Source organism: Heloderma suspectum, chromosome 12 (genome assembly GCF_057233095.1).
Source record: "Heloderma suspectum isolate Gila_16-S chromosome 12, 16-S_ref, whole genome shotgun sequence".
Classification (NCBI taxonomy): Eukaryota; Metazoa; Chordata; class Lepidosauria; order Squamata; family Helodermatidae; genus Heloderma; species Heloderma suspectum.
Window position 1 is genome coordinate 10,937,389 of NC_139469.1, and position 122,108 is coordinate 11,059,496.

General features: G+C 47.8%; 2 protein-coding genes across 4 annotated transcripts; one reads left to right on the forward strand and one right to left on the reverse strand.

Annotated features, from left to right (window-relative positions):
* Nucleotides 1-9,127: 9,127 nt before the first annotated feature.
* KPNA7 (karyopherin subunit alpha 7) lies at nt 9,128-35,857 on the reverse strand. Of its 3 annotated transcripts, none has more exons than XM_084818321.1 (11): nt 35,609-35,857; nt 33,171-33,291; nt 26,673-26,807; nt 25,542-25,627; nt 24,129-24,397; nt 23,119-23,201; nt 18,328-18,591; nt 15,132-15,365; nt 14,401-14,583; nt 10,803-10,952; nt 9,128-9,362 (listed from the first exon to the last, which is right to left on the reverse strand). In XM_084818321.1, the coding sequence occupies exons 2-11, from the start codon at nt 33,243-33,245 to the stop codon at nt 9,297-9,299; spliced, it is 1,545 nt and encodes a 514-aa protein (XP_084674447.1). In that variant the 5' UTR covers nt 33,246-33,291; nt 35,609-35,857; the 3' UTR covers nt 9,128-9,296. The 3 variants fall into 3 exon arrangements, with proteins under 3 accessions (XP_084674447.1, XP_084674445.1, XP_084674446.1); XM_084818319.1 differs by having other exon boundaries at nt 35,582-35,623; XM_084818320.1 differs by lacking the exon at nt 35,609-35,857 and adding an exon at nt 35,495-35,606.
* A 9,300-nt stretch (nt 35,858-45,157) lies between these two features.
* MYH16 (myosin heavy chain 16) lies at nt 45,158-118,106 on the forward strand. Its single transcript, XM_084818322.1, has 43 exons — nt 45,158-45,443; nt 46,991-47,134; nt 48,903-49,059; nt 50,730-50,757; nt 52,719-52,815; nt 52,975-53,067; nt 53,809-53,872; nt 54,680-54,778; nt 56,488-56,591; nt 57,478-57,616; nt 60,861-61,129; nt 63,620-63,790; nt 64,190-64,369; nt 66,211-66,337; nt 69,976-70,037; nt 71,066-71,153; nt 72,808-72,925; nt 74,040-74,160; nt 75,239-75,375; nt 80,645-80,726; nt 83,687-83,860; nt 86,104-86,331; nt 87,275-87,379; nt 89,027-89,113; nt 90,341-90,486; nt 92,146-92,236; nt 92,719-92,775; nt 93,841-93,927; nt 94,991-95,236; nt 96,338-96,455; nt 98,434-98,561; nt 99,860-100,056; nt 101,393-101,525; nt 102,263-102,479; nt 104,998-105,134; nt 106,188-106,291; nt 106,868-107,060; nt 109,596-109,799; nt 111,184-111,309; nt 112,400-112,570; nt 114,182-114,382; nt 115,595-115,824; nt 117,698-118,106. The coding sequence occupies exons 1-42, from the start codon at nt 45,234-45,236 to the stop codon at nt 115,796-115,798; spliced, it is 5,844 nt and encodes a 1,947-aa protein (XP_084674448.1). The 5' UTR covers nt 45,158-45,233; the 3' UTR covers nt 115,799-115,824; nt 117,698-118,106.
* Nucleotides 118,107-122,108: the final 4,002 nt, after the last annotated feature.

A 122,108-nucleotide genomic window follows, 5' to 3' on the forward strand; every position in this document is an offset into this window, starting at 1 on the left:
TTAAAAAAACGAAGATCATGGCATCTGGCCCCATCACTTCCTGGCATATAGAAGGGGAAGAAATGGAAGCAGTGACAGATTTTACTTTCTTGGGCTCCAAGATCACCGCAGACGGTGACTGTAGCCATGAAATTAAAAGACGCTTGCTCCTGGGGAGGAAAGCTATGGCCAACCTAGACAGCATAGTAAGAAGCAGAGACATCACCTTGCCGACAAAGGTCCGTCTAATCAAAGCTATGGTTTTCCCAGTAGTAATGTATGGCTGTGAGAGCTGGACTATAAGGAAGGCTGAGCGCCGAAGAATTGATGCTTTCGAACTGTGGTGCTGGAGAAGACTCTTACGAGTCCCCTGGACTGCAAGCAGGTCAAATCAGTCCATCCTAAAGGAAATCAACCCTGAGTGCTCATTGGAAGGACAGATACTGAAGCTGAAGCTCCAATATTTTGGCCACCTAATGCGAAGAGAAAACTCCCTGGAAAAGACCCTGATGCTGGGAAAGACTGAAGGCCAAAGGAGAAGGGGACGGCAGAGGATGAGATGGCTAGATAGCATCACGGATGCAATGAATATAAACTTGAGCACGCTCCGGGAGAGAGCGCAGGACAGGAAGGCCTGGCGTGCTATGGTCCATGGGGTCACGAAGAGTCGGACACGACTGAACGACTGAACAACAACAACAACAACTCAGAAACAAGTTTAATTGAATGCAGTTGGGCTTATTCCAAAGTAACCATGCATAAGATTGCTGCCAAGTCTTCAATACTTTCAGCATGGGAAGGTTACAAGTGGAAGATGACGACATCTGTAAAATTCTGTGAATGAGGCAGAGTGATTGTACAACCCCCCCCCCCCCCCAGACTGGAAGCACCTGCAGTCTGCTTTGGTCTTTCATTCACAGCGAAAACAAGTGGTATTGTTTGTAAAGGTGAAGGGGTTGAAATACAGCCTGGCAAACTTCAGATTTTATTTATTTATTTATCTTTGGCGTTTATATACTGCTGAATATAATAAAATCTCTCAGTGGTTCACAATATTAAAATGCAATATTAAAAACATAACATTAAAAAATGCAGTGATTACTCAAAGCCAACATGGATTTGTGAAGAACAAATCCCGCCAGACTAATCTAATCTCATTTTTTTTTATCAGGTAACCTCCCTTGTGGACTGTGGGAATGTTGTGGACATAAATACCTTGACTTCAGCAAAGCTTTTGACAAAGTGCCCCATGAAGTCCTGATTAAACTAGATTAAACCTAGTAAACTAGCTCAAAGTGGGCTAGATGAAACAACAATCAGGTGGTTCCACAGTTGGCTACAGAATCTGACTCAAAGAGTGCTTCTTAATGGGACCTTCTCAAACTGGGGAGAGGTAACGAGTGGGGTACCGCAGGGCTCAGTCCGGGGCCCAGTGCTCTTCAACATTTTTATTAATGACTTGGATGAGGAGGGGCAGGGAATGCTTATCAAATTTGCAGATGACACAAAATTGGGCGGGATAGCTAATACCTTGGAAGACAGAAACAAAATTCAAAGTGATCTTGATAGACTGGAGCGCTGGACAGAAAATAGCAGAATGAAACTTAATAGGGATAAATGCCAAGTTCTGCACCTAGGAAAAAGAAACCAAATGCACAGTTACAAGATGGGGGATACTTGGCTCAACAATACTACAAGCAAGAAGGATCTTGGAATTGTAGATCACGAGCTGAATATGAGCCAAAAATGTGATGTGGCTGCAAAAAGAGCAAATGCTATTTTGGGCTACATTAATAGAAGCACAGCTTCCAATTCCCATGAAGTACTAGTTCCCCTCTACTCAGCACTGGGTAGGCCTCATCTGGAGTACTGTGTCCAGTTCTGGGCACCACACTTTAAGAAGGATGCAGACAAACTGGAGGAGGGAAACAAAGATGATCAGGGGACTAGAAACAAAGCCCTATGAGGAGAGACTGAAAGAACTGGGCATGTTTAGCCTTGAGAAGAGAAGACTGAGGGGAGATAGGATAGCGCTCTTCAAGTACTTGAAAGGCTGTCACAGAGAGGAAGGCCAGGATCTCTTCTTGATCATCCCAGAGTGCAGGACATGGAATCATGGGCTCAAGTTACAGGAAGCCAGATTCCGGCTGAACATCAGGAAAAGCTTCCTGACTGTTAGAGCAATATGACAGTGGAACCAATTACCTAGGGAGGTAGTGGGCTGTCCTGTCCCACACTGGAGGCATTCAAGATGAAGCTGGACAGCCACTTGTCAGGGATGCTTTGACTTAGATTCCTGCATTGAGCAGGGGGTTGGACTCGATGGCCTTATAGGCCCCTTCCAATGCTACTATTCTATGAGTCTATGAAAACACAGCATTAAAAACACTTCTAACTACAGTGAAAAAACCAAGGAGCATTAAAATGGAGCAGTATGTTTCAGCACCTCCAAATCATATACCAATAAAACATGTCCGTCCATGCCTACTCAAAAACACCTTGAAAAGTCACAATTTCTTAAAGTCTGACAACTACTGTTGATCTTACCTACACATAATTACATTGGCTAATGACTAAAACTATTTTTTTAATGATTTGAATAGACAAGGGTTGCACCGAGTCTATCCTGGGCTAGGACAAATGGAGAAGAGTGCCTCCAAGGACCCAGAGAATTGTGAGATGGCCAGCATCCTAAAGGATTTGGTCTAGAATAGCCAAATAGCAGCCTGTCGAACTGATCTTGCATTGCCTTGTTTCCCAACACCATATTTTCTGTCCTGGTTTGTTTTCATCTTCCATATCATCAGTTTGAGCTGCAAGAGTTTCAGACATCTGTTTGCCAAGAGATGGCTTTACTAAACATAGCATAAGATTAGCTGAGATTCAATTGAAGATGATTCTATCAGGAGGAGATGGGGAAACTGCTTTAATAAGCATCAGGGAGACTGCACATCGCAAGAGGGAGGCAGAATTAATGCACACTTGGTTAGCAGACTGTAAATAAAGTCTGCAGGTGCAGTTAGAGAAGAGGGAAGGTCTGATCCATAAAGCTGGAAAACATCCATTTCAGTAGTGATGGTATCAGACACTTTAATTTCCATTTTCAAAGTGAAAATGTGAGATTCACAACTGAAGTTGGGCGAACCGGGGTTGGACAGCTTCAGAGACCTTTGTTCAAACCCCTCTCTTCTCATGTACCCACTCTGCAACCTGAGGCCAGTGCCTCGCCCTTGGCTTCAAGTCCCCATCAGTAAAGTAAAATGGGAATAACAGTGACCTACATAACTGAGTTGCTGCAAAAACAAATAAGACAAAATCATGAAAACAAGTTACCTGAGAAAGAATGTTATCAGAAATCACCATTTTGTTGGACCATCAGTTGATAAGACAATGCAAGCTTTTCGGCCTCGTGGAGAGCTTCAGACAGAATGAGAAAGCAAAACGTAATTCTGAGCTTACGCACAAAATTAGGTAGCACAGTCTGAATCTAAGAGAGGCAGCTTCTCAAAGCTTAACATCTCCTCTCTAGAGGTTATCTTTGCTTGCTCCTTGAAACGGGGAAGGTGGAAGTCATTGTTCTCAAAATTTAAACAAAAATGTTGGCCGTGAAATCCCTTTTCAAACAGTTTAACTCTACGCCTATTCAAACGTTCTTTTGATTTCTAAAAGAACTTGGCTGGTTAGGAGAAAAGGCTACTTTTATCCCCAAATTGTATTGGTAGCCCCAATCCCTTACAACAAGAAGCACCTCTCAAGTAAGACAGTTCCTGTTTCTCTGCTGGCATCATCGATTGAGGGGATAGGTAGAAAAAGTACTTTAAACAATTGCTGAAGCTTCCCATCGCTGTCCATCCACATGTGAAAGGTACCTCTTCGATTCTTCACCTACATCCATTTCCCCCCCACCCCTGTAGCAGATTATCATTCAGATCGGTTTGCAAGATGTCAAACACCTTATAAAAGAAATCCCAATTGTCAGCAGGGAGGTGGATCAGCATGAGAATCATATACCCATAAAAAGACATTACAGATGGCACGTCAATTGCTTCACCCCCTTAATAATTAATCTTACAAAGGAGACACTGTCCAGACAGAGTCACCACACCTATTAGCATCAAGGAACCCAAAAGATGGTGGTTCCCTATTGCCTCCCTGACTTGCCACAGGAAATAACAACAACTAAAGCAAGGGAACATGAATTATAGTTGTTTATCACATTATGTATGGTGTGCATACAGTGGATAGAGAGAAGACCTCCTCCCCCACAATGTAATGAATTCCACTGGCAGTAGAAGAAGGACAGACATGTCATTAACATAGATGGTTCCTTCTTCCACCCTCTGGGAGATGAGACAAAGAGCAGGGCCATTCCACCAGCCCTGATGAAACTCTACTTGATTTTTTTCCTCTTCCCTCCTCTTCTTTTTCCTTGTGTGTCGCATTAGATTGTAAGCCTGCAGGCTGGGATGATCTTGTTTACTTATTGATGGTAAGCTACTCCAGGAGCCTTTCTGGCTGAGGAGCAGAATAAAAATACTTTCACTAAATATATAAATAATTTATGGCACAAGGGGTGTTGCTGGGTGATGGCTCAGATAGCTGTCAAAGGGGTTAGACAAATTAATGAGAATAAGGTCTGTGAAAGACATCCAGTGCTGATGTCTTTTGCCATGTGCCACTGGCATGCACCATTGACATCACCTCTGTTCGCCCTTGATGACTAAATAGGGAGAGGAGCTACCTCCCAACAGGTGCATCTGGCTTTCCTTCACCTGCCTCCCTTCTGGAAGCAGGTTTCTTGTGCTGCTTTGCATGGCCAGCAAGACAGGAGAGCCGTCCAAAGGCTTTCCCCTTCCTGGCTGCTCCTCCTACATGCCTGGCTCAGTTCAGAGCAAATGTGCTATTGAGTATTGCCATCTGTTTTCTTATAGATGGCTTTAAAGGGGATTTGGACAAATTCATGGAGAAGGCTTGCAATGACTACTGCAGTCATGATGGCTCTATGCTGCCCCCAGGGACAGAGGCAGAAGTATGCCTCTGAGTACCAGTTGCTGGGGAACAACAACAGGAGAGAGATATCGCCTTCATGTTCTGCTTGTGGGCTTCCCAGAGGCATCTGTTCCTCCCCCTCTTCCTTTTTGCTTGTGTGTCATGTCTTTTTAGATTGTAAGTCTGCAGGCACGGGCTGTCTTCTTTAATTGATTATATGTAAGCCAGTCTGGGAGCCTGTTTGGCTGAGAAGCGGCATGACAAAGTACTCCAGATAAAACAAATAAATCTTGCTGGCCACTGTCAGAAACAGCATGCCCCTTCAGTCTAAGCCAGCAGGATTCTTCTTATGAAAAATGGATGGGAAGATTCAGTTCTGACCAGCTAGAACCAACATTTTCAAAATGAGCTCTAGAGAACCCTGGGGTTCCTCCAGGGCATTTCAGTCAGAAGATAAGTTATGGTGGACAAGCATCCCTAAAAATATACATACATACATACATGCATATATATATATATATATGTCTAGAGATTATTGCAGTTTTCTCTGACATCCCTAGATTCAAATGAGTTTGGATTTCTATTATTCTGACCTGCGGATTCTGCAGTGGGCCAGCTTTTTCTGAGTCATGCGGACTTGCAGACCAGTTTTTCACTTTAGGGGGGATTTGCACCAATTCACATCAGCGCATTTGTGCACATGCGGATTGGCGCATGTAGAACAGAATTCTGGTTTAGCAACTCTGATTCTGTCAATGAGCAGACAACAGAACGAAAGACACCTGACAATCTGCAAAACAGAGGGAACAAACTTAACAGGATCCATACATCCCAACTGCCAACGTTGGTCTCTCCCTGAGCCCACAATTACCTTCTGCATGGATGGTGCCGTTTTGGCTACTTTGGGATCCATGCTTGGAGAATGGGCTTGCAGTTAGCACACAGGATGGGAGGAAGCGTTTGTAAGATGCCACAAGATTCTTGATGTTGCTTTTGCTCCTTTAAAAAGGCACAGCTAAAAATGGAGAAAGAGGCTCAAAAATGGAGCTCTCTTCGCCCTGCCCTCCCCCCAGTTGCCCTGCTACTGCAAAATCTTCTCAATGGGATGCTCTGACTAGCAGTAAGAATTCTTTGGATGCCTGGCCTTAGGACAGATTTCCAGTAGCCCTGAATTTGGTATCAGGAGGCTTTTCTTCAGTTTATCTACAGGCACGTCCCCTTAAAAACCAAAAACAAAAGCCTCCTTTCCGCTCTTTTTTGCTTAGGCCTTTATGCAACAACCTCCTGACCTAAAGTGACGGAGGGGTTGGAAGCAGGAGTTAAATGAGATTCTGACCCTATGGCAACATTCCTGTCAGCTGCCATTCTCCACCCTTCTCGGGACAAGGTAAAACAGGTAGAGTAGGATTATGCTGAGGAGACAGCATGGGAGAAGCCTTCAGTGAGGCAAAGAGCTGAAAGGGGGAAATGTGTATTTATCTTCAACCCCCCTAGCCTCTGCCACAGGCCATCTCCTCAGGTTAAAGATAAGGCAGCAATTTTAACAATGTTAAAAGGGAGCTGTATTACTCTATTGCAGCAAAAACAATCAGGAGTCTATTGGCACCTTAAAGACTACCCAGTTTATCTGGCATAAGCTTTCATGCCAAAATAGACTGGTTTGTTTTTAATGTGCCACAAGACTCTTGGTTGTTTTAACATGAATGAAGCAGCTGAGGGGAGTCCAACAACCTACAAAGATATTGTGTCACTTCATCACGTAGTATCTGTTAACGTTTTTGGCCCGTTCTTTCTTAAAGATGCACATCCGATGTGTGGCACACCCCTATTTTATCTTCACAATCACCTTGAGAGCAACCACCCAAGACATTTTTCTGCCTGAGGTGAAGGGCAAGATGGCACTCCACTCCCAATTCTATGTACAGAAGCCAACCAGACTGGCAGTTGGATCTGACTTCAATACTTGAGATGGGACAGTGGCCTCCACCACCACTCAGAGCAGCAGGATAGCCCAGATGGCACAGGGTGGGCCACAAGATACTGTCACTGGAGGAAGGGCTGGAGCCCCCAGAAACTGAGGGCAGCCCAGGACAGTCACCAGACCAGAAGGGCCCTGGGCCCTCAGGGGAGACGGCTGCAGGTCTGTCACTGTCAAGGGGTGGGGAGTCTGCCTCAGAGGCTGAGCAACTCCCTGCCCCCCAGGAGGGTCATTGCCTCAAGCGACAGGCCAGGAGGACCCCCGTGAGAAGGAGGGCTCACTTGCAAAGGACGCCTCAGGAGAAAGGGACCCCTCATGAGTACAGCTCTGACCAGGGAGCTCTAATGTACTGCAGATGAGTGGAGCTCAGCAGGCTTTAGTGTTCAAAGCCCTCATGGTCTACCCAGACTATGCTGGAAAGGATGTCTTCACTAGCTCCCACTGCCTTGTTAACCACAAGGCAGGGTCAGGATACATCAGAAGAGTCCTGCTGGATCAGACCAAGGGTCCATCTAATCCAGCAGTCTGGTCACACAGTGGCCAACCAGCTGTCGACCAGGAAACCACAAGCAGGACACAAGTGCAACAGCACCCTCCCACCCATGTTCCCCAGCAACTGGTGTACATAGGCCTACTGCCTCTGGTACTGGACGTAGCACATAGCCATCAGGACTGGTAGCCATTGATAGCTGTCTCCTCAAGGAATTTGTCCACCCCACTTTGAAAGCCATCCAAATTGGTGGCCATCACTACATCCTTCCCCTTCTCATCTCCCTCTATACAAAAATGAAGGAGTCTTTAAGCAAGGCTGGTGGAATGGCCCTACTTCCCCTCTCATCTCTCTATACAGCCTGCTGGAATGGCTGCTGGCAGTGACAGTTAAGAACATAAGAACCACCATGCTGGGTCACGCCAAGGTGCATCTTGTCCAACATTCGGTTCATGCATTGGCCAGCCAGCTACCCATGGGAAACGCACAAGCAGGACATGAGTGCAACAGCACCCTCCCGTCCATGTTCCCCAGCAACTGGTGTACATAGGCATACTGCCTCTGGTGCTGGAGGTAGCACAGAGCCATCAGGACTAGTAGCCATTGATAGCCTCCCCTTCCAGGAATTTGTCCAACCCGCTTTGAAAGCCATCCAAATTGGTGGCCCTCACTACATCCTATGGTAGCGAACTCCATAGCTTAACTGTGAGCTGTGCGAAGAAGTCCTTCCTTTTATCTGTCCTGAATCTCCCAGCAATCAGCTTCATAGGAAGACCCATGGTTGAACCTCCATGATACAGACCTCGGACTCCTGCTGCGCTCTGCTTCTCGAACTGCATTGGACCTTGGCTCCTCTTCAGACCTCTCTGGGGGATTGCTCCCTCTGTGCTGTTGACCATTGCCTGGTGATTGACATGCTTTTCAATTGCCTCCAAGTTCCACCTGACCCTGATCCAGCCATGGCAGGACAGACACACACAGCTGTGTCCTCCAGCACCTCATCACCACTCCTTGCCCTGCTCCTTTTGCCTTCAAGCCCACCCACGACCGCAATGCAGCCCCCTGAGAGCTCATCTGAAACTGAATGCGGCTTCTGGGGCTGAAAGAGGGTTGACACCCCTGCTCTACAAAGTCCATGTGTATTTAAAGTAGGGATGTATGAGAATTTTGTCTCCATGTCATGCAAACATGTCCCATTCACAATCCTGAATGCAAACAGGAGCACAATTCTCTGGAAAAATTTGCACTTTCCCAAGCTTGCGTTCGCATTTGAAAATGCACACTTGAACAGGTGCACGCTTCAGAAAATGCACATCCCTGGCCCCCAAACTGCGTTTTCATGCTTCAGCCTATGGGGAAAAGTACGCATCTGGGGTGCGCGCCTGGAAAAGTGCACACGTTTCCTGTTCAAAAAGGGGGAAAAAGACGTTCGCATTCGGGAAGCGAGACTAGCATCAAGGTGGAAAAGGCCACCCTAACCTAGCTTGCTGCCCTTGGGTATGGTGGAGGAAGCCATCCTATCTGCAGTGCTGAAGTAAGATTCAACTGCCAGGTCTGCTTCTGTATGGGGAATGGTGTTGGACATCATTTGGTTCGTAGTCTCGGGAAGCAAGATGTTTTGGGCTGACCCTGGTTTTGCCCCTTTTCCACAGAAGTCAGTGGGGCGGAAGAAGCAGACTCCCAACACAGATCGTAGAAATTCTGGATAATGATTTATTGTCACAAACTGAACTGCAGAAGGGACCCTTAGCCTCCCCTATAGTGCTTAAAAAACCAACTCGAGTGCGCTGTCCATCACCGAATTTGCAAGGCGGGCTGGGCCTCTCCTTTTACAAGTAGTAAGAATCCTGCTGCTCGGCCTCAGAAAGATCCACCTTTCTCAGTCATCTTTGGATTCAAGGATTTGGGATTCACGTTTTCAGCTTCCTATCATTGGAGGTGGAGGGAGAGAGAAATAGGACCAATTCAACTACACTACAGACTTACAATAGGTTCTGTGCTGCTTTAACAGCCAAGTCTATCCCTCAAAGAATTGTGCGAACTGTGATTTGTCAGGGTGCTGCCAATGGCTGTATTACCTCCAGCATCAGAGGCAGTCTGCTGGGGAACGTGAGCGGATGGGTGATATTACGCACATGTCCTGCTTGTGGGCTTCCCAAAGGCATCTAGTTGGCCACTGTGCTGGACTAGAGAGGCCTTTGGTCTGATCCAGCATGGCTCTTATGTATTCTCCACTGCAGATCCCTAACACCCCTCATAGGAAAATTATGACGTAAGTAGGGAACAGGAGAAGCTGCCGTATGCTGAGTGGGGCCATTGGTCCATCTAGCTCAGTAGTGTCCACACTGATGGGCAGGGGCACTGCAGGGTTTTCAGACAGGGACCTTTTCCAGCCATACTCAGAACCTGGGACCATTTGCATGAAAACATGCTCTCCCACTGAGCTGCAGCCTCACCCTTGATCTTAGCAATGGCACCCGATTCATGCAAAAGTGGGCTACGATTTCTTTAGTGTTAGCCGATCAAGTGTGCCTGCAAGTCAGATCATAGTTTTGAAGAAAGAGGTGTACTTTGTTTTGAAATTATTCATAAGAAGAGCCATGCTGAGTCAGACCAAGGGTCCATCTAGTCCAGCACTCTGTTCACACAGTGGCCAACCAGCTGTTGACCAGGAACCCACAGGCAGGGCATGAGTGCAACAGCTCCCTCCCACCCATGTTCCCCAGCAACTGGTGTATATAGGCTCACTGCCTCTGGTACTGGAGGGAGCATATAACCATCAAGACTAGTAGGCATAGCTGGGGAATGCTGGGAGTTGTAGGATGTTTTCCTGTCTAAACCTGCATAGGATTGTACTCTAAACTATTAGGAAAGTTGGTAAGACCAGCCTTTCCTTTGGAAGGGTACTCAGGACGGAGTCAGGACACAATACAAATGGAATAAGCCAATTTAAATGGAACACGACCACCAGCACAAACAGCACAGCAGGATTACAGCCAGTGTTAAAAGCAAGCCTGAAGGCTAGGTACGTCAGGTTGCTTCCAGATAAGGCTTTTCACGTGCCATCGTCCTGCCTCATTCATGGAATTTTACCGGGGTGTGTGTGTGTGTGTCCCCTCCCGTGTTTTGCTGCTGCTCTTTCCTTCCTTCTTCTTACTGGGGAAAATCCGTTAAGAAGAGACAGAATAGCTGCACGATGCCTCCTGACTGGGAGCGTTAGGAGCCCCCCCGTCTGGAAGCACCCTTTGCTCCAACTTTATTTGCCTGCAGAGCAAATTAACTAGCTGAGATGCTGCTAGTTCTTTCTCCCCCAGTCTGTGTGTCTGAGGCGTAGAGAAGAGAGAATGTGGAGTTCTAGGTTCTTACCTCGTCAGAAAAATATTTCTCTATGAGGCCCAGCGCGGCTCGGTAGATCAAGTTGTTCTCGTGATTCTGTAGAGCTTCGATCTTCTCCAGGCCATCCAGCTCCTCTATCAGAAGGCACAGCTTTTCTGTCTCACCGAGCTCCTCAGCCGACTGGTATTGGGAGAGAACACAAGCAGCTGTTGGACTCCTATGATGCTTTTGCCTTTCCAGCAACAGTGAACTTACGGAATCCATTTTGTCCTTGGGCCATTCATTCATTTCCTGCAGAGGTGGTTCTCACAGAACCCATTCAGTAAAAAAAAAAAATTAAAAAAGTTGGCTACTCGGTTTAATTTGCTGGCTCAGTCCAAAGTGATGGAACCAACCTCTGGTACCCACATGCTGCGAAGAGGACAAAAATGGTGCATGGGAACTGGAGGTATTCAAGAGGATGCCTGCTTATTAGCCTGCCCAGTCACCAAGTTCATCGTATGAGGTGCTCCTGGTGGTTTTGCGTGGACCTGAGGTCCACTTAGGGCCCACTTGGGAGTGGAGTTTTTAGTGTACTGGCTCCCTCTCTGCGAAACTCCCAGTTGACCTCAGGCAAGCTCCAGCGTTGCTTTGGTTCTGGCAACTGCTAACAACATCTTTAGGGGCCGCGGTGGCTTAGTGGTTAAGACGCTGAACTGCAGACCGGAAGGTCGGCAGGACAGCAGTTCGAGACCCGAGTGCCGCGTGACGGAGTGAGTTCCCGTCTTCAGTCCCAGCTCCTGTCAACCCAGCAGTTCGAAAGCAAGAAATTGCAAGTAGATAAATAGGTGCCGCCTTGGCGGGAAAGGTGACAGCGCTCCGTGCACCTGGGTGTTCAGTCCTGCCGGCCACATGACCACGGAAGTGTCTTCGGACAGCTCTGGCTCTTCGGCTTAGAAACGGGGATGAGCACCACACCGCAGTCGGACATGACTGGTTGGGGACACCTTTACCTTTTTAACAACATCTTTATTTAAAGCAAGGCTTTCTTGCTTTAAACACCACGGGTTTGTTTGTATAACTTGATTTTCAAATATATTTGTTTATTTATTTATTTAATAAAATTTATTAATTGCCCATCTGGCTGGTCACCCAGCCACTCTGGGCAATGTACAATAATAGAAACCGTTTAAAACAATAAAATTCTATATTAGAAACATCGTATTTCTAAAAATACCCTAACCCACCCCAAACGCCTGCTTGAACAACCACGTTTTTAATGCGTGGCGGAAGCTCATTAAGGAGGGGGCATGGGGGAGTTCCCTAGGGAGGGAGTTCTGCAGAGTGGGGCCACCACAGAGAAGGCTCTCTCCCTCGTCCTCACCAGTCTAGCTGTCCTATAATCTTTTGTATTTTTATTTTTTCCCCTTTCCTTTACTGTTCACCGCTCGAGAATCTTTAGAAATAGAACAGTTTATACCCTTTGTAATTAAAATATATAGTGCTATAATGACCCCAGGCCTGTAACCAAGTCACCAGTAGTTTTAGAGGGGCCTAGACATCCATAATGCTCTTTGCTTTGGTTCATTATTAGTGCAATTCTCTTGCAAGGTGGGCCTTTTGGCTGGGAAGTTGAGTCAGAGGTTGATATTGCTGCCTCAGCACATTCCATGCTAACGAGCTCTGGTATCTTATCAGAGTCTTGGATGTGCCTAGGGACTGAAGCTCTGTTTGTCTTAAAGCTACAGGGGGCTGTGCTGGGAAAGTTCTGATTGTTTTCCTTCTGAACAAGCACTGTTAGTCTAGGCTGGGAAAGTTGCAGATGAATGCTAATTAACACTTGCTGCTGTCATGCTACCTCACTGCTGACATGTATGGTATAAAACCCATCTTACCCCATGGCTGTAGGTTCAGAGGAGCTGTCTGATCCAACCACTGGGTAAGCCAGTGTGCTGTAAGTACTCAATAAAGTCTCCTTGTAGGCAAACTGGATCTGGCTTATTATCTCAGCACCTCTAAATTCTGGAAGCCCGCTGCAGGGGCATACAAGTACCTGAAGGCAAGTCAGTGTGAATAACCAGGTCTGGTTCTCAGGGAAGCCTGAGCAGTATCAGGCTTACCCTTCCATAGCTCAGTGTGATAGAGCCCCTGCTTTGCACGCAGAAGGTCCCAGGTTCGATCCCCAGCATCTCCACGGAGGGCTAGGAAAGAATACCGTCAAACCACAGAGAGCCATTGCTGCCAGTCAGTGTCGACAACAGTGGGCCAGATGGCCCAATGATCTGACCCAGTCAAAGGCAGTTTCCTCTATTCCTATGTAACCCCGGAACTGTGCAGGGTGGAGAGGGGGAGCGCTCTCTCTCACTCTCCGCTTGCTACAGTCCTAACAGAAGAGTAGGAATGTGGGAGAAATTCATTCAGTTCATACTTTAATGTGAATGTCCCTAATGTTGCACTTTCAAACCATTCTGTGGACCAAAACACAGTTATTCTTCAAAATTCGTCCTTTTCTGATTTCGCAATGATGTTCTGCAATCGAACAATGCACACCGAATGTATGTACTCAAAGAAATAGTGTTCAAATATACACTGTGTGAGGCAAAGAGCTTGCAAAAAAATGTGTATCGGGCAAAAAGGTATATGAAATTGCCTGTATTAGGAGATACGTGCACAAATATGCATAAGAACTTCCAGGCAAAATCCAACATAAGTCTCAGTTTTCGGGACGAGCCAAATTTAAAATAGGAAAATGAGGAAGTGAGAGAAACCAAAACAGACGGATTCATCCATTCCTAGCACACACAGAGAGCAAGAGTGAGTTATGCTTCCCCTCTCTATCTGCCTGCCCCCCCCCCCCCGACCTGAGGCATCTCAGGCTTCTTCAGGCTGCCATTTACATAATTTAAAAAATGAACATTTAATTACAGTCACGCAATTATGTCTACTTCATTCCCGAACTGTAGCTCCAAAAACGTCATCTGCATAGCATGCTCTTAATGCTCTAACATCTAGGAGAGGGCCCTGCCCAGTCAGCTAGGGGAATTTGGCAGAGCAGCAGTAAAACGCACGCATGCACTCCCCTCCAGTGAGGGAAGGTTACAATAGCTGGGATTGTTTAGCTTGGAAAAAAAGCAAGTAAGGGGAGACATGATAGAGGGGTACACAATTACGCACAGCATAGAGAAAGTGGATGGGGAGACCTTTTTCTCCTCGTCCCATAATACTAGAACCCAATGGGGTCATCGCATGAAGCTGATGGGTGGGAGGTTCAGGACAAATCAAAGGAAGCACTTCTTCACATACTGCGTAGATAAACTATGGAAGTTGCTACCACAAGATGTAGTGATGGTCACCAACTTGGATGGCTTTAAAAGGGGATTGGACAAATTCCTGGGGGATAAGTCTATCAATGGCTACCAGTCCTAAAGGCTACATGCTACCTCCAGTATCAGAGACAGCATGCTTATGTATGCCAGTTGCTGGGGAACATGGGTGGGAGGGTGCTGTTGCACTCATGTCCTGCTTGTGGGTTTCTTATGGGCAGCTGGTTGGCCACTGTGTGAGAAGAATACTGGACTAGGTAGACCCTTGGTCTGATCCAGCAGGGCTCTTCTTATGTTTTTACACACCCACAAACACACAGCCTTACCATGAAGATACTGGAGATGCTATCCAAGATCACAAGAATGATTTTGCCATCTTTGATCGCCAGCAAGTTCAGCAGAGGCTTCAAGATTCCTGCCTGGACCAGTTCCACCACTTGCTCTACAGTGCCTCCAGTTGTGAAGTTGGCAACGGCCCAGATGGCCTCCTTTTGGGCCTTGAAGTCTCCCTGTAGAACGTGGCGAAGGACGAGCAAGTAACACAGCATCAGATGTGATATGCCACGAGAATGACTATACAATAGCACTCTGTAGCTATTGGCAGTAACTCCACAATCAAATCGAAATCCTGCACCAAGGCATAGAACCCCAGATTCTGCTGATAAGTTACACAAACATGCAAATACTGCGTATTCACAATAAGCATGAGTTAGTCCTGGTTCCAAAACTCATAAGCACGCATCATAAGCTATGGAGGGCACCATCCCTTCTGGCTCCTGAGATTCCACCATCCCTCTGGCTTCTGAGATTCCACCATCCCTCTGGCTTCTGAGATTCTAGCAGGCATTTGCTGCCAAGCACATCTTGGCAGCCAGAAGGACTAGAAACTTTTTTTTGTTTCAGTTGAGGGGAAAAAAAAAAAAATTCTCAGAGTGTATCCCTTTTCTGCATCACACAATCAGCAACAATCCCCAAGCCTGATCAACGACCAAAGAACTTATATTACAGGGCGCTGAATATAAAATGGGCTATAACCCTGGATGCTGCAAGATATTACCCTGTCCAGCAGTTCCACCAGGGGAGGCAGCAGCCCACAGGTGATGAGCTGCTGGATCTGATTACACGGCCCTGCCGCAACGTTGCTCAGAGCCCATGCTGCCTCCTTCTGCACGGTGGACTTGCGGTGACGCAGGAGCTGTGGCAGGACCAACAACACGCCAGCATCAATGGCCATCTGTGTTTGCTCATCCGTCCCAGTGACAATATTGCCCATAGCACGCAGAGCTGGAGTCTAAAATACAAACCAGGGGTGGGAGATAAAGTAAGCTTAGTGGTATTTTTAAATATACCTCTATATATTTTCAGCGCATATACATTAAATAAAAATAAAGGAATAAATAAGTGGGTAAAATCCAACGTAACTCCTACATAGAACAGACTCATTCAAATGAATGGGACTGAACTTAGCCATGGTTAACTTAAGTCCCATTCATTTCAATGGATCTACTCTACCTAGGACTTCTGTTGGATTTTACCCATTGTAACCCCCATCCTCCCCAGCCAGTGAGGCCATGTTGGCTGGGGATGGTGGAAGTTGTATCCAACACATCTGTTGGGTGTCATGTTGAGGAAGGCCAGTTTGGTCGTTAGAGTGTGGCGCTAGGATCATGGAGATTTGGGTTCAAGCCCCCACTCATCCATGAAGTTCACTGGGTGGCCTGTGGCCTTCAGCAACTGCTGCAACCAGCATCTCATCCTCACAAGGTTGTTGCAAGGATAAAGTGGGTGGGTGGGGGAACCATGAGATCAGGGTGGAATTCTTTTTAGGAAGGGTGGGATAAGAAAGGGAGAAAAGGTGGGAAGGGAGAATGGAACACGCTCAACTGTGCACCCAAGTCATCTTCATGTCAAAAAGAATGTTGACCTTTCCAACTCACGAAGTAGGCAAGTGTCTTTCAGGATCTGTTATATCTAATATATGCTTTAAGAAATATCAGCAACCTCTGAGAGATGATTTAAGAAATGTTAACAATAATTGAGAACATCTGAGGACCTGTAAGATCTGTTTGAGAGAAACATGTCTGTGCCGAGGAGAAGAAAGGAGCTGGCATCTACTCCCCCCGCATCCTCTGTGTCAAAAGTGTTGAAAACAAAAGGGATAGGGGAATTGTTTACGCTGATAAAGACTTTATCTTCGCAATTTACGGAACAAGTCAAAAAGTTAGATTTAATCCAAAATTCCATCACCGCCCCGTAAGGAGCTATAGATTTAATTAATGCGTCACGGCAAAAAATGGAGACAAAAATTAATGAGCTTGAAGACCGAGTGGCAGGAAATGAAATGACACACATTTGTTTTAAAAATATCTCTGATGGAATCTCTCAACTGGAGGCCTTCACGAAAAGATCCAATGTACGTATTATTGGGATTAAAAATCTGCCTAATGATGTAAAATTGCCTATTTTTGTGGATAAACTTTTGCATGAGATACTCCCTATTCCATCTGATTTACTTGATATTGAGCAGGCATTTCATGTGCCAAATGCTAAAGGGACTGATTACACGATCATAGCTCAATTTGCAAAAGTCTCCACAAAGAATTATATCCTGCATTTGGCAAGGGAGGCTGGAAGCCTTTCCTGGAAACAAGATAAAGTTATGTTATTTCCAGACTACAGAGGTGGCGAATAAAAGGCAATGTATCAAAGCAAAGAATATGGCAAAACAAATGAACTTACAATATTACTTAAAATATCCTGCTACACTTTGTATTGTGTCTGAAGGTCAGATGAAGAAGTTTCTAAATCATGAAATGGCAGAGGCATGGCTTAACGTAAAAATGCTTGAGAATTCTGTTACAACCCCATGAACTGGAATCTTTAAACAAGCTTTGTTAACTGTTTGTGTTTAGTCTACATGATCCAGGCTAATTCAGAAGATAAATGATTACATTTATATTGGTTTACTCTTTCATTTTTTTTTCTTGCTTTTCTTTATATTTTTTATTTTAAAATAGATAATATATCTAGAATAAAATATATTACTGATGGTTGAAGGTTTGTATTAAGTTTTATTATTATATAATACTATATATATATTTTATTATTATTATCATTAATATTACTACTAATAATTTAGGCTTTTGGGAATGAATTGTAGACCTGTTTCTTTGATATAAGATTGATGATATGATATAGAAATACAAGGTTGTTTATTAAACTGTAAGATTGTTAAGGTTATATAGTTTTTAAAATAGAATGGCATCGGAGGCTGGGGGGTGTTGGAGTTTAAACTCTTTAAGGGGGAGGGGGAGGGATTGGGGGAGGGAAGGGGAGGGAATTTTTATTTTTTCTTCATTTGCTTTCCTCTTCCCTTTTTTTCTCCCCCCCCCCCTCTTTTTTCTTCTCTCTTTGTTATTGTGGTATCCTCATCAGAATATTGTACTGTTGGGAAATTGAAGTATTGATTAGGTTGTTGGTAATTTTGGTATTGTTTATTTCATTTATAAAAATAAAATAAATAAAAATATATTCCCCCCCAAAAGGATCTGTTATATCCCATTTAAACCTACAAGAACAGCCGTGCTGGATCAGACCAAACACCCATTTAGTCCAGCGTCCTGTTTCACACCATGGCCAACCCAAAGCCTCCAAGACGCCCACAAGCACAGGACAACGGCAATTGTCCATCTCATGGTAAACAGAGAGCCAAATATTTGGAAGTTTCACCATAACATCACAATCTGATTTCATGATGGTTCACATTTTTGGCATGCGTGGGCATGTGGTCCCCCACCCCCCAAATCCATCCCTAGATGGCTTTTAGCTGCCTTCTTAGCTACCACCAGTAGCCCCCTTCCATAGATCTTGCCAGCCAAAGAAAAAAATCATCTCAGAGGTCCGGGATGCCTCTTGACACATTTCCCATGAGTGTAGAATGCCCAGGTACATTTGAAGGCTCCAGAACCTTCTGCGATCAGCACACCAAGCTCCTATCTGTATTTATTTGTTCTCCAGCTATGAATCCCTCCAATAGCCAGCTCAGATGGTGAGTGCCAACAAGACCGGCACCAAAAAATGGGGCCACTGAGACACAGTGCGGGAGTTCAACAGAAGCCTAAAAGCTCACAACCCCTGAAGGGGCACAAATACACATCAGACCAATGAGGACCAAGCATGTTCAGTAATCATCTTCAGTGGTGGCCAAGATAAATTCACGCAGCACTGCTTCTCCTAGAGACCTCTTTGCTTACCAGAATAGACAACATTGAACTGGCCATGAGCTTGACCAGCTGCGGCAGTACCCCTGTCTCAACCACAACTTGGATGCGGTCATTGGACCCATCTGTCAGGTAGGAGATGGCCCAGCAGGCATCTGAAAGGATGTCCTTGTCCTTGTGTTCCAGTAGCCAGGTTAGCGTGGGGAGCATCTGCCTCACAGCTCCCAGAGGAGGGTATGGGTTTTTGTTTCTGCAGAGGTTGGACAGCGTCCATGTGATGTTCCTCAGGAACCCAACCTGAAACCAGAATATACATTTGAGCAAAGCTTCTGATTGTGCCACAGATCCCTTGGGCCTCTCTTCGCTTAAGCACTCACACAAACACAGAATGAGAGGCTTCAGTCTCACACCTTTAATTCATTATTCACAGCTTCATTACAGATGCAAATCCTCGAAGACTCTCTGGCTGGAAAGGAATGCCTCCAGGGGATTCAAATGGGATCCCCGAAAGTTGCCTGCAGTTTGAAAGGGAGGCTATCTGGCTAGGCTAACTCAGGGAGGGAGGTCCCGCCCCTCGCATGCCGCTTCCCTGCGTAGCCTCTCATGCATCGCTAACCAGTTCGTCTGAGCTCCGCCCCTGAGGTTTCCTCTTAGCTCTGTGTCGCCGCCTCACGCCTCTTAGGTCACGGTCCTCAAGCCTCTCCTCCTCCTGCTCACTGCTTCTCACAGAGGGGGGCAAGGAGGAAGCTTCATGCCCAGCCATCTGGGAGCTGGTAACCCGAGAAACACGCCTACCTATATCTGAACTGGCTTGTGAAAATGCCTCCCCCAGTTCTGGCTGCTCCTCTTCTGAACCTGAGCTGCTAACCATCTCCCTGTGCTCAGAATCAATCCTGACAGACTGGCTGAAAAATGAAAGACTGGGCTTTCAAGAAATCAAGAAGAAGGTGTAACGGGGTACAGAACCTCATGCCAGGAGGCCAAATCCAGCCCCCACCCCCAGACAGCTACGTCCCCGTCCCCTCCCCCATCCACCAATCGTTTTGTGGCTTCCCGGCTTTTGCATGTTTTTCCCCCCATTCTAAAAAGTTGAAATGCCTCTCCAAAGACTTACTGGCAGTAAGTGCTTTAAGCTTAAAGATGCTGTTTGGGAGCCCAACAGGATCTGGAAAGCTACAGGTGTTCCCTCCAGTCCTAGATAATCCAATTGAAGATTTAAGTTCCGAGCGGATCCTCAAGTTGGTATCGTCACAGGCCGAAACCATAGAATCATAGAATCATAGAATAGTAGGGTTGGAAGGGGCCTACAAGGCCATCGAGTCCAACCCCCTGCTCAATGCAGGAATCCAAGTCAGAGCATCCCTGACAAATGGCTGTCCAGCCTCGTCTTAAAGGCCTCCAGTGTGGGAGAGCCCACCACCTCCCCAGGTAATTGGTTCCATTGCCGTATTGCTCTGACACTCAGGAAGTTTTTCCTGATGTTCAGCCGGAATCTGGCTTCCTGTAACTTGAGCCCATTATTCCGTGTCCTGCACTCTGGGATGATCAAGAAGAGATCCTGGCCTTCTTCTCTGTGACAACCTTTCAAGTACTTGAAGAGTGCTATCATATCTCCCCTCAGTCTTCTCTTCTCAAGGCTCAACATGCCCAGTTCTTTCAGTCTCTCTTCATAGGGCTTTGTTTCCAGTTCCCTGATCATCTTTGTTGCCCTCCTTTGAACCCTCTCCAGCTTGTCTGCATCCTTCTTAAAGTGTGGTGCCCAGAACTGGACACAGTACTCCAGATGAGGCCTAACCAGTGCTGAGTAGAGGGGAACTAGTACTTCCCGGGATTTGGAAGCGATGCTTCTATTAATGCAGCCCAAAATAGCATTTGCCTTTTTTGCAGCCACATCACATTGTTGGCTCATATTCAGCTTGTGATCGACGACAATTCCAAGATCCTTCTCGCTCGTAGTGTGGTTGAGCCACGTATCCCCCATCTTGTAACTGTGCATTTGGTTTCTTTTTCCTAGGTGCAGAACTTGGCATTTGTCCCTATTAAATGCCATTCTGTTGTTTTCTGCCCAGCACTCCAGTCTATCCAGATCACTTTGAATTTTGTTTCTGTCTTCCAAAGTATTAGCTATCCCGCCCAATTTTGTGTCATCTGCAAATTTGATCAGCATTCCCTGCACCTCCTCCTCCAAGTCATTAATAAAAATGTTGAAGAGCACTGGGCCCAGGACTGAGCCCTGCGGTACCCCACTTGTTACCTCTCCCCAGCTTGAGAAGGTCCCATTGATAAGCACTCTTTGAGTCCGATTCTGTAGCCAACTGTGGATCCACATGATCGTTGTTTCATCTAGCCCACTTCGAGCAAGTTTGCTCATCAGGATATCATGGGGCACTTTGTCGAAAGCTTTGCTGAAGTCGAGGTATATGATGTCTACAGCATTCCCACGGTCTACAAGGGAGGTGACTTGATCAAAAAATGAGATCAGATTTGTCTGGCAGGACTTGTTTTTGACAAATCCATGTTGGCTTCGAGTAATCACGGCATTGTTGTCAAGGTGCTTCCAGATGGATTGCTTTATGATCTGCTCCAGAATTTTCCCAGGGATTGATGTCTGTACAGACTGACTGGTCTGTAGTTCCCAGGTTCCTCCTTTTTACCCTTTTTGAAGATAGGGACAACGTTAGCCCTCCTCCAGTCATCTGGCACTTCCCTGGTCCTCCATGATTTCTCAAAGAGAATAGACAGCGGTTCTGAGAGTTCTTCTGCCAGTTCCTTTATTACTCTAGGATGCAGTTCATCTGGCCCTGGAGATTTGAACTCATTCAAAGTAATTAGGTGTTCCTTGACCATATGCCTGTCGATCTCAAGCTGCAATCCTGCCCCTTCAGCCTGTACTTCGCCTTTGCCAGGGGGGTCATAGACCCTCTTTTGGGAGAAGACTGAGCCAAAGGAGGAATTGAGCACCTCTGCCTTTTCTTTGTCATCTGTTATCATTTTGCCATCCTTATTTAATAGCTGAACAACCATTTCTTTCCTCTGTCTTTTACTATGCACGTAGCTGAAGAAAGCCTTTTTGTTGTTTTTAGCATCCCTCGCTAACCTCACCTCGTTCTCCGCTTTAGCCTTCCTGACGCCATCCCTGCAATTCTGTGCTACCTGCCTGTACTCTTCCTTTGTTACTTGGCCTTCTTTCCACTTCCTATATGTGTCCTTTTTTGTTTTCAGGTCATCCCTAAGCTTTTTGTGAAGCCACATTGGCTTCTTCTGTTGTCTTCCACCTTTTCTTCTTGTTGGAATTTGCTCTATGCTAATGCCAAGTTCACAGGATCAAGGTGTATCGTTTTCTTCCTTCCATTGGGTTAACAATGGATTTAGAGTCTAGGACAAGGCAAGTCAGAGGAGAACATGCCTTCCTCTCCTTTCCACCTTTGCTTTGCAATTCAAGTTCGTTCCCACTGCGTGTAATGAATTAGCATCTCCTACAGGCAAGGAAGCTTTCCAGAAGCTGGATCTTTTAGACCAGTGGGGCAGCATGGCAAAGAGTTGGATTTCCCATTGTTTTCCACAAATGTGCACATTCAGGACCTCTTTTAACAGTTACAAGATGATTAATCTGATAACTGACCCTCTCCCTCACAATCATTAGAGTTGTCCTGCTGGAATGGACCAAGGTCCACTTAGTCCTAGGGAGGTAGTGGGCTCTACCACATTGGAGGCAGTCAAGATGAGGCTGGACAGCCATCTGTCAGGGATGCTTTGACGTGGATACCTGCACTGAGCAGGGGGTTGGACCCGATGGTCTTGTAGGCCCCTTCCAACCCTATGATTCTAGTCCAGAACTCACTGCAACAATCTCAGCAAGAGCCAGGCCCTAGGTGGTCTACCAGAAGCAGGCCAGTGGTCCACTGATGGACTGTGGCATAACTTCTGCCTACCCCTTTAGACCACAGAACACCACAGATGCACACAAGTAGGCAGGCAGGCATACAAGAGTATGTATTTATGCAAGGCTGGCATAGAAGATACAGCTGCTATAGGCTGGTGACATACATTCCATTGCCATCATGGGTCCAGGTTTGAAAAGTAGAAGAGGACTGGGGCAGGTGGAAGCTGTAGCAAGACTTAACAGGAAAGACTTATGGTAGCTTCCTGCACCATCAGTAGACCCCCATATAATCCAGTGTATTTGCTCTGGGATACTCTATAGCCAGCACTGGCTAGGCCCAGCCAGTGTTAAAATTAGATGGGCGCCAGGCCTCCTTACCTTTATGACAGCTACCATTTTAAGAAGGCTACAAGAGCCACGATTGGGCAAGTCAAGGTTGAGCCTTGTGGTTCTATGATTTCATTAGCCACCCCTTACCCCCAAGCTAAAGCTGCAGGCCCATCCCCTCTATCAAGCAGTATAAAAGGTAAGCAGCTTCTAGGTCAGCCTTTCCCAACCTGGTGCCCCCCACATGCATTGGATGAGAACTTAGACTAAAAGTCTAAACACAGTAAATGTTTAAGGAATGCTATGTCCTGTTAAGCTATTAAGATATTTTACAATGCTCTGTTTAACCATAAGAAACTGTTTCTCTTCTTTTATGCAAGTTATATTTTGAAATAACGTTACACGTGTATTTCTAATAAAAATAAAAGCGAATCAAAAGATTTTTTCCTGACTAAATCTTGTTAGTACAAAAGTAAAATTGAATCCACCTAAAACAATTTTTGGTGTATGCTCTGTTTGAAGTGTATTGATCAGTTGTGGGTAGTTAACTGCTCCCTAAACACTGAAACGACAGCTTGAAAACACTTGGCAAAGGCCAAATCCATAACACATACAGGAGTAGTAGGTGCCACCAGACACAGAAGGGCAGGGATCACGCTGAAGTTGATCAAAGTGTCTCGGTACATGGGGCCGTCGCCTGCAGAAAATAAGCATTTTATTTATCTATTTGCACTTTTATATCACCCAATAGCTGAAGCTCTCCGGGCAGTTCACAACCATTAAAAACATAAAATACAAGACGAAATACAGTATAAAAGTTCAAAACTACAGTGTAAAATGTTTTGCATTGTAGTCTGAATCACCCTTTAGTTGTGTATGTATAATATAGGAGTGTATTTATTTGATTTGTACCCTACCTTTCCACCAAAAAAATGGCTCTTCAGGTGGTTTACAGGCATAATTAAAACAATGAAATATCATAAAAACGTAAAAATTACAGAATATAAAAACAGCATCCAACCCAACAGAAACACTTCCAGGCCAAAAGCTTTCTTGAATAAAATGGTCTTTGCCTGTTGGCGGGAGGACAGGAGACAGGGAGTGGGCCTAGCCTTCCTTAGGAGGGAGTTCCACAGCCTGGGAGCGGCCACTGAAAAGGCCCTCTCTCAGGTTGCCACCAAACAAGCCTCTGGAGGCGATGGTCGCAAACGAACAGCCTCTTTAGTTAGCTATCCTTGCACCTATAGACCAGCCTAGAGCAGCCATCCCCAACCTGATGCCCTGTAGCTGTGCAGAACTGTGATTCCCATCATTATCTAGGTCCATAGGGAGCTGCCCTATACCGAGTCAGACCATTGGCCCATCCAGCCCAGTATTGGCGATTCTGACTGGCAGCAGCTCTCCAGGATTTCAGGCAGAGTTCTTTCCCAGCCCTACCTGGAGAAGCCGGGGATCAAAGCTGGGACCTTCTGCACGCAAAGCAGGCGCTCTGTCACACTGAGCTACATCCCCTCACCCTCATTCCCATCCAGCACGGCCATTGGTGGTTTGGCGCTCCTGGGCCAAGGTCTAGCTTTCCGTCGACCCCCATTCTTGGACATCAGAGAGCACCGCCACTGCTTACCTGCAATGTTGCCCAACGCCCACACAGCCTGCTCACAGATGTGCAGATATGGAGAAGACAAGAGGACAACCAAGCCCTGGATGGCATTGGCCTCCACGACTGCTCTGGTTTGGCTGGTCGTCCCTGAAGCTATGTTGGTGAGGGCCCAGGCAACCTCAAACTGCAAGTTGGGGGCGTCATGATGATACAGAAAGTCCACCAGCGTAGGAATAATCCCACTTTCAATGACTTGATTTATAAGCGGGTTCTCCGGTTTGGACAGCAGTTTCCTGTTGGAGACACAGGGCTTCATCACACAGAGCTCTTATCCTGTGATTGAGATGGCCCCTTCACGGATGTTTGCAGGCTCTTCACGTGACGCCATGATCATCCAAGTCGTCTCCTGCACTGAATACCCTTTGTTCAGTTTTTAAATAGATTCCAGATAATGAGCTATCAAATTACCCCATGTTCCACTGGAGTTCCCTCCATGAAAAGAGGAAAAGCACCAAGAAGAGAGAGATTAATGAAAGTTAATGGAAGACTCAGATACGGGTGGAAAGGAAGTGGGTGAAAAAGGGAGTCGGTGGCGAACCTGCATTTAAAACAGAAGCAGAAAACCCTGTTTTAAATGCAGGATGTTAGGCTGGTGTAGAGATGCCCACAGATGGCTGCCTGGATGGCCCATCTCAGGGGTACTGAACCATTTTCAGCCTGGGGGCCAAATCCCATTTTAGAAAAGCTCTTATGGGGGGCCACATTCCAGTGGTGGGTGGAGCCAAAGGTGAAAAGGGTAGAGCCAAAATACAACAGATGCAAGCCTACTGAAGCTGAAAGCTCTTCCTGCCAGGAACTCAGCCTTAGCGGGGGGCCTTTCTGCCTTTCCGAACGGAGAAAAGAAGCTGTGCAAGAGCAGGAAAACCACCAAACAGGCAGGTGAAAGGGCATGGCCAACTGCAGAGCCCCAGAGGTCTGTAGTGGGGCCTCAAGTAGGATGGGTTTGGCCTGCAAGCCTGAGGTTCAGCACCCCTGTTTTACTAGCTAGGGTTTGTCATTTTTTATTTTACAGGGGGAGCGTATAAAAATGGCATTCCCCCTTCACCCGAAGCCTGAGGAGGAGCAGCGAGTGGGAACAGCGGAGTGACTGGCTTTTCTAAGGAGGTCTATTGAAGCTGATGGCACAGCGGCGCAGCTAGGCCATGTTGTGAACCGCCCAGAGAGCTTGGGCGATGGGGCGGCATAGAAATATAACAAATGAAATGAAGTGGTGACGGTTTTTCTGGAGACACTCAGCCACTGATTCGAACCATTCCCCACCCCTCTGCTTCTCTTCCCATGCCCAAGCAGCAATGGAGTTCAATAACCGACGTGAGTGCCTCCAGCGGGAACTGGAGCAGAGGCTATCATATGAAGCAGGTTTGGCTTCTAGCATACCTGACCGCCTGAGCTGCTTTCAGCTGAAGACGGGGCTCCTCCGATTTGATCACGTTGACTATTTCCTCCAGAGAGAGCTGGGCAGCCTGTCAGGGGGAGAGAGGGGATTACGAGTCTGCCATGACTGCGCATGCTGCAGCCTGTGCAGGTGTTTGCGGCCAAGCCAGAAGCCCCACCACCCATGTATTGGCCACAGCCACTCTGCTGAATTACTCCAGGAGTAGATTTTACACACCCAGGAAAAATCTGATCTATCCCCAGCAAGGGGCAGAGAGAATTCCACTCCATCTCCCTGCTATTGCACCTGTTCCAATACTTGCCAACTCAAGGAGTCAAGCACGCAGCTTTATGAGGCTACAGGCAAATTCATGCATGAGTTGCATACTTTGGTGGCCACCGTGATCTGGACACCACTGCTGTAAATCACTGGACTTCAACAAACGGGTTGGGACCCCAAACTGGGTTGCGGCCTCACGTGGGATGGATTACACCAGCAGAACCGCTACCGTGCAAATATATGGTAGAGCAGGGATAGGTAACCTCTTGGGGCCGTGGGCCCATGTGGCCATTTGACAAACTGTCCTGGGCACCACCACAAAAACGGCTGCCATGGGAGGCATGGCAAAGGACAAGTAACCTGCCCAAAAGGTGGAGTTGAAGGCAGAGGAGGGTGCCGAGCCCCAACACGCTAAACGACCAGTTTGAACCCACCGTCTTCGGCATCAGCAGAAACCTATTTCACAGCAATCCCAGCTGCTAGTAAGAAAACATGTTAAAAGTAGTGGGAAGGTTAGTACATTTCGTGGGCACCCAGAAAGGTGTTTGAGGGTGCACTGGTGCCCAGGGGCATCATGCTGCCTATCCCCGTTGTACAGAATTCAGACTGCATCCCCTAATACTCTTTCGGGCTACAGGTCAGTGATCTGAAGAGCGTGAACACTACTGCTGTGGAGTCCCACCTTCCCCAACCTGTTGCCCTCCAGATGTTTTGGCCTACAACTCCCATCAGCATGGCCAATGGCCAAGAATGGCGGTAGTTGTAGCCTAAAACACCTGCAGAGCACCAGATTGCAGAAGGCTGCTACAGAATGTACTTCTTGCTCCATTGGGCATCGACCACCATGTCCATACCCTGTTGTTCTGTTCTTTCTCTGGAGACAGGTTGTCTTCCGGGGTGAAACAGATATTCCTTCGCTTCAAGATCTGTTCATCTTTCCTAGCCTTGCGAAGTTCGACTCCAGCTTCTATTCTTTGCCTCCTCATTTCCTGCCAAGGGGAGACAGAAAAGCACTGTGGTGTTTTTGACAGCAGAACTTGGAGTAATACAATGAGGGGTCGCAAGAAAGACCCCACTATCTGAGAAATCAAGAAGACATTCTGCAACCTAGAAAACACAGGACCCAACATCTCCAGGAGTGCAGGATATTGTTTTCAGGGTTTTTTTGAAAATCAGAAATTATAATGGGCCTGCCACACCGCAGAAGGCATCATAGGTTTTGGGTGAATTTGTCTGCATCACATCCCACAATCTACCAGCCTCACACGCGGGTGGAGCAAGGCAAGATTCCACAATACCTTCATTTATTTATTTCTGTACCGCCCAATAGCTGAAGCTTTTGTCCCTCCCCTCCTCCAGCAATTTCCTTTCTTAGTATCAGGGTTGGATTGGAGCCCACAGAGCCCCAAAGCAGTTTTGATTCTGAGGAAGAGATAGAAACCGTGGGAGAGAAACCCGCGCGCTGTTCAGAGGCGCCGCTGGAGGGAGAGTCCCTCCCTGCTCACGTTCATGGGAGTGGTAGCGACCCTGGCAGGCAGGGGGAGGGACAACTGGAGCTTCGGGACGCTGGGCGCCGGTGAAGGGACAAGCGGGAGAAGGAGGGTACCGAGAGGAGGCGCTCAGCCCGCTTGGCGCGACATCAACAGCTGCGCCCCGATGCCCCACGGGAAAGGGGTGGACTGTCGCCTCCTAGCCCTTAAGTTCTGAGGCTTCCCGCCTTTTCCCTCGAAACGGAGACCAACTGATTCACTAAGACTAGAAACCCAGGGTAGGCAGCTCTCTTAAGTTTCCCTCATTAGGCTCAGGCAATTAGCATCTGTAAGCATCATTAGGTAGAATGGCAATAAAGCCTTGGAAAAGAGCCCTATCGTCTGCGTGTTGATTCTGGCTACTTGAGGATTTCAGAAGGCAGCAAGGGCGCTCCTGACACTTAGTGGGGATGTGCATAGGAGAGTCTATTCACCTTCTTGCACCTTTTTGGGGGGGCTAGATTATACTGGAAGCACGTAGGTACAATAGCTCTTTAGCTCTTTTACTGAGGGCACTGGTTTTATTATGCAGGGATGCCTTAAACCACACAAATATAACAGAACATCCACCCACAAAGACTTTCCTTCATGTCGCATTGTCCCCAAGGGGAAAGCGAAAGCATTTCATTTGCAATGTCTCGAAGTTTGAAACCATGAAATGCTTTTCGTTCACCACACAGGTAACAACAGTGCTGCGCAAATATGCCTTTTAACAAAATAAGATTAGAAAAGGCATTCCTACGTGAAATAGTTCTAGATATGGCCAACGCAGGAGATATCCAAGTTTTTGTCCTCCATTCTGCATGCCCTAATCCTCAGTTCTTACGGCATGGATACCAGAATCAAAGATGGCACAGCTGCAGAAAAACACTTCCATGACGTGTTCTTGGAACATGTCCCTCAGTGAAACAGTACATGCCACCCCAGTAAAATATCAGGAAGTTATGACATTCACACCTGCTGATGCTTGCGCTATTCTTGCGCACCTTAAAAGATTAGCAGATTTCCCCAGTAATGAGAAGAGACAGGAAAAGCAGGAGGAAGGCGCAGGAGGAATACAGGATGATGAGGATGTGAGGAGCCCTCGTAAAATCCCATGAACAAGGCAAGCCAGTTGCACTTTAAGGGAGCAATCCTACCTAGATAGACAGCCACCTCTGAACTCAGAGGCAACTGCCTATCCAAAGCAGGGCAGAGGAAGGGCAGAGGAAGCACAGAGGGGATCATTCCCTCTGTGCTTCTCCTGCCCTGTTTTTTCGGCTAGACAGCTGATTGCAGGAGGATGGAGTAGGGAAGGAGGCTGCTGTAAAACACACAGAATGTGTCATACAGGCAGTTATGCTCACCCCTTTCCAGCCACACCCCTTTCCAGCCACACACCACTCCTCTTGCAAGCGAGGAGGCCGGGGCTGTTCCACGCTGCCTCGGAGGCAGCACCAAAGAGGGGGGAGGCTGGTTCCCAGAAAACAACATATCCTATGGCCATCTAGCCGCTGTCTAGCGGCCATAGGATTGCTCCCTAAAAGTCTCATCTGGAAGCGCCACAGGAGTAGAACCAGTAGATTTTGTCCATTAGGATCCAGTTTCATGCACACCTGCAGCCTAGCAACATCAGGGAAAGCTCCAACTCAAAATGGTACATTTATTTAGAAACAACCCAGCTTCTATCAGCAGAAAACCAGATCGCACTGTGGCTTGCTGGAGCCTGCAGCAAAAAGAGAAGAAGTTTAAGCCACAGCAGAACCAGTCATTGCAGTACACAGGTGTAGAATTTGCTGCTGAGCACCAAATGCATCTGTTTGATGCATTTAAATAAAGCAAGATTCTAGCCGTCACGGCTGTGAAACAGTGATGTGGGTTTTCAGAATTGAATTGGAAATTTTTCTGAGTTGTTAAAGGTAGAGTTTAGCATGCTTATTGGACATACATTTAATAAGCCTAAAATATTAGTAACTTAACATAGTGCATAATTAGCCAATTCTCTCCCCACCTCCCATCCAAAGGTAGTTTAATTGGAATATTTGATGGGGGGCAGCAATAGAGTGCGCAGTGTGGTTAAAGTGTGATGCCGAAAAAATTTGAAGCTTTTCCTGGAAATATTAATTGGAACACTTGTCATGCCTTAAAATATTTACAACTCAGCATCTCACACTTCCCTTATGTTTAGATGAAATATTTCAGAAGGAGGCACTGAAAACTGTCAACATACTCATTTTTCACTCTTCAAGCATGCTACACACATAAATCAATCTCCCTCCCTCTCCCTCCCTCCCCACCCCACCCCACCCCGCCGATAAAAATGTGACTTAAAGTGTTGCTTTTAGGTTTGACAAGCCCTGTATTCATTTGTGTCAACCAATTTGCCTAGCATCACGTCAATTCCATGAAACAAAACATTCCTAAAAGTGTAAATGATTTTTGATCTCTGTATATTGTATTTTTAATGTTTTTGACCTTTGTAAACTGCCCAGAGAGCTTTGGCTATTGGGCGGTATAGAAATGTTAGTAATAATAATAGTAATAATAATAGTATTAATATTAATAAAAAGTAGGAAAATAGAGCAATGGAGAATTCCCACATTACTGTGGTAGAGACAGACAATCCCCTACACTTTAAAGTCGAAGATAGCCTTCCACCACCTCAGTACCCTCCATTGGCCATCCTGGCTGGGGATGATGAGTGTCGCAGTCCAATACATCTAGAGGTCACCAGGTTGGGAAAAGCCTGCCCCAACTGATTGCAAGTTAACATTTTCAAGCTTCAGAAATGAACGGATCAGAGTTGCGCAAACAGAACTTTCTCACACCAGGCCAGTGCATTCTCTACAGTAGAACTCATCGATGCCCAGCTATAGAAATGTTACAGACCAGTTACTTTAAAAAAGGAAACCACACCAGCTCCACAGCCAGCGGTCCTACAGCTGGATCACGCTCAGCATTAGGTTGAAATAAAGGCAATCCAAAAGCATGTCAATAGACAGGCAATGGTAAAAGGTAGTTTTACCAGGCAAGTGTTCCAAGAGAAGTCAGAGGAGCAGCAAGGGTCCCTATACAGATAAGCAGTCAGATACAAGAAGCAGAGTCAAGCAGGAGTCGAAACTCAGTAGCACAACGGCTCAGTCACGGAGCAAGGTCGGGGGTACAAGGCACCGGAGCTGGCAGAAGACGTTGTTTCCAGCAATGCCTAGGCTGATACTGAAAGCAAATATTGCCAGAACTTCCTGAGCTCCAACTGGGGTCAGCCGCAGTTTGCTTCAGGCCCTCTAGCAAAAGTCCAAAGGAGGCCTTTTCTGCAAGCGGGCACCCCTTCGCCGGGCCATGGTCTGAGCCTGTACCTTCAGGTCGTTGTTTCAGGCCCTCTAGCAAAAGTCCAAAGGAGGCCTTTTCTGCAAGCGGGCACCCCTTCGCCGGGCCATGGTCTGAGCCTGTACCTTCAGGTACCTTCAGGAAGCCTGTACCTTCGCCGGGCCATGGTCTGAGCCTGTACCTTCAGGTCGTTGTTTCAGGCCCTCTAGCAAAAGTCCAAAGGAGGCCTTTTCTGCAAGCGGGCACCCCTTCGCCGGGCCATGGTCTGAGCCTGTACCTTCAGGTACCTTCAGGAAGCCTGTACCTTCGCCGGGCCATGGTCTGAGCCTGTACCTTCAGGTCGTTGTTTCAGGCCCTCTAGCAAAAGTCCAAAGGAGGCCTTTTCTGCAAGCGGGCACCCCTTCGCCGGGCCATGGTCTGAGCCTGTACCTTCAGGTCGTTGTTTCAGGCCCTCTAGCAAAAGTCCAAAGGAGGCCTTTTCTGCAAGCGGGCACCCCTTCGCCGGGCCATGGTCTGAGCCTGTACCTTCAGGTACCTTCAGGAAGCCTGTACCTTCGCCGGGCCATGGTCTGAGCCTGTACCTTCAGGCCTGTACCTTCAGGTCTGAGCCTGTACCTTCATGGTCTGAGCCTGTACCTTCATGGTCTGAGCCTGTACCTTCAGGTACCTTCAGGAAGCCTGTACCTTCGCCGGGCCATGGTCTGAGCCTGTACCTTCAGGTCGTTGTTTCAGGCCCTCTAGCAAAAGTCCAAAGGAGGCCTTTTCTGCAAGCGGGCACCCCTTCGCCGGGCCATGGTCTGAGCCTGTACCTTCAGGTACCTTCAGGAAGCCTGTACCTTCGCCGGGCCATGGTCTGAGCCTGTACCTTCAGGCCTGTACCTTCAGGTCTGAGCCTGTACCTTCATGGTCTGAGCCTGTACCTTCATGGTCTGAGCCTGTACCTTCAGGTACCTTCAGGAAGCCTGTACCTTCGCCGGGCCATGGTCTGAGCCTGTACCTTCAGGCCTGTACCTTCAGGTCTGAGCCTGTACCTTCATGGTCTGAGCCTGTACCTTCAGGCACTGGCATTCTCAGGGGCTGGGTGGTGGTTCAGCTTCCGTCTCTGACTTGGAAGCAGAGCACTCCACCTTTCGACTGAGAAGATATGACATCCTCTCTCCTGAGGGCCCAGGAACTTCTCAGTCAGCCCCCCAATCTCCTGAAGCATTTTGTTCCCCAGGGACGTCAGGAAGCTCCTGATAATGGTCTGAAGAAGATTCTTCCCGATGCCGGGTGGTGGGAACAGGAGGGTTTTTGAACCTGCAGATCCACAGCCTCTCCTAGCATTCCCCTGGGACGTCGGACCTCTGATGGAGGTGGCACACAAGTGGCAGACCTTCTGGCAGGCTTCCGGAGGAGGTTTATGAGGTCAGATCTCCCTCTTTGAGGATTGACCTCTCTCCCCACTGCCCCATTGGAGGGGAGATCTGAAAAAATCCTATGACCCTCCGAGGGACCATAGGATTGCTGCCTTCCTTGATTAACTGTGCTAGTGTTAATCGATGGAAGTCTGCAGACCAGAAGAGGGTCATTCTTGAACAGGCAGGTTCTCCTTTCTCATAAGTGCATATTGGCCCAATTGAACAGAGTCATCTTCTTAGTTGAGCAGAACATTTTTAATCAATGCATCCCCAAACAGTTCAGGGTGCAATTCTCGGACTTTTTCTCTGACTAAACATACAACTCCCAGTATTCCCCAGCCAGCTAGCATTTGCCATGCTGGCTGGGGAATGCTGGGAGTTGCAAGACTTATTTCTGTCTAAATTTGCATATGATTGCACCCTAATAGACTGAACTCTCCAGTCCTCATCACAAGTCCAACCCTTTCCAGTTATTCCTCTTCCGTCATTCATCCACAGCATCTGGCCTTTTTTTCGGGGGGGGGGGGTATCATTTCCTCTATCTCCAATGTTCAGGCTGCAAGTGCTGTTCTTTATGTAGCTACAAGAGGATTACCCATGCAACAGAAGGCAGTATCAGCAGTTTTGGGGGAACCCTAAGGTTTGCAGTAGTTGCAGGATGGAGTGCCCTGAGCAGGACCACATTACGGTTATGATTACTACTACTACATCACAGTACAATGAGAGCCAGTGTGGTGTAGTGGTGAGAGTGTCAGACTGGGAGCTGGGAGATCTGGGTTCTAGTCCCCACCCAGCCATGGAAGCTCACTGGGTGACTTTGGGCCAGTCACAAACTCTCAGCTCAACCTACCTCACAGGGTTGTTGTTGTTGTGAGGATAAAATGGAGAGGAGGAGGGTAATGTAAGCTTGGGTTCCTTGCAAGAGGAAAAAGGCAGGATAGAAATGAAATAAATAAATACAACATTTGGTTGCAGGCCCTGCCTTTATACATGGGAGTTCCAGATGGTGAATTCCTTCTCCGGTAGCAGGTTTGCTCCTGTGCTACCTTGGCTGCCTGCATTCTGTAAGTTTCATACCCATCAAGCAGCCATCCAAGACTAGTATCTACATGCTTACCGTAAGGTCTTTGCCTTTGTTTTTGAATTTCCTCACCCGTTCCTCTTGCTGGTTTGAGGTAGGCATCTTCTTCATAGCAGACAACAGGCAAGTTTGCTGGCAGGCTGCGGCCCCCTCACACCTAAGGAATCAGAAACACATTTCGCACCAGTTTGGCTTTCAGCCAGTTACCTAATCTAGCTGCAGAGTTCAATTTCTACCCTTCCAATCCCGCTGTCCTATTTCCCCACCTTAAATAGAGGCAATTTTGCCAGAAGTAAATACCTTCCTGTGGAGGGGTGCCCTGTTAGCTTTGCAGAAGTACAACAAATATAATGGGGCATCCCTCCAAAGGAAACAGCTCAATAAAGATTGAGCATGCTCAGTGTCCACAGAATACCAAGGGTCTACCGGTGGGAAGGGGAATGGAATAGAGTGTCTTGTGGGTGGGCATAGCTGGCTAACTGAAACTCTGGAGCATATGGTAACATCTTGTTGCAGTCCCACTGTGGCGTCTACTATTTTTTAGTTGTTAATATTATTTATATCCCACCCTTTTCCCAATACTAGGACTCAAGGCGGCTTTACAACATTAAAAACTTTTATAGTTAAAACATATAAATAGAACTCTACAAAAGCTAAAAACATAATTAAATCAATAATATTAAAATTGTATAAAAAAATCAAAATTTTAAAAGACAACAATATAAACAATAGCATCAATCCATCATATTCTCCCAGGTCCAGACTATCTATCCCCAAAAGCCTGCCAGAACAAAAGGGTTTTTGTCTGCCTGCGCCCTCCCTGGGAAGGGAGTTCCAGAGCCTTGGGGCAGCCACTGAGAAGGCCCTCTCCCGCATTCCCACCAGGTTTAATTCTTTACATTTTTATATCACTCAATAGCTAAAGCTTATTGGGCAGTTCACAACTGTTAAAACTATAAAATGCAACATAAGATACAACATAAAAGTTTAGAACTACAGTTTAAAACAAAAATAAAAACCAAAGTAAACCTAGCAGCAATGCAAAGATTTAAAATACAGCAAGGGCACAATCCTATGCGAGTTTAGACAGGAAAAAGGTCCTACAACTCCCAGCATTCCTGAGCCAGCCATGCTGGCCAGGGAATACTGGGAGTTGTAGAACTTTGTGTGTTTAAACATGTATAGGATTGCACCTTAACAGATTTAAAACAAACTGAAGGAGTGCTACAAAGCTGTAGGCCTCCCCTTCCTCTCCTTTCAAAGAAATGAATCAAGACTTACAGAGCATAAAGAAACTGAGGACTACAACAAAGCTTTTTTAAAAAAATCCAGAAACATCTACAATTCTTGACAATACATTGGCTATTTTAATTGAAAGCTGCCAGTGTGTGTGTGTGTGTGAGTGTGTTGTTGTTGCTAAACGAGAGAGTACATTATGGATTACAGGAAAGGCTTTCCCAAGCCTGCAGTTTTAAACTTAATACCTCTCTAGTCTTAGAAAGGTTTAGAACAGTGCTTGAAGTAGGAGAAACAGATATTAAAGAGGAGTAAGCAGGGTGGAGTTTGTTTCAAGCTGAATCAAACTTCGTATTTATATTACATTTATAGTGAACATTTATATCCCACTTTTCCAGCTCACAAGGTGCTCTCAAAAGCAGTTTACAAACACTAAAACCATAATCAGCAGTAATTTAAAACAGACAGCAAGCTGATAAACAACTCAAAGGAAGTCAAAACCCAGTTATAAGAAATGAGATTTTAAACATATGTTTTAGGTCCACCTGGAGTGATACAGGATAGTATGGTTCCAACTTTAAGGACTAGTTCAGAAGCAGAGGCTGCAATCCTACACTCAGCTTCTTGGGAGCATACCCCATTGAACTCAGTGGGACTTGCTTCTGAGTTGAAAAAGAGAACAGTAGGGTTGGAAGGGACCTACCAGTCCATTTCCTTCCTTATCCACCAGGGCGAAGGCATAAATAGCATCCCTACCCATTTAGTTATTTGTCAATTATATTTTTTTATCCACCCAATAGACAACCTTCTCCAGGCAGTTAAAACACTGAAATGCCATGCCAACCGGTACAAATATAAAATGCAACACAAATATTTAAAAGATAAAATGCACGACAAAACAACAAACAGCACAGGAATAGAGAAAACACTACTCAGGTCATGGAGCATAGTAACTAAAGCAAAACAAATTATCCTGGCACTTGAGGCAGAACCTTCCAAAAACATTCTTTCCCCATCCCTGACAACAAAAGGACAAACACCAAAAAAAAACCTCACCCGCCCCCAAACCCCACAACCCACTATTAACAAACTAAATAACTAACAACTTCCTGCCCTTTTAATACCTAAAATCTGCTGCTTGCGCTAAACTAAAGTTAGGGGACCTGCAAAGCACAAGAGCGTTCTGAGACCCTCATCTGCGCCCTACTCACTGCCTTCATCAACAACCTGCTCTCTACCTCCTTTCTCGGTGTGACGCTTAAATCTCCCGGGTCAATCGCCAATCGCTTTTCCTCGCGCCCCCATTGGCTCATCTTCAGGGCAGCTCCGCTCCTTTCAGGACTCCAACGTTCGCTTCACCTCGGGAGCTGCCGGGGGAGAACACGCTTTGCGGCAACGGGTTGCGCTCGTTGCGGCGGGCTCCGCACGTGGGAATAGGCAATCGTCAACACGCGTGATGCAAAGGGGTCAAATCACGCAAGAAGAGAAGAGCGCCGGCAGTAGCAGAGTCACTTACTGGGCTGGAAGGGGCAGGGCGGGTATGCTACTTCATTTCTCTGGGATGGGTTATTCGGAGCGATCCTAAGTTTATTCAGAAGCAAACCCCGTTGAGTTGAATGGGATCCACCCCCACAGTAAGTGTGCGTAGGATTATAGCATGATCCTTTCTGTGTTTATTCGGAAGTTAAGCCATAATCCTATACACACTTTCCTGGGAGGAAATCCAATTGAATCATAGAATAGTAGGGTTGGAAGGGGCCTACAAGACCATCTAGTCCACCCCCTGCTCAATGCAGGAATCCAAGTCAAAGCATCCCTGACAGATGGCTGTCCAGCCTCGTCTTGAAGGCCTCCAGTGTGGGAGAGCCCACCACCTCCCTAGGTAAGTGGTTCCATTGTATTGCTCTAACTGGCAGGATTTTTTTCCTGATGTTCAGCCGGAATCTGGCTTCCTGTGACTGGAGCCCACGATTCCGCATCCTGCACTCTGGAATATCGAGAAGAGAACCTGGCCTTCCTCTCTGTGACAACCTATCAAGTACTTGAAGAGCGCTCAGTGAGACTTTCTGAGTAGACAGGCATAGGATTGCCCAGATAAACACAGGATGGCAGCCTTGGGTCCTTGTTATCGGCTTGCACTGATGGACTATTCCAGGAATAAATGAGTGATCACCAGCTGTATTAACTACAACTTCCAGCATCCCTGAGCCAGCTGGGGGTGGGGTGGCATGGGGTGGAGGAGTTGTAGTCCAGAATATCTGGAGGGAGCCAGGTTGGTGAAGGGTGGAATAGACAAGGGAGATGTCGCATTGCTTAGTTTGTCCAGTAAAGAAATGCTGGGGCTGAAGACAATAGCTGCAATTCTATACCCACTACCATGGGAGTTGTTGAACTCAGTGGGATCTACTTTTAAGTAGACACAAATAGGGTTGCACAGAGTCCTTTCATTCCCCCCTCCCCATTTTTGGACCCTGGTGGCACCAAATATATATATATGTGGGTATGAAAAGAGTGCTTTTGGGGGGAAAGTGTGGTTTGTCACCCATGCCAGTTTTCTTTTTTTAAAACTTTCATGGGGTTTACATTTTATCATATATTTACAAGAGGAGAAAACATAAAAACACAACATTTATAATTGAGATTTACAAAGCTGACAAATTCTAGTTTTACGTTTGGCATTTTGGTAGTAAAAATATCAAATATATCATGTACCATATAGCTGGGTAAATTTTCTGAAAGAGAAATAATGGCATGTTCCACATAAAAGCTCCCATCCTAAACTATTCACACACACACAAATTAAGTCCTATTGATCTGAATGGATTTAGCTTTAAAATAAGCAAGCATGCTTAGAACTGCAGCCTTACTTTAATTTCCAGTTTATAATTATAATGTGAATGCAAAGTGCCTTTCCTTCAAGTAATTGCAAGGGTCCAGTGATGGGTGAGCTACTTGTCTGGGGCGGGGGCACCTGCCCTCCTTTGCCTCATGTCTGGCCCTGCCTGTGCTTCTGAAATATCTTTATCTAGTCAACACATTTTTATCTCACTCCTTAGCCCAAAAAAGGCTCATGTAGCAGCTTTCATACACTCAGTAAAGACAAGACCACCCCAGCCTGTGGGTGGACAATATAAAACGACACAACACTAAAGGAAAAAAGGGTTGGGGAGGGAAGAGGGAAAAAAGCAAACTCCAGCACTGCTTCCTAAAGGTAAATAAGAGCCACACCGAGAGCCAGTGTGGTGTAGCGGTGAGAGTGTTGGAGTGGGAGCCGGGAGATCCGGGTTCTAGTCCGCACTTGGCCATGGAAGCTCCCTGGGTGACTTTGGGCCAGTCACAGACTCTCAGCCCAACCCACCTCACAGGGTGGTTGTTGTGAGGCTAAAATGGAAGGATTATGTACGCCACCTTGGGTTCCTGAAAGAGGAAAAAAGGCGGGATATAAATTAAATAAATAAATAGCCATTGCTGTAATGACCCGGCTGGAAATAGTTCAGCGAGAGGAGGAGCATGATGGAGGGTTATTTTTCAGCAGGGCTGGCGGCATGGCCCTGCTCATCTTCCTCTGCTGAGGCCTGTTAGGATGGCTGCTGGTCTTTGTCCTCCTTAATCCTGAGCGAGTAGAGAGCCATTGCCAGAAACTTGTGGATGAGGGAGCCCTAAAGGTATCCAGGTAGGAGGAGAGAATCAGTGCAGAATGGCACAATCTAAATACATGTCATTTAATGTTTTGAAGTTATTTAATTGCATTAACTGTTAATAAAATGAAATGTAACTTGCATACAATTAAAAAAAACAAGGCTGTAGTGGTGTCAATTATCCAGAACTCATTGGCCAGGACTGGCATGGCCAGATGCAAAAAAAAGCACAGCTGGGACTCCTGCCCCTTTAACAGTTTGTGTAGAAGAGTGAATTTCAGCAGGTGTGGCTTGGTGTGCTGCTGAGATTTCCTCTGCTACACAACTGTTAAAGGTACAGGAGCCCTGTCCTGTTTTACCTCGGGCCCCCTAGCCAGAACATTGGGAGCAAGTTTGCATGGCCCACCAGATAATATCCAGCCTATTTGATGACTTCAGCAGTAAGAAAGGAACAATAGAACAAAGTGCATTTTCAGCAGCACTCAGGGGGTTGGGATTGTCAGGCACTTGCTGAGGCCCACACGGGACCCACTGCTGATCCCCATACCCCCCCCCCAGTCTTTCTTCTCACTGCAGCTGCCTGTTCAGATGATCTTTCTAAGCGTGCAAACCAGGAGTAGGCAACCTGCTCCCCTTCACATGTTTGAGACTGCAATGCCCATCAGCCCCAGCTAGCATAGCCAATGACCTGGGATGATGGGAGCTGCAGTCCAAAACGTCTGGGGTTGCCCTTACCCTGGTGCAAACAGTGGCAAGAACAAGGAGAACAAGAAGCAGCCTCCCCTGGCTTTGCCCTTTCTCTTCTGGGCAGGGGGGCAGCTTGGGCCTGGAGAGAGAAAGGGCGAGCAGATGGGCTGTGGTGATGGAGACATTCCCCATGGCTGGCTGGGGAATGCTGGGAGTGGTAGGACCTTTTTCTGTCCAAACATGCATAAGATTATGCCCCAAATTATAACAATTATGTCTAAATTGGTATCTATACATATAAATTAGCGTATGCAGATTTTATGCAAATCTGTGCCCTCTTTTGTCCTCACAGTCACAAGTGGCCACCCTAATTTCAGCAGTAGGGAAGACTATAGAGTGAGGGGAAAGGCTTGGGGAAGGGGCAACACGGAGCAGATATACTTGCAGTTTCAAATGCTTTGACAGGGTTTTGGTCTGTGGTGAGGCTTAAGGCCTTAAGCCAAAGGCCTTGGCAGAGGTGAGCTTTGAGGGGGAATTCCAAGAAAGAGAAAAATACGGGGGTGAGAGAGGTGGCATCACGTAAGTTGCCTGGGGACTTCAATGCCTTTTCTTTCTAGTATTTATAAGCCCATCTTTCTCTCTGCCAGAGAACCTGGGCGGTTTCTGTAAATAGAAGCCTGGAAAAATACTCTGCCCTTGTTTGGGCCAATAAACGGCCTCTGCCAGGGCTAGAACCCGGTGGGAATATGCGAGGCCTATGCAACAGCTGGGAATGAAGCTGAACCGTTAAACGGATGCATCAGCATTTCTATATATTTGTTTAGTGACTAATTAAATACCCCTCACACCACCACAACACAGACACACCTCTCTCTTCACTCAGAGCTTAATATAACTATACTGTATGACACCCCCTTGCAGGGTCAGGGTCTCTCTCTCTCTCTCTCTCTATGTCAAATAAGGAGGGCTTTTTGGGGGTCAGTTGGTGCTGCTAATTAGCTGCAGCCTCCATAAGCATAATGCAGCCTGACAGCAAGGAAGCCCCTCTTAATCTTTCTTCTGGGGCTCACTAGAACAGAGCGGCAGAAAGAGCAGTGACAAGAGTGCGGGCGGCGGTGGGTGGCTACCAGGAGAGCGTGGTATCAGATCATCAAAGGGTTTTCTCAGGCCTGGCTGGCTGACAGATTCAGAAGTGGTGAAGCTTTTCCTGGACTGTCCCACTTTATGTTGTATGTGTGTGTGCAGGTTTGACGTTCCAACATGGAGGAAAATCCTTCCTGAATATGGGACAGCAATATTTCGGGGAGAAGCCTAGGATTAAATCTTTTCTTTGTGGTATGCTCATTTTCATAGCACGGGGAGTGTTTCAAGTGGAGAAGCACTCTAGTATGCAACGCCCCCCCTCCCCCCAAATCTGATGTGGTACAGTCTGGGAAAAGCTCTACCACTTGATTTTGCTAAAAGCAGAAACAGGTACTCAGTCTCTGCCAAGCTGAGCTGGGATTATCTTCTGCCTTCTTCCGATGTGTGGAATGAAAATAATTTGATATTGGATGTGTGTGTGTGTGTGTGTGTATTATATAATTTTGGTTGGTTTGTTTTTAAATGACACGATAATTTCATCATTTAGGCTGCAGTCCTACACCCATTTGCTTTGGAGTTAAGTCCCATTGAACTCACTGGAGCTTACTTCTGAGTAGACATATGTGGGATTGTGCTGTTCATCATTCACCAGAGGAGTCATCATCTTCGTTTAAGAACACAACAAGAGCCCTGCTGGATCAGACCAAGGGTCTGTCTAGTCCAACATTCTGTTCACACAGAGGCCAATCAGCTGTTCACAGGTAACCCACAAGCAGGACATGACTGCAAGAGCACCCATGTTCCCGAGCAACTGGTATACGTAGGCATACAGCCCCTGATACTGGAGGTAGCATATAGCCATCAGGACTAGTAGCCATTGATAGCCTTCTCCTCCAGGAATTTGTCTAACCCCCCTTTGAAAGCTATCCAAGTTGGTGGCCATCACTATATCTTGTGGAAGTGAATTCCATAGTTTAATGATGTCCTTTCTTTTATCTGTCCTGAATCTCCCACTAATCAGCTTCATGGAATGACCTCACTGGGTTCTAGTATTATGAGATAATGTTTCCTTATCCACTTTCTCCACACTGTGTATAATTTTGTACACATCTATCATGTAGACTTACCATTTTTCCAAGCAAAATAATCCTAGCTGTTGTAACCTTTCCTCACAGGGGACTTGCTCCAGCCCCTTGATCATTTTAGCTGCCATTTTCTGCACTTTTTCCAACTCTACAATATCTTTTTTTTAGGTGTGACCAGAACTGTACACAGTATTCTAAGTGGGGTTGCTCCATAGATTTGTATAACAGTAGTATGATATTGGCAGTTTTATTCTTAATTCCTTTTCTAATTATGCCTAACATGGAGTTTGCCTTTTTTTACAGCAGCCGCGCACTGGGTCGACATTTTCACTGAGCTGTCCACCACAACCTCAAGATCTCTTTATTGGTTGGTCACTGGTAGCTCAGATCCCATCAGGCTATACTTGAAGTTGGGACTTTTTGCTCCAACGTGCATCGCTTTACACTTGCTTACATTGAACCGTATTTGCCATGTTGATGCCCATTTTCCCAGTTTGGAGAGATCCTTTTGGAGCTCCTCACACTCCCTTTTTCTTTAACCACCCTAAATAATGTGGTCATTGGCAAACTTGGCCATTTCACTGCTTATTCCTAATTCCAGATCATTTATGAACAAGTTGAAAAGCATTGGTCCCAATACAGATCCCTGTGGGGGCCCACTATTTACATCCCTCCATTGGGAGAATTCACCATTTATTCCTACTCTCTGCTTTCTGTTCTTTAACCAGTTACTGATCCATAAGAGGACCTGTCCTCTTACTCCATGACTGCTAAGTTTGCTCAGGAGTCTTTGGCATGGGATTATTTTTAAAGCCTTTTGGAAATCCAAGTAAACTATGTCTACCAGATCACCCCTGTCCACATGTTTATTGACACTCTCAAAGAACTGTACAAGGTTAGCAAGACAGGACTTCCCTTTGCAGAAGCCATGTTGATTCTTTTTCAGTAGGGCTTGTCCTTCTATATGCTTACTAATTTTACGTTTAATAACGCTTTCAACTAATTTACCTGGAACACATGCCGAAACCGGCCTGTAATTTACTGGATCCCCCCCAGATCTCTTTTTAAAAATTGGAGTTACATTGGCTATTCTCCAATCCTCTGATACAGAGGCTGATCTTAGGGAAATGTTACATATTCTTGTTAGAAGATCACCAATTTCAATTTGTAGTTCTTTAAGAACTCTAGAACGGATACCATCTGGGCCCAGTGATTTATTAACTTTCAGTTGGAAAGTTGATAGAAGAAAGCAAGCTGACAGATTAGTCCATCCAGGCCCAGGTTTTTAGTGCTTAGCTCTTAAAAAGTCTGGATTGAACCCCTCCATGTTCAGCCATGTTTGTGCTGCTTAATTATTATTATTTATCTCATTTCTGTACCTCCCCATAGCTGAAGCTGTCTGGGTGGTTTATAACAATTCATTAAAATGTACTAGCATTACAAAAAATACAACATGATAAAAACAGCTTAAAACATTTTTAACACACAAAAATTAAAATATAAACAGCTAAAAACAATTTAAGTAAACAATATTTTCCCTAATAGACGTATTCAAAACAGCAGACATAAATGCCCCATGATATGCCATTAAATGCCTGGGAGTAGAGGGTGGTCTTTACATGGCGCTGAAAAGATGACAATGTCGGCGCCAGGCAGGCCTCAGTGGGGAGCTCATTCCAAAAGTCGGGCCACCGCTGAGAAGGCCCTCTGCCTTCTTGCCACCTTAATTAGGGTTGCCACCTCTTTCTTCTGACAGGCTCCTCATCTGGCAGGCAGATGCATCATGGTCCTTTCCTCTCCATTTTGGAAATAGCTATACCTATTGACTGCCCAGCGCAGATGGGTGAGAATTTCGTTCAGTTTATTGTTTGATAAGAACTTAGCAAAACTGGCACATTTCTTCATAAACAGGATGGAAAGAACTTTAAAAAAGGTAGAGTGTGGGAGAAAGTGAAACTGACAAACTAGTCCACCTCTATCCCTGAGCACTTTTATTTGCTCTTACTCTGTTTCTAAAACTGTCTTTTTGTAATGGTGTTGTGACACAGGATTAAAACTGAATTTTTGAGAAAACAAGCTCCACACTAGTTTTTAACTTCTTAGTTATAGCGTAAACTATTTTGTTTGTTTTATACCTTTTTGGTATCCCCTTGTCCACTGTATTCTTAACAGTCTTTTTTTCTTATGAAACAAAAAATGCACCAGTCCTTTAGTTCCTGGTGTTCATACTAAATTTCCAGTTACATAGCCCATTATGTAAGTTAACACGCTGCATGGAGGAGGCGTGAGGGGCAAAGTCACGGCCTTTCCCTTCCCCTGGCCTGGCTTTGACATCCTCTCCACCAGTGAGTGTGTGTGTGTTGGGGGGGGGGGGAGATTGGCAGGCACTATGCGCCTCCCCCTCCCTCCAATGCCCCACCTCCAAATGTGGCCGCCCACCTAATGAGGAAAGCCGGCTACAAGGCTGGCCCGAAGGGACCCTGATATAAAGTGTTCCCACCAGTGTGAGAGGCAGTAAAATCACTGCTGAGGAGGGAGGTCTCTGGACTTGTCCTGCCGGGGCCGGCCCTGCCATTAGGCTGAGTAAGGCACCTGATTTGGGGTGTCATGAAAGGGCAAGGAATAGTTGTTCAATTTATTATTGCTGTACTTTTACTCCCAGGGAGAGGCGCTTGTGGGATTTTGTGTCTCTCTGGTGCCAAATAACTTCGCCAGCCTTGAGCCAAGGAAGGTGGCGCCATTTCCACCTTGGGCTAGGCCTGTGCTCTAAGGACGGGCCAGAGGTAGCTGAGCTGGCCTGTGTGGGAGCAGCAGCACAAACGCCCCCACTGCCACAGGCACCACATACATGAGGACTGTAGAAACTCAGGCCTGGGAGCCAAATCCGTCCTTCCTGGGGTTCACATTGGGCCCTCTGACATTCCTCAGATAGCCATGCCCCTTTCCACTAGCCCCCACTCCCTCTGCCTCAACCACCCATCATATGGTGGTTCTGGGCTTCTGTGCAGTTTTTGCCTCCATAGCCATTCAAAAAACTGCTAGAGGAGGAAAACATTACCCAGTGCCTTCTAACCAACGAGCGCAAAGGTGCTTGTTGGTTAGAAGGCAGGAGGGACCGTGGCTCAGTAGCAGAGCCCCTGCTTTGCATGCAGAAAGTTCCAGGTTCAATCCTTGGCTTCTCCCAGTAGGGCTGGAAAAACTCCTTCCTGAAATGCTGGGCTGCTATCGCCAGTTAGCGTTGACAATACTGGATTAGATGGTCAGACTCAGTTTAAGGCCATTTTTATGTTCCTTTGGGATAACTGACTAGGCTGAGGCCTTGATTTTAATTTTTTTAACTTAAAGATGTTGTCTTAAATATAAATGAAAAATAACTTCAAACATATTAGGGTGCCCATATTTTATTTTCTTCACTGATTCCCTACCCCCTCAGGTGCCCCTCACCACAAAATTTCGGCCTCTGGACTTGAGCTGTAGACACCCTGTGGGAAACTTTTAAGTGGGCACCGCATGGCTACCAGTTGTCGGAATCCACCCTTGCTCCTGCTTCCATCTCGATGCTAATTGGGCCAGATTCCTTTCCTTTCGCCAGCCGTAACTGAGCCTCTCGGCTGAAACCGGTGTCTTTAAAAGAGAAATTTGCAAGGCAGAGGGTTCTATTTCAGCCTTCCTCCAGTCCCTCGAGCCACGAGGCTGAATTCATTAGATGCCCTATAAGGAGAAGAAACAGAAGAAGAAGAAATCCCCAAGAAACCGGGGCAGTACTTGATCTCCCTCCTGAGGGATATGACCCTGTGCCAATCAGCTTTCCGTAGACACAGTCGCTGGTGCCCACTTGCAAGGAGAAAGTGATATCTCAAGACTCATCAGATGGGTATAAAAGACGCAAGCCAGTCTCTTGTAAACAAGGGGTGTCTCTCAGCCTTGTCTCTCCGGTAGGTACTCTGTGTCCATTGGAAACTCCATTGGGGGAAGCGGCTATAGCTCAGTGGTAGAGCACTTGCTTTACAGGCAGAAGGTCCCAGGTTCGATCCCTGGCATCTCCAGGTAGGGCTGGGAAAATGGCTGCCTGAAACCCTGGAGAACCGCTGCCAGTCTGGGTCAACAGTACTGGGCTAGATGAACCCGATATAAGTCAGCTTCCTGTGTCCATAACTCCTGGGAGGAGGTAATAGGAACAGTCCAGGCCTAAAGCATAGGGGATGAGAAGGAAGTCAAGATGGATGGCTCTGTGACTAAGTGCAGTGCAGTCCCTTCTTATTTATCTTAATTTCTCTGCTTTCTCTTTTTCCAGGAGCATTGTGGGTAACACTGTTCTCCCAGTGTCTTTTTCCTTTCTGGTTCTGCTTTGTGCCTAAATCCACACCAAGATGCCTGGCGCATATAAAGGAGAATGCGGGGAAGATGTGGATCCCATGGCATTCCTGGCTCCCAGCGAGAAGGAGAGAATCGAGGCCATCAGCAAGCCATACGATATCAAGAAGTCGTGTTGGGTGAAGGACGAAAAGGAGGGGTTCATCGCTGGAGACATTCAGTCTGAGACTGATAACCAAGTCACTGTGAAGACGGTGACCAATCAGGTGAGTAGATGAGACAGGAGACACTCTTCTCTAGGCTTCGAAAGACTTGATTTGTTTCAAGTCTTGCAGGCAGCGCAGAAAAGACCTGTGTTCTGTGCTCTCAAGAGGAGTGCGGAGCGGCCAAAATCGGGCATTCCGGGGAGTGTTCCAGGGCAGGGAGGGCAGAAATGCCTGTACGACACATCCAATGTGTCATACGGCAGTCTCCTCCCCCGCTTGGCCCCCCCACAGCTAGCTGAAATTGGCTGTCTAGCCGAAAATGCAGGGCAGGAGGAGCGCGGAGGGAATGATCCCCTCTGTGCTTCTCCTGCCCTGCATTGGATAGGTGGTTGCCTCCGAGTTCGGAGGCGGCCGCCTATCGGCATAGGATTGCACCCTAAATCTGTTACTGTATTTTAAATCTCTGCATTGCTGCTAGGTTTTATGCTGGTTGTACTTTTATACTGTAGTTTTAATGCGTTTATATTTTATGTTTTTATGCTGTACCTGTGGTTTTAATTTTATGTGAACTGCCCAAGGAGCTTCAGCTATCGGGTGGTATGGAAATGAAATAAATTAATTAAGGGCTCATTTTCTCTTCACAGGGGCGTAACTAGCAACATGAAAGCATGGCTAGAGAAATCCATAAAGTGCTTAGTCACAGCTGACCAGTACTTGGCCAACATAGCTGGCTCTTGAATGCCTAGGTCCAATTTCTTTTTAATGCCCTGTTCCAGGGCTGGAGTACCTTTTTTTCGTATTGAGAGCTGCATTCCCTCGGGCGTTATCTGTCTGTGACCACATGCTGGTGTGGTGTGCAGGGCCAAAGCCAGCAGTGCCCAGCACCCAAAATGGGTGAGGCCACCCTCTTTTATCTCTCTTTTTGCCACCCCCCCTTTCCTGACCCCCCCCTTTTTCCTCACCCAGCAGGCTGCTAGGAAAGGGACAGAGCAGTGTCACCAGAGGTCTGAACTAATTGCTTCTAGAGGGCTTCTGGAATTAGGCTGAAGGCTGCTTGAGGGCCAAAGGCCCCATGTTCACCAGCCCTGGCCTCTTCTTTAGTTCAGGTCCAGTTAAAATGAAAAAAGAACAACAACACAATAGCACCACCAGTTAAGTGTTTTAACATGAACCGTGCTGAATTCTCCTCTGCCTGGGCAATTATCTCAACTGCAGCTATTGTGCAGTGGGCAGTATCCAACAGTGTCATTCCACCAGCTCAAATAGAGCCAGAGGAGCACCACCAAATCTTTCCGTTGTGCAGGAGGGTGTGCATTATGCGTGTGCAAGCGTAACGCACAAGCAGTTGTGCAAGCGTAACGCGCAACCAGTTGTGCAAGCGTAACGCGCAACCAGTTGCGCAACCACACTTGCGCAAAGGTAGCTTTAGTTGGATTCTCCTCGTGTGCGTAGTTCAGAATCTACCTTCCGCTAGTGCAACATCTTTTGCGCTTGCAGTTGGATACTGCCCAGCGACAGTGAAACCCACTAAGAACTCCCAAAGTATTGTGAATTGCTGTGTTGCTGTGGCTTGGCTTTCGTTAAATAACACCAAATTGACCACACAGACCCTCACTGTTAAGAAGGACGATGTCCAGCAAATGAACCCACCAAAGTTCTACCAGGTCAGCGACATGGCCAACATGACCTTCCTGAATGAAGCCAGCGTCTTAGACAACTTAAGGCAGCGTTACATCATGATGCGGATCTACGTAAGTGAGCGCAAGGACTTCTTGCTTGCAGCATGTGGGTGTTTCCAAGATAATGGAAATCTCTCATTCCCAAGGACAGAATTTGGGGGGCTAAAGGACATATTATATTACATGCATATCTGCACTTCGTGTATCTGGCTATATGTTTGTTTGTGACATTTATATCCTGCCTTTCCTCCAAGGAGCCCAAGGCAGCATACATGCTGCTCCTCCTCTCCATTTTATCCTCACAACAACCCTGTGAGGTAGGTTAGGCTGACAGTCAGTGACTGGCCCACAATCACCCAATGAGCCTCATGGTAGAGTGGGGACTTGAACCTGGGTCTCCTGAGTCCCACTCCAACATTCTAACCACTACACCACACTGGCTCTCAGATCTGGAAGTGCCGATCTGGTGGGTGCTTCCAGACAAGGCTTTTCTCGTGCCAGTGTCCTGCCTCATTTACAGAATTTTACGCAGGGTCTAGGCATCATTGGCTCCCACTTGTAACACTCCTGTGTTTCTCCACCACTTCTTCCATCTTTTTTCTTACCGTGGAAAATCTGTTAAGGAGAAAAGACAGACAGCTGCGCACTGCCTTGTAATTGTTAGCGCTTGGAGCCCTCCATTTGGAAGCCCTTTGGCTCTGGATTTTAAAATAGTAATAACAAACAGCTGGCTTCACGCTCAGGAGAAGGGTTGTGTGAATAAGCCACCGTTGGCTTCGATTTCATATCTGATTCCTCAGCTTCTAGAATGATACAACGCAACACATTAACACTGATTTGCAGGTGTTGTGGGAATTAATCTGTGTTGCTGATGCACATTGTGATGCTTAAAGGCACGTTATGGAAGTGCAAGAGGGATCGAGGCTTTGGAGAGAGCTGATAATTTATCTGAGGCAAAGGATCTAAAAAATGGGGGGGGCGGGTCTGGCTTTTTGCACCCCTGAAAGACTATAAGACCAAAGCAGTAACCATTTTATTTATCTAAAATGGTGTAGACAGGAAGTAGCATTTGATTTTTGTCTTGGGATACAACGCTTGTTTCCTTTTTCTTATAGTTGAGAAAAACTGATCTTGGGAGTGAATTTAAAAATTATTTTTTTAAGAGGACCCACCAGTATCTTTAAGTTCCAGGTGGGAGTTGTTTGCTTGAATGGTTTTCCATGGAGAAAATCGTCTTGTATGTAGAAAAATGACATGTTGTGAAAGTAACATTCAACTGAGCTTTCTTCCTGACATGCTGCTTTTCTACTTGCAAGGTAGGCTGGATGTTTTAGTTGTTTAAACATTCAAGCATGCAATCCCTCACCCACAACTTGAAGACTCCAGAATAAGCTTTGCCTCTGGCTTGTATAAACTGGGGAATGGATTGCCTGAACTGAGCCCTTGAACAGAGCAACGGGGTCAAAACAACCCTGTGTGGATATTTGAATTCCGGTCTCCCAGCTCTTAATCCTAGACCCAGGGCCAGCCGAAGACATTTTTCTGCCTGAGGCGAAGGACAAGATGGCGCCCCCTCCCATTCCACATACAAAAGCTGACCGGGTTGGCAGGTGATTCTGTCTTCCACACGAATGATGGGACAACATTCTCCGCTGAACTTGAATGCAGCAGGCTATCTTAGGGAGTGCAGAGTTGCCTGCAAGGCACACAGTTATCTCCTTGAACACCTTGCTGTGCCTCCTTGCATCTGCCTCCTTGCCTAATGGTAGGGCCGGCCCTGCCCACAGCACACTAACCCATGATGGGATGCTCACTCTGGTTCCTTCTGTGCTCCTTCCAGACCTACTCTGGCTTGTTCTGTGTCACCATCAACCCTTACAAGTGGCTGCCCATCTACGGAGCCCGAGTGGCCCTGATGTACAAAGGCAAGAAACGCACGGAGATGCCCCCTCACCTCTTCTCCGTCTCTGACAACGCCTACCATGACATGCTCATGGGTGAGTGCTGGGAAGGAGCTCCAAGCCCCCGGAATGGTCCTCGTCCCAGTGACCAGGGAGACTCTAGGTGCAGGAGTGTATGGCCCAAGAGGGAAGTGGTAGCCCAGACAGGAAGTCCTGAGGAGTCAGGGCTGCTATTCCTGTAGTTGCAGGGTCCATCCAAGTACAAAAGGGCCAAGGGGCAGGTTCAGAAAGTAACAACCAGCATGACTCCTAGGGAAGAGTCTTCTGGAAGGGCTGGGGGACAGCCTCACAGTTCCTCGAAGCAAGATGTTTCCCAGACGGAGGGTGTGCAGGAGGCCTTGGATGGAGCCATATAGCAGGCAGTGGTCACTTTTGTGTTGCCAGAAGAGAGGGAATGCATCACCCTGTCAAAAAAACAACAACAGGACAAGAGAGGAGAGAGATTTGCATACATCTTGCTTATGCTAATTTATACCTACAGATGGAAATGCAGAAATAATTACCATCACTTAAATAGCGATACAGTAGATCTCACCATAGTGGGGAAAACTGTGACCAGGTGACCTTAGTCTGGCTGTCTGAGATCACCTGACTCCCAGGTTCCAGGGGTTGTTTGGGTCCGTGGTGGCCACATATTAGCTTGAAGTGCCTGCGGTTTCCTTTTCCAGCCAAAGCGCTGCAGGAACGGAGTGGGGAAGTGAGGCGTGCTCTACAGGGCTCCCAATTCAAAACCTGCTGAAAACATTGCCTTGGATTTACTTTGTGTTTGGTATGGCATCTTAAACATTAATGTGGTATGAGCTTCTGTGTGCTAGAGCTCACTTCATCAGATGTGTTTGACGATATGGGCTGTAGTTCACAAAAGCTTATGCCACAATGAATCCGTTAGCCTTCAAGACGCTGTACACAAACTCTTTTCTCTGTGATTACGAATTACTCTGCAGTGGTCCATAGGTATGCAATTTCTTCAAGGAAGAAGGAAACCACAGGGCCAGTTTCTGCCATACAGGCAAGTGGGACTGCTGCCGGGATGGCATAATTCAAGGGGAATTAGCCACGACAGAAGCAATCACACAAGTGAGCATGGCTGGCTCCTAGCGCATCTGAGAGCATGTGGCAGATTCTATGTTCCTTTGTGTGGGGTGTTCGCTGTGCCAGAAGCCATATGCAATTCTGGACTCCACCTGCTGTTAGGGGGATCTGGGAGTTCTGCCAGGGAGTTAGAGCCAAAATACGCCAGAAGCAGGAAGACTGGTTGTCCATACCAAGAGGTCAAACAGGAAGTCCTTTATAGCGCTTCCTGTCGAAGAAGGCCCAATGGCCAGCCATGATGGACAAAGCCTGGCTGGGGGGGCAAGTCAGTCCAGAGTCTGAAAACTGCCCTAGGAGGTGTTCCATCCCACAGCTCTGGCTCTGTGTATCACTGACACATCTAGCATAGCCAGCATTGCACATTAACTGAGCCCCTCCCCCAAATGTTTAACACCACAGGACATTATGGAATAGATAGTTGTCACGTCCCATCCCACCTAGGGTGGTAATAAATCACATTTTCTGGTTTCTGGGCAGACAAAGAAAGGAATATGCTACAGGGAGAGAGAAGAGGAGGTTAGCTGGTGCTACTACAGAGCTGTAAATTGGCCCCATAGGAATTTTAAGACCCTTTTATTAATATTCACCATATTGTCTTGTTTTGCTCCATACAGAACGTGAAAACCAGTCCATGCTGATCACGTAAGTGTATACATCTTGTTCACTTCTTACTTGTTAAATGTTTATAAGCCACTTTGGGAGACATTTTTCTCTCTCTCATAATACTAGAACCCAATGGAGTCATCCCACGAAGCTGGATGGGTGGGAGATTAAGGACAGATAAAAGGAAGTCCTTCACACCACACACACTGGAACTATGGAATTTGCTACCACAAGATGTAGTGACGGCCACCGATTTAGATGGCTTTCAAAACGAATTAGTCAGATTAATGGAGGATAATGCTATCATGGCTACTAGTCATGATATCTGTCTGCTACCTTCAGGTCAGAAGCGGTATGCCTCTGTGCACCAGTTGCTGGGGAACACGATCAAGAAGGTGCTGTTGCACTCATGTCTTACGTAGGTTTCCCGTGGGCAGCTGGTTGGCCACTGTGTGAACAGAATGCTGGACTAGATGGACCCTGGGTCTGATCCAGCGTGGCTCTTCTGATGTTCTTATGCTATCAATGGCTTCTAGTCCTGATGGCTCTGCTCTAGCTCCAATATCAGGGGCAGTATGCCTACGTACACCAGTTGTTGGGGAACATGGGCAGCAGGGTGCTGTTGTGCACATGTCCTGCTTGTGGGTTTCCCGTGGGTAGCTGGTTGGCTGTTGTGTGAACAGAATGCTGGACTAGATGGACGTTGGTCTGATTTGGCAGGGCTGTTCTTATGTTCAACTCTCCAAGAGTACAAAAGCAATTCAAAATTAACACATCATCTAAAAATAACTGAATTAATAAAAGGTCATGGCTAAAATTTCAGACTATCCCAAACATCCTCTGGAAAGGGGTCTTCTTAGCTTGGCACCTATAAGTTAGCAAGGAAGGAGTGAGGTGAATGACTCAAGGAAGAAAGCTCCAGAACTTTGGTGCCTCTGCAAAGAAGGCTCTGGCTCTGTCATTTACCATAATTCAGATAGGGATGTAAGAACCTGCCGTTTTCAAGCTTGCCTAAATTCTCCAAAAATCACTTTGAAGTTCATTTCTGTTCATTCCCCTTTTTAGTTTTCGACCTGTTTTTTGGCTCATTTGAATAGGAAAAGTGCCCATTTCTGTGTGTGTTTTTCAAAATTGTGCATGTCCCCCCCACCCCAGTTGACTAAAGTGTCAATTGAAAAATGAGCATTTCATAGTGCACTTTAAAGAAAAATGCATTTCTTAATGCAATCAAGAGCACTCTCACTCATGTTTGTGTTTGGGATTGAAAGTGAGGTATGTTCACACAATTTGTGAACAGAAATGAAATTCTCATACATCCCTAATTTCAGATGGTAGGGGCACACGAACCAGGACCTTTGAAGAGGTTTTTAACATATGGATAGGTTTCTAAAGAGTAGGCAGTCCTTAAGCTATCCTGATCCTGAATATATATATTTTGCAAGCATTCTTCATCAACTCACCTGCCAGACATATCTTTTAGCGAAGAGGACAAAGCTGTAGAAAAATGAAATAAATGAATGAGAAGCTAGATTTAAGCTTTGAATGTTGTCTAGGGCTGTGGGCGTGGATGTTGGCTGCATTGAGAGACCTATGCTTGAGAGATGGAGCTAAAATGGGGTCTCTGTCCTTACCCTGTCCCTCCCAGAGACCCCATTTTAGCTCCATCTCTCCTTACCCTGTCCCATCTCACTGGCATTGTTTTGGTTCTGGCACCTGCAGAGGACATTTTTATTTAAACAAGTCTTCCCTGATTGACCAGTCACAGTCTTATTGTTATAATCTGATTTTAAATATTTTAATGTTGTACTTTGATTCTGTTTACTTCTTTTATTGTTCACCACTCATCTAGAGTGGATCTAGAGTGGTGTGTACATCTTGTAAATAATAAATAATAATATTGAATGACCCTCCCTTGCAGTGGGAGGCTGGAGTAAATGGCTTCTAGGTTCTTTTCAACAGTACGGTTCTGATGTATTCTTCCATCACCTCTTCACCTGTAGCGGAGAATCCGGAGCCGGCAAGACTGAAAACACAAAGAAAGTCATCCAGTACTTTGCCAACATGGCCGGCAGTGGCAAGACCTCTGCTGATGGGAAGGTAAGAATTTTCAGTTGAATGAACTGGTGGCCGTTGTCATATAGCAAATGGAACTGAGGAACTGAGCTCCTGTTGTTGTTGTCCAGCAGAAAATGTTCTATCATTAGCTGTTGAGAAATGTCCCATGATAAAATTCTGTTTTATTTTTGTCTTGGGCAGGGGTCCCTGGAAGATCAAATCATCCAGGCTAACCCTGTCCTAGAAGCCTTTGGAAATGCCAAAACAACCAGGAACAATAATTCCTCTCGCTTTGTAAGTACCTGATTCTGAAAATGTGCCACACCCCAATTAGTACCCTCATTTCCCCCTCGTTGCACGATGTTCCACACACGCGAATACATCACTTGCCATCTCTTCAACTAACGACATATCACTTAATGACTCTCAACTGTCTCTGTTGAAAAGAATTGTGTTTGAAGTCTTAGGAGGTGATATGAAAATCTTTCGATTTGTGATGGTTTCACAGATGTAAGTCTTCCCTTGATTTTGCACTTACTGAGTGATAAACATGCATGTGTGAACTTCTCCAGGTCCAGCTCATACATAAGGATCGTTTGTTTTTCTCCTTTAAGTGTGACCTGCAACAGAATGTTGCAGTAGGGAATTATCCTGTTCAGGCTTCCATCCACTCCATTCCATTCCCCAACCCTCACATTTTCCCATATTTTCCCAACTGTCAGTTAGCATTCTATGGCCTCTGAACATATGTTGTCTTCATTGGGCTGCTTTTGGAGGGGGGTTCCCATTTAGGGTTTTTTTTCTTAAAGTTTTTTTGAACTTCTGCAAAGCTTCCTGTGTTCCCTATACAATCTTTGTTCCAGTCTGTCCCTCTGCCACCAGCCCTCTTGCTCACTTGCATGGAATTTCTGATCACCTATGGTTACTAGCCCAATTGGTAAATACAACTCTTACCCATCCATGCACCTATCCCGTTCACTCCTTCTTGTGGGAAGGTTTTGCAGTGTTGAACTGTCTCTTGTTCTCCTTTCCCAGGGTAAATTCATCCGAATTCACTTTGGCAGCACAGGAAAACTGGCTGGGGCTGACATTGAGAGCTGTAAGTATCCACATTGGGCCAGTCTCGACAATGACAGAACCCCAAATCTCAACCCCATTTTGGGTGGAATTTGGTAGCAACCTGGCAACATGGTTATTTTTTTAAAACCAGCAGTGCAGAATCCCAGGCCTGAAGGCCAAATCCAGCCCGCCTGTCTAGACCTCGGGGGCTCTCAAGATGGCTTTGACCCCTGGCTGTATCCCCTTTCCCCCCAACCACTGATCGTTTCTGTACAGCTTTTTCCCCAGTCAGAGCTGAAATGCCTCTCCTTAATTACTGGCAGCCAGAGCTTTAAGCTAAACTATATTGATATTTTTAATGTTTTGGCCCTGACCCTTTTGCCTATGGCCCCGCCCACCACTGGAACTCGGCCCCCAAGAGCTTTTCTGAAATGCAATTCAGTCCTTGGGCTGGAACAGGTTCCCCACCCCTATTTCGAATGTGAATTAGTCATATGCAGATTAATGGAGATTTTAGTGCACTGATTAGTAAATGAATGGATGAAAACTAAATTGAGTCAATGACCAATTTTTAAAAACAGTTTAATTGGGTGGCAGCCCTAATAAAAATTGCGGAATAAATAAGGCAGAGTAAGAGAAAGGAGGCAGATGGGCTTGATTTGCAGGTTGTGTGCGTCTGTTTCCTTGGCACAGGGTCTGGATTTCCTGCACTCAGAATTTTAATTCTTTCGTGTGGAGTCCACACAGCCTCGGAGTCAGGCATTGCCAAGCCTTCTAAGATGCACCTTGTAGATTTGGGGTATGATTGGCTTTCTCAGCACAAGCCTGGCTTCCCTTTTCGTTCCAGATCTCCTAGAGAAATCTCGCGTCATTTCTCAGCAACCTGCTGAAAGGGGCTATCACATCTTTTACCAGCTCCTCTCCAACAAGAAGCCAGACCTTGTCGGTATGGCACTTTATTTGTTTGTCCATTTTATCCTCACTCCACCCTGTGAGGCAGGTTAGGCTGAGAGTCAGTGACTGGCCCGAAGTCGCCCAGTGCGCTTTGAGGCCAAGCGGGGACTTAGAACCCAGGTCTCCTGAGACCCAGTCCAGTACTCCAACCACTACACCACACTGGCTCTCACACTTTCCTTGTGTGCATGTGTGAAAGAGATTGTGTGTGTGTGAGAGCAAGAGGAGGGGAGCTCTTCCCTTCTCTTATATCTCTGTATTGCAAGATAAGAAAAATGCACACCTGTTGGTAATCTCCAAAGCTGGCCCAAGGTATTTTACTCCCTGAGACAAAGAACAAGATGGTGCCCACCCCCATTCCATGTACCAAAGCCCCTTGGACTGGCAGCTGAATCTTTCTTCAGTTCTGACAATGGGACAGCGTCCTCCACTGCACCTGAAGGGAGCGGGGGACCTACTGTAGGGGACACAGGGTACATGGCTCTCTCGTCCAGCACTTTGCTGTCGCCTCCCAGCATCTGCCGCCGGAAGCAACCACCTCTGCCAAATCGTAGTACTGGACTGCAGGGCAATGTGTCACTTTGACCTTTTCTTAGCTCTGTGGTTCTGACATGGCCAGATGCCAGTGTCTGAAATCCAGTTAATTAATTAATTAAAACATCTATTCACCGAGTTTTCCAAATGCTTAAAAGGGGTTCACAAATAAAAACATGATTAAAAGAACCACATTTCCAATTCAAACTAGTCCATGATGATTTAGATAGGGGGAAATTGTATAGGGAAGGCTTGTAAATAAGGGTATGTGTTGATTTATCATCAAATGCATGGTAAACGAACTCCATTGGTGCTTAGATACAGGACCGGCCTTGCCGTGAGGCCGGGTGAAGCAACCTGTTTCACCTGGCACTGTGAATGGGAGGGGGATAGACGAAGGCGTGATTTTGTGTCTCAGTGATGCAGCAAGACTTCTTAAGGTGTTGGCCCTACTGGATGTGGAGACTCCAATCAGGCTATACTTCAGGCCACAAAATGTCTTGGGCTTTGTGGGGGGGAAATGAGCCACACGGTTGGTCACATGACAAAAAAAACAAATAAACATTGATGCCATCAGAGCGGGACTTTGGGGTAAGGATCTCAGAGGAATCCATTTGTGGGTGGTCGAGCATATTTCCCCTATTTTTCAGTTGTGCAAATTACAGCTGCAATCTGCAAATTTGTGTAATTTGCACAAAGTGCAGTTGCGATCTGCACAAATTATGGAAATTGCAGCTGTCATTTGCACAAATTCATGCAAATTGTGGCCCCACCCCCCAAAGGCCGTAAAAAGTCCCCAGAGTTTGGGGAAAACCCGTGGCTCAGGTTGCAAATACAAGCTGAGCTGGGTGGACAACAGAAATCCGTTGCGCCCCAAAACGGCTGGATTCCCAAGTGATGGACATCCCTTCTTTAGGGCAAATGACCAGGGCCCCACATGGGAGCAGGAGGGGTCCCCAGTTCTAGCGGGGCTCACTAACCACATTTTGAAGTAAGTGAAGTAATGCACACTACCATCTAAGGAATGGTTGTGTGTATTACTTCACACTACCCCCATCCGCCCCCACTGAGACCATTAAGTCCTGAATCTAAAATTACTGTACCACTGCAGTAAAAACAAAAAAAGGACCACACCTTTCACATTCTGACATTCCTTTACTACAACAGAATCTTTGCTTTGCGTGCCTGATCCCAAGGAGTACCACTGGACAAGCCAAGGTGTAACTATCGTCGACAACATGGATGACGGGGAAGAGCTGATGCTCACAGATGTAAGTTTGCAAAGTCGGTACCCATTGCATCTTAGACATATGGAGGCTTTTGTTGGAAACAGAAGGAAAGCGATGGGAAAGATGTGGCCAAAGGGCTATGTTGCAGCTTTACATCATCTAGCCTTTCCTGGATGTGTTAAGGCAGCCTCCAGGATGTGTTGGACTAAACTCCCATTGTCTCCAGCCGTGGGGGATGCTGGGTGTTGTAGTCCAACACATCTGGAGCGGGTCAGTTTAGGGAAGGCATTTTTTATCGCAATGGTGGCACAGGCCACCAAAAAGTGGCATCAAATTGTCTTCGGCAGAATGTTATTAGCAAAAAGGAGGAGAAGAAGAAAAAGATTGGTTCTTTCATGAACCTCCCCAAGATTTAAGATTTATTAATGAGGCCCTGCTGGGTGTTCCATCTGATGCAAAAGAGATAGAGTTCCATATATAGCAGGGCCTTTTCAGTGTCACTCCAATGCTTTGGAACACCCTCCCATGGGAAGCGTGTGCAGCTTCCAAACCTGCCCCTTAATTTTTCTGAAAGCAAATGGGAACCAAACTGCCCATGTTGGTTGTGCGGTTTGCCCTTGAGGGCAGAATTTTTCTTTCACAAATAGCCAAGCCCCCCTTGGGTGCAAACAACATGATCAGTATCATTTGTAGTTTGGCCCTTCAGATAGTTTCTTTCCAATGGCCCTGCAGGAGCTGAGGTGTTTAAAGATGTTTTCTGCCACTGTTTGTGTGATTAATTTTTTTAAAAATTGTTTCAGTTGCTGGCTTTACTGTTTCAATTTTGGGGGGAGGGAATTGTAAACTGCTTGGATGTCTATTGAAAAACAGTATATAAAAATTACAAAGATTATAAATCACAATATGTCACACTTCCCCTCCCTGCCAGGTGGCTTTTGATGTCCTAGGCTTCACTCATGAAGAGAAGACGGGCGTTTACAAGCTCACAGGTGGCATCATGCATTTCGGCAATATGAAATTCAAGCAGAAGCCAAGAGAGGAGCAGGCAGAAGTGGACACCACAGAAGGTAACGGAGTGGGGAGAATGAACAGAAACCAAGTGGCCTTCTGAGGCTGCAGTCTTAGACCCCAGCAGTGCAGACCTCTTTCAGGCTGAGGGCCAGATTCCGTTTGAGGTGAATGCTGTCTTCGCTTTCAAGAAACAGTTGTCCCATCTTTTTGTAAGCTGATTGCAGGCCAGTTTGTTTATTCAGAGTTTGTTTGTCCTACGGTCCCTAAACAGCATCCCAGGGGCCATAGGATTGAGTAGACAATCTCCTCTGAGGCAGTAGAACAGGAGTGCAGAATCTCTTACCTATTATTGAGAGCATTCTTGCAGTCCAAGGGCCAAATGCCATTTCAGACAAGCTCTCAGGGGCTGCATTCCAGTAGTGGGCAGGGCCAAGGGCAGATAGGCCAAAAACCCAAGCAAACAAAAATGCCAGCATAGTTTAGCTTAACGCTCTTTCTGCCAGGAACTACACCTTAGGAGAGGCATTCCAGCCTTTTAGGAATGGGGGAAGGAATTGCACAAAGGCCAGGAACCCACCAAATTAGTTAGGGGGAAGGGGACATAGTCTTTTGGACCCCCAGGGGGATGGATTAGAACTCCTGGATGACCAGAAGTTCTGCATCCCTGCGATACACACTTACCTGGGGAAATGCCCCATTTAATACATCGGGATGTACTGCTTAGTAGACATGCGTAGTATTGCGCTGTAAATAATGGATGTTAGCGAAACGTAGGGATGTACGAAAGTCACTTACCTGTTCGCGGATTATGCTGTTGTTGGGGGGGAGGCGCTCTGTCCCTCCCCCCGAAATTCTGGCCGGGGGGGGAGGCACTCCGTCCCCCCCCCCCCCGAATCCTGGCCGGCCGGCTCCGCTCCGCAGGGATTCTGCGGAGCTGCTGGCCAGCTCCGCCAGCGGCCAGACATCCGGCCGCTGGCTAGCAGGGACGCAAATGGCAGTGGCTGTAGCCGCCGCCGTTTGCATCCCTGCAGTCAGCCGTGATAGGCTACGTAAATGTTTACGTAGCCTATTGCGGCTGATTAAAAAAAAACAAACGCGCGTACACAAATGGCGGCGCCCATGGGCGCCGCCATTTGCGTTCCTTATTTTGGCACGTCTTAGTCTACATAAACATTTACGTAGACTACGGCGAAAATAAGGGGAACGCAAATAGCATAGACGCTACGCTATTTGCGTTCCCCTTATTTTCGCCGTAGTCTACGTAAATGTTTAAGTAGACTAAGACGTGCCAAAATAAGGAACGCAAATGGCGTGGGCGCCCTGTGGGCACCGCCATTTGCATACGCGCGTTTTTTGTTTTTAATCAGCCGTGATAGCCTACGTAAACATTTAGGCTACGTAAATCACGGTGTTTTTTAAGATTTAGCCGTGATAGGCTACGTAAATCTTTACGTAGCCTATCACGTTTTTTGTTTTTGTTTTTTGAACTTGGAAATGGCGGCAGTGGCAGCCGGTCAGAAGACCGGCAGCCGCCGCTGCCGAACCGCTGCTGGAGCCGCCGCTGCCAGGAAGATCTGCCCCAGGTAAGTCCCGTCCCGGGGGGGGGCAGGGGGCCGTTCCGCCACCAATTTCGGGGGGCCGAATGCGCTGGCATTTGGCCTCCCGGAGATCCGTGGCGGAACTTTCGTACATCCTTAGCAAAACGTCTCTGTGTTTAAAGGTTCAAAGGAATGGCTGGCTGGGGGATACGGGGAGATGTAGTTCAACACTTCTGGGGGGCACCAGTTGGCCGAGGATGGTCTAGCGGGAGTTGTGCAAATGGTTACCATTTGCTTGTGTGGAAACAGGCCATCTTCTCCAACCTGGCACTTTCCAGATGTGTTGGACTACAACTCCCATCATCCCCAGCCACCTGGCTGGGGTGATGGGGGTTGTAGTCTGTGCCATTACATATATGTATATTATGAACCTGTGGTTATATATGGGTATAAATGTTATAACTCTGTGTTTATGGTAAGTAGATCTACAGTGAGAGTGGGATGAGTGACAGGCGGAATGGTGTATTTGCATATGTGAGATGATTGGCTGAGTGAGTGGGGGTGTGTGAAAGGATGTGTGCTATATGAACAGGGTGCTGTGCTTGTATAGTTCAGATAGGGATGCAGACAGGGAAGATTTTAGATCGGGATAGAGCTTGGGAAGAGAGAGATAGGGATGTAGATGGAAAATTTTAGATCAGGACAGAGCTTGCAAAGAGAGGGAGAGAGTCTATGAAGACTTAGATTGTGGAGAGATAAATTGTGAAGCCAGAGAGAGTCACTAGGATTTGTGTGTATAGGACTAACGTGGAAATTTAGTGTGCCTGTGTGTGAGAGAGGATACAGGTAGGTAGGTAGGTAGGTAGGTAGGTAGATAGATAGATAGATAGATAGATAGATAGATAGATAGATGCTTTTATAGATACTTATTTACTGTGTATCATCTTAATGCTGTAATTCTTTTATTTGATACTATCCTATGCCTACTGCTTGTGCCTACAAAAGGGGTAAAGTAACAGAGAGAATTAATAGGTCAGAATAAAAGCCAGTGTGTTGTCACATCTCACAAAATAAATGTATTGGACCTGAGGTAAAGGTCCTGGTGGCAGCGTTATTGTGTGTGGGGCGAAGGTATTGCCTGCTGTGGGAAAGCCCTTCTTGAAAAGGTATCCTCACTGATAATAGGCAGGAACACCGCATAGTCCAACACATCTGAATGGTGCTGTGTCAGGGAAGGGTGCAGTAAGGAGAAGGCAGCATTGTGATCAAGCACAGTTTGGTCCCCTTCTCGTTCCGGGTGGAGCATGTCTAGAGGAGAGCAAACAGTATGGTGAGGGGGTCTGGAAACCGAGTCGTATGAGGAATAGTTGAAAGACCTGAGAATGTTCAGCCTGGAGAAGAGATGATTACAGGGAGGCATGATAGCGGCCTTGAATATTTGAAAGGCCATTCGGCAGAAGGTGGAGTAGACTTGTTCTCTGTTGCTTCCGAGGGCAGGACTGGAACCCAGGAAATTCAGGGAGACAGGTCTTGGCTAAACATCAGGAGAAAAGTGCCAATAGTGAGACTTGTTCAGCAGTGGAGCACACTGTCTCAGGAGGTGGTGGGTTCTCCTTCGCTGGAGATATTTAAGCAGAGACTGGCTGACATCCAATAGGGATGGAGCCTGGACTGAGCAGGGGGTTGGACTAGATGATCTCCGAGGCACCTTCCAACTCTTTGATGATTCTATGATCTTCCCCTTGGGTCTTTTGGTTTGCAGTGGCTGACAAAGTCTCCCACCTCATGTGTCTCAACTCGGGGGATCTGCAGAAGGGCATCACCAGACCCCGGGTGAAAGTGGGCAACGAGTTTGTGCAGAAGGGCCAGAACATGGACCAGTGCCACAACTCTGTCGGTGCCCTGGGCAAAGCCGTCTACGACAAGATGTTCAAGTGGCTGGTGGTCAGGATCAACAAGACCCTGGACACCAAGATGCAGCGGCAGTTCTTCATTGGGGTGCTGGATATCGCTGGATTTGAGATCTTTGAGGTACGGGCAAGCCAGCAGCAGCCTCTGAAATAGAGGGGCTGATAAGAGGGACTTGCAAGAGAAACGTTGCAATGGAGGGGCCGTGGCTCCGTGGCAGAGCCCCTGCTTTGCATGCAGAAGGTCCCTGGCTCAATCCCTGGCATCTCCAGGTAGGGCCAGGAAAGAATCTTGCCTGAAACCCTGGAGAGACATTGCTGCCAGTCAGTGTCAACAATGAATGGACCAATGGCTTTGTTCACACCACACGCTAACCCACACTCAGTGGTTGAGCGTGGGTTGTTGTTGAACTGTGGGTTAGTGTGTTTGAACCCAGGACATTTTCTGCAATGTGGCTTGCAGAGGTGGTGGGCTCTCCCACACTGGAGGTGTTCAAGACGAAGCTGGACAGCCATCTGCCAGGGATCCTCTGACTTGGATTCCTGCATTGAGCAGGGGGTTGGACTCAATGGCCTTGTAGGCCCCTTCTAGCCCTGCTATTCTATGATTCTACTATTCTATGATTCTATGTTAACCAACCTGATCAACCCCACAACAAACCACGGGTTCTCAAGGTGGCCTGTTCAAGAAAAATCAGCCACACTGCATGGTTAATAAGCCACCCTGCGGAAAATATCCTGGATTCAGACAACACAGTAATCTATGGTTCAACAAACAACCCACAGTTCAACAACAACCCACACTCAACTACTGAGTGTGGGTTAGAGTATGTTTCTAACTAAATGGCCTGTGGGAAGGGGAGGTTTAAACACCCCTTCCCATCACATTTTCCCTTGTTTGATCTGGGCCCTCTCTTCTCAGCTGCTTGAACTAAACATGTGGGAGATGCAATCCTTCAACTAGGTTGTCCCTAAGAACTAAGAAGTTGTGGCATGCTTTGCGCACTGAAACGTGTGTGTGTGTGTGTGTGTAATAATCTACAGAGTTCATGCAACTTTCTCTCTTCCTTCTGCGCTTCCATGCCTAGAAAACAATTTGAAAAAAATGATTTGACACCATTTCTACCTCAGAGGAACGAAGAACATGGCATGTTTGAAAAGACATAGTGACACATAGGGTGGCCATGTGTCCTAGTTTACAGAGGAGAGTCCTCTATTTCAAGAGCTGTCGGGGGACAGTTCTCTATAGGAAGGTGTCCTGGACAGCAGACAAAAGTTGCAGGATGGAGTGTTGCCGTGAATGATTCCAGCACCTCCATTCCATTCCTCCCCCAAGCCCTGTACCATTTTCCCATTTTCCCCCAACAGTCAAATAGCATTGAATGGCCACTCAGTCCTCATTGGGCTGTTTTGAGGGTCTTGGGTTTTGTTTTTTTCCTGTGACTATTTTTTTATATACTTCTGCAAACCTTAAGGTTCCCCAAGCCTGCCAGTACCTCCCACTTGTGCATGAGTGGTGCTGTTTTAACCAATGGTACTCATAGCCTGAACATTGGAAATAGAGGGAATTATTTGAGTTTATCAGTCTTCACTCCCATTCATTTTTATTTTTTTTTGCTGTGGAAATTATTTATTTCTTAATCTGGTGGGTGCTGTTATTCCTATCTTCCTGATGTGCTTTTATTTGTGTTTTATTTGATTTTTTTTAATCAGATGCATTTTTAATAGGTGAGTTTTAATTCCAAGGGCCTCTCTGCATGGGGCTTTTATCCTGCAATTGAGATTGTTTACTCACAGAAATTTGTGGGTCCTTTACATGATGTCATCAACCTCCAGCGCCACTCTTGTGGTTTCCGACGATTTCCATGGCTTAATCTTAAACAGAAATAATGAGCTAACAAAAAGAAGCGCTTTGAACTGGGTTGAATTTGTCCATCAAAAGAGGAAGTGGCACTATAAGAACAGCGCCCTCTAGTGGCTGTAAAATGAAACTTGTATAACTCGGAGATAAAGGGGAAAAGGTAGGGGGAGGGAAGCACATGTAAAGGGCTGATCTTAATCCCTCAAAGCATCTGGAAGCAGAAGCTCTGGTAAAATTGGGGGATAAAAAGCCTCTGTATGGAGAAGCCCTTTAGTCAATTTGATTGCATATAACCATAGGTTCTTACAATTTTGCAACAACAACAAAAAAGAGACACAGTCACAGAAAGGAAAAGGCTGAATAACCCAATCAGATCAGTTCATTATGTGCACAATGTATAGCAACAGTTTTAGGACCTTTTAGCAGCCACTGCAAATAAGGCTACTTGATTAGTTACATGAGGATCTGTATCTACAAGTATTTTACACATCTGCTCAGCCAAAGTTCCTCCCAGCAAAGGTGCAAGAAATCTTTTCCTGGGACTGGCATGCAGTTCACCAAACATTTATAATGAATAATATCCTCTATTTGTGGAGCCCCACATAGGCAAAGGCACGGAAATATGGGAACATTTATATGCCTCCAGTTCTAAGTCGTTTTACCTGCATTTTATGGTGAGCTGCACCGAGCCCCGGTTTTCATGCAAAGGCGGAATATACATTTAGCAAAACCCCAAATGCATTCCTTCTGCAGTTCAACAGCTTTGAGCAGCTGTGCATCAACTTCACCAACGAGAAGCTGCAGCAGTTCTTCAACCACCACATGTTCGTGCTGGAGCAGGAAGAGTACAAGAGAGAGGGCATCGACTGGGTGTTCATCGACTTTGGCTTGGACCTGCAGGCTTGTATCGAGCTCTTGGAAAAGGTGAGCTTTCTCTCTGGCAGGGCTGCATTGTACCGCGTTCAGCCCGAGGGCCAAACTCCAGTCTGGAGCAGCTCCTCGGGGGCCGCGTTCTAGCAGTGGGCGGGGCCAAAGGCAAATGGGGTGTGGCCAAAGTACCAGCAATACCAGTGTGTTTTCGCTTAGAGCTTGTATTGCCAGTAAATAAGCCTTAGGAGAGGCAGTTCAGCCTGTTAGAACGGGGTGTGATGTGCAAAAGCCTGAAAACCAGCAAAGGACTTCCCTCGGTATTTTCACCACTGACTTGGTTGAAACCGTGTTGCAGGTAGTGCTTCTTAAAGATCTGTGCTGTTGTGTGTGGTGGTGTGTTGTGCGTGTGTGTCCCTCATCAGTTCTTCTCTCCTTGTGCTTTTGCTTCCCTAGCCCATGGGCATCTTCTCCATCCTTGAAGAGCAGTGTGTGTTCCCCAAGGCCACTGATGCCACTTTCAAGGCTGCCCTCTATGATAATCATTTGGGCAAGTCCCCCAACTTCTTGAAGCCCAAAGGCGGCAAGGGCAAGGGGGCAGAAGCCCATTTTGAGCTGGTGCATTACGCTGGCACGGTGAGTACCCCAGCTTGGATGGCATCTGAGTTTTAGCAGGCGTGGAGAGGCGAGATGGACCTCCCGACAGGAGCTGGCTGATCTGACTTTGACCAGAATCCCACAGGGCATGTGGGGGCGCTTAGCAAGGCAGGCCAGTGGTTGCCTCATGCCAGAGCGCTCCGAATGAGCAACTTGCTCTGACAAAAGTCTCAGCCCCAGCCTGCCTGCTCATTAAGATCAGAGGTGCTTCCAGATGGAAAGCACCTAGCACTACAAAATCATTTCTGCTGTAAGCTACAGGTGAAATTGTAGCTGACCATCCATGCTTCAGGGGGTGTAGCGCTCTTCTTTTGTGTGTGTCTTGCTATGTTCTGTCCACTTTGTGGATGGCTGTAGCCAAATGGAAAATGTCCCCTCCCCTTTCCTCACCGCTCACAGTTGCCACACGTTTCCTTCTTCCAACATTTTGAAGCAGCCTTACTTTTGCGGAAACATGTTTATGGTGGCTCTGCAACTCCTGCTTTAGCAGAAAGTCTCTGTGTCCCTCCCCCAGACTTATAGCATAAAGCAGCTGCCTTTTATTCCCCCATCCCAGTACTTTTATTTTGTTAGATCAGTACTGTGCAAGTACTCAGTCAATTAAAACTGCTCCCACTGTGTCTCAGCCACACATTTCTCTATCCAAACTTTCAAAAAGATTGTGCTCTTATTCCTGAACTCTCCTTTCTTAGGGTGGCCAAGTGTCCTACCTTACATTCATTCATTTATTACGTTTCTATACCACCCAACAGCTGAAGCTCTCTGGGTGGTTTACAAAGATTAAAACCTTAAAAATACATTATATGTTTGTAGGTAAATGGTTTTTATAAACAGACAACACACACAGAGAAATACACACCTCTAAAACAACTTTAAACCATCAACAATAAGAAAAATCTAGGACCTGATTAAAAACTCATCATATGCTACCAAAAGCCTGAGAGAAGAAGAAGGTCTTAACCTGGCCAAAATGATAACAATGTTGGTGCCAGGCGGGCCTTGCCAGGGAGAGTTTTTCCATAATTGGGGGCCACCACTGAGAAGGCCCTCTCCCTTGGACCTGGAAGAGGCCTTTATCTGATGAACGTAGTGTACAGGTAGGTTCATGCTGGGAGAGGACAATCCTCTACAGTATTTCTGAGAGCTGGCACAGTTCAGGTTAAAGAGGGAGAACCCTAAGAGGGGAGAGATCAGGGCCTTGAAGTTGCCCATCCACAGTCAACACCTGTACCATGGGCTGAACAGGAGGCACACAGGTCATCTAGTCAGTTTTCTCCACTATGGTGAGATGTATTGTCTTTCTGTTTAAATGATTATTTCTAAGTGTGCACCTATACGTATACATTAGCCAGTGTAGGCTGGTGGCTCTGATTTCGGTGACGCTGTGTTTCCAGTCTGGGTTTCCATCAGAACCAGCCAGAACTCTAAAGGAGCGATCCAAGGTGCTGAACCTATTTTGGGGATAAGGTTCATCACTGTGGATAGCTCCTTTAGGGTTCTGGCTGGTTCTGACCGAAACCCAGAATGGATTCACAGCCCCACCATCATCAGATCCACCAGCCTCCACTGATATTTGCATATGTAGATGTTATGCGAATTGGTGTCCTTTTTGGTCCTCTTTTTTGGGGGCGGGGAATGCATTTCCTCTCTTAGTGCAAGTGGCCACCACCATTCCTCCTGCCTTCACTTCGCAAAGGACATGTGTCCCTGGCTCCCAGTTGCCTGTGGCAATTTTTACCCCTTCCACCCCACGCTGCAGATAGCCGCTAGATGCTGTTGCCTGCAACATCTGTGTACCATCTCTCTCTCTCTCTCCCCAGGTGGGCTACAATATCACCGGGTGGCTGGAGAAAAACAAAGACCCCCTGAACGAAACAGTGGTGGGCTTGTTTCAGAAGTCTGGAATGCCCTTGCTCTGCACGCTCTTTAAAGAAGAGGAGGCGGCAGGTATGTGAATCTCTCTTTGCAAATCATCTTTCCCCCAAACAGCGGCAGGTTGGAATACATGGAGGTTATCCCATTTGCTGCTTGCAACAACCCTGTGAGGTAGGCAGGGTTGAGAGGGAGTGAGTTGCCCAAAGATGTTCAGTGAACGTCATGGTCAAGGAGGAAGTTTTAACCCAGGTCTCCCTGCTCCAGCATTCTATCCACTATATCAGCCTTCCTGAGGTGTCTCCCCAGTTAGATTGGATAATGCCACCTTGTATTTAACAACTCGCCTGGTCGCCTATGGAGACCAAGAATTCCATGCAGGCGAATGAGTGGGCTGGTGGAGGAGGGATGGATTGCTCTGTTTCTCCCTCTTCAGTCTGGTTGGCTTTCATGCTAGTCATAGAGAAAGGAAAATCCCTTTGTCCTTGACCACCACTTAAATTTAGCAGCCTGATGGAGCTGGGAACAGAGTGAACTGTCCCCCTTCCAGCTGCCAGTTTGGTAGAACTTAATTAAAACAACAACAACAACTAGGCTGCTGGCTTCTTATCAGGCTAGGTGATTTTTTTATTTCAGACTAGTAACTTTTGTGGACTTATTTATAAAGCCGGGATAATGACCCTGAAAAGTAGTTCATTTTTCCTGGTGCCTTCCCTTACTTGGTTCTTTTGCTTTGAGAAATTTGGTCTGTTTTGTCCTGAAGTAAAGGAACCATAAAAAAGATCTTCCTATTCCTCTCTTTCACACTCCATAACACAAGCACATGACTGTAAATTGAGTGGGTTTTATTCAACAGATGGATTAAAATATTTTCATCCCTCCTTTTGACCTTGGTCCTCCGTTTGGCCAAAACTGTCAACTAAAACAATATTAAAGGGGAAAAAACCTAGTGAATGCTTGGCAGTACCAAAGAAAATACACCAAAATAATAGGGGGGAAATGCAAAATTTTGGAGAGCAAGCCAATCAAACTCTGCTTGGCAAAGAAGATAGTTTTATCTGACACCTATAATGATAACAAAGCAGGTGCCTGGCAAAGGAGTTCTTGAGAAGGTATTTCTGTGTCAAGATCTCCTTGGAGGCCTCTCTCAGTCTAATCCAGTAGCTAAGTCCAGACACAGACAAAGGGATTCCTTTCAAAGCTTTATTCTTCTTTTACAACTTAACAACTATACCGTTTGCAACTAGATCTGAGCAGCACAGTACCTATGCCCTAAGTTGGAACAGTTGGTCCCTGTTTGAAAGGGAATTACTGGCAGACCCCTGAACTTAAGGACTAGGGAGAGTCCTTCCCCTTTTCCCTTGGATCCTCTGGGCGCAGCCGTTGTTTGCGCGCCAACCGGGCACTACGCCCTCCATTTGGCGCCGCTCTCTGCGTCAGCGTCGCGCGTCCACCAAGTCTGCTATCCACGCTCTGTCACTCCCTGGACTGCTATCTAAGCTAGGAATGCTGGTGGGAGGAATCTCCGTCAGCTGTTGGCCCTGGGAAAGAGGAGTGCGCTCCTCTCCCAGGAGCGACTGCTCTTCCTCAGAATCAGAACTACTCTGGGATTCTATGGGCTCAGTGTCCACCCTGACATTCTGAAGATGTGGTGCCACCACAGAGAAGGCTCTGCACCCTATCACCATCCACCTCTCTTCCAAAGGCGAGAACATCCAGAACAGGACCTCGAACAAATGATCCTAACAATTAGGAAGGCTCATATTAGGAATGACTAGATTTAATTGATGGGAATTGCAGGGGAGCAGACTTTTGGATAAAGATTAGCACAAATGTCTGAACAGTGGAACTACCCTTGGGAGGTAGTGGGCTCTCCTTCATTGGAAGTATTTTAGCAGAGGCTGGATCACCATATCTCAGGGAAGTTGCAGTTGCACCCTGCATCATAGGTCCTATGCTGAGGAGAAAGTTAGACTAGACCAGCCTTCCCCAAACTGGTGCCCTCCAGCTGTTTTGGACTTCAGTGCCCATCAGCCCCAGCCAGCATGGCCTCTGGTCAGGAGTGCTGGACATTGTAGTCCAAAACATCTAGGTGCCAGGTTGGAGTAGGTTGGACTAGATGACCTTCAAGTCCTCCTCTGACTCTAAAATTCTATGATGCCCTATGGTCCTTTTTCAGATATGAACAGTAGTGTAGCAGAGGCAGGGCTCACAGGGACGCAGCCCCGGTGCTTTTTGATTAGCCCAGATGCTGACGTCATCTGCACCCCCCTTGGAATTCCCTGTTTCCTCTCAGCTTACCTGCAATCCTCAAAGTAGCTGGTGGGAAAATGAATTTTCCCCGCAACAAAATATTGTTCCCTGTTGTAATGCAAAGTATTTGGGGGCAGCTTGGTCTTGAATGGACAATTATGAGCCATTAACTTTACAAAAGACCTGCTCCCGGTGGAGATGAAAATGGCTAGAACTGGTTTGCTGACATGGGTGGACACAGCTGCCTGCATTTTTCTGGATCCTCCTTGGGTGTGGCTACAGGGACCGTCATGATAAGCACCTGTACTTCAAAAGTTTACCACTGCACCGCTGTGGGGAAAAAAGACAGACATGCCATTGCGGCAAGATAAAACAAGGTCTCTGCCATTGTGTGTGTGTGTGTGTGTGTGCGCGTGCGTGTGTTAGACTGAACCCTGCCTTGGGGTTCTATGAGGCTTCCTTTCCTGCAACGGAGCGTGCCCTTCAAAGGCCTGCGTTCCCCGCTCGTTCTGTCTTTTGGTACTGCTGGAATCAGCGGGTGCTCCGTGATGCTTGACGCTGGCTTTATTTGAGTGATGGGGTTGAAGAAAGAAGCATGAGGAGGAACCTGATACAGTGCCGGCTTAAAGGGAAAGCAGAGCATTCGCTTGGGCTGCTGAGTGACCGCCACTTGCCCAGATAAATGTCAATGTGGAAATCTTGCTGCCTGCCCAACAGTTATTGCTATTAGTGGTCCAAGGCTCAGCAGTTTCAAAAGGCAACTTAAATGTCTATGAGTGGGTGTTGGTTTTTTCCCTGCAAGCCACATGACCCAAATCCACTGGAAAAATCAACTTACATCAATTCTGCTACTATTAAAATGGTTGTATTAGAGATGAACTACATGTTACTTTGAAGATGTAGCCAGCAGCGATGTCTCTTTTTACTCAGTATAGGAGGTGGGGGGCCTCCCATGCCTGCAGTTTTTCATGGCCAAAAAGTGATCCAGCGCAACAAATGGATCAGCTTTTTGGAAATGTATAGACTGTAGCAGGAAGCAAAGGCCCTCTAACGTCCATGCTCCCTGCTCTCCACACTGTGGTCTGGAGCTGGACCGGGTCTCCTACACTTACTTTTGAGTAAAAAAAGAAGACAACCCAAAGCTGCTAGCTACACCTTTAAAGCAGGGATGGGGAATCTGTTTCCATCCTGATGTTGCTGGACTACATCTCCCATCACCCCCAGCCTGCATGACTGGTGGTCAGGGTGATGGGTTTTGTAGGCCAACAACATCTGAAGGGTCTCGGGTTCCTCATCCCAGCTTTAAAGCGACAGGTAGTTTGACCCTTTATCAACCCACAGTTGCTAAACAATCAGGGATGTGACAAAAAGTAGCCGTGCGTGCGTGTGTGTGTGAGAGAGAGAGAGAGAACTGATTTATGCAAACCTTTGAATCACCTGCATTTCATTACTGTCTTCAGCTTCAGGAACTAAGAAGCAGAAAAGAGGATCCTCCTTTATGACCGTCTCCAACTTCTATAGGGTAAGGTAACCTCCAGCTCTGACCACGGCCACAGCACACCACAGCATAAGGACATAAGAAGAGCCCTGCTGGATCAAACCAAGGGTCCATCTAGTCCAGCGTTCTGTTCACATAGTTGCCAGCCAGCAGTCGACCGGGAACCTATAAGCAGGGCACGAGTGCAACAGCACTCTCCCACCCATGTTCCCCAGCAACTGGTGTACATAGGCCCACTGCCTCTGATACTGGAGGTAGCACAGAGGCATCAGGACTAGTAGCCATGGATAGCCTTCTCCAGGAATTTGTCTAGCCCCCTTTTAAAGCCATCCAAATTGGTGGCCATCCCTACGTTTTGTGGAAGTGAATTCCACAGTTTATGTGCTGTGGAGAGAAGCCCTTCCTTTTCTCTGTCCTGAATCTCCCACCAATCAGCTTCATGGGATGACCCCAGGTTCTAGTATGATGAGAGAGGTGACAACACATGGACTCTTATCTCCAAAACAACAAAAGGCCACTTTCCTTCCAAGGAAAGGACTTCTGTGCGGGAAATAAATCTGTGTGTAGATCATCCCACAGCCAGTTACTTATTGCTACCCAGTGCATGTGAACACAGTGACACAGTTCAGACATTGCAACAACCCACGGTTTGTTAACCATGGGTTGATGAGAAGACGAGCGAGGGCAAGTGCGCATGCTGGTTCCTGCATGGATGCCTGCTCCCGCTGCAGTAAATACCATGATGTCCGAACCCCAAACCCTGGGGTGTTGGGGAATGAACAACCCAGAGTTTGAACTCTGGATGGTATTTGTTCAAAGCGGGCCTTGTTTCCTGTGTTTCTGAAGAGACAGTGATGGTTTCTACCCTAAAAGGAGCATCCTGTTGTGTGGGGGAATTCCTGCACTGACTCAGGCTGACTCAGCACGCTCCACAGGCTGTTCCTGAAAGCAGAGCAGCCTGTATATGTATTTCACAAGTCAGGCCATGCATATTGTTCAACACCCTTCCCTGGTCCTATTCATTTCTCCTCCTCCCTCTGTCCCCATTTCAGGAGCAGCTGAACAAGCTGATGGCCACCTTGCACAGCACCTCCCCGCATTTTGTGCGCTGCATCGTTCCCAATGAGTTCAAGCAGTCCGGTACGTGGGTTGGCTTTTGACTGCAGAGTGTGAGAATTGTTCTACATCTCTTAAAAGGTGACAGTGTGGTGTAGTGGTTAGAGTGGGGGACAGGGGAGACCCGGATTCCAGTCTCCACTCTGCCATGAAGCTCACTAGGTGACTTTGAGCCAGTCTCAGCCCAACCTACCTCACAGAGATGTTGTGAGGATAAAAAGGAGAGGAGGAGGATCATGTACGCTGTCTTGGGCTCCTTGGAGGAAAGGCAGTATAGAAAAGTAACAAAATAAATAAATGCAAGGTGACGTCAACACTTCATATAGGAAATCTTAGCTGTAGGGCTGTGTGAGCAGTGAGTGTTTGTGGAGGGTTCGGCGTTAGGGGCATCTGGAGGAGAACACACAAGTGAATGAACTGGAACTGAGCACTAACAGGTTCGTAGACCAAACGTATGGGGGAGTAGAAAGACACACTTTTCATGTTAGAAGATGTTGTAAAACCATCACATGGGTTCCAGTAGAGATGAATTCCTGCTCTGTAGAATACTTAGCATGACGGTGAATCTGGCTGCCCTTTCACGTGCTGGTTTGGCTTCCAGTACTATGAATTGCCTGGCCTCTGGGAACGCAGCCATCACATAGGGACAGAAAATGGCCATCATGCGCTTGACTTCCAGGGAATCTGAAAGAAGCCCCATGTGGTCGAAAGGATGGAGAGAGTCTTCCTGTTGGGGGAACCGGCAGTACAGTTAGCTAATTTTACACTCTGGACCCAGCCCACCCCCCACTTCAGATGGTCATGTGTATTACTTCACTTACTTCAAAATTGCACTTGGGATCTCCCCTGCCCGTTCTGTTGAGTGCCCCAAAGTCCTGCCCTGGCAGTAGCGACTGGGGGAGCTCCGCCTAATTCTATGATAGCAAGGAGCTGTGTTCGTATCAGGTCTTGGCCACGCTCTGAGACAGGGCACAGCTGAGGCGGCAGTTTTGGTGCAAGCAGAGAAAGATCAAAAGAGTGAGAGGCAGATGATAGGCAGATGTCAAGCTGGGCAGGCAGGGGGAAAGACAGGTTCCAGAGCAGGTAGGCAAGGACGAAAAGTGCCAGGCATGGTCAAAGATAGGCTGGTGGCCAGGTTCTAGATCAAGGGGGCAGGGCAGTCTGTGTGACTACTCAGTGAGAAGAGTTGCACAAAGACAGAGTGGGACTGAGAAGCGGACATGGTGTCTGAGGTCCGTTCCTTGTACCTGGGATCCAAAGAAGCTCCCATCGGTATGTGAGCAGGATCCATAGAATGGGTGTATTGACGCTGGAAGGCACTAAGACAGAAGGAAACCAGTCAATAACAGGAAAAGAAACTGGAGCCAAGACAAAAGTTCACAAGAACTGGAACTAGGGGCTGCCCAGATAGGGAGCTATAGGAAGCTGTTATTGCAGCACAGGCCCGAGAGACTTGGAGAGGTTTCTAGACCTACGGTCAGCCTCTCTCCTTCTGGGTTCCATGCTTGGTTACAAGGTAGCATCCGGGTTAATACAGCCCTGGTCGGGTCGATCTCTGTGAGCCGACCAAGATCAGGCAATAGTCCTGTGGTTGTTGGGTGTTTCCCCCCCCCCCCGCCTGTTTTTGCTGTTGCAGTCGCGGTGTGGCAATGCTGACTTTTGTTCTCTGGCTATGTAGGAGTGGTTGATGCCCACTTGATCCTTCACCAGCTGGCCTGTAACGGTGTACTAGAAGGCATCCGTATTTGCAGGAAAGGTTTCCCCAACAGACTACAGTATCCTGAGTTCAAACAAAGGTGAATGTTTGCTTGTTTTAACATTTCATCCATTCCTTAAAGCAGAGGTGTCTGGGGGTCAAATTCAGCTCTCTAGAGGTCCAGATCCAGCCCTCTGGGATTCCCCAGAGGGCCCCTTTCTCCTGATCACTGATTGTTTGGTGGTTTCCTAGGTGGAATAGGGGAAGGGAGTGAGGCTGGATTCGGCCCCTGGGCCTGAAGTTCCATATCACTGATATAAATAAATAAATGTGTGTCCTGTGGGGTTGTGGAGAGGTCGTCTTGTCCAGCTCGGTTTAAAGCACCCAGTGGGACTAAAACCAGCAAGGTACGCACAGGCAGGGACCGGGTAAGTCAGGTTGGGTCAAGTCCAGTCAAGTTAAGTCCGGTCAAGGCGAGGTGAGGCAAGGCCAGTCGGGTTTAAGGGTGCTGAATAGCCAGGCAAGTTAGACCGGGCAGGGTTTTCCAGGACCTTGGCTAGCTCCCAGTTAGCTGAGATTCAAGCAAGGAGAACTGTTGACTCAGCAACAGTCAAAGGCTTTCTGAAGCCTTATAAAGGCCAGCAGCTCAAGCTCTGCAGTCAACTCCACCCCTTCAGAGAAGGAGTTTGTTTCTGAAAGGGCTACTGCCTGATTTGTAGCCGCTGGCTCCTACGCGGTAGGGGTGATGAAGGCAGTAATGGGGGAGTGTCTTCTGCACCAGAGGAGTCAGGTAGAGGCACGTCCTCTGGTCTGGGAGGCCCTGGCCTAGTGGGGACTGGATTAATGGAGGGAGTCTCCTCTGCCTCTGAGTCTTCTTCGAGCCAGAGGACAGGTCAAGGCTGGGGAACATGAAAGAGGTTACGTATCCATCTAAAGGATATCTGAGCACTTAGCTAGCTAGGATGTATTTATTTATTTCAAAAAACATCTATACTGCTTTTCATTTAAAAATCATAATCCCAAAGCAGTTTATCATAGCTGATAGTTAATGTACAGATGTTTCTCCTCAGCGTGGAGAAAAGGGCTTTGCTAGGTAAAGCTGAAACAGGGGTGAAATTTTCCCCTCTCTGCTTAGCTGTTCTGCAGCCTGCCATCCTAGTGGTCATTGGCTGTTAAACGCTTCTCAATGTTTGTTTGTGTCTCCTTCATGTCAGGTACCAAGTGCTGAACCCAAATGTCATGCCTCAGGGATTTGTGGATAATAAGAAGGCCTCAGAACTGTTGCTTGCATCTCTTGACTTGGGAGAGAATGAGTACAAAATTGGACATACTAAGGTACTGTAATGGGTTTCCGATCAGATTTCTGGGAGCAGGGTTATCAGGGTGGGTAGGAAGAACCAGCAATTGTCAAGCTCACCAAAATGCTCCAAAATGCAGTTTCAAGCTCATTTTGCCTCGCTCCCGTTTTTGTTTTTGCTCTGGTTTTCAGCTCATTTGAACAGGGAAAGTACCTGTTTCAAATGGGGAAAATGTGCATTTCTCTGCATATTTTTCAAAAGTGTGCACTTTTCCGCCCTTGACTAAAGCATACAAATGTGCATACAAAAAACATGCGTTTCTCAAAAGCAATCGCGATTTTCAAGAATTTGCCAATGTTCTACGCTTATACTTGGGATTGCGAAGATGACACTTCTGGATGATTTGCAAACATAAGCGAAATTGCTGTACATCTCTAAGTATGGGTTGCCCTGTAGTAATATACAGCCAGCACCTCAGATTTGACAGAAGAGAGTTGATGAGGGAGGAATTTATGCCATTCGCATTTTAATGTGAACCTGGTAATTTACACAACCAATACATGGACTGAAACAGAATTTTGTGATGCAGTTCTCCAGTCAAAATATGCACACAAAAATGTGTGTGTTAATTAAAGTAACGTACAAAAATGTGTTATATTCAGGAACAATTGCTGGCCAAAAAGGTGTATATTAGAGTGGGAAAATGTGTATTGTATATATTAGGTGCATACTGCATATATTATGAGAAATATGCACAACATTTCAACCCTCAAAACAGTCCAGCGAGGACTGAACGTGCTCAGTAGCAGGAGAGTGATGAATGACTGATGGAAGGGGAAAAATAAAAAAAAACTGGGAGGGACAGGGAATGGACTATTGTGGAAGACGACATGGCTGGCTGACTGGAACCCTGAACAGGAGCACACTGCAACATTTTGTTGCAGATCCTAGTTGTCATGACTAGTGGCCACCAATAGATCTTTCTGCCACAATTTGCCTACAAGAGGGTCCCCTTGAACTTGGAGAACTGCATGCATGGCAGAGTTTAGAGACTGGCTGTGAGAACATTAACCCTGCCTGTGGACTGACAGACACTTGGATCCTTGTTTTCTAAGGTGTTTTTCCGTGCTGGAATCTTAGCCAAGCTGGAGGACATGCGAGATGAACGTTTGGCCAAGATCATGACCATGCTGCAGTGCCGTAGCCGTGGCTTCCTGATGAGGATCGAGTTTAAAAAGATGCTGGAGAGAAGGTATTGATTCCCCCACAGCCCACGCTCCTTCGATTACAGGAAGTGATAGTTCCACTCTGCTCTGCGCCAGTCAGACCTCACCTCGAATACTATGCCCAGTTCTGCACACCACAGTTTAAGAAGGATTCAGATAAATTGGGACGAGTTCAGAGAAGGGCAATGATGGTGATCAGGGGACTAGAAACTAAGTCCTACAAGGAAAGATTGAAGGAACTGGGTATGTTCAGCCTTGAGAGGAGAAGGCCGAGGTGGGATATGATACCACTTTTCAAGTACCTAAAGGATTGTCAGACAGAACAGGGCAGCAGTCTGTTCTCTGTAGGACATGAAATGACGGGCTTAGCTTAGAGGTTCAGCTGAACATCAGGAAAAGCTTCCTAACAGTCAGACAACAGAACCAACTGCCTAGGGTGGTGGCGGACTCTCCGTTGCTGGAGGTATTCAAGCAGAGACTGGACAGCCATCTGTCAGGGATGCTTTAAACTGGATTCCTGCACTGAGCAGGGGGCTGTCCTAAATGGCCCCCTTCCAACTCTATGATTCTTTAAAAAAGGAAGAAACTTGTGGGGCTGGCGGAGCCCAGTGTGATGGCTAAGAAAGGAAGCTGCAAGGCAGGAAACCTCACAGTCCAAATCTTACTTCACCCCTCCTGCATCAGCAGCAGGGGGACAATTTTGTAAACATTGGAAACCGCCTGATACAGAATTGGATTGTTGCCCCGTCTAGTCCGGTATTGTCCAGTCTGACTGGCACTGGAGACGCCAGGGCCGCTGCCAATCACAATAGACAATACTGGAACAGATGGAGAAGCAGTCTAGGCAGGGATAAGACAACGTATGTTTGGATGTTGGATGATGTCATGCCTTGAGGCAAAAAGCCACCAGGTTCTTCAGTCCCCAGCATCTCCTGTTAAAAAGAAGCAAAGTAACAGGACTGGCCAAGAGCCAGTCAGAGAAAGGGATTATTGGCAGAGATCAGGGCTGTCCGTCAAACCTCTTTCAGCCCAAGGTCCAAGTTCCATTTCAGAACTCTCAGGGGCTGGATTTAAGAGGTGGGCGGGGCCGAAGGCAAAAGGGGCAGGACAAAATTACCTGTCAGGAATGAATCTGAGCTTATGGAGATGTCTGGCAGCTCAGATTCGGGATCAGAATGGAAACAGCAAGAACAGAGGAGAGGCAACTTCCCTAGTGAGGCCAGATACGGCAAGACTTTCTTCCCAAGACCTTGACACACAGATGGCCCAGCCTGAACGGCTCCCCTGTTCCTCCACCATGAGAACTCAAGTTTCAGAGGAGGAGGAGGGCAAAGGGCTTGACTTCAGGGATGCTAGGGCCCGTCACAGAACGAGGTGGGAAAAGTTAGGGGCAGGGCTCAGATCTCTGCAGGGCTGGCTGGCCACTCATGGAAGCCAACGTAGGAGGGAGCCACCCGGAGGGAGCGGCATCCCTGCAAAGCTAGTCTGGCCAAGAAGTTCATGCCCAGACTGCTGGCAACTTCTCTAATGTCCACTTTGTCTCCTCTATTGATATTCATAGATGTGTGGATTAGCTGGCTGGATGCAGTCTGAGAGCTCCCTAGAATCTGCATTTGTAAAGGAGCTTGTTGTTGTTCAGTCGTTCAGTCGTGTCCGACTCTTCGTGACCCCATGGACCATAGCACGCCAGGCCATCCTGTCCTGCACTGTCTCCCGGAGTGTGCTCAAGTTCATATTCATTGCATCGGTGATGCTATCTAGCCATCTCATCCTCTGCCGTCCCCTTCTCCTTTTGCCTTCAGTCTTTCCCAGCATCAGGGTCTTTTCCAGAGAGTTTTCTCTTCGCATTAGGTGGCCAAAATATTTGAGCTTCAGCTTCAGTATCTGTCCTTCCAATGAGCAACCAGGGTTGATTTCCTTTAGTATGGACTGATTGGACCTGCTTGCAGTCCAGGGGACTCGTAAGAGTCTTCTCCAGCACCACAGTTCGAAAGGATCAATTCTTCGGCGCTCAGCCTTCCTTATAGTCCAGCTCTCACAGCCATACGTTACTACTGGGAAAACCATAGCTTTGATTAGACGGACCTTTGTCAGCAAGGTGATGTCTCTGCTTCTTACTATGCTGTCTAGGTTGGCCATAGCTTTCCTCCCAAGGAGCAAGCGTCTTTTAATTTCATGGCTACAGTCACCGTCTGCGGTGATCTTGGAGCCCAAGAAAGTAAAATCTGTCACTGCTTCCATTTCTTCCCCTTCCATATGCCAGGAAGTAATGGGGCCAGATGCCATGATCTTAGTTTTTTTAATGTTGAGTTTCAAACCAGCTTTTGCACTCTCCTCTTTCACCCTCAACAAGAGGCTCTTGAGATCCTCTTCACTTTCTGCCATTAGGGTGGTATTGTCTGCATATTGGAGGTTGTTGATAATTCTCCCAGCAATCTTAATTCCGACCTCTGATTCATCCAACCCGGCATTTCTCATGATGTACTCTGCATATAAGTTAAATAAGCAGGGTGACAATATGCAGCCTTGTCATATTTCCCAATTTTGAACCAATCGGTTGTTCCATGTCTGGTTCTTACTGTTGCTTCTTGACCCTTGACCCAATTTGCCACAGTTTGTTGTGATCTACACAATCAAAGGCTTTAGCGTAGTCAATGAAGCAGAAATAGACGTTTTTCTGGAATTCTCTTGCTTTCTCCATGATCCAGCGAATGCTGGCGATTTGATCTCTAGTTCCTCTGCCTCTTCGAAACCCAGCTTGTACTTCCGGTAGTTCTCGGTTCGCATACTGCTGAAGCCTAGCTTGTAGGATTTTGAGCATAACCTTGCTGGCATGTGAAATGAGCGCAATTGTGCGGTAGTTTGAACACTCTTTGGCGTTGCCCTTCTTTGGAATTGGAATGTAAACTGACCTTTTCCAGTCTTGCGGCCATTGTTGAGTGTTCCAAATTTGTTGGCATATTGAATGCAGCACTTTAACAGCATAAACTTTTAGGATTTTAAATAGCTCAGCTGGAATACTGTCATCTCCACTAGCTTTGTTGTTAGTAATGCTTCCTAAGGCCCACTTGACTTCACTTTCTAGGATGTCCGGCTCAAGTTCAGTGACCGCACTATCATGGCTATCAGGGACATTCAGATCTTTCCTGTATAGTTCTTCTGTGTATTCTTTCCACCTCTTCTTAATCTCATCTGCTTCTGTTAGGTCCCTGCCTTCTTTGTCCTTTATCATGCCAGTCTTTGCACAAAACGTTCCCTTGAGATCTCCGATTTTCTTGAAGAGATCTCTAGTCTTTCCCATTCTGTTGTTTTCCTCGATTTCTTTGCATTGTTCATTTAAGAAGGCCTTCTTGTCTCTCCTTGCTATTCTCTGGAACTCTGCATTCAGTTGGATATATCTTCCCCTTTCTCCCTTGCTTTTCGCTTCCCTTCTTTCCTCAGCTACTTGTAAAGCCTCATCAGACAGCCACTTGGCTTTCTTGCATTTCTTTTTCTTTGGGATGGATTGAGTTGCTGCCTCCTGAACAATGTTATGGACCTCCATCCATAGTTCCTCAGGCACTCTGTCTATCAGGTCTAATCCCTGAAATCTATTCCTCACCTCCACTGTATATTCATAAGGGATATGATTTAGGTCATACCTGAATGGTTTAGTGGTTTTCCCTACGTTCTTCAATTTCAGCCGAAATTTTGCAACAAGAAGCTCATGATCTGAGCTACAGTCAGCTCCAGGTCTTGTTTTTACTGACTGTATAGAGCTTCTCCATCTTTGGCTGCAAAGGACATAATCTATCTGATTTCGATATTGACCATCTGGTGATGTCCATGTGTAGAGTCGTCTCTTGTGCTGTTGGAAAAGAGTGTTTGCTATGATCAGCGTGTTCTCTTGGCAAAACTCGATTAGCCTTTGTCCTGCTTCATTTTGTACACCAAGGCCATGCTTGCCTGTTATCCCGGTGATTTCTTGACTTCCTACTTTAGTATTCCAATCCCCTATGATGAAGAGGACATCTTTTTTTGGTGTTAGTTCTAGAAGGTGTTGTAGGTCTTCATAGAACCGATCAACCTCAGCTTCTTCGGCATCAGTGGTTGGGGCATAGACTTGAATGACTGTGATGTTGAATGGTTTGCCTTGGATTCGTACTGAGATCATTCTATCGTTTTTAAGATTGTACCCCAGTACTGCTTTTCCCACCCTTTTACTGACTATGAGTGCTACTCCATTTCTTCTAAGGGATTCTTGCCCACAATAGTAGATATGATGGTCACCTGAATTAAATTCGCCCATGCCTGTCCATTTTAGTTCACTGATTCCCAAGATGTCGATGTTCAATCTTGCCATCTCATGTTTGACCACCTCCAACTTACCTTGATTCATTGATCTGACATTCCAGGTGCCTAAACAATATTGTTCTTTACAGCATCGGACTTTCTTTTCACCACCGGACACATCCACAGCTGAGTGTCCTTTTGGCTTTGGCCCAGCCGCTTCACTCTTTCTGGCGCTACTTGGAAATACCCTCTGCTCTTCCCCAGTAGTGTATTGGACACCTTCCGACCTGAGGGGCTCATCTTCCGGCGTCATATCTTTTAGCCTTGTGATACGTTCCATGGGGTTTTCTTGGCAGGAATACTGGAGTGGGTTGCCATTTCCTTCTCCAGTGGACCACATTTTGTCAGAACTCTCCGCCATGACCTGTCCGTCTTGGGTGGCCCTGCACGGCATAGCTTATGGCTTCACTGAGTTACGCAAGCCCCTTCGCCACAACAAGGCAGTGATCCATGAAGGGGGTAAAGGAGCTAGTCATTGACTAATAAAGTAATGTGGCCTGAAGCCTTGTTTCCTGGAGTGTGTTGATTGCAAAGGGGGAGGACGAAGGAACGTGACAATACCAAAAGTACTGGCATATTGTAGCTTGAAGCTCTTCCTGCCAGTAGCTAAGCCTTCAGAGAGGCATTCATCCTTTTAGAATGGGGGAAATTCTGCACAAACACGTGGAAACCACCTGGTGATTAGGGGAAAGGGGATGGAGCCAGGGCAAGGGGTGTGGCCATCTGGGGAGCCACAGAGTGCTGGATTTAGCCCTCAGGCTGTGCAACTCTGGGGTACATAGCCCAGTGGTCATCTGATGGTGTAAAGTTGAGCTTGGCATGCTTCTTTGGTTTCCATCCCACGGACTCTCCGTTAGTGTGAAGTAACAGCATTGTTCCGTGTTTCAGCTCTCTTCTGCCCTTCCTAGGAACACATCTGCTGTTTGCTTCTGGCCCAGCTCCCTGTTTTTCTTTCCATCACAGGCTGGGCTTAATGCTTATCCAGAGAAATGTCCGCAAGTTCTTGCAGATGCGGTTCTGGGGCTGGTGGAAGCTGTACAACAAGGTGAGGTGATGGTGGCAGGAGCTCGGCTCAGAACACGTTGCTATCGGTGGGTGTGGGATCCTTGGATTTTGAAGATAAAGTGGGGGGAGAAGTTCTCCAGCCTGTTTATTCAGCGATAAGGAGTCCCATTGTGGATTTCAGTTAATCATTAACAAGGCCAAAGGAAGGAGCCATTTCCCATGAAAAGGGATGTCCCGATAGGAAGCCGGCACTGCAGTTGGAATCCAAATGCAAATTTGGGGGGCTGGATGTCGCCTCCAGGCCTTCTTTGCGGCCTCTAACAGCATCCCTGCTGCTGAAATCTGGTGCTGTGGCAGCCAGTCCCCCCCCCCCCAGCAATTTGTCATGAAAACAAGGGGGGATGAGGAGCATGTACCTTGTTTTAAAGCAAAATTGCACTCTGGGATGGCTTTGTGGTAGTAGTGGCAGCAGGAACAGGTGCAGCCCCAGTGGCTTCTGGGGTCTCCAGAGCCCTAGAAGTTGGCCATCCCTGATAGATAGATAGATGGATGGATGGATGGATGGATGAACGAACGAACTTACATGCCATTTTTCAGCAGATGGTCCCCAAAGTGGAGTACAAGAACATAATTCAAATCCAATGTTAAAAGTCCCATAATGGCTTGGAGACAGAGATCCCATGAGTAGCACTCTGCTCGCAGCTGTAGTTCCCAGTCTTTTTTTGCAGGGTGGGCACATTTGGAACTTGGGGAGAGTCTCGTGGGCATGCTCACAAAATGGCTGCCACAGGGACACCTTGCCCACTCATGAACTGGCTGCCATGGTGGGCATGGCTGGTCACAAAATACTCTTTTCCCAGAAGGCAAGCTGATGAGACTAAAAGAAAAGTAACTTCCTCAAGAGCCTGAGTGCAAGACCGCTACAAAACCACTCTTTTTGATCCTGAATAAAGATGGTGCTGGAGGGCGGCCCTTCGCTTTGCGGCATGCCAGCCAGTTTAAAAAACAAGCAGGATTTCTCATTTTAAAAAATCTTAAGGAATATAATAAAAATCGTGAGGGGCAGGGAGCTTGGCAGGCACCGAGAGAGGAGTCTGCGGGCACATTGGTGCTCATGGCCCCATGTTGGAAATCTCAGGTCGTGGGATGGTTGGAACAGGCAGAAAGGCAGGTAATTTTTGCTGATCTTTCCCATGTGCCCCCCAAATCCGCTCCAGACGTTTGGGGAACCCTCCGGAACAGCGTGGGAGGCGGCACAGAGGGCTGCAGGGGGAATTGGCAAAAATATGTCCCCCTTCTGCCGGCAGGCGCTTCCACTGGATTGGCCACCCTTCTGCGAGCGGAAGGATCCCATCCATTTGTGGAAGAACAATTCTGGATCTAAACCATAAACTCAACCAAACAGTAGCAGAGACAATGTCATCAAGAGTCAAATAAATAAACAACGTTGCCGGTGTGTGGGTATAGCTATTCCAAGCTGAAAGGGCAGTCTTCACTAACCTCTTTGGGGAGGGAAAAGAGATGAGTCAATCCATGAAAAACGCGAGGAAATATAATGAATAGTCAATTAACTAACATGCTTTGATGTAAACCTTGCTCAGGGGCACAAAAATTAAAACTGTTGAGTTAATCTCATAAGGCAGCACTGCTCAGTAACTCAAAAATGGAATCCATGTTTCCCGAGGAAGGTTTCCATCAAAACACATTGGGCAATTGACTATTTTTAAAAAATTCTCTATGTTTTCACCACCATTTTTAAGGCTTCCTTCTTCTCTCTCTCTCTTTTTTGATATTTCCTATTTGGTGCTGCCTGCACTGGCAAACCACCCCGCTACAGTCTGCCACGAAAACGCCAGCGCAAGCGGCGTCCCTCTAGGAGTCAGCAATGACTCGGTGCTTGCACAGGAGGAACCTTTCCTTTTTCCTTTCTTTTCCTTCCTCTCTTGTTGATTTTTGTAGCCTGCTGCATCTCATAGATTTGGGATGCAGAAAGGCATATTAAATCCATGGAGGCTAACGGTATGAACACAGCCTTTCTAACTACCCTGTGCCTTGCCACAAAAGCATTTTCCCATTTGGAAGATGCTCACTCTCAGGCTTTGGTGAGTCTTCAGGAGAGAGGTGCCCCATAGATGAGGGCCAGCACCCAAGAAGTCTTCTCAGTATATGCTTGAAGTGCTAATGGTGGACAAATGGAAAACGTAGGGTGGCATTCTCAGTCAGTCCTAGACGTTTGGATGGAACATAGGGTGCACGTGGTTTCTTAAGAACAGAAGAGTCCTGCTGGATCAGACCAGGGGTCCATCTAGTCCGGCATTCTGTTCACACGGTGGCCAACCGGCTGCCCAGGGGAAACCCACAAGCAGGACAGGAGTGCAGCAGCACCCTCCCGCCCATGTTCCCCAGCAGCTGGTGAACATACATAGGCATGCTGCGTCTGATCCTGGAAGTAGCATGCAGCCATCAGGACTAGTAGCCATCAATAGCTTTCTCCTCCAGGAATTTGTCCAATCCCCTTTTAAAGCCATCCAAATTGGTAGCCATTTCTACATCTTGTGACAGCAAATTCCATAGCTCACCTATGTGCTGTAGGAAAAAGTCCTTTGATCTGTCCTGAAGTTTCCACCGTTCAGCTTCATGGGATGATCCCACTGGGTTCTGGTTTTATGAGAGAGGGAGAAAAATGTCCCCCTCTCCACTTCCTCCATACCATCCATAATTTTGTTTACCTGCATCACGTCCCAGCCTTACTCTCCTTTCTCCTTGGCTCCTTCTCCAGATCTTTCTGGTGTGTGCATTCTCAGGTATCTTGGTTAGACCCAAGCCATTCAGGGCTCTCTAGTTCTTACAGCCACCTCTTTTAGGGAATTCCAGCCTCCCGCCCTGTGCTTAACCCAGCAATGACTTGGGACCAGCTTAGCCGCATTCTCAGTGGGGGGTGATTAAAGGGGAACGTCCCATCCAGTTCTTCATTTTGCGCTTTGGGCTCCCTGCCCGCAGGTGAAGCCTCTACTGAACGTAGCCCGGCAAGAGGAGGAGATGAAAGAGAAGGAGGAGGAGCTAAGGAACGCCATGGCAAAGACACAAGAATTGATGGATCGCATCAAAGAGCTGGAAGAAAAGACGGCCACCCTTAGCCAAGAGAAGAATGACTTGACCATCCAGCTGCAGGCTGTGAGTCACCAAAGTGCAGTCTTGGGTGCTTCCTTGGCTGTCATGCCGGACTGTTGTGCCTGCATGTGTTTGAGCTCTGCGCACACACGGACATGGTGATTGGGTCCGGCCCCAGGGGGGTCCGCTCTGCAAGGAGTCAGTTGGAGGGGCCAGGGGCAAATAGCTCGGTCTCGGGCAGGCAGGGTTCAGCTTCCAAGAACGGCAGTGAATGGAGCCAGAGGCAGATAGCATGGTCCAAAGCGTGCAAGAGATCAGATCCCAAGAGATCTGCGACTACGAGTTCAAAGGGTCAGAGAGAGGAGACATAATCCAGTATGGGCAGGTGGCCAGGATTCCAGAAGGCAAGGTTGGCTCTAGAGCAGCTGCTGGACTGCTCAGACTGAGGCAGCCCTTCTAGCCAGGCCCCAATTAGCTTCCCAGATCACCTGGTCCAGCCAGGCTGAGGAGCTGCAGTACCTCTCTCTGCCCATTAGCACCATGGCGCTGTAGAGCAGCAAAGTCAGGCCAATAGCTCCCTCTGCTGCGTGAGAGCTGCCCCAGAGGGGCGGAGAGTGAGGCGCCTGAATCCTACTGCCAGGTTCCCTAGGCTGAGTCCGTTGGCACCTTGTAGATTGACTGCAGACGCAGTGTGTGTGTGTGTACCTCTTGTACATGGAACAGCCAGTCCACATGTATGATAGTCAGATGTGAAGATCTACACATGGGTCTCATGCTGTGGTGTAGCTAGGGTGGGGCCACCATCAGGGCCCCTACTGCGGGATGTAACCTAGGCAGGCCTGCAAAATGGTCCAAGTTCATGTAGTGCATTGACAGTTGTTAAAGTAAACATTCTGTGACGTCATTATTGTTCTGGTAGTGGGCTCTCCCACACTGGAGAAATTCAAGATGAAGCTGGACAGCCAGCTATCAGGGATGCTTTGACTTGGATTCCTGCGTTGAGCAGGGGGTTGGACTCGACGGTCTTATAGGCCCCTTCCAACCCTACTCTTCTATGATTCTATGATTCTTGTGCTCATAGGTTTAATGAGGGCCACAGGGCAAGCAGAGTGGAACTGTGGCTGTTTCCCATTGACCTGATTTATTTATTTATTTATTTATTTATTTAATTTCTTAATCGCCCATCTGGCCAGTCACCCGGCCACTCTGGGTGATGTACATCAATACAAACAGTTTTAAAACAATAAAATTTTACATTAAAACATAATATTTCTAAAAATACCCTAACCTGATGCCTGCGTCCTAACACAGTAAAGCACGTTCTGCCATAAACTGCCCAGAGAGCTTCAGCTATGGACAGTATAGATTTCTATCACATAAGAAACTGGTGGGATATCTTTTAATAGCAGAACAAGTGCTTATTGCTAGATATTAGAAAGATCTACAAGGAATTTCAGTAGCTAAGTGGTATAACAAGGTATGTGAAGTACAAAAATAGAAAAATTGACTCAAAGGTTACGCATAGCAAAAGGACAAAAGAAAATAGATACTTTTGCTGCCGAGAGGTGGGCTTTTATTGCATATATGAATAAAGATAGTACTACACATTCAGTCCCCAAAGCCTTTACTAATATTAGCTTTATGTAAGGCATAAACCTCATTTAAATATAATGTTCATATTTATTTTAGTACTTTTAATACCCCCCTAAGACTCCTACTTATTTTTCATGAGTATGTATTGTAATAAGATTCCATATGTTGTTTGAATTATTGTGGTTTTTTTTTTCCTTTTTTCTTTCTTTCCTCTTTTTTCTTCTTGTCTTTTCCCTCCTTTTTTTTTCTTGTTCATTAGTCTTACTTTATATGATGATTTTGTTGATTATTCATGGCGTTTTATGTATATTGTTAAAACTAAATAAAGAACTTTTAAAAAAGAAAAAGACATTTAAAAAAAGAAATGTAGTTAATAAATAAATAACAGAAAATAGAGTGCTTCTGGTGGTGGTAGGGAGAACCTGAGTGAACCTGAGCTCTCCAGGTTTACCCATCCATACTAACCATTTCTGCTGCTCCTTCACCATCTCAGATTTACCACCCTGAAGGTGCCTCTGTACTCTTCGTTGTGGTAGGGCCGGCCCTGTCCACAGCCCAAGCTTACGGGGCAGTGCTCTTGCCAACTGGCGCACTATGGCTCTTGACGGGACGTGTGTCGTTGCTCTAGAACGAGTTTGCTTTCAGAGCAAGAGCACCAGGGTGTCTGTGGCTCCCAGGAGGGTTCATCCGTGTGTCTCCGTCAACTCTTTCAGGAACAAGAGAACCTGATGGATGCCGAGGAGCGCCTCACCCAAATGATGAAGGCCAAGATGGACCTGGAGAGCCAGATCTCCGACATGAAAGAGCGTCTGGAGGAGGAAGAAGGCGCCGCCGCATCTCTGAGCTCCAGCAAGCGCAAGCTGGAGGGGGAGCTCAGCGATCTCAAGAGAGACCTCGAGGGTCTGGAAACCACCCTCGCCAAGACAGAGAAAGAGAAGCAGGTCTGCTTTTTAAATTTCTTTGTATATGGTGCTGATTGTAGGCTGGAAAGCCCCCTGCAAATGCATCCTTTTGGACTGGCTGCAAGGGTAGTCATGGCTGGGCACCTGCCAAGGGCCCACACCCCAGAAGGGGCCTATTGACACCAGGCCCCTGGACCCGTTTGTCCTCTTCACCATTGCAACCTGCTTGTTTGCCTGCGACTTGCTCTGGCCCAGACAGCGGTGGTGGTGAGAAGGATCTTTCCCTCACTTGACCTGCAAAGTGTCTTGGAACTCTGTCTTGGGGGGCAGGGGCGGGGGCAGGAGGAGGGAAACAGCTGTGGCGATGGATTCTTCAGGTGCTTCTCCCCAGAAATCATCTCCTGCTGCCCTTTGCACATCTTCTCTTTGCTGCTGGATGTGTAGTTCTGCTGTAAGCATGGCTTGCCTGTCACGCTACTGTGGCAGCCTCCGCCAACCAGATGCCCTTGTGATGTGTCAAACGGCAATTCCCATAATTCCCAGCCAGCATGGCCAAGTCAGTCCGCCACATCTGGAGGACACCAGCTTGGGGAAGGCTGATCAGTGGACCTGGGGCCAAGGAACTACTACCATATGTGGTTGGGGCACAGATAGTCTGACTAAGTGGGCCCAGTGCAAATGGTCTGGATGGATTAGACCTAGTGCAGAATACTTGAGCTTCCATCTTGTGTGACTTGTGAGAAGGTGATGAGTTCTTTCTCTGGTCAGGTCCCTGTCTTTGGGTAGAATCCAACGCAAGTCCTACTTAGAGTAAACCCAGTGAAATGAATCAGACTGAAGTTAGTTATGACTAACTTGTCCTTTTCATTTCAGTGGGTCTACTCTAAGTAGGATTTATGTTGGATTTAACCCTTTGATTCCACTAGGCTGAACAAACTGGGTCATGTTTTTGTCCATATTAATTTGCCTTTCTTCTCTCCAGGCTCTGGATCACAGAGTGCGAACTCTGACTAGCGACCTCCAGGCACGAGACGACACTGTTGCCAAACTGCAGAAGGAGAAGAGGGCTCTGGAAGAGCTACACCAGGTAGGAAAGGGCAGCTCCATTCTTTTTTTGTTTGTTTCCACAACACAAATCATGATTAGAAGCTGTTAGAGGTTTGTTTATTTATTATTTATGTATTAGCCTTTTCTTTAACCTTGCTTTTTGGCCTGGGAGGCCCCCAAGGGCATGGCTTACAATACGCTAAAACAATATATGATAACATGCAGTTAATATAACAGAGAGCTGAAAAACTAAAGATGAGTAATATTCATAGCAGCAGGGGGGGAAATCCAAATAAATCAGTAGAAATGCCTGATGAAACATTCTTTTTTAAAAAAAATCCCCCCACAATTTGCCTAAAGACCAAAGGAGAGAGTACCAACCGGGCCTTTCCAAATAGGCATAAGAACATAAGAAGAGCCCTGCTAGGTCAGACCAAGAATCCATCCAGCATTCTGTTCACACAGTGGCCAACTATCTCTCGACTGGGAACCCGCAAGAAGGGCACAAATGCAACAGCACCCTCCCGCCCATGTTCCCCAGCAACTGGTGTACATAGACATACTGCCTCTGATACCAGAGGTAGCATATAACCATCAGGACTGGTAGCCATTGATAGACTTATCCTCCAGGAATTTGTCTAACTGTAACAAATTCAGAGTTTTAGTGCCACCACTGAGAGGGCCCTGTCTTGCCTCCCAGCTAATTGAACCTCCAGTGGCAAAGGCAAATGGAGCAAAGCTTTTGATTATGAATGCAGTGGGTAAGCAGGGTGGGAGAAGAAGATGGTCCTTCAAATAGCCTGGCCCCAAACTGTTTCAGTTGCATTTATGTATTGATTTTTTTTTTTTTTAAGTTCTATACTGCTCCTTCAGCAGCAAAGGTGATCCAAGGGTGGTGTACATTGGGGTATTGAACCTGTTTCATCCTGGGGCCAAATTCCATTTCGGAGAAGCTTCTGGGGGCTACATACCAGTGGTGGGCTGGGCCCAAATGCTAAAAATGCCAGCGTTATCTAGCTTAAAGCTCTTGCTGGCAATAGCAGAGGCATATCAGCCTTCTAGAATGTGGATGAAACTGCACAAAAGGTTGGGAAACTACCAAATAGTTTGTGGTTGGGGAAAGGGGATGGGGCGAAGGAAAGGGGGTGGGATTTGGCTCCCTGACCTGAGATTCCCCACCTCTGGTGTAAAGCCAGGGGGAGGCGAGGCTTGTTCTCATAATGCTAAATGGTTTTGTGTTGCATGTGAACCAGCCCTGTGGGTAAGGGGACAGGCTGGGTGAGAGACTGCCAACCCTACTTAACCAGATTCCATTATATCCATTGTTTGCCTGGATTCTTTTGATCTTACTCAGGCAAAAATCTCAGGCACAATCCAAAGCTGAGGCTTTCTATAATTTAGGGAGCAATCCAAGGCATGTTTAGACAGAAATCAGTCCTACAACTCCCAGCATTCCCCAGGCAGCATGGCTGGCTGGGGCATGCTGGGAGTTGTAGGACTTTTTTCTGTCTAAACATGCATAGGACTGCACGCTTAAAACTGAGGGGACGTTCCTAAAAGAAAGTCATGCTTTAGGTTAGCTGGCATCCTGCTTTTTTGCTCCTGAAGATACTGACAATGAATCACTGTGGCTTCTTTCGTTTGCTTTGCCAGTGACAGGTTTCTCTTGTTATGTGTCTCTTCTTAGAAAACGCTAGATGACCTTCAAGCCGAAGAGGACAAAGTGAATCATCTAACCAAAAACAACAGTAAACTCAGCACTCAGATTCATGAGGTCAGTGTTGACTGCAGGGCGGTGGTGGTTAGGGATGCTGGAGAAATCTATTTTGGGGGGTGGAGAATGACTTCTTTTAGGCTCAGCCTCCTGGACTTCATTTTGGTTCCCACTGCAGTACCCAACTGAATCTGCAGACAGTCAGGCCAGTTCGCGGATTTTCTGGGAATTTTGAGCTTTTTCTTTTTTTAAGTTCTGCAATTTGTGGAAATTTCTGAGCAATCTGTGCAAATTGCAATCACATTTGCGCAAATTAGGCAAATGTTGGCCAAATTTGTGTAATTTGCACAAATTTGGCTGTAATTTGCACAGATTGCAGAACCTTCCCCCCCCCCCATAAAAAAATGTCCCAGAGTTCAGGGAAAAGCCCGCAGCTCAGTTCACAGATGCAAATCAAAACCGCACATGCCGTGGAACTCCATGAGCCAAAAAAGAACTGGATTTCCCAGAGCTGTCATCCCTAGTGGTGGTAGTTTGATCATCGTTTTGAATGTCAGTTCTTATGAGGTTTCCACCCAGTGTCAGAGATGAAGCGAAGGTAGTCTACATGTGCAGGGCTTCAGTCTGCCCCCAACCAGAAGCTATCCACTTATATGAGAGAAAGTAAAGGGGTGTCCTCTTGGACAACACTAGGGTGGAATCTAATCCTTTTTTATCCCAGCCAGTGAGAACCAACTCTGCGGCTACTTGTACAGGTCCACCATTTTAATTTCCGTAGCCCCTCCTGGGTTCTGCTTTTGGTCATATTCGGAGTGAAGGAATGTTGAGTACCAGCTCATCATTCCCTCTATTTCCAATGTTCAGGGATGAATGCTGTTGCTTATGTAGTGAAAACGGCACCCTCCACACATGAGACAGAGTTATCTGCCAGCTTAGGGAAACCCCAAAGTTTTCCTAAAATATCTTTAGGAAAACAACACAACATTATAGGGGGTTGGAGTTGGGGAAACCGCAAAACAGCCCATTAAGGACTGAGCATGCTCAGTGCTGTGGGATGCTGAGTGCTTGTTGGGGGACGAGAATGGAAACGGGGAGGGTGAATGGGAGCTCTCCTCACTGCATGTTTTTCTGGCAGGTCCCACTTGTAGATGGATAGAGAAACGGGTGGCGAAGACGGCTGTCTCAACAAAATGGCTCCCTCCCATTTGCCCTCTTTCCTATGTGTTTTTGTTTGTTTGTTTGTTCTGATAACTCCCTTTCTTTTCAACTGTTTTTTTCCCCAACCAGTTGGAGGACAACTGGGAGCAAGAGAAGAAAATCCGTGCCGAGGTGGAGAAAGCCCGTCGCAAAGCGGAGGGCGACTTGAAAATGACCATTGAAAACCTCAACGAAATGGAACGGGCAAAGCTCGATCTGGAAGAGGTGGTTAAGAAGTAAGTGCCTGTGGAAACACACCATGCTGAAGGACAGGTCCTTGAGAACTGAGGTAGTAGGAAAGCATTGTGGATCGTCCAGCAGGAAAACACAGGAGAGGTCTTGATGGTGAGGCCAGTTGCCATGGGTTCGGGTCAGGGCCAGCGTCAAGAGTAGGCATGGTTGGGCCCTTGCCAAGGGCCCACACCTCACCAGGGGGCCCCTGACACGAGCCCCTGGAGTTTCTGCTCCTGCGCTTCACCATTGCAACCTGCTTGTTCCCCTGCCTCTTGCTCTGGCCCAGAGAGTGGTGGTGGGGAGGAGGAGGAGCAGGAGATGCCACGGCCTGCTTGCTCGCTGGCTCTCCACCTGTCAAGCAAGCAAGTGGGAGCAATGATGGGAAAGAGGAGGGGGAGCAAGGGCATCTGGTGACCATGGCGGTGAGAAGGCCGACTCCCTGAGGGAGGAGCTCCCATGGAGGGTGTCTTTCCCAAGGGCCCTCCAAAACCTGGAGTTGGCACTGGTTGGTGTTCTCTTTTACCCCTTTACTCCAGCCAATAGAGACTGGTGGCTCCGATGTCAGTGGGCGGTGAATCTGCTCCGGGTTTCAGTCAGAACCTGTCAGAACTCTAAAGGAGTGATCCAAAGTGCACTCCAGCCTTCCCCAACTTGGCTCCCTGCAGATGTCTTGAAGAACAACTCCCATCATCCTCAGTCAGCACAGCCAATTGCCACATTGGCTTGGGATGATGCGAGTTGTAGTCACAGACATCTGGGGGGCGAAGGCTGCCATACTCCATATGACGTTAAGACATTCGGGGCAACCTTCTCTTGAGGCCGTTGGCCTTTGCTGGTAGCAGCTCCCTGGAATTCCAAGCAGCGACCTTTCCAACCCAGTGAGGTGGGTTCTCAGAAAATGCTGAATTGGAAAATCCTCCAGAAACGTTTCTGGAAGATTTCCCAATGCCCTATATGAATTGTGATCTGATTTTGCATGTTCAGCATATTCAGTAAACAGAAATGTTAAAAGCAGGGCGTGTTAATTTTATTTCCAAAGCCAAAATCGTTTCAACTGAAATATCTGAGCTAGTAACTTTTTAAACTGAAGTGGATATAATTAAAGTGTGTGAAGGGCGCAATCCTATTCAGATAGGCGGCCGCCTCCGAACTCGGAGGCGACCACCTATCCAATGCAGGGCAGGAGAAGCATGGAGGGGATCGTTCCCTCCGCACTTCTTCTGCCCTGCATTTTCGGCTAGACAGCTGATTGCGGCTGTTTAGCCGTGGGAGGGCTGAGCAGGGGAGAAGGCTGCTGTACGACACATTGGATGTGTTGTACAGGAATTTCTGCCCTCCCTGCCCCGGAATGCCCCCCAGAATGCCCCTTTTCGGCCGCTCTGTGCTCCTTTTGCGCTCCGAGGCAGCGCAGAAGTGGGAGGAGGTCGGTTCTCTGGGTGTGGGCTCCGAAGTTGGGTTCCCGGAAAACCAGATATCCTATGGTCGCCATCTAGAGGCCATAGGATTGCTCCTTAAATCTTGTATTCAAAGAAATCCAAAGCAGTACTTTGTTTTGAAATGCTTGTAAATAATTAAAGATGTGGCATATGGATAGTTCTTTGTCACTAGCCATAGGACTAGAACGGAATCCCTGAATAAGCTTGCTGCATTTTTCTTTGCAGGCGAGACCTTGAGATCAATTCTATCAACACCAAAGTGGAGGATGAACAGTCACTGAACTCCACACTACAGAGGAAACTGAAGGAGCATCAGGTAGAAGAGAGAGGGAGGCTGAGGCAGAGAGCCCAAACAGCATCCTTTGGCAGTACTTGGCCTAAATTGACCACTTTCCGCCCATAATCCTCTGGGATTAGCAATGTAAAGTCAGCCTACTCCTGTCAAGAATTTAGAGCAGGGGTGGGCAACTTGTGGTCCTCCAGATATTTTGGCCTACAACTTCCATTAGCCCTAGCCAGCAAAGCCGATGCCAAGGGATGACTGGAGTTGTAGGCCAGAGCATCTGGAGGGTCACAGGTTGCCCACCCCGCTTTCAGGAGCTGGCTATGCTAAGATGACACTTTGGTGTTGTCAAACATCTGCAGACCATCATGGGTCAGCTAATTATCCCTGGGTCCTTGGGATCAATGTCCCTGATTATTATGGTGCTTTGCCCCACCCTTCTGGCCCTGACTACCCTACACCTACTATGGCCTAAATGTGGCTCAGGGTCTCACAGTTATTTGTGTTTCTGACAGGCCCGAATTGAAGAGCTCGAGGAAGAACTTGAAGCTGAACGATCCATAAGGGCAAAGGTAAATAGATTTTTCTGTAGCCAATGAAATGACACCCACTGCTGTCGTTGTTAATATTCAAAGCACTTTAGCACCTTTAAATTGCTTGACTTCAAAACAACCCTGTAAGGTAGGTCATTACCATCCCCATTGTACAGATCGGGCAACTAAGGCCAATAGAGTGGGCCTGTTCGAACATCACAACAAGCCACCATGGGGCACCACAGTGCATGCCAGCCACCATTCTGAATATGCAAGCCCCGGCCAGCAGTTGCTGCGGTTTGTCATGTTGTGTGAACCCAGGCAGCAGGAGTTGTTTGAGGGTTAGCAAACCCATGGCTTGTTTTAGGGTTATTTTAGGGTTGTCTAACCCTCACACAAGCCCTGCCTTCTGGATTCACATGACATGGCAAGACAGGCGCCCATGGGTGCCATCCAAAAATGGCATCCATGGGTGCCCGGTACAGCACAACAGCCCCCACAGGTAAATTAAACCATGGTGGGCTGTCGTGTCCTGCGAACCAGTTCAGTGAGTTGTCTGAGGGCACCCATGGGAATTCCAAGTCTAATGGTGATCTAAACCCAGATCTCCTGAATCCAAGTCCAATATTCAATCCTGTAGACTTCATTGGCTCTTGTTTAAAGTAGTTATGAACTAATCAAAGGCAGAGAGTTCTTTTCAAACAACTCAAATGGGCAAACATGAACAGCACTTATACCAGTCAGTTTAGAGCACCCCTATTCTAAACTGACTGGTAATCACCACTATTAGAGGAAGGTTTCCTGGCTTAAGGAAGGATCATTGTTCAAAACCATGTCCTCCGCACGGATGTGTTCCCCCATCAATAATTTCAGGAAGTGGGTGGTCCTAGTTATCCCCTCCCCTCCAGGTGCTTTGCAGCGCTCCCAGTTCAGCCTCCCCACTGTACCGATATCAGAAAATATATCTGTCGTTGCATGACCCTGCTTGTCTCCGTCTCCATATCTGTCTGTGTGAAACATTTTAAGACGGTGCATTTGGAGCATGAGCTCCATTTGGAGCATTAGCCAAGGAGGCTAAGATTTTGCTTCCTCGACTTCCTTCAGATTGAAAAACAGCGCAGCGATCTCTCCCGGGAACTGGAAGAGCTCAGCGATAGACTGGAAGAGGCCGGAGGGGCTACAACCGCTCAAGTAAGCATGCGTCAGTTGAGGCGGTAGATTATTATCCCCATTTTATGGACTGAGGAACTGAGTCTGAAAGGTAGTGTGTAGTCCACACCATGAGCAATCCCTCTTTCAAATTGCCTTCAGCTGTTAGGAAAATGATGTGTCAGATGATGTGTGAGAGAGTGCATGGGAAAAACTTAGATTTTTTAAAATAAAGCTTTTGTTTCCAGATTGGAAATGGCGAGGGTGGGGCAGGGAGCATTGTGAAGAACAAACAAAATCAAATGTAGTTATACATATTTATTTGACTGTTATATCCCGCTTTGAAGAGTAAATGTTCTTCCAAGGCAGCAACAATAAAACAATAAAATTACAAAGATCATATGACATAAAACATTATTAAAACCCAGCAATAATTACATACCTATAAAACTAGTCCAAATTGGCCTTAAGCGAATAAATAATAGGTTTTACCACTACATCTAAAGACTGCCAGAGAGGGGGTTTGGCGGAGCTTCCGGGAAAGAGAATTCCACAGCAGTGGGGCCAACATAGAAAAGGCCCTGTCTGTGGGACCTGCCAATCTTACCTTCACTCGTGATGCGCTGGAGAGCAGAGCCTCTAAAGCCGATCCTAGGGCCCTGTGTCATACCAACGCAGGCTGTCCTTGGAATTATCCTGTCCTAGCCTGTTTTGGGCTTTGAAGGTTACTACCAGGACTTTAAACTGAGCCCAGAAATGGACCGGCTTAATATCAGTGGCAGATGAAGAATTGTTTTATTTATTTATTTAAAGTATTTTTATCTTGCTGCTTAGTCAAAAAGGCTCTTAGAGCAGCTTACAATTAGTTAAACAAGATGAACCCTTCCTGCAGATTTGCCATCTAAAAGGACACGACACACAAGGAAGTGTGGGTAGGGAAGAGGAAAAAAATGAAGTAATCTTTTAGCCGGGATAGTGGAATGCCCTTGCTCCCCCCTCTCATCTCCCTCTGTTACAGCCTACTGGAATAACTGCCGGGTGAAACCATTAGGGGTTTGAAGGGAAGGCGATGATTACAATTCATGCTCTGCCCTTCCATCTCCAGATTGAGCAAAACCGCAAGCGTGAGGCTGAGCTGCTCAAGCTCCGTCGGGAGCTGGAAGAGGCGGCCTTGCAGAGCGAGGCCACGGCCTCCACCTTGCGTAAGAAGCACACGGACACCATGGCCGAGATGACGGAGCACCTGGAGAACCTGCAGAGGGTGAAGTCCAAGCTGGAGAAAGACAAGCAGGTCATGAAGGCCGAGATCGACGACCTCAGCGCCACCATGGAGACTATCCAGAAATCCAAGGTAAGGGGAGGAAGGAAAACCATTTGGCTAAGTCAGCGGGAGAAAGGCTGCCGGAGCCACTCCAGGGCTGGTAGAAAAGAGGTGAAGCCAGACAGGCTTTTAACGCATCTGAAGACTGGCAGAGAGGGGGCTTGACAGAGCTTCCGAGGAAGGGAATTCCACAGTGGTGGGGCCAACATAGAAAAGGCCCTGTCTGTGGGACTTGTCAGTCGTACTTTCACTTGTGATGGGCCGGAGAGTAGGGCCTCTAAAGCCGATCCCAGGACCCTGTGTCATATTGACACAGCCAGCCAATGAACAGGGAAGGGGAGAGGCCTGGGAGCTGGTGGCGGGAGACTAATGCGAGCTTGGTCTCTCCCCAGATGACAAAGTTGCTCAAGTCTAAGGGGCCGGGGCCAGCACCAGCGGGGTGTGTAACCTCAGGCCCAGGGGCCCAGTTGGCCACACCCCTTCTCTCCAACCAACAGCTATTAGGTGGTCTATGTGGACCGGTGGTCTGACTCAGTGACTGGGTTCGCACGACACGCTAACCCACAGTCAATGGTTGAGTGTGGGTTGTTGTTGAACCATGGGTTGTTTGTTGAACCGTAGGTTAGCGTGCTGTCTGAATCCAGGACCTTTTCTGCTGGGTGGCTTGTTAACCGTGTAGTGTGGCTTCTTTTTCTCGAACAAGCCACCTCGAAAAGCCATGATTTGTTGGTGGGCTGTTCAGGGTGGTTAACAAGCCACGCTGCACGGTTAATGAGCAACCCTGAGGAAAATGCGCCGTGTTCAGACAACACGATAACCCACGGTTCAACAAACAACCCACACTCAGCCACTGAGCGTGGGTCAGCGTGTTGTCTGGACGGCCCCATTATTAGGCAGCTCCCTATGACCTTGCCTACGGCAATGTCTGTGGCCTGAACCTCTCGTCTGAACTGGCGCCTCTTCCCAGAGGTGGTCCCTCCCCCTCCGTCTCCTCTCACCTTCCACTTCAGCCATGAAGCCCTAAATGAGTTTTTGGGGAAGCTGCTATCTGATGAAAGCAGCTAATCACTGAAAGATTAAGGAGGAGTGGGGGGCCCATTGGCAGTCGCCTCTCACTCTGCATTTTTGCAGCTGAACTCCGAGGCTCATGTCCGCAAACTGGAGGACAACCTGTCTGAAGCCAACGCCCGGCTGGCTGAGATGGAGAAGAACCAAGCGGAAATCAATGCCATCAGGACCAGGCTCCAAGGTTGGTTCCTTTCTCTGGTTGATCAGCGCTGCAGCGGTTTGTCTAAACTGCCCTTCCCAACCTGGTGCCCCCCAGAGGTGTGGGACTACAACTCCTATCAACCCGACCCAATGCAAAAACAAGAGAAAAGTAATCCTCAAACTTCAATGAAACATTTATTCCGCCCAACGCATTTTGACAATCCAGGGTAAAATCCAACATTAAGTCCTTATCGCTGTGCATCGTAAAGGAAAACCAGTGGTAGATGGCAACCTCGTTATCTCCCATTATGGGTCATCCCATTGAGGGACGCTTGGAAGAACTGCAGGGCTCTCTGGCCTGCTGTTTGAGAACCGGGGCCTAACGGCTCCCCCTCTGCTCCTTCCCTTGTGTGCCACCTTGCTCGTGCAGAACTCTCCCTTCGCCCTCTTGCCTTATCTTCATCTTCAAGCCTTGCAGCCTGCAGACTCCAAAGACTCCACCCCCTGTGGCCCTCCAGCAGTGGTGTAGTGGAGGCAGAGCTCGCGGGGGGGGGGGGGCACGTTTTTACTGGCAGGGATCTGCTTCCTCTTATCTGCCACCCTGCTCAGAATTCTCTGTTCCCTCTGAGCTGAGCTGCAATCCTCACAGTAGCTGGTGGGAAATGAATTTTCCCAGCAACAATACAGTACTCCTTGTTGTGATGCAGTTTTTTGGGGCAGCTTGGTCTCGAATGGGCAGTTGAGACCCATTAGCTTTACAAAAGACCTGCTCCTGGGGCATCACTTGTTGTTCAGTCGTTGTCCTACTCTTCCTGACCCCATGGACCAGAGCACGCCAGACCTTCCTGTCCTGCGCTCTCTCCCGGAGCGTGCTCAAGTCCATATTCATTGCATCGGTGATGCTATCTAGCCATCTCATCCTCTGCCGTCCCCTTCTCCTTTTGCCTTCAGTCTTTCCCAGCATCAGGGTCTTTTGCAGGGAGTTTTCTCTTCGCATTAGGTGGCCAAAATATTGGAGCTTCAGCTTCAGGATCTGTCCTTCCAATGAGCACTCAGGGTTGATTTCCTTTAGTATGGACTGGTTTGACCTCCTTGCAGTCCAGGGGACTCGTAAGAGTCTTCTCCAGCACCACAGTTCGAAAGCATCAATTCTTCGGCGCTCAGCCTTCCTTATAGTCCAGCTCTCACAGCCATACGTTACTACTGGGAAAACCATAGCTTTGATTATACGAACCTTTGTCGGCAAGGTGATGTCTCTGCTTCTGACTATGCTGTCTAGGTTTGCCATAGCTTTCCTCCCAAGGAGCAAGCGTCTTCTAATTTCATGGCTACAGTCATCACTACACCAGCCTAGAATCCTGCATTTAAAACGGGGCTTCCTGCTTCCATTTTAAATGCAGGATCACAATGACTCCCTTTGCACACGCTTCCCCCCCTGCCCCGTATCTGAGTCTTCCATTATCTTTCACTGATTTCGCTCCTCTTCTTCCGCTTTTCCTCTTTTCACAGAGGGAACTCAAGCGGAACACAGTGGGGTAATTTGAGAGCTCATTATCTGCGATCTATTTGAAAACAGGGCGGAGGGCATTTAGTGCAGGGGACGCCTTGAATGATCACGGCGTCATGTAAAGGGCCCGCAGACTTCCGTGAAGGAGCCGTCTCAGTCGCAGGATGAAAGCTGCATGTGAAGGAGCCCCTGGTGGAGAGGAAAGCTCCTAGAACTGGTTAACACAGATGCCTGAATTTTTGGAGTCTCCTTGGGGGCGTGGCTATGGGGCTGTCATGATGAGTGTCTGCACCTCAAAATTTACCACTACACCACTGCTTCCGGATGTTGTTCAGCCCCAGTCAGCATGGTCAGGGATGATGGGAGTTGTAGTCCAACGACACCTGACAGGACATAGGGTCCCCACAGCCTAAAGCCGTCCTGATTCTATTTCCCATGGATGAACTCAGGCATAGGGTCCTCACTGGTCTGTCTTCCCTCGAGCGTTACTTTATTCTTCCTCCCCCTCCAGCTGAGAACAGCGAGCTGAGCCGAGAGCATGAGGAAAGTCAGACGAGGCTGAACCAGATCATTCGCGTGAAGACAACCCTCATCTCCCAAGTAGATGACTTCAAGAGGACGCTGGATGAAGAGTCGAAGGTAAGGACGCAGGAATATGGATGTTTATTCCACATAATAAAAATATGTGTGCCTTCATGATCCCAAGTGCGCCTTTTTTTTAAGATTGCAAGCATGTTTCGCCAGTGTGAGTCGCAGTATGCATTTGTCACAGCAGCAGCACACATACAAATTAAATGATAATAATAATAGAGCTTAATAGTAGAAATAATCCAAAGAGCAGCAAAAATAAATACATCTTATCCAAGACTTAAGTGTTGCATCCAACAAAACCCCTATATCGGGTGCAGAACGTCTTTCAACTCGAGGGCCGAATTCCATTTCAGAGAAGCTCTTGGGGGCCACGTTCCAGTGGTGGGTGGGGCCGAAGGCAAAAGGGGTGGGGCCAAAAATATTAAAAAGGACAGCACGTTGTAGTTTAAGGCTCCTCCAGCCAGTAATGAAGCCTTCGGAGAGGCATTTCCATTTTTTAGAATGGGGAAAACACTGCACAAAAGCTGGGAAACCTCCATGGATTGGAGGTCGGAGAAAGGGGTGGGGCCAAGGGGAGAGGGCGTGGCCTTCTGGGGAGCCCCGGAGGGCTAGACTGGGACTTTAGGTAGGCTGAGATTCAACCCCCGAGGCTGAGATTCAACCCCCGGGGCTGAGATTCAACCCCCGTACTCTAATCTCTGAGGGTCTCTTGGCTCCCTCTTTGTAGGTGGCGTTAGTTAGGCTCCCACTCTCCCAGGCCAGGTGGAAATAAGCCACATAGAGGAACAAGGCCTCTGGTCCGCAGGCCGGTGTTCATCCTTTTGTAGGCATTCCTGTCTAGGAGGGACCAGCAATCCACCTGCCCAGTAAGATGTTCCCAAGTCCAGCTCTGCTGGCTGCACAGACGGGGCAGCTCAACGCAGTGTCAAGGGTTTCCAGTTTTTGCCCTGGCCACTCCTGCCAGCAGAGAAAACCCTCTTCATCATCCTCTAGCTATAACCAGTTGGTGTGAGAAGCAGGGCCCTTTCTGTAGTGGCCCCACTCCTTCCACAAAAAGCCTAGCAGGCCCAATCTGTTCAGATTTTCAGGAGGTTGGTCAATGTTTGCCAGACCTTTGGGAGTCAGACAGTGAATGAAATATTCTGCTATTCTTATACTCTTTTTTTTTTTTTTAAAGAAAAGTTGCTGCTATCTGTTTTTTTCCAAATGCCCATGTAACGTGGTATTCTTCTGATCAGTGTGAACTGCCTTGAGGGTCCTGTGTTGGGTTGAAGGGCAGCGCGGACATTTCAAACGGAGTGAATGTACCCAGTCGGAAAAAGATTAACCGGCTATGGCCTCTTTAGTCCCGCAGTGCTGCGGTCGTGAGCCTGGCCAACACCAAGCACGACCTGGATCTGATCAAAGAGCAGCTGGAGGAAGAGCAAACGGGCAAAGCCGAGCTGCAGCGCCTGGTCTCCAAGCTCAACACCGAAGTCACCACATGGAGGACCAAATACGAAACGGACGCCATTCAGAGGACGGAGGAGCTGGAAGAGACCAAGTGAGGGGGCGCTCAGGGGGCTCTTAGGCTGTGTTAGCCGGGGTCAGCTCCAGATTTGGGGGAGGGGAGGAGATCACTTGGGGCGGGCCCCCTCTTGTTTTCTCGAGTGGCTCCTTTTCATCTGCTCTTTCTGCTTGCCTGCCCAGAGAGCAGGGCAGCAAGCAAGTGAACAGGAGGCACTGGCAGCAAACCTCGGACGCTGCTGCCTGCCCCTTCTCCCTCGGGCAGTGATGGTGGGTGAGGGCCCAATCCCAGGGCCGGCCCTACCATTAGGCAGAGTGAGGCTATTGCCCCAGGCGGCAAATCTGGGGAGGTGGCAGCAAGGTGTTGGAGGAAAAACCTGTGTGCCACGCAGCCTGCTCTGTGCCCCCTGAGTTAGCCTGCTGCCTTCCGGTGCAGTGGAGGGTGCTGTCCCATCGTGAGTGTTGAAGACAGGTTCGTCTGGCAGGCCAGTCAGCTTCTGTACATTCAATGGAAGGGGGCGCTTCAGGCAGCAGAATGTCTTGGGCCAGCCTTGCCCAATCCTCACCACTGCCCAGAAAGAGAGGGCAAGGGAATAAGCAGGTGGTAGCTGTTGCTATTTATTTATTTATTTCAGGTATTTTTTTTTATCCCGCTCCTCAGCCAAAAGGGCTCCTGGAACGGTTTACGTGCAATCAGTAAAATGAACGAGTCCTTGCCCTGCAGGCTTACATTGTAAAAAGACATGACATATAAGGAAACAAGGCTGAGGAGGGTAGAGGAAACACTCAAGTGGCCTTTCAGCAGGGCTGGCGGAATGGCCCTGCTCCCCCGCTCCCTCTGCACAGCCTGTTGGAATGGCTACTAGTGGTGACAGTTGAGGAAGGAGGAACGCCTGTCCCTTGCCACTCTCCCTGCTGGCCTGCCCAAGTGGGATAGACAAGGATAAGGTGGAGCAACTGCAGTAGTATGTCTGGGTTCAGATGCTCCTTAGCCCCTGGGGCCTCAGCAGCTGCCCCAAGGTGCTGACCTCTGGCGCCAGCCCTGAGGTTGGTCCATGTGGGAGCTTTGCACTTGTTTGGTGTTTTAACGCCAAGCTAGTTGCATAGAGGTGAGGAGGGGGGGAGCTGTGGCCCTCCAGATATTGTTGGACTCCAACTCCCATTACCTCCGAACATTGGTCATTCTGGCTGAGGCTGCTGGGATTTGGAGTCCAACAACCTCTGGAGGGCCTCTCATTCCCCACCCCTGTTGCCTAGGAAGGAGTTCCTGTACGAGGTTTTTGCTGCAGCAACTTTACTCTGTAGGGATGACGGCTGCTGCGTTCACTCTGCAGTGCTGACTCGCGTTTTCCTCTCTTGCCATCTCCTCACAGGAGGAAGTTGACTGCCCGGCTCCAGGAAGCGGAGGAGACGGCTGAATCTGCTCAGGCCCGGGTGGCCAGCATGGAGAAGAACAAGCAGAGGCTCCAGATGGAAGTGGAAGATCTCACTCTGGATCTGGAGAAGGTGAGGGCACCCCCTGCTGTTGCTGGGCATCTCTGGCACGTCAGTCGCTGAGACAACAGTGCTCTTGGATCCAGTGGAGGCTGGTGACTCCAATGTCAGTGGGGTGGAGGAGCAGCTCCGGGTTTTGGTCAGAACCAGTCAGAACTCTAAAGGAGCTATCCTAGGTGTGGTAGCCTACTTACCTACCCAAGGTTCATAGTATCCAAAACCGGTCAAGTTAATGTGGCATGCGGGGAAGAACATCCCATTAGTACCTCTCCCCATCCCTGGCAGTAGAAATACAATAACAACAAAGTAAATCACTCACTATTTGCTGCCCTTTTGTGACACCCCAAATCTGCTGCCTGAGGTGACTGCCTCACTTTGCCTAATGGAAGGGCCGGCCCTGGACTTGCAGTCCAACCCTTTGGGAAAGGCTGATTTAGGCGGCATGCTACTCGCTTCCTCAGAATAAAATAGAAACGGAGAAGGAAAGGATTGGCCCCCTGTCAGGCATGTCTGGAGAGAAACGGTGATTTGCCCCAGGGAAGGAAAGACAACCAGTAATCCCTCCGAAGAGAGTCTTTTAATGAGCCACTTGGAAGGGCGGCAGGGAAGTCTGCTGCAGGCCCTGCAAGCTGCTGCCAGCTCGGCTGCGAAGAGAAGGCCGGGCTCTGGGTAAGGAAGGAGTGACGCGCAGTGGCAAATTGGGCCGTGTGTGACTGACGAACGGCGGCTTGTTGGCTTCTTCCTGCCAGGCCAACGCAGCCTGTGCGGCCCTGGACAAGAAACAGCGGGCCTTTGACAAGATGCTGGCGGAATGGCAGCAGAAGTGCGAGGAGCTGCAGCTGGAGGTGGACAACTCCCAAAAGGAGTGCCGCATGTACATGACGGAGAACTTCAAGCTCAAGACGGCCTACGAAGAAGCCCTCGAGCACCTGGAGTCTGTCAAGAAGGAGAACAAGACCCTCCAGGGCAAGTATTTCTGGGGCTGCGAGGGAGGCTGCTTTAAACAGAGTGGGACCGCTGGTCCAGCTGGCCTGGTACGGTTTACTCCAGAGGTGCAGAACCTCTTTCTGCCAGAGGGCCACGTTCCATTTCGGAGAAACTCTTGGGGGCTGCGGCCAAACGTTCCAGCATATTTTAGCTTAAAGTTCTTCCTGCCAGTAGTGAAGCCTTAGGGGAGGCATTTCCACCTTTGAGAATGGGGAAAGGACTGCACAAAAGCCAGGAAACCACGGAACAGCCGGTGGTTGGGCGAAAGGGGGTGGAGCCAGGAGAAGGGTGTGGCTGTCAGGGTGGACACTGAGCCCATAGAATCCCAGAGTAGTTCTCATTCTGAGGGAGAGCAGTCGCTCCTGGGAGAGGAGCGCTCTCCTCTTTCCCAGGGCCAACAGCTGACGGAGATTCCTCCCACCAGCATTCCTAGCTTAGATAGCAGTCCTGGGAGTGACAGAGCGTGGGAAGCAGACTTGATGGATGTGCGACGCTGACGCAGAGAGTGGTGCCAAATGGAGGGCGCAGAAAGGAGGCGTAGTGCCCGGTTGGCGCGTAAAGAACGGCTGCGCCCAGAGGATCCAAGGGAAAAGGGGAGGGACTTTCCCTAGTCCTTAAGTTCAGGGGTCTGCCAGTAATTCCCTTTCAAACGGGGACCAACTGTTCCAATTTAGGGCATAGGTACTCTGCTGCTCATATCTAGTTGCTAACGGTAGAGTTGTTAAGTTGTAAAAGAAGAATAAAGCTTTGAAAGGAATCCCTTTGTCTGTGTCTGGACTTGGCTACTGGATTAGACTGAGGGAGGCCTCCAAGGAGCCCTTGACAGTGTCCTTCTGGGGAGCCCTGGAGGGCCGTATTGGAACTCTCAGAGGGTGGATTTGGCCCATGGCCATGAGGCTCTGCACCCCGGTCTTCTCTGACTGGCAGTGGATTTTCAAGGTCTTGGACAAGGGTCTTTTCCAGCCCTGCCTGGAGATGCTATAAATTGAACCTGTGACTTTCTGTATGTGCTCTGCCACTAAGCTACAGTCCCCACCCCTAGACAAGCTGAATTCTGCGAACTAAAAACAGTATGCTGATTTTTCACATTGGCCTAATTCTGCTTCTTCTGAGTCCAGAGGAAGTAGCAATGTGGGGTATCCCCCCTGGCCAGCCCTTTTCACCTCTCTTCTCTGGGACAGCAAGAAAACAGAAGGAGGTGAGCATCCAAGGTAAATCACAAAGAAGAGAAACAGGTTCTCAGGATGCAACCCCCCCCCCCCCCACACACACACACAACATTATTGTAGGAAGCCCAATGAGTTTCAGCCCTTTCCTTATTTTTAGGTCTTCTACTGAGTCCCCAGTAGATTGACACAGGAGACAATCTTTTGCTGAAAAAATTCTGCAGACTTTTTTCTTTACTCCCTGAAGAAGGCCTAAAAATAAGAAAAGGGCCAAAACGCATTGGAATTCCTACAATATTTTTTTTGCATCCTGAGAACCTGTTTCTCTTCTTTGTGATTCTCTGGGATAGCATAAGGCATTGTCCGCACATTTTCAGCCATGAGGTCTAGAAACATGCTTTCCCCCCTTTTTTTCAAACGGAGGAAGTGGACCTGATCCCCCAACCCTCCTGCTACAGACCACATTTACGACTGTCTGTCGGCTGTGCAGGTTTCTCTGAGTTCTCAAAAGGGGAAAGTCGTAATGAATCCAACCATGCCAGAGTCCATAGTTACAGCTGTAGTCACGCCTAGCTATAACCCAGCTTTTTAGTCATGGTGTTCATGGGGTTGGCGTGCAGCCCAGCAGTTGGTGCACAGTGGAGGACAGAATCTTACGTATTTTTGGCAGCTATTTGGAAGAAGAAAGTGATAATGCTGCAGGAACCAAGGAAACTAAGAGGGCTGTTTGTCTCTGGTTAATGGGTTCTCTCTGGGCATCTCTACACCAGCCTAAAATCCTGCATTTAAAACGGGGCTTTCTGCTTCCGTTTTAAATGCAGGATCACAATGACTCCCTTTTTCACCCGCTTCCTTTCCCCCCTCCCCTTTCCCCCTCCTTCTCCCCGTATCCAAGTCTTCCATATCTTTCATTGACCTTGCTCCTTTTCTTGCCACTTTTCCGCTTTTCATGGAGGGAACTCAAGCGGAACACAACGGGGTAATTTGATCTCTCATTATCTGCAATCTCTTTAAAAATGGAACGAAGGGCATTTAGTGTAGGAGACGCCTTGGAGGTTGACGGCGTCATGTGAAGAGCCTGCAAACTTCCGTGAAGGAGCCATCTCAATAGCAGGATAAAAGCTCTGTGTGAAGAAAGCCTCTCTCTCTCTCCCTCTCTTTTCTACTTCCCTGCATGCACACAGTGGCAGGGGCTCATTTGATAGCACAGCTGGGTTGAATGATGCCAAGCAGTTAGAACTTTCTCCCACAAGTGCTGTGGTGACCGTTTGCCGTCCTGGAATAGAACTGCCACACTGATGATCTTTGTGTGTGTGTTTCCTTTCCCTCAGAGGAGATCAAAGATCTCATTGACCAGCTGGGCGAGGGTGGGAGAAGCGTCCATGAGCTGCAGAAGATGAAGAAGAAACTGGAGATTGAGAAGGACGAGCTGCAGGTGGCCCTGGAGGAAGCTGAGTCTTCTCTTGAGGTAACAATTGAAAAAAAATATGTTACAAGCCCTAATTTATTTAGCACTTCCAGCTCTGCGAAGGACCTTACAGTCCGTGCCCTGTTGGCCCCCTGGTCCCAAAAGAGAGAGATGAGCTAGTGGTGTAGTGGTAAATTTTGAAATGCAGGTGCTCATCATGGTCGTCCCCCTAGCCACGCCCCCAAGGAGAGGCCCAAAATGCAGGCTGTTGTGTCGATCCTTATCAACAACCTAGTTCCAGCAGTTTTCATCTCCACCAGCAGCTGGTCTTTTGTAAAGCTGGTGGGTCCTGATTGCCAATTCCAGACCAGGCCATCCCCAAAAGACTTTACATTACGACAGGGAACAATAGATCGTTGCTGGGAAAATTCATTCATTATTGTTGCGAACAGGGAATTCTGAGGGGTGGTGGTGGCAGCAGATGATGTCAGCATCCCCGTTAATCAAAAAGTGTCGGGGCTGCATCCCTGCCAGTCCTGACCCCACTACACAACTGGGGTTTATTTATTTTATGTATTTATTTTATTTAGAATATTTATGTACAGCTCCACATCAAAGATTTCAGAGTGGTGAACAGCAAGATAAAAGAATAAAACCCCATAATAAAAACAGTTAAAACATTTTAAAAGAACAGATTCTGAACTTAATAAGCCACAGCTGGTCACTCAGGGAAGGCCTCTAGAAACAGCAATGCAACGTTGGCGCCTGCCTGACCTCCAAAGGCAGGGAGTTCCACAGGAAGGGGGCCACCACACTGAAGGTTCTTTTCCTGGTGGACTCTAGCCGGGCCATAGGTCCATCTGGAACCACCAGGAGCAAGCCCCCTGATGACCTCAGTGACTGGGCAGGTTGGTAAAGAAGAAGGCGCTCTCTCAGGTATCCTGGTCCCAAGTTGTTTAGGGCTTTGTAACATGCAGGGTTAACATGCAGATGCATGCCTGTATACTCAGGGCGATCCTGGTCCCATACCCAGCAGGCCCCCACTGCAATAGATGTTGTAGCCTCTTAAATAGAACCCAGCCTTCAGGCCTCTGCTTGTGTGTTTGCCGACAGGTGGAAGAGAGCAAGCTCATTCGCATCCAGCTGGAGCTGGCCCAAGTGAAAGCTGACATTGACCGAAGGATCCATGAGAAGGAGGAGGAATTTGAAGCCACGAGGTAGGGAGAGTAGGACATGCGCAAAACGCAGGCGTAGGTAGAAAGTGGAGGGTTCAAACCTGCATGAAGAAGAGGCTAGGAAAATGCTAGCTCCAGGTTTCTGAGGCTCCTTGGGCAAGACACCTCCATGGGTCCCCTCCCGCAGTGAATCCGCCTTCTCCAGGTCACCAGCTGCTCCTGCCCCCCCCCCCAATCGTTGCTCCCACTTGCTGGTTTGTCAGACAGTGAGCAAGCAAGCAGGCCGTGGCATCTGCTGTTCCTCCTTCTCACTGTTGCCTGGGCCGGAGCGAGAGCAGGTGAACCAGCCAGTTGCAAGGGTGAAGAGGGGGAGCACCTCCAGGGGGCTCTCGTCCGTGGATCCCTGCAGGGGTGTGGGTCCTCAGCAGGTGCCCAAACATGCTCCTTTAGAGTTCTGGCTGGTTCTGACTGAAACCTGGACCGGATTCACCGCCTCGCTGACACTGGAGCCGGCAGCCTCCACTGGCGTGGGATTTACGTCTAAGTAAATATGCACCGGTCCGGTCTGTGCATGACATTGTCGAGGGCAGCGGTTGATGGGTTTGCGTGCTCCTGCAGGAAAAACCACCAGCGTGCCATCGAGTCGCTGCAGTCCAGCCTGGAGCTGGAAGCGAAAGGGCGGGCCGAGGCGCTCCGCCTGAAAAAGAAGATGGAGACGGACCTGAACGAGATGGAGATCCAGCTGGACCACGCCAACAGGAACAACAGCGAGCTCGTCAAGACGCTGAAGAAGCTCCAGCAGCAGATCAAGGTGAAGCGAATTGTGGGGAAGGGAGCGAGAAGCCAGGTGGAAAAGAACATGGCACTGAGGCCTTTCCCCTGCGAAAAATGCATGCGGTTCAGTGCAAGCCAGAGAGGGCTCTGGATGGTGGTTCTTTCACAGGCAGGGCTGGCAGTGGCAGGGCCGGCCCTACCATTAGGCAGAGTGAGGCGATTGTCTCAGGCGGCAGATAGTAGGGGATGGCAGCGGCCCCCAGCAGTTCCTCCTCTACGCCCTGGCTGTTCCCCTCTGTCGAAGGACAGAGTTTTGTATGCCACAGAACCTGGGCTTCCTCTGCCCCGCCCCGCCCCGCAAACTAGTCTGCTGCTTCAGGTGTAGTGGAAGGTGCTATTCCATGGCGGGCTTGAAGGTAAGATTCAACCACCAGTCCAGCTGGCTTCTGCAGGTGGGAGGTGCCATCTTGTCCTTTGCATGAGGCAGCAAGATGACTTGGGATGGCCCTGGAAAGGGGCAGCATTGGAAATCTTGCACCATAGCCAGCAAAGGGCCAAGCCACCACCAGCATCACTGCACAAGTGCCACCTTTTCTTTTTTTTAATTAATGTTTTATTAGTTTTCTAGTACAAATTCGTAGTAGACTAAACGTGAATTACCAAACGTGTCAGTAAGATGTGAAATAGTCTATCGGATTATTAACAATCTGTTCCATTGATTTAGTTAGTCTAGTCAACTAGACCTGTGTCCAGAGGTATCTCTTAAGTAGAGGTGCAGAACCTCAGGCCTGGTGCCAAATTTGGCCCTCCAGGTGTCCCCAGATGGCCACGCCCCTTCCCTCCACCCACGATCGTTGGGTTGTTTCCTGGCTTTTGTTTAGTTTTTTCCCCATTCCAAAAGGTTGAAAGTACTAGCAGTACTTGAAATTAAATGAAAAAATTAAATGACAAGGTTGAAATTAAATTAATTTTTTTAAAAATTAAAAATTAAATGAAAAGGTTGACATTACTGGCAGTAAGAACTTGAGGCTAAAATTTTGCTGGTATTTCTCCACCCCCTCCTTTGCATATGGCTCCACCCCTTTTGCCTTGCCTATCACTGCAATGCGGCCCCCAAGAACCTCGCCAAAATGGAATTTGGCCCGTGGGCTGCAAGGGGTTCTGCACCCCCCCTGCTCTAAGAGTGTCGCCATTCTCACTCAGCATGGACGACCCCAACAAGTCAGAGGCTGGGAGAAAATGTTCTTGTCCTTCCCATCCTGTGCAAGGCCCTTTGAAATCCTGGCTTGCAGGTGTTGTGTTCCAGTTTGGAAGGAGTGGGCTTCATTTTTCTGGGAACAGTTTGGCTGTGAGTGATTGGAAAGGATTGATGGCAGGTGTCGGATCCAGTTCTTGTTAAAGGGGAAGGGAGGCCAGAGCCTAACCACCAAAGAACAGAATCTCCTCAGTTGCTAAGACTGTAAGCAGGCCTGACCTGGAACCATTACGTAAGGGTCAGGGAGTATCACCTGACCAACCCTGGCCTATTAGTGTTGAGAGACTTGCTTGGTTCAGGGGGCTGCCGCAGTGCCTTCCTTTGGAAGAGGTCGAATCCTTTGCCTGGTTCTCCTTATATCAGTAGTCTTCACCCTTTTCAGATTGGGGACCCACCTTTAGCTCCAGCATGCATCTTACTTTCTTTTAGCGCATATATTATGCGCGCGCACCTATGTGTGTGTGTGTATATATGTATATGTGTGTGTGTATATATATATATATATATGTATAAGCACCTATTTAGTGCCGTCTAGTGATGCTGTTGCGACCCACCTTAGGTCAGGCTGTGACCCAGCAGAGCAGCTTTCCCCAACCGAGTGCCCTCAAAATATTTTGGACTTCAACTCCCATCAGCCCCAGTAAGCAAGGCCACTCGTCAGGAACTTTGGGCATTGTAGTGCAAAATATCTGGGGGGTATTGGGCTGGGGAAGGCAGTACTAGAGGGTCCCCACTCACTGGTTCAGGGGCAGGGAACTTCCGAGGGTTGGGGGGCTGCCCCCTGCCACCACCGCTGCCCTGCCGTATATGCTGTTGAGCATTCTGTGGCCGCGATGTACCACTGGCCCAGGGCGTGGCTGTGTGGCTTGCTGGCACATGCCTGACGGGCAATTAGCACCGGCTCCAGGTTTTTTAGTGCCCTTGGGCAAGATGCCCTCAGGGCCCCCCCCAATGAACCTCCCTTCTCACTGCCATTGTCACAGCTGCTCTCACTCCTCCTCCTCTTCCTCATCATTGCTGCCACTGGCTTGCTTGGCAGGCAGAGAGCCAGGGAGCAAGCAGGCCCTTGCATCTCCTGCTCCTCCTTCTCACCACCACCGTTGTCGGGGCCAAAGCGAGAGGCAGGCGAACAAGCCGGGTGCAGCGGGTGAACAGCTCCAGGGGCCTGTTGTCAGTGGACCCCTGCAGGGGTGTAGGCTCTTGGCAGGTGCCCGACCATGCCCACCCTCGGCGCCGGCCCTGCTTGTAAGCCATTGCTTGATCTGTGGCGGTCCAGCTCTGGCTTGGCTTTACGTGATGCTCCCTTTCTGCCCACAGGACCTCCAGATCCAGATGGACGAAGACGCCCGCCAGCACGAAGAGCTGCGCGAGCAGTACAACCTCCAGGAACGGCGCCTCAGCCTCCTGCAGACGGAGCTGGAGGAAGTGCGCACAGGCCTGGAGGGCAGCGAGCGCTCGCGCAAGCTCATCGAGCAGGAGCTGGTGGAGGTCTCCGAGAGGCACAATGAGCTCAACGTCCAGGTGAGGATGCCACGCGCCCGGTGGTGCAGCGGAGGCAGGGCTTTCGGGGATGCGGCCCTGACGCTGCTTGATGGGCGGGGACACTGATCTCATCTTCTCCCCCTGCCCTTCACGGTTCCCTGTTCCCTCTGGGCCTTCCTGCAGGAAGTGCAGAAAAGGGCGACTCAAATGGTCAAGGGGCTGGAGCCTCTCCCCAGCCAGGGAAGGCCACAACGGCTAGGATGGTTTCTCTTGGGGAAAAAAGGAGGGCGAGGGCAGACATGATAGAGGTGTGCAGAATTACGCGTGTTGTGGAGGAAGTGGATAGGAGGACATTTGATTGGTGGGAGATCCAGGACGGAGGAAAGGAAGGGCTTCTTCACACAGCGCATTGTTGAAACTACGGAATGCGCTACCACAAGCTGTGGTGATGGCCACCAAGTTGGAGAGCTTTGAAAAGGAGTTAGACAAATTCCTGGAGGAGAGGGCTATCCATGGCTTGTAGTTCTGATGGCTGTATGCAAGCTCCAGTACCAGAGGCAATGAGCCTACATACTCAGGTTGCTGGGGAACATGGGTGGAAGGGTGCTGTTGCGCTCATGTCCTGCTTGTGGGTTCCTGCTCAACAGCTGGTTGGCCACTGTGTGAACAGAAGGCTGGACCCGTGGCCTGATCCAGCATGGCTCTCCTTACGTTTTTATGTTCTTATATTGCTCCCTGTTATAATGTGACGTGTTTTGGGATGGCTTGGTCTGGAATGGGCAATTAAGACCCATTTGCTTTATGAAAGACCTGCTCCTCATGGAGACAGAACTGCTAGAACGGATTTGTTGAATCAGATCAACACAGCTGCCTGCATTCTGGACTCTTCTTGGGGGCGTGGCTAGCGGGAATGCCATGATGAACGCCTGCACTTCCAAATTTAATACACCACTGCGCTCACCCCTATGGATGTGAAAGGGGCATTGGTACATCGAGTGCAGGAGTGCCCTCATAGCCCCAGTCTGGGAACATAGGTACGCAGGAAGCTGCCTTATACTGAATCAGACCTGGGTCCATCTAGCCCAGTATTGTCAGACACTGACTGGCAGCAGCGGCTCTCCAGGGTTTCAAGCAAGAGTTTTTCCTGCCCTACCTGGAGATGTTGTGGATCAAACCTGGAACCTTCTGCATCCAAAGCAGGTGCTCTACCACTGAGCTATGGCCCCTCCTACAAGGAGGATTGTAGTTTGCAAGGGAGTGGTGCCAGCCAGACTTTGAAGTTATGCAGAAGATGCACAGTGCGGCCTTCCGCTCTCAGAGACCCGTCTCGATTTCTGTCTGGCTCCCTGTTTCTGTGATGAGAGATACTACTGTTCCCCTTTGATACGCCCTGGGTCACTGAAGTCTTCTCTTCCCTCTGCAGAACCAAACCCTGCTGGTGATCAAGCGCAAACTGGAATCTGACCTTGTGCGCATCACTAACGAACATGAGGAGCTCATCAGCGAGTTCCGGACGGCAGATGAGAGAGCAAAGAAAGCAGTGGCAGATGTGAGTCCCATCCATGTTTTGGGGGCATGTCATAGAGCAGGCTTTCCCTGCCCTGCCACCCTCCAGATGTGTTGGACTACAACTCCTAGCACACCCGGGGAGCTGTAGTCAGACCCATCTGGAGGGCAGCAGGTTGGGGAAGACTGTTCTGTTTCCCTTTTCAAACACAAACAATCCATTTCAGAATGCAATAATAAAAAGTTATAATTACATGTGATAATGATGGCTAATCCAAAGGAATACGTACATTCTAGAACCTTTGTGTACCAATAATGTGAGGTTAAGGCCTGAGGAATTCTTATTCTTATTTCATCCCCACAGACACACCTTTTCTCCGGGCTATGTGTGCACCAGGGCATATACTCCCCACAGGTCCCCAACCTTTTGGGCTTAGTGGGCACATCTGGCATTTTGACAGTGTTGAGGGTGCTCTCACAAAATGGCTGGTGGGGGGGTTGTCCATTCACAAAATGGTTGACATGGTGGGTATGGCCATCTTAAAGTGGTCATTTCCCAGAAGGCAAATTGATGGGACTAAAAAAAAGCAACTTGCCCAAGAACCTAAACACAAGGCAAAGGGCAGGGGGTCTGAGCTCCAAAACACAAAATTACTTCTTTTGGACCCAAATAAAGATGGCACCAGAGGGTGAAGAGTAGGAACAAGTCCAGGGGCTTCTGGTCAGTGGGCCCCTCTGACGTGTGGGCCCTTGGCCGGTGCCCAACCATGCCTACCTTTGATACCAGCCCTCAATTTGGTGCCTTTTGTATTACCGTTTTGCAGCAGTCCATCCACCCATTTAAAAAACAGTAATAATAAAAAAAAAACCTTAAGAAATAACATAAAAATCGGGAGAGGCAGGAAGGCTGGCAGGCACCCATGGGCGCCACTGTGGAGACTCCAGCTCTACCATAGAATTGCAGCACACGTGCACACTTACATCTATCTGATTGTCACTCAACAATCTGCTCTCCTCATTTGGGGCTGACCTGAGCAGACCACGTTAGGAATCTGTGTAAGACGAAACCGAGTTCTGACACCTGCCGCTCACTGCAGAAATATACAGTCCTGTTTCCTAACCTCCGTTTCCAGGCAACCCGCATGGCGGAAGAGCTGCGCCAGGAACAGGACCACTCCATGCACCTGGAGAGGATTAAGAAGAACTACGAGGTCACCATAAAGGACCTGCAAGTCAAGATGGAAGAGGCGGAGCAGCTGGCCCTGAAAGGAGGGAAACGCACCATCATGAAGCTTGAGGCCAGAGTAAGAAACCATTTCCGTTGCTTTGCACCCAGTGTGAGTGTTGTCACTTTGCCCCAATATGGTGGCAGATTTGGGGAGTGCCAGCTTCAGGTTTTGGAGGGCCGTTGGGCAAGGCACCCTCAATGGGCCACCTCCCTCAGTGAGTCTACCATCTCACCCCCATGGTCTCCAACTGCTCTCGCTCCTCATCCTCTTTCTCATCATTACTACCACTTACTTGCTTGACCGGCAGAGAGCAAGCAGGCCGTGGCATCTCCTGCTCCTCCTTCTCACCACCACCATTGTCTGGGCCAGAGCGAGGGGCAGGGGAACAAGCAGGTTGCAGTGGTGAAGAGGAGGAACAAGTCCAGGGGCCTCTGGTCAGGGGCCCCCTCTGATGTGTGGGCCCCTGGCAGGTGCCTGACCAGGCCTACCTTTGATGCCAGCCCTGAATTTGTTGCCTGTTGTCTTACAGTTTTGGAACATGATATTCTCAGAAATGGCAAAAGTGTACATACCAGAATATATATGTTACACCAGCAATGGCTCTATTAACAATATGGGAAGAACAAAATGCAAAAATGACATTTAAGGAATTAATCATGTTCATGCCGATGGCAGCCAGCAGGGTAATAACTAAAAGTTGGAAAACTACAGAATGTCTAATGCTGAAGACTTGGGACACGCAGCTGTGGCAAATAGCCACGGCAGAAAAATTGACCCACCGACTGAAATTAGCTGAAGGCACAGGCAAAATATCTGATTTTTTAAATAAAATATGGAATGATACTATTTCATATACAAACCAGGGACAAATGCAAAAGTATTTGTCAAAGCCTTTCGTCAGATCATGGGAAGGGACTAAATACAGTCTGTTATTATGAAGAACCAGAAAGAAAACCTCGAAGCAGCTAATGGCTTCCACTTATATTTGTGTCTGTAAAGCAGTGGAGGCTGGTGGCTCCAATGCCACAGGACGGTGAGTCTGCTCTGGGTTTCAGACAGAGGCAGTCCAAACCCTAAAGTTGCTATCCAAGTGTATTGGCCCCAGGAGCGTAGCCAAGTCATTTGTAGTGTTAGAGGGGCCTAGAGATCCATAATGCTTGCTTAAGTTCATTATTGGTGCAATTCCCATGCTAGTAAGCCTTTGAGCATGTGCAGATGAGTCAAAAGGCCGATAACAGCCTTCTTGGTGCATTCCTTGCTAATGAGGAGAGTCTTTATCTCTGATGTGCCTGGGAAGCAAAGTCTGTTTACCGGCAGCTGTGCCTGAGAACAAAACACTTCTAGCCTATGCTGAGAATGAACGCTAGGGGTGCTTGCTAGTGTCGTGCTGCCTTATTGCAGACCTGTAGAGTATAAGACCCATTGTACCCCATGGCTATGGGTTCAGAGAAGCTGTCTGATCCAACCATTGGGTACACCTGTGTGCTGTAAGTTACTCAATAAAGTCTCCTTGTAAGCAAACCTTTTAGTCTGATTTATCACTATCTTGGCACCTCTGACCTAAGAGTTCAATGCCCACGGCCAGGGCGACACAACAAGGTCCTGAACCCTATCCCCAGAAGGGCTGATTTCATTGCAGATTTCTCTCACTTCCCCAGCCTGACCATCTCTCCCTTTCCTGTTCAGATTAAGGAACTGGATACAGAGCTGGACTCGGAGCAGAAACGCCACGTGGAGACGGTGAAAATCCTGCACAAGAATGAACGGCGCCTGAAGGAGCTGGTCTTCCAAACGGAGGAGGACCACAAGACCAACCAGCGTATGCAGGAGCTGGTGGAGAAGCTGCAGAACAAGATGAAGACGTACAAGAGACAAATCGAGGAGGCTGTAAGTGGCACGGCCTTTCACAGTAGTTCCCCCCGCCCCCAACAAACATGAACTAAGCCAGGGATGTTGAGCCTATTTCAGCCTGAGGGCCAAATTCAGTTTCAGAGAAGTTCTTGGGGAGCCGCATTCCAGGAGTGGGGCAAAAATGCCAGCTTTAAAGCTCTTACAGCCAGTAACTAAGCCTAATGCTTAAGCCTAAGGCATTTCAACCTTTTGAATTAAGCCTAAGCCTAAGGCATTTCAACCTTTTAGAATGGGGAAAAAACTGCACAAAACCCAGGAAATCCCAAACAATTGGTGGCTGGGGCTCAAGGAAGGGGGCATGGCCATTTGGGGAACCCTGGAGGGTCAGACTGGGACCCCAGATTTGGCCAGGGGCCTGAGGTTCAACACCCCTGATTTAAGGGAGCCCCTTCAGTCAGGGGCGGGCAACTTGCGGCCCTCCAGATGTTTTGACCTACAGCTTCCATCATCCTTCACCTTTGGCTATGTCGGCTAGGGCTGATGGTAGTTGTAGGCCAACACAGCTGGAGGGCAAAAGTTGCCCATCTTCGCCTTCAGTATATCGGCAACCTGCTCAGCATATTGAACTGTTTGCCTGTACCATCAGCCCTGAGATAGATTATCATGCTCTTCCGCAACTCTCACCTGTTCTAATGGGGATTCCGCAGAACTTCCTAGTGCACTGTGTCCCCAGGCATTAGGTCAGCCCTTCCCAACCCGATGCCCTTCATTGGCCATACCGGCTGGAGGTAATAGGGACCATAGTCCAACACATCTGGACGGCACCAAGTTGGGGGAGGCTGTTTTAGATAGTCCATGTGTACGTCTCGGCAGGCACCATCTTCGAAGAGGCATTCCCACCGATGGTAGAGGGAAGTGGAGGAAGGCTTCTTCTAAGATGGTGTCCTCTACCTGCAGATTTTACACATACCTGTAATAAAATCCAACCTTTGTCAGAAGTCATTGCCCAGTTGAGGATGCTTCTTTAAATGGTTAGACGGTTTTTAATGGATTAATCTATGGAAGGTTGCAGTTGTAGGAACTGCACATTTCTGCTTCCTTCCAGACATCAGAGGTTTGGGGAAACGGTTCATGTGGGCGTGCATCAGACCCCCTCATCCAGCTTGTTTTTGGTTCTAGCAGCAGCTGGTGCAAGAACCTCCCTCACCACCACCAAACTCCTCTTTTTCCTCTATTAACTCTCTGCAGGAGGAACAGGCTAACCAGAGCATGGCAAGATACCGGAAAACCGTGCACGAGCTGGACGACGCGGAAGAAAGGGCTGGAATGGCCGAGTCAGCCCTGAACAAACTGCGTACCCGGCATCGGATCTCAGCGAGCAAAGCTTTCACCTCTGTGGAAATTGTGCAGGTCTCCAAGTCTGGAAGTTCCAAGTCAGCTGCCGAGGAATAGAACCCATTTCCTTGAACTTGCAGCTGGTAGGTGTGATGCGTCTATCCCTGCTTTTAAGTAATCCTGGAGGAGGAACTCGTTATTAACAGTGGCAGAGCCCCTGCCTTGCATGCAGAAGGCCCCAGGTTCGATCCCCGGCATCTCCAGGTAGTGCTAGGAAAGAATCTTGCCTGAAACCTCGGAGAGCTGCTGCTGCCAGCCAGTGTCGCCAATAATGGGCTAGACGGACCCAGGTCTGATTCAGTATAAGGCAGCCTCCTATGTTCCTATTTAGGGAGGGGCCATAGCTCAGTAGCAGAGCCCCTGCTTTGCCTGGAGGTCCCAGGTTCAATCCCCAGCATCTCCAGGTAGGGCTAAGAAAGAATCCTGCCTGAAACCCTGGACAGCTGCTGCCAGTCAGTGTCGACAACACTGCACTAGCTGGACCAAGGGTCTGACTCAATATTAGGCAGCTCCCTATGTTCCTATGAGTCATGGGAATTACTTCCAGAAAGACCCCCCCCCCCCATGACTGTGTAAGTCAGGGGCAGGAAACCTATGGCCCTTCAGATGTTGGACTTCAGCTCCCATCAGCCCCAGCCTCCATAGCCAATGGTCAGGGGACTTGAGGCCCAACAACATCTGGAGGGTCACAGGTTCCCCACCCTGTAACCCGTCATGTCAAAAGAGGCCAGCAGTCTCTCCTCTTTTTCTTTGGGCTGCCTGAGCCCCTGCTGGCCAAAGTCTTGTCAGCAGCCTGATCTCGTCTGATCTCGGAAGCCAAGCAGGGTCAGGCCTGGGTAGTACTTGGATGGGAGACCGCCTGGGAATCAGGCTTCCTGCATTGAGCAGGGGGTTGGACGCGAGGGTCTTGTAGGCCCTTTCCAACCGTACGAGTCTATGAGCTGCTGTTCAAATGCTCTGGCTGTGCCTCAGGCATAGTTATCGCATTTATTTATTTTAGATATGTATATCTGCTTCTGCAGCCCAAAGCACTCCCGGAGCAGCTCGCAAATAAGATGAAAACAATCAAACTTAAAAAAAAAAATCTAATATAGCAGACCAGCAGCAGTTAAAAAATGCAGATTAATGGAAAATGGAAGGATTCACAGTTCTAAAATGCCAGGGAAATAAAATCGTCTTCACCTGGCACCCAAAAGACATCAAACTTGGTGCCAGGTGAGCCTCTGCCTCTTGCACAAGATTGTCCAAAGCCAGAGGGAGGCACGGCTGAAAAGGCCGTGTTTTACCTGGTCACTTCCTGCCTCGCCTCCGAAGGCAGAGAGATCTGGGGAAGCTTATCCGAAGATAATATTGCCATGTGGGCAAGTTCATGCGGGGATATGTAGCTGTTGAGATCATCAGGCCCCTTGCCACCTTGAGCTTTAAAAAAAATAATCAAAAGCACTTCCTTGAATTGTGCTTTGAAATTGACTGAGTGCTGGTGTTAGTCCAAGGCTGGCATGTCATGATCTATTGGCCTGGTCTTGGTCAGTAATCTAGTTCAGGGGGTAGCAGAAAGTAAATCTCCAGATGTTTTGGACTTCAGCGCCCAGCATTCCTGACCACTGGCCATGGTGACAGGGGCTTCTGGGAGTTGAAGTCCAAAACAAACTCTAGCCACTATATTTTGAACCGAAGTTTCCAAATAGTCTTCAAGGGCAGCCCCATGTACAGTGCAATGCAGAGGTCCAAACAGGATATTACCAGAGTGAACCAGGGCCAGGTTCTCTCTCTGTCACTGTTGAATTTTTTCTTTTATTTTTTGCTTTACTCTACTTTGACCTTCCCTGAATGGGGACATCTTATGAGCATTGTTTGATCATTCCCTGTCTTTTCACCCTCTGCTTTTCCACCGTGTCCAATTCCACCTTCTATATCCTGGCTTGTCCCAACTGAATCAGTTGCTTTCCTTTACAGTCTGGACAAAGCATCTCCAGGCAGCTGCATCTTGCAAGATTGCTACCACAATGATGAACAGAGCAGCTTAAGCCGATCGAAAAAGACATCTGCATAGAGATAGAAGGAAGGTGGACGTGAAGAACATCTTGACATCTGCGGGGAGAACAGGGAGTTATCTAAGCATCCACATCCTACAGGAGCTTGAAACCCAGTGTTTTCTTATTTTACTTTTTCTTTACCGCGAAGGTTCTATAGTCATGGGGTTTTTCTGAGTTGGAATGAGTCTTGTTTATACTTCAGCCTGCTTGCATTTTCATGTCAAGGACGGAAAATGTTACGAAAGTACGGCTTGAGCTGTCTCTTGTAAATAATCCCCCCTACAGAAGTAGTCTGAAACGCATAGTCTTAATAAAGCTTTCTTCCATGGAAAAGAACCTTGGCAAAGTTTATTCTTTCTTTGCAGGACTGAAGACTGACTCGTTGACACCATCGGTGTCTGGAAGCAGTCGTAAAGAGAGGAACTATTTATTTGTCTCTCTTTTAGGGATTTATATCCTACCCTTCAAATATATCCCCAGGACAGATACAGTTTTTAAAAATGTTTAAACATAAAAACACTACTGACTAAAAGCATGAGGTTGACAAAATGGACAGGGCTTAGGCTGCAGTCCTGTACACCAGTGGTATTGAACCTCTTTCAGCCCGAGGTCTGGATTCAGTTTTGGAGATATTGTCAGGGGCCACATTGCAGTGGTGTGTCAGGTTGAAAGCAAAAGGAGTGGGGGCAGAAATACAACCCCCCCCCCCCAGCATATTGGAGCTTAAATTTCTTCCTGCCAGGCACTCACCTTTAGGAGAGGCATTTTAACCTTTTAGAACAGGGAAAATACTGCACAAAAGCCAGAAAACCAACCTACCAGAGGGTCCCTGGTTTGATCCCCCAGCCTCTGCAGGTAGGGCTGGGAAGGCATCCTGCCTGGAACCCTGAAGAGCTGCTGCCAGTCAGTGTCCACAATGCTGGCCTAGATGGACCAAGGGTCTGGCTCAGTATAAGACAGCTTCTATGTTTTTCTCCCTCTCTCATAAGACTAGAACCCAGTGGGGTCATCCCATGAAGTTGGTTGGTGGGAGATTCAGGACAGATGAAAGGAAAGACCTATTCACGCAATACATCGTTAAAACTATGGAAGTCACTAACACAAGATTTAGTGATGGCCACCCATTTGGATGGCTTTCAAAGGGAATTGGAGAAATTCCTGGAGGAGGAGGCTATCCATGGCTACTAGTCTTGATGGCTATGTGCTACCTCCAGTACCAGAGGCAGGCTGCCTCTGTATAACAGTTGCTGGGGAACATGGGTGGGAGGGTGCTGTTGCATTCATGTCCTGCATGTGGGTTTCCCATCAACAGCTGGTTGGCCACTGCATGAACCAAATGCTGGAGTAGATGGACCCTTGGTCTGATCTAGCAGGACTCTCCTTATATTCCTACTGTGGGGCAAAACAGAAAGTCCCAGGGCCAAATGAGAGGGTTAAAGACATCTTTGCCCGTCTTTAAATTGCAAATGGCAGCTATTGGTAGGGGAGGGGTGCAGTTAATTATCAGGATCGCAGTAGGCAGGGGTGGGAAATTTAACCTTCTCCTCCGATGATGCCAATGGGGGATTTCCAAATAGCTGCTTCAGAGGAACTCTGCATCATTGCGGCAGGGGAGGAAAGGGTTGACTCCCCTGTCCCTGCCTGCAGCAATCTTGATAATTATCAGCTTCTACACCTCCCCAGGGGCGGCTATTTGCATTTTTCTTTAAAAGCATTAAATGCAAAGACATAGTTAACCCCACCTTCCCTTCGTGGTGCTGCTTGCTGTAGCTGGCAAGGGAGAAAGGCAGACAAACGGACCGATAGAACAGGGTGAAAAAAACCCATTGCTGCATTCTCTTGTGCCACTTCAGAGCTTTTAAAAGCATGATCTCCACATTGCGTGGTGACAACCCTGGTTCTAGACTGAAGAGAATTTCACCCCTTCAGCATCTGTATTGGGCTGAGGCCCCTCTCTAGAACATTGCACAGTACAGTCTGCAATCTAGACAAGGTCATGTCATATACCAGGCGTTTTTGGCACTCATAATTTCTGCAACACTTTCCCCCACCCCGGAGAAACAGCATGAGTGGGAAAGTTGAGAGATTACCATAAAATACTTCTTGCAGTCTTAAGAGTTAGTGCATTAAATCTCCAGATCCCTGCCGTGTGTGTCTGTGTGCGTGTGCGGGCGTGGGGAAATCTTGCTTTGCAGCTTTCACCTTTCCCCAGCAGCAAAAGACCTTTTGAAAGATAAAACTGTATTTACGTGCAATTGCATTCCAGTTGTGCCATTTTTGGCTGACCTAGTTGGAAAGCTTTAATCTGTAAAAAAAAGAGAGTGGGAGGGAGACCCCCGAATAAGGCAGAAGCCGGGTAGTTATTCACAGTATGTGCCTTTGACGATTGTCTTTTTAGTGCCTAATTTGACAGATTTCTCTGGGGAATCAAAGACACTAATCCTATGCGCACTTGCTTAGAAGTGCATCCCATTGAATTCAGCTGGACTTAGGTAAAGGAATCAGGATCCAGAAAGTTATTAAAGTGTTGATAATTTCCTTGATGTAAAACAAGGAAGGGTCTTGTGGCACCTTAAAGACTAAGAGACAAACAATTAGTCTTTTAAGGTACCACAAGATATTTTTCGGAGGGTGGACGGGCTTTTTCCTGAAATGGATGAATACAGTATCCTTCTAGAAGTTTTTAGCCTGATTCACACATAAAGCTAACCCATAGTTTAGTTAACCCAGGGTTTGTCTCACAGACATTTGAACAAAACGTGGTTTGTTTTCTCAATCCCTGGGTTGTTTCCCTTCACCCACTCCCTCCCTGTATCCCAAATGCCTTTGCAGCGCTGTAGTACTGGCATGTAGAGCAGTTGGCTTTTCCTACCGCCTCTGTAGCTGGGTGAAACAACCCATGGTTCTGGGTTCACATGTAACGACAACCCATGAATTAAACAACTCAGAGTTGAGAGTTCAACAACAAACCATGGACTCTCTTTCTGGGTTGTTCATCATTAACAAACCATGGTTTGTTAGCACATCCACGTTCACACATCACAACAACCATGGGTTAGCATTATGTGTGAACCAATTTTCTTGATCCAAAGCAAGATGCTCAAATGGTAGGCTGGGGCATGGTGGTGTGTCACATGACAGGCCGAAATGTGCCTCGAAAAATTAAATCACAATGTTGGATGTCCATCAGAACAGAGAGACCTGTGCAGCACATCCAGTTCCAGGGTTAGCTTGTTGCACTCATGTCCTGCTTGTGGGTTTCCTATCAACAGCTGGTTGGCCACTGTGTGAATAGAATGCTGAACTAGATGGACCCTTGGTCTGATCCAGCAGGGCTCTTCTGATGTTCTTCAGGCACCTGCTGAGGCCCACAGTTGACTCGCTGCTGCTTAGTTACACACACCCTTTTCTTCTCCCTCCATAAAACAGTGCACAAACAGTAATGGGCAGTTCGAAAAGTCAATCACCACAGGAAAAACTCCCCAAGAGATTAAAAGCCTGGGAAAAGATAAAGGTCTTGATTGCATTCAATTGGTCTTACACCCAAATCAACATATGTAAGACTGCAGCCTGACAGACACAATTATATGCATGTTTGTTCAGAAATAAGCCCCGTAAATTCAATTGGGCTTACTCTCAAGTAAGTATGCAAAAGATCTGGAAACGCAGCCCTACAAGAGCTGGGTGTGTTTAGCCTAGAGAAGGTTAAGGGGATGCATGAACGGGTCTTCAAATATCCGTAAGGCTGTCACACAGAAGACGGAGCAGACTAGGTCTCTGTTGCTCCAGAGGGCAACATGTAGACATTGTAGGGAAAGTAGATTTCGGCTAAACGTTAGGAGAAACGTCCTAACAGTGAGGGCTGCTCAGCAGTGGAATAGACTCCCTCAGGAGGTGGTAGGCTCTCCCTAGCTGGAGGTGTCTAAGCAGAAGCTGGATGGCCATTTGTCAGGGATACTGCAGTTGCATCCTGCAGGAGGCTGGACTAGATGATCTCTAAGGCACCTTTCCAATTCTTTTGATTTTATGATTCTGTGATCTCAGCCTTACAGCACACCTCTCTGCAGGTTTAAGAGTCCCGCTGCATCTGAAGTATAGCCCAGTCTGATACATTAGCCTCCCCCCACTTGGTGCTGTGCTCCAGATGTTTTGGATCTCAACTCCCATCAACCCTAGCCAGCATGACCACTAGTCAGGAATGCTGGGAGCTGTAGTCTGTAACATCTCGAGCTGGGCCCCAAGTTGGGGGCTGCTGTACATGTTAACTCCTGCTATACTCAATGGAATGATCAGGAAAGTGTGCGCAGGACTGCAGTCTTATAGGGGTGGTC

Excerpts from the sequence above, each read along its gene's own strand:
- MYH16 (XM_084818322.1), top strand. The coding sequence starts at position 45,234 with ATGCCTGGCGCATATAAAGGAGAATGCGGGGAAGATGTGGATCCCATG. Across the intron at positions 47,135-48,902 it reads ACATCATGATGCGGATCTAC|ACCTACTCTGGCTTGTTCTG; the intron begins GTAAGTGAGCGC and ends TGCTCCTTCCAG. Across the intron at positions 100,057-101,392 it reads GAGGAGCTGGAAGAGACCAA|GAGGAAGTTGACTGCCCGGC; the intron begins GTGAGGGGGCGC and ends ATCTCCTCACAG.
- KPNA7 (XM_084818321.1), bottom strand. The coding sequence starts at position 33,245 with ATGAAGAAGATGCCTACCTCAAACCAGCAAGAGGAACGGGTGAGGAAA. Across the intron at positions 26,808-33,170 it reads ACAAAGGCAAAGACCTTACG|GAAATGAGGAGGCAAAGAAT; the intron begins GTAAGCATGTAG and ends TCCCCTTGGCAG. Across the intron at positions 25,628-26,672 it reads AGAAAGAACAGAACAACAGG|GCTGCCCAGCTCTCTCTGGA; the intron begins GTATGGACATGG and ends TCCCCCTGACAG.